This window comes from Scyliorhinus canicula, chromosome 12, assembly GCF_902713615.1.
Source record: "Scyliorhinus canicula chromosome 12, sScyCan1.1, whole genome shotgun sequence".
Lineage (NCBI taxonomy): Eukaryota > Metazoa > Chordata > Chondrichthyes > Carcharhiniformes > Scyliorhinidae > Scyliorhinus > Scyliorhinus canicula.
In genome coordinates, this window is record NC_052157.1 from 113,117,855 (window position 1) to 113,242,865 (window position 125,011).

General features: G+C 45.2%; 2 protein-coding genes across 6 annotated transcripts; both read right to left on the reverse strand.

Moving 5' to 3' along the window:
- Positions 1 to 309: 309 nt before the first annotated feature.
- lig3 (ligase III, DNA, ATP-dependent) lies at positions 310 to 88,696 on the reverse strand. Of its 3 annotated transcripts, none has more exons than XM_038813791.1 (21): positions 88,631 to 88,696; positions 80,822 to 81,382; positions 80,023 to 80,124; positions 77,376 to 77,570; positions 76,270 to 76,421; positions 69,917 to 70,083; positions 64,586 to 64,663; positions 60,471 to 60,639; positions 50,470 to 50,625; positions 40,687 to 40,818; positions 33,784 to 33,863; positions 24,837 to 24,924; positions 22,592 to 22,669; positions 15,268 to 15,391; positions 13,642 to 13,784; positions 13,439 to 13,513; positions 13,007 to 13,153; positions 12,308 to 12,479; positions 9,853 to 9,941; positions 8,296 to 8,370; positions 310 to 2,189 (listed from the first exon to the last, which is right to left on the reverse strand). In XM_038813791.1, the coding sequence occupies exons 2-21, from the start codon at positions 81,363 to 81,365 to the stop codon at positions 1,956 to 1,958; spliced, it is 3,000 nt and encodes a 999-aa protein (XP_038669719.1). In that variant the 5' UTR covers positions 81,366 to 81,382; positions 88,631 to 88,696; the 3' UTR covers positions 310 to 1,955. The 3 variants fall into 3 exon arrangements, with proteins under 3 accessions (XP_038669719.1, XP_038669721.1, XP_038669720.1); XM_038813793.1 differs by having other exon boundaries at positions 80,822 to 81,132; positions 88,631 to 88,691; XM_038813792.1 differs by lacking the exon at positions 88,631 to 88,696 and adding an exon at positions 82,976 to 83,111.
- A 6,601-nt stretch (positions 88,697 to 95,297) lies between these two features.
- On the reverse strand, positions 95,298 to 120,412 carry LOC119974686 (E3 ubiquitin-protein ligase TRIM50-like). 3 transcript variants are annotated; one of them, XM_038813801.1, is made up of 6 exons: positions 119,576 to 120,411; positions 112,800 to 112,895; positions 106,927 to 107,157; positions 105,209 to 105,231; positions 99,572 to 99,696; positions 95,298 to 96,150 (listed from the first exon to the last, which is right to left on the reverse strand). In XM_038813801.1, the coding sequence occupies exons 1-6, from the start codon at positions 119,978 to 119,980 to the stop codon at positions 95,606 to 95,608; spliced, it is 1,425 nt and encodes a 474-aa protein (XP_038669729.1). In that variant the 5' UTR covers positions 119,981 to 120,411; the 3' UTR covers positions 95,298 to 95,605. The 3 variants fall into 3 exon arrangements, with proteins under 3 accessions (XP_038669729.1, XP_038669730.1, XP_038669731.1); XM_038813802.1 differs by having other exon boundaries at positions 106,927 to 107,124; positions 119,576 to 120,410; XM_038813803.1 differs by lacking the exon at positions 106,927 to 107,157 and having other exon boundaries at positions 119,576 to 120,412.
- Positions 120,413 to 125,011: the final 4,599 nt, after the last annotated feature.

The following is a 125,011-nucleotide window of genomic DNA, read 5'->3' on the forward strand; positions in this document are numbered from 1 at the left end:
TTCCCATGTTTTTCCTCTGCCCTGCCCTCACCCTTTTTCTTCCTTCTCTGTTCACCTTCTTCTCCACTTTACTCCATATTCCTCACCTTGCTTCCTTTCACAACATTGTTCCCTTCTTCCTCCACTACATCACCCACGCCACGCCGCAACTCCCCTCTTTTCTTTCTTCCTTCACCACATCACCCACATGCTGCCCCCTCCTCCCACCCCAATGTTCCCCCCATTCTGCTGCTTTACCCCTAAAGGGCAAAAACAAGAGTTCCTTGAAGGAGACAAGTTTGTTTAGGTGACAAAGAACAAAATCAGCAGTTGGCAGAGCAGAAGTTGTCAAATTTATTTTTGTTACTATCTTGCTTCCTCACCCACGTTAATAAACTCCACAATATTATTAAACTAACAGAGGTGGCAAGTTAGTCTGTTTTTATTAAAAGTAGGCTATTTACTGATATGGCAGCACCAATTGCTCACAACAAACTGATCCTCAGAACAACCCAGAAACTGGTAAAAAAAAACAATCACATGAAGTCTGAAGAGTATAAAACAAAACACATTTTGCATTTGTCAAAGTTAGTCAGTAAACACAAATGTCACCATTGGGACACACAAGTTGCTCCAATTAGTTGCACTCTTGCAGAGAAACCTTTGTCAGATGAGAAGGAATTTGGAAGGTTTTGAGCAAAACTACAAATGATTTCTCCTTCCCTCCCTCCCCCCCAAACCCTTATTTACATTATTGCAAATTAAGCTCCACTGGGTATTTTGTCAAGTTGCAAGATGGGGAAGTGCAGGGAGCTGGGCAGGAAATGACCTTAACTGAAGAGAAGAGCAGGTTAAAGCAATCTGTCCATAGTGATTGAAAGAGATCCCCGGTGGGTTATGCAATCATTGAGTATGATTGCAGGAACCCAACAACAAACTAAGCCCTGCCTGCCCAATTGAAACAACTGGCAGTGCATAATCTGTTCTTGGGTTGGGAAAGAAATAAAATTCAAAGAGTAAGTGAAGAAATTAATTATCCCTCTCTATTTTGCCCTTTTGTCCATCACATGCACCAACTCACGCCAGGGTATGGTTCCACAGTGTCTTGTCCTAGTGACCATTCTCCAGGTGTTTAGATGCTACTTCATTGGTGTGGCAGATAAGACATCACAACTAAATCCATACATACCACCCACAGGTGAGTGCGATGAGGTGCAGGAATGTCCAAGGTCAAGTAACGTTGAGACCATCTATAATAACCCGAATTGCAGCTTGACTGTGACCATCTAGCATAGTACAGACCAAAGATCAAACTATACATCTAAGAACCACACCAAGTCATCCATTGGACCATCAGGTCGCAAAGAGGAAAAAATATCTTCTGTAAAGTTTTACCTGAATCCTGGTCTTCCGAGTAAACCGTGTTCCATGCTTTATTATTTAATTTAAGCTCAAGAATCAAAAGATCAGGTTATATACAAATGCATTTGTATTTTCAAACGTCATTCCAAATTGACGTACTTTAGGGGTACGTAGAATTCAACCAAAATAATACGGTATTTCTGTTGGTTGTCAGAAGTCTTGGTGACTCCAGATTAAACACGAATCATTGTGCTTCATACTTTGTTGTGTAAGGTAGTATCCCCCATAAGAACTGTGGATTGCACATTCCCATGGCCTCGAATACAGAGAAGTACAGCACCACAGTAGCAGTCATCAACATGTGTCACAAAAAAAGGAGTGTTAGAGAAAGTGGAGACAATTGCAGCACCTCCTTGCTTCAGTCTTCCTACTAGGCATGTCTACAAGTGTATACATGATACCAAGCACAGAATTCCAATGTGCCAATATCGTTCATTCCCCATGACAAAGTCTTGATTACAAGTCTAAAATTTCTTGGAAAAAAAGTACCTAAACCTCAAATTAGAGATCTTCACCCTTTTGCTTTGCGCCATTGGGCTGGAGATTCAAATTGATCAGTATGATGGAACAAGCTTCCTTTTCTTGATGCACTCCCAAATCCAATTCGCAGAGACACATTTAGCACATGTATTACTTTTCAGGTCACCAATCACATGTGTTGCTGTCGCCAGGTCATATTCTGTAACCAAGTCTCCATCGTATGCAATGAAGTAGCGGCGGAGTCTGCTGAAGTCTTGCACTGATGCAGGCAAATAAAGTTTTACTCCTGTAAATATGTTCAGCAGGGTCTGAGGAAAGATGATATTTTGTAAATACAGGAGGTCTCACAATTTTTAGAAGCCTTTGAGCCAGTCCTGCCCTAGTTTCAAATATCTACCATCAATTAAAAAAGTTAGCATCCAGCTAAACTTCAGACCAGCAATTACTACCTGGGACTTTCCAGGGAATTGGAGAGTGGCAAATACGAAACCTTTATACAAGGACGGGTTGAAGGACAGTCCTGGTAGCGACAGGCCAATTAGTTTGATGTCAATGGTGGGTATGGTTTGAAAAACATAATCATGGGGGAAAAAAAACACAGGCACTTGGACAGGTGTGAGTTAATTAAGGGGAGCCAGTATGGTTTTGGACTAATATAGCTGACTTCTTCAATTAAGTAACAGAGAAAGTTGGCAAAGAGAATGAAATGGACGTTGTCAAACACTTTCTTAAAATCCATATCAACAAAGCACCACCCATGGCCGGCATGTGGCGCAGTGGTTAATACTGGGACTGCGGCGCTGAGGACCCGGGTTTGAATCCCGGCCCTGGATCACTGTCTGTGTGGAGTTTGCACATTCTCCCCATGTGTGTGTGGGTTTCACCCCCACAACCCAAAGAGGTGCTGGTTAGGTGGATTGGACATGCTAAATTGTCCCTTAATTGGAAAATAAAAATAAATGGCTAGTCTAAATTTTTTTTTTTTTTAAACAAAGTACCATCTAAAAGGCTGGTTAATGTATGGAATATGAGGGTCAGTGTGAAGTTGGATAATAAATAGCCAAGGAGAGAAAAGGTAGACTTGTGGCAAATGGTCATTTTTCAGGCTAAAGGATGGTAAAAAGTGGGAATTTAATACGGAGAAGTGTGAGGTGGTGCATTTGGCAGAAGGGTAAGGGAGAGGCAATATAGGTTTAACGGCACTGTTATGAAGAGTTTGCGAGGGCAAGGAAACCTGGGGTACATGTTCATGGATCTTTGAAAATGGCAGGACAGAGAGCGCGGTTAGCAGACATAATGTAACAAGTAGAACTGAATTCATGGTATGTCTTTATAAACTGTGGTGTTACGTTAATATTGCTTGCTTTGCTCACTTCTTTTTACATCTCGTTAAAAATGTGAAATCTTGAGACATTGTGAATCACAGAGTGATTTCTCTAAACGTTAACGGTCCCCAACAGGAATGGAACACAAAGAATATGGGATCTTTGGCTTCATAAGTGGAGACACTGAGCAGGGAAATTAAACTGAACTTTTGTAAAGTCCTGGTCAGGGCACAACTGGAGTATTGCACCCAGTTCTGGTCACCACACTTTAGGAAGGATGTGCAGAGGGTATTTACCAGAATGTTTCCAGGAATGGGGAATTTTAGCTACAAGGATTAGGTTGGAGAAGGTGGGGCTAGTCTTCTTGAAGCAAAGAAATTTGGAGGGGAGATTTCACAGAGGTGTAAGGGTTAAGACGAGTTTGGACAAGAGATGCAGGGAGAATGTGAGGAAGAATTTAATTTAAACACAGCGATTGTTAATGACCTGGAGCCCGCTGCACATGAGAATGGTGGAAGTGGAGACAATGAAGATTTCAAACGGAAATTGGATGGGCACTTGAATGAAACAAACAAGTAAGGATAGAGTTAAAGAATGGAAATGTCTCGATTGCTGCACAGAGAGCTGGTTTCAACTCAAAGGGCTGAATGGCCTCCTTTGGTGCTGCAAGTGGCTTAAATGTTTCTTTACGTCAATCCAAGGCATTAAGCAAGGTCTGCATCTTATTCATCATTTTAATATCACCCCAGCTCCGTAGTTTTGCATTTAACCAGCACTTGAATGACAGTGAGCAATGTGAGGCTCCAATGTTTCCTGACCAGTAATGTTAAAGCATGTTCAATAAATAGCTTAACAAAAAGACAGAGTAAAAAACATTTATATAATCATAAAAGCAACATTCATATACATATTCACTCCAGATTATAAAACTACAAATCTTACTATGGTTCACAGTATATTAAAAGGGCTAGGCTAAATTCAGTGTTATGAACACTGGAGAGATGAGACACTTTTAAACTGAATTATTATTTTTTTAGTTTTTCCAATTAAGGGGCAATTTAGTGTGACCAATGCACCTACCCTGCACATCTTTGGGTTGTGGGGTGACATTCTTCCCATGGAAACGCATGGAGAATGTGCAAACTCCATATGGCCAGTGACCCGGGGCTGGGATCAAACCCGGGTCCTCGGTGCTGTGAAGCAGCAGTGCTAACCACTGCAACACCGTGCCGCCCTGCTAAATGTGAATTAATAGTATTCCAACGGTTTGTGTGTTTGATACATGCATAAATCCATCACTTCAACTAAATGTCTGCATTTTAGGTTACCCGTAATTTCACGTTAGTTAAGTTTCTATTCGCCAACTGAGAAAATACAGGCTTTATTCATTCTGTAATTATTGCAGACCGACGGCAGTTCTGTGTCGTCAAAAGAGGCGTCATGAGCGACCACGGCCAATTGCGGGAGGGAAACTTCTCTAGTTTAAGAGAAGATTCTGCCGCCCTCCAGATTCTAGGAGATTCATTCCGGCATGGCCAGGGGAAGAGCAGGCGGGTGGTGGATTGATGAAACTCTCCAAAACACTAGGGAAGCACCTGGAGACGGTCACTTGAAGTTAATAATTGATGAAACGGGGATATGGGAAGCCACTAGGAGCTGGGGACAACTATGGACTTTTTGTTACAAGGATTATACTTCTATGGAGGGTGCAATGTGTGATAAGTGTACAAGGGGAAGGTTCCTTTTTGTAGTTTAAAATATAAGCTGTCTTCAAAAAGAAAATCATGTTTCGCCAATAGGGAGCTTTTAAATCATTTGTTACAGTAAAAGTTTTAAAATGTGACATCTTGTGTCATTCTTTCAGCTATCAACTGGCACGGTGGTGCAGTGGTTAGCACTGTTGCCTCACAGCACTGAGGACCCAGGTTCGATCCTGGTCCTGGGTCACTGTCCATGTGGAGTTTGCACATTCTCCCCTTGTTTGCCTGGTTCTCACCCCCACAACCCAAAAGTATGCATCATAGGTGGATTGGCAACGCTAAATTGCCCCTTAATTGTAAAAAAGAAAGACTTGGGTACTTCAGCTTTTTTTAAAAAAAGCTATCAACTGGAAGTTCAAATCTCTTTTTATAAGTTGTGTGTTTCTGCAGGATGGTTAAAAGTTAATTAAATGTATTAGGTAATACTTCAAGATACATTGTAGCTAATTCACTCAGAGAAACTTGATACTTTCCTCAGTTCTACAGCACAAGAAACAGAGCATAAATTTCAGAGGAAAAATAAGTTTGCTGGGAAACCTTGCTCGAGCAAAGATCCTTTTATATATAACATAAATAGGACAGCACATTAGGCATGCCTGTTGCAACATCAAGAAAACATCCGTGCTGGGCACATGAAGCAATCAATTTGTTTTTGCAAGGCTTCATCTACACAGCATAATAAAAGATATATAACAGAACATAAGAGCTCTCAGTGATTTCTAGAAACCCAACGGATGAGGAAGTACAATGAAAGTTCCCCAAATGGCTATTGCCACATAACCACCATGACACTGTGCTATGATTAAAGCCTAGCAGTGAAAGTGCAGGACACAGCAATATCTTAGTGACCCAATGTGAATTGAATCACAACTCTGGGGCGAAATTCTCCGACCCCCAGCAGGAATTGGCGGGGGCGGGAATCACACCACTCCGATTGGCAAGGCCCCTGCAGCGATTCTCCGGCCCGGATGGGCCGAAGTCCCACCGCTGGGAGGCCTCTCCCGCCGCCGAGGTTTGAACCACTTCTGTGGCGGTGGAATCGGCGCCGCGACCGGGCCCGGGGGGGCGGGACGATCGGACCCCGGGGGGTGCCCCATGGTGGCCAGGCCCACGATCGGGCCCCCCGCTCAGACTCCGGGCCAATGCCCTGGGTGCACTCTTTCTCCTCCGCCGCCGCCACGGCCTCCGCCTTGGCGGAAGCGGAAGAGAAACCCATTACGCGCATGCGCCGGTGGTGATGTCACCGCCGGCGCATGCGCCGACCGGCGAAATCCTTTCGGCCAGCCCCGCTGCCGGGCGGCGGGCCTGAAAGGCCGCTGGCGCCGGTTTTTTGCGCCAGTCTTCTGGTGCCAACTGCTCCGGTGCGGGGCTAGCCCCCAAAGATGTGGAGAATTCCTCACCTTTGGGGAGGCCCGACCCCGGAGTGGTTGGCGCCACTCCCCTACGCCGGAACCCTCCGTCACGCCGGGTAGGGGAGAATCCCACCCCACGTTTGACTTGAACAATGCAGGGCTTAAAGAAATACTCCAGGAAAAGTTATACAATACCGTTTATGGTAAACGGCCGAGTAAAGACTTTTATCTTAATGCCTTAATGAGTCAGGAGCAAGATTTTTTATTTTTTTTAAAACTTAAAAGTACCCAATTCTTTTTTTCCCAATTAAGGGGCAATTTAGCGTGGTCAATCCACCTAGCCTGCACATCTTTGGGTTGTGGGATGAGACCCACGCAAACACGGGGAAAATGTGCAAAGTTCACACGGTCAGGGTCGAACCCGGGTCCTCTTATGTTGAATAACCCACCAACATTTACCATCTAGGTTGACATGAAGAAAGGTGATTTGAACATGGCCAGTGGCTGTAGAACACACTGCCAGTGAGAGAGAGACAGAATCTTCAGGGAGAATATGGAGACGTTATATGAAAAAAAACATTAACAATGTTGATTGGCTGATCAGACGTTCGGAGCCATGGGCAGCAGCAAACCTGGGCTGCGATTCTATCGTCCCGCTGTGCCAGGCGAATCTCCCACTCTTCCCGGAGAATAACGGGACAGTCCCCTTAAACGGGGTTTGTGCTAGATGCTGAATGGAGCATGATGCTCCCGTCCTGCCGCACTGGCCGCAATTTGGTTCATGCCTTTGCTGGGCATGAACAAGACTCGCATGTTTAAATGCGTCTTTAAACTCATTTAAATACGCTCAGCCCGTTTGAGGCTGGGGTCTCCCGACTTCTGGGATTCACCACCCCCCATCGATGAGGCGCGAGGCTGGTGCAAAATCAGTCCTGATCTCCAGACGTGATGGAAAGGGTTCAAGAGGCCAATGGATGGTCGGTTATTATGCAGGGCAGTGGCCCTTCCATGGCATCTTTCATGGCCATAATTCCTCTCAGGTTGCACCTCTTGACAGTATCCATTGGCTTCCTAGCACTACCCCTTGGCAGCACCGGGTTGGCACTGCCAGTGTGCCGGCGGCACTGCCACGCGTCGGGGGCCGAGAGGTTATGACCATGAAAGGTGGGAGAGGCCTTAAACGGAGAGGTGCCCTCAGCAATCCCAGACTGGGTATATCACTCCCACTTGGGAGGGAGGGGCAATACCCTGAGCTGGCGTGGATTGATTTGGGGGAGGGGGGTTTGATGGGGACATTTATTGATGGGGGTTGGTTGCCCCTCCGGAGTCAAGGGTTGGGATGTTGCCCATGTCTGCAAGGGGGGTGGCCGGTCTTTAGTTTCCCACTCCAGAAACATTTCTAAGTGTGGGAGAATTAAGTGAAAATCTCACCAAGTTCCAGAAAAATGACTAAGTGTGGGTGGAGTGTGATGGGAATCACTCCCGAATAGCCTGTGGGGTTCTCGCCAGTTTTCCTGCCCAAAATGATTTGTGGTCAGCCCTATCGATCTTAAAGCAGCATAGGAAAAGCAAGTAGGCACCTCGAGCGTGTTCAGGCAGTCAATGAAAGAAGCTAAATCGGTTAATTGGTTCCAAATCCTTTTACCCTGGGCTTGCAACAAAAGCTAATCGATCAATAATTTAAAATTATTAATTGAACATTATCTATTGCTTTTCATGGAAGAGAATTCCCCCTTCTATCACCCCTTGCATGAGCATTTCACAAGTTCTCTCCTGCCTAACTCCGATTCTAAAATCATGGACTCCTCCACCAGGAATCCTTCCTATCAAATCCTTCCAAAATGTTAAAAGCCTTGTTAAGGAAAGTGGATGCAAGGCACTGTTGGAGCCCATAGTGTAAGGATTGCAAAATAAAAGGCAGCACAATGAATATTGCAAATTCCGAGCAGGACCTCTTCCTTAAAAACAGCAGAGTACCTGGTTAGGAGAAGAAGGCAGAGTTGGACTGGAAACCAAAGTGCCATTACTCTTTTTGACCCCAGATGATTTGATCTGTTGTGGAAAATAAAACATAGGTCAAGTTAAACAGGCATAAATATGGGCGGCATGGTAGCACAGTGGTTAGCACTGCTGCTTCACAGCGCCAGGGACCCAGGTTTAATTCCCGGCTTGGGTCACTGTCTGCGCAGAGTCAGCACGTTGTCGCATATCTGCGTGGGTTTTCTCCGGGTGCTCCGGTTTCTTCCCAGAAGTCTCGGTTGACGTGCTTAAGTGAATTGGACATTCTGAATTCTCCCTCAGTGTACCCGAACAGGTGCCTTAGTGTGGCGACTAGGGGATTTTCACATTAACTTCATTGCAGTGTTAATGTCAGCCTACTTGTGACAATAAGGATCATTATTATTATTATGTCTTAATCTAACGTATTCTTTCTCAGGATCTGAAAGCGGAGCAAACTCCTTACATTCTTTCTTCCTTCCAGCACTCTTCCTAAGTCTGAGAACGACTTTCAGTTCTGCTCTGTCTTACTGTATTCTATTTTTTTCCAATCTTGGTTTCTCAACCTGAAAACATCTGCCAACTCAAGAACCTCACCAAGCTCAAAATTCACTCAAAAGGCAGCATTATTGGATCTTCCTTTCCAATTTTCTCCTCTCCTCTGGGACTCGTTGCTGTAATATGGTTTCACATGCACCAGCCAGTTTCCAGTGTCTACCTTACTCAGAGTCTTGACACATATTTGGCTCTGCGAATGTGATGCTGGCATTTCAGCCAAGCCAGATCTTATCATCTAAATCTAACACACACACCCACATTGGAGAGGCACGGTGACACAGTGGTTAGCATTGTTGCCTCACTTCAGGGACCGGGTTCAATTTCGACCTCGGGTGACTGTCTGTGTGGTGTTTGTATGTTCTCCTCATGTCTGCATGGGTTTCTTCCGGGTGCTCCGGTTTCCTCCAACAGGCCAAAGATGTGTAGGCTGGGTTGTTTGGCCACGCTAAACTTCCACTTGGGATCCAAAAGGGTAGGAGGTGGGGTTACAGGGATAGGGCAGGCTGTGGGCCTGAGTGCTCTTTCGGAGGGTCGGTGCAGACTTGATGGGCCAAATGGGATTCTATGATTGGGTTTGGGAATGCTGACTAACTACTCACCTCTCCCCAAACATAGCGACGCTGAGCCCTTAATGGTGCCATGAGATTAACTAACTCTATACAGAATGAGGAGAAAACTGGAATATCACCTGTATGTAGATCTTAAAAATGTATATTGTTAACAGCTGGATCAGTGTATGCCCACAGAGAAAACACAGAGAAAACACTTGGGCCAACACAACCCAGCAAAGTCTGTGGCCTTTTCTCCCTATTGAATAGCTCATGATCTCCCATCAGACCTCCTGAATGACAGCACAACTACAAGTGGCATCTCAGGCACCAACTCCAGTCCCGTCTAAGCACCAGAGGGCAGACTATAAAATGCAATCACTAACACAATACACAGGAACAAATATTTTATTGAAGAAATGATTTTCACCTTCTTTCCATTCTGTTCAATTGCTGGTAACTTCCTCTTCATTCCTTTTCCTGTTGATGAATCTGAAGTTTCAGGTGGCAGTTTTTTAGCTAAAATGGTTTCAAACAGATAGACAAGACATTTTAAAAGAAACAGTTTTGACTGGGACGGGTGGAATCTGCGTGGTTAGTAAAATGTTCCATCTTTTATAGATGGGGGGCTGGATTCTTCGTTTCTGAGCCTAAGTGTGGAGGACCTGTGGGAGTTTAGTTGAACAAAAAAAGTCAGTGCCGCCCCTTCATGATCCTGCGCCCGGCTAGCAGCCACGTTACGGAAAACTCCCACTATATAAACAGCAGGAGAATGGCCGGGTCCGTGGCCGCATATGTGCACGGTGATGATCTTCAATGATTGTGCTGTAAAACATGACGCTTGCCATGCGCGGACCAGACCTGCCAGATAGTGGCTACCCCCCACCAGTCACCCCAGCCTTTGTGATAGCCCCGCCGGCCAGCAGCACGGCTCCCGCCCGACTGTGGCGGCGCTGGACACAGTCCGCAGCTGCCACGCCGAGTACCCGACCGCAGAGACCACATAGATCATACATCATAAAATTTACAGTTCAGAAGGAGGCTATTCGGCCCATCGAGTCCGCACCGGCCCTTGGAAAGAGCACCCGATCCAAGCCCATGCCTCCACCCTATCACCGTAACCCAGTAAGCCCACCTAACATTTCTGGACACTAAGGGCAATTTATTATGGCCAATCCACCTAACCTGCACATCTTTGGACTGTGGGAGGAAACTGGAGCATCCGGAGGAAACCCACGCACAGACGGGGAGAAGGTGCAAACTCCATGCAGACAGTGACCCAAGCCGGGATTCGAACCTGGGACCTGGAGCTGTGAAGCAACTGTGCTACCGCGCTCACCAACATGTCAACTGCGCGGTCGAGAACTCGGCCCATCGGGGGCGGACCTTCAGGTGACGCTCTAAGGCCGTCTGAATGGCGCGCGACATGCGATGCTATTTCGCAGGGGGCAGACCACACAAAACCTCCGTCAAACAGGCGCCGCCACCGATTTCAGCATTGGGGAATGGAGAATCCCGCCCCAGGTGTATGAACTGGAAATGTTCAATTGTCTGCTGGTTTCCATTACCCCACCATTGGATATAATTAATTAATTTCCACCTTTAATAAAAGTTATTTTAGCAGCTATATTACTCGTGTCATAAATTGATGCAAAGCTCTAATTACACAATTTACTTAAATTCAGTGCTGAGGGATGCTGTGTTGTCAAAGATGCTGTCTACGGGTAAAAATATTAACCAGAGGATCGATCTGCCTTTATTGTTGCTGCTAAAAGATTGCACGACATTATATTGAGAGTAGGACTTTTGCCTGGAGTCCTGACCAACATTTATACCTCAAGCAATATCACTGAAACGCATTAGATGGAGTTGGATACTCCGGTCCCCCAGCCACATGTCTTTCGGTGGCGTGTCATTTGCTATCGGCAGGATTCTCTACTCCCACCACTTGTCAATGGGATTTCCCATTGAAGCCACCCCACCGGAAAACCCGCGAGCCAGGATGCACTGCTGACAGGAACAGGGAATCCCAAAGGCCAGAGAACCGGCTGTGATTAATTTAATTATTGTTTGTGGGACCCTGTGAGTGCAAACAGGCTGCCCCATTTCTAGCATTAGAATGGTAATTAAAAGTAGTGTTATGGGCCAGGGTTTAGAAAACCCCAAAGTATATCATGGAGTTCATCTGACCAACAACTATTATTTGTTTTGGTTACGATGAGCACAAGGGCCTGCCTTTCAGGTGTTATTCAACAGAGGCCTTAAGCACTTTTGATCAAAAACAAAGTTTATTCTACGAATTTACAGCTACAGTACTCTATGTATAACCCTTAATAGATTCCCCCATTAAACTGTTCCAATTTAATAACAAGATCCCATAAACTAGAAAACCCTTTTCAAAGGTGTGGCCCAGCACACAGCACTCAAGACCTGGTATGGATACTACTTGTTTCCTTCCCAAAACAGCACGTTTGAATTCCTTCCAGAAAAGTTATTCCTTTTCATGTTATCAAGCAGTCTGGAAACAGCTTTTAAGATGCAGATAAGAGGAAAAAAAACCTTCTTTCAACCTGTGCTGTACAAAACCAGTTCAAACTTAGAGCGAAAGTAAAACTCAGAGCCACAGCCCAGCTCCACCCCACAATGACATCACTGAAGCCATGTGATAAGACAAAAACATTTCTTAAAGGGACACTCCTGTGACCGTCGTCAATGGCTGTAAATCGCTTTGGGATGCCCTGAGGTCATGAGAGGCGCTTTATAACCAGAGTCTCTTTCTTCCATCCTGTTCTAGACTGGATTCAAATTCCCACCCCAAGGTCTAACCCACCAGATCATCATATTACCAAAAATGTAGCTTACTGAACAAGGATACACTTTCTCACCTTCTTGGCCTTTACTTTTCTTCCCAGGTGATTTTGAAGGGGCTTTTGAACCTCGTGATGTCAATTTTGATGTCACTTCTGTGTTCCCAGAACCACCCGAAGGCCACTCATCATCATCTTTCCCAGAAGTCAAAATAATATCAGTCTTCTCTTTAGAAACCCTGTACAATTCCTGCAAGATCCAGTTTATTGAAAAGCTCAGTGAAAGCCAAGGGTGATTCTTTTTAAAAAAACAGTGCTTTAAATAAAAGGCAGAACAAAAAGTGTGCAATTAAAATTCACTGATTTTTAAGTAGACAGTAATGGCATGAATCAGTTGGAACAAGTCATTTGAGTCCAACTAATGTGATTAACATCCAGCTGGTATAGCACGACTCACAAGATAACACATGGCATTAGATTTCTAATGCTGTCGACAAATGCCAAGTTCTAAACACTCACTCATTCAACCCCACCCCTCAGCCCCAGCGACTGCATAGTCTCCCCCAAGCACCCATGGATGGGTGAAGAAGGTTGGCTGACATCACATTCCAACCCTCGACTCCTGCCAGACATTTTCTTTTAAATGTTTTAACAACCTGGACAGTCCAACATAATATTACAGCTGCAATATCCTAAGTTAATTGATTTTCACATTTATCCCTAGTTCTTTGCGAAAACACAGCATCATGATGCCGCACAATCTGAAATGCCATTTACCTTGAGCTGAGGGAGATTGGTTGCCGTTTGCCAGTCTTTGTCATCACGAATGCGCGTGCACCGCGGGAACCGAATTGAGATGCCATCTGCAGAGTGGGCTTCCGACTTCGAGAACTCAGCTCCCGTGATTTCCCACACTGGGGCGTTCTGCAACAAAGAAAAAGCAGCCATTGCTGTGCATTGAAACGTTAAATATCAGAAAGAAACGCCAGTCTTGAGAAATTCGTGCGGGAGAGGAATTTGTAGAGATTTCTCCCAAATTAGGCTTAGAAGACACAGAACATTTTCATGCAGAAAGAAGTGAAATTTCAAAAACCATGGCTACTTAGATGTGCCAAGTGACAAAAAGAAATAGGACATTTCATCCAACACTCAAGACATCGGTCATGCCTCTATGGCAATATTCACTGTAGAAACAGTTTGCAAACTTACCTGTGGATCTCTGACAATAAAGTCGGGTGTGTAGTTCTTACTGACATTTAGCCAACCTGGCACCTTGCTTGGGTCCTGCACCAAACAAACATTTATTGAAATGGCTATAATCAAAGGCCAAATTTAATTTTCGGATTTCATAAAAGTTTAAATAATTGTTAACGCACAGCAAGAACAATGTATTATTGGAAATATCACAGTACCTTGCTTATTTTTACCATATCCAGTTCATTCTGTAATCGTGCCAGTGTGGCATCATCATGGCCACCTCCACATTTAGTCACTGTGCACCATCGGGAAGAATCAGGATCGTAGCAGCCCATCAGGAAAATGGACATCATCCCACCTGAAACCAGTCCAATGACAAATCAAATCCACTAAATGTATTCACGGTGAATTTAGATTGATTTTTGTTAGGTGAAAGGTGGGGGGGGGGGCAGGAAAGTGGAAACAAGACCACAACCACATCAAACATGATTGTATTGAATGGTGGAGCTGGCCTGAAGGGCCAAATAGCCAACTCCTGCTCCTAAGTCCCATGTTCCTATATTCATTCCTATTAACTCCACTGACTCATATACCAGAGACGACTTGTATAAGGCGGGACAGAATTTTTTTTAAAAACATGGAAATACGGAATAGATCGATCTGTGATGGGGGGCGATGACGGAATTTCTGATTTCTGACCACTGCTGAGATTTCAGGTCTCTAACAGGGCAATTGTGAGGATGTTAAAATTGGTTCCAGTATTTCTGAATCAGGGTAGGGGCGGCAAATACAAGTCAACTACTCGCTGGTTAGGTCACAACTGGATTATTGCGTTCAGTTCTGGTAACATTATAAGATGGGTGTGAATGCACAGGATGCAGAGGAGATTTACCAAGATGCTGCCTGGACTGGAGGGTTTGAGCTATGCCAAAAGATTAGGCGGGCTGTTTTCCTTGGAGCAGCGAAGGTTGAGAGGGGACCTGATAGAGGTGTATAAAATTATGAGGGGCATAAATAGGGTGGTGGATCGGAAGGCACTTTTTCTAATAATAGAGGGGTCAATAACCAGGGAACATAGATTTAAGAAAGAGGTAGAAGGCTAAGAGAGGCAGTTGAGACTCTGGAACTCACCGCTGAAAGGGTGGTTGAGTCAGAAACACTTGCAACATTGAAGTGTTCTATTGTTTAGGTATTAACTTGCACTGACATAACTTCCAGGGCTATGGGCCAAGCACTGAAAAATTGTATTAGTGTGGTCAGATCTTTATTGGTCGGTGTGGACATGGTGGGGCAAATAGTCTCGTCTGTGCGGTAAATATCTACGAATCTATGGTTATTACTGAGTGACTCTGCTGGGAATGCGTGAACTTTTACAATTTCACATTGATAACATAGCAAATGGGCAGAATGGTGGCACAGTGGTTAGCATTGCTGCCTCGTGGTGCCGAGGTCCCGGGTTCGATCCCGGCTCTGGGTCACTGTCCGTGTGGGGTTTGCACACTCTCCCCGTTTGCGTGGGTTTCACCCCCACAACCCAAAGATGTGCTGAGTAGGTGGATTGGCCACGCTAAATTGCCCCTTAATCGGAAAAAATGAATTGGGTACTGTAAATTTATTTTTTAAAAATACTGTGGTTCTCTCATCAAGTCTTCTCTTTCTGCATAAATTCCTCCCCACACCAATTCTCTACTTACTCTGCATCCATTAAGTCTTTAATTGAAAGTAGTTAAGGTAGTTTATGGACGGCGGATAATCTAACTGTACAGTTGACTGACCCAGGACCGAAATCTATAAAGCAGCATGCAGTATGAATATTTTATTTTACTAAGTGTCACCATTACCTTTATTTCCTTGCCCATAAAACGCTCCCAGCACAACAAGGTCCGCTGTATCAGCCATCGCACCTTCATTGAGATAGTCCTTCTTTACTTTCAGCCAATGGCGTTTTCCTGGCTCATACAGACTCTACACATTGAAAACAATTTCAGTAACAATCAGAGCATTTATGTACGATAGCAACAATAAAAGTAAAAAAATTTCAAAAAATAACATTTCCAAAATTAACTTTATTACATCAACTTTATTCAATCCTTTTCAAGTATGAAATTATACCTGCATGTTAAGTGTACCTAGTGTTGTAGCAAATGGTAATTTGTGATGAATACAGATATTTCAGATATAATGATGTACATGTATTTGGTGCAGTAAGGGTTAAAAGCCGGTTAATGTGTGTACGACTGCTACTGTAGTGTTTTTTTAAAATCCTGGTTTGCAAGACAGCTAGGGTTTTGGGAGCCAGGGGTGCAATTAAAGCATCATAAAAGTTTGGGTGAATGGATTTTTATTTATAGTAAGAGAGTTCCTTCTGGAGTAGTTAATCAGGTACATTTTGTTCAGTTCGCAAGATGGTGTAGTTAATGGGAAGAGCTAAGGGCTGAAGCAGTCAGATGTTAAGGTTTCAGTTTCGGTTTTAGATTGGGGTGTAAACAGAAGTCAAGCATTTGCTCTTGATACAGTTCAGTTAAAGATCTGTCTGTAGACAGACTTGCAGTTTCTTTCCATACAGTTCAGTTTGTTGGGGGCTGGAAGTCAAGTTATGAAGGCAGTTTCTGAGGATTTCAGCTGGAGATCCTGCATTGTTCTGACAGGGACAGGTCTTTCTTTAAAGCCATCTCAAAAGATTTATTTTTTTCTCCAAAGTGGAGTTTCAAGACATCTCTGTACAGCAAGTATTCCAGAGTGCTTGCTGTATTTACACGTGGATTAGGATCAGAGATGGTTATGTGGAGCACACCAGAATGACAGGGAGTGGGATAGCTTGATCTTGGTTTTGGACAATGCTTGGCACAACATCGAGGGCCAAAGGGCCTGTTCTGTGGTGTTTGGGCCGGAAAGTGGAGCTGAGTCCACAAAAGATCAGCCATGATCTCATTGAATGGCGAAGCAGGCTCGAGGGGCCAGATGGCCTACTCCTGCTCCTAGTTCTTATGTTGTTTGAGGGGAAGCAATGATAGCAGTTAAGGGTTATTATGTCACTGTGCTGTTCAGAATTGTTTAAGGGGTAATTGCAAGCTATTTTCTCATATGATGTTAAAGATATTTTAATACTGTGTTAGTAATAAAGTTTGTTCCAATATACCATATCCCTATTTTGCGTGAAATCACTCCTGGAGTGAAGTATCCTTTCCTCACAGTCATACAATATTAAAATAAAATATTAGGGTTTCTGTTCAGTATCCTAGCCACTTTCGGGGTCTGGTCCGGGATTGTAGTACACTCAGCTGGGATAGTGGTGGAATCCTAAAGCCTTTCACATTTGGGCTTTCCTAACCATTAGTATTTAAAAAGAAAAGCATGTATCTGTACAATACCATTCATGACCCCAAGATGACAAAAGCATGCTACAACTAACCAAGTACATTGAAATGTAGGAAAGTTTGCACACAGCAAGATCCCAAACAGCAATGTGATAACAACCACATAATCTGTTTTTCAGCTTGTTGGTTGAGGGACAAACTTTGGCCAGGCCACCAGAAAGAACTCCTCCAAATAGTGGGACAAAATCTTTCCCGTCCACCAGGTGGGTCTCTGTGCACTTTGATTGGGCTTGAACTAACTTTCTGACGCCAGTGAGGGTGTTACTTAGCCAATGGCGCCATTTTAACTACTTTCCAATAATTCAGTTCCAGGTTAGAAAGGTATTTTTCTGTTGTTTCTAGGTCTATTATTTCCAGGTCATGAGAATGTAACCCATGCTTGCTGCTTAGGCGGAAGACCCAGTAAAATACAGATCTTGTCAGGCACCAATCTTTATATGACTGCCAGGGTTAAGTTCACATGGCTGCATAAGAACTGGACATCAGAAAGCTATGACAAGTTCATCACAAAGAGCCAAAGTATTACACTCGATGGAGGCGGGTGCTTCGAGAAGAATGAAAAACTACAATGAACTTTAAAAGATCTGGCAATAGCAACAGAATATTTATGATCAAGTAAACCTAAGGAGAAAAGAAACAAAGATGTGGGCTATTCAGGAGAGCAGGAGGAACGGAACTGCTCTTGGAATTCTCACTGGCTCTTTGGCCAGATGTACTGTTGCTTGATTCTAAGGGATTTTTTGTTCATTAGCTGTAGTTCAAAGTATGATTGCAGTGATATCGACATAGCACATATCCAAAGTGTGTCTCTTCTCAAAAATGTCAAACCTGAAATTATTACCTCAAAAAGGACAAAATATGAATAAATTAAAGAGATAGGAAAAAAAAAATCAACAGCAAATGACTAACTGGAAGGAAAATTGAGCAATTAATTCTCTTTCCTCCAAAGTTGGCTTCATGAGTAAATGTTTTGAGCAATACATGTCATGGGATTTCACAAGTAGATTTCACTTGTCGGTACCAGAAAATCTTCATGCCACAGATATATTTTTCATCTGCTTATCACATTTTGTGGTTTTACATTTTTGGAAAGAGTAAAATTTCTACCAGCTGTAAAATTACCCAACCCAATGTCTCAGTTCAGAATACTTGGGGCCAGGATTGCAGAATTTTCTGGATTATTAGAATGCCCAACCACAATTTTAATTCCTAGTTGGCTGCCTTTTCTTCCTGTCATCAATATTGTCTCTCTCCTGTGACCTTCTCACAAACATCCAAAGGTTGGGACTCTTATCTTTAGTAGTGATTACTCCTCCTTCTAGGAGCTCGACTATTGTTCTATTCCTGTGCACAATAGAGACAGAACTATTAGAATAAACACAAAGGCCATGACCATCATGATTTATTTTAGTGCCACAAATGGTAAGTGGCGAGTCGGAGCCTGCTCGAAAAAACTTTCCGATATTTGCCGTTTCTGAATTTGAGCGATTATACTGTCTCAATACATTTCCACAATAATATCCTTCAAGTTATCTTGTAGCCCATTTTTCCAGCACGCCACTTTACTGAATTGTGATTCCTAGGACATTTGCCTTTTTTCTGTTGAATATTTTTTCATTCATTTAAGGGATGTGGGCATCGCTGGCCAAGTCAACATTTATTACCCGTCCCTAATTGCCCTCGAGAAGGTGGTGATGAGCGGCCTTCTTGAACTGCCAGATGTGGTGCAGGTACACCCACAGTGCTGTCAAGAAACAAGTTCCAGGACTTTGACCCAGTGACAGTGAAGGAACAGCGATATATTTCCAAGTCAGGATGGTAGTGACTTGGAGTGGAACTTCCAGATGGTGGTGCTCCCAGGTATCTGCTGTCCTCGTCCTCCTAGTGACTCTAACATTTATCTTTGAAATTTGGTCAACTTTTAAGAATATGATGATGCCGAGGTGCTACAGAAATGCAATTTCCTTTTTCCATTAGTAAAGACGGATTCTTTGACATCTTGAAATTGAAATGGTACCAGAAACAATACTACAGTGGGGTCTATCCCGGATCTTTGACTTGTGTCATGTGAGAGTATCTTTAAGAAATGGGTGTTTGTTACTGCAGTGATGTCAGAGAGTGGGTGGAGCTGGGCTGTCTGTCAGCTTTTTTACTTTCATTTTAGGCTGTTTGCTGCAGGGTGTGTTTTAGTTTCGTTTTCAGAGCTGGATAGTTGCAGTCACAGCCAGAAGGTGTATGAATCTCGCTCTGTAATCAAAAGACTATAAATTAATCCTGGTGATTTAAAACTAATAACAGTAATGACTTTAATCTGATGTGCTTCTGGTAAAAAGTGTTTTAAGTCTTATGTATGTTAAAAGGAAACCTTATAGGGTTACTTAGTGTTTTATTCTTTGGTGGTTATATTTGAATTCATGGTTGCTAAGATGTTCACTATGTTTTAAAAAGGTTAACTTGAGTTCATAGAATAAACATTGTTTTGCTTTAAAAAATGCTTTTCCATTTCTACTCTACCACACCTGGAGAGTGGGCCGTGTGCTCCCCATACCCCAATCTAGTAAAAGTTGTGGGTCAGGTGAACTCCATGATACACTTTGTGGTTCTCTAAACCCTGGCCCATAACAGTTGTTTGAAGTGCACTATTTTTATTATCACTCCGAACAAAAATTCCTTTCATGAGAATGAGCAATTAGCTCAAAAGGTCCCAGTAATGAAAAACATATAATAAATCATGATCAAAAATACGAATGTCCTGTTGACTTTTAAGATTACTGTGTAAAACAGAGATCTGTTCAAAAACTGCAACTAATAAATCATAATAAAGCCAATCAAATGATTGGTTTGATCCACTTTCACTTCAGTCCACTCCAATCTGGGAAATACCAGAGGAGATTAGACAGACATGTGTAATTTGCTCCAGCCATTAAATTACTGATGAGTGGTTTCCAGTCTGCATCTCCTGTGTGCTGCCGGTCCTCCGATTTCCTAATATCTACCAGGCCTTATGTTGTCTGCACTCCTGCCAACCACTCAGCCAACTCTTCTCTCCCAGCTCGTGTCTACATCCAGACCTGCCAATCGCCAATCACAGATTCCCCGCAACATTCCAATTTCTCTCTTACTTATGTATATTTCATCAGGTTGCACATAGTCTAAGCCATCCCATTTGTGGTGTGGGTGAGCTGACATTTCAGTATATAACTGAGATTTCGCAAATATTTAGAAACAGACCATCAGTAACCTGCGAGAAATGCACAGACACATGGAATGACAGAAATAGGAAAGAGTTACATAAAGGATAACATCGAGAAAGAGACACAGTAAAAAGCATACAGAAAGAGGTCACGAGTGGCTAAGAGGAAGATAGTAGGTCACAATGAATTGGAGCACAAAAGAAAGACTGTTTCTTTTTCGTTATCCCCATGATCAATACTTGAAGTAGAACCTTCTTAGCTTGATGTTAGTAAGGGTGAAAATTCAGAAGTTCTGGGCACAATCTCACAATTCTCCACTGATCATGTGGGTTTCTTTAAATTATTTTTCATAGGACACAAGTGTCACTGGCACGGCCAGCATTTTCATTACTCACCCCAAATTGCTCTTGAGAAGTGGGTAGGGAATTGGAGGATTGAAAATGTTCAAAATAAAACAGAGGGGGGATAAATCAAAACTACAAGTCAGTCAGTCTTGCATTAATGGTGGGGAACCTTTTTAAAAATAATAATAAACGGCAATATTAACTTGGAGTTGGAAAACAGGAGTTCATGAATGAAAACCAGCATAGAATTTTTAAAAGACATCTGATGAACTCGATTGTCTTCTTTGATGAAGTGATTTGAGTGCCGCTGAAGGTAGTGCAGTTGAAGTTGCATTTATCGACTTTCAAAAGACATTTCATGATGCGTCACATAATAAACTTGTCAACAAAACTGAACCACGTGGGATTAAAGGGGCAGTGAATCCATTGGTCACAATTTGGCGAAGGGGCAGGAGGCAGAGTCATGATGAGCAGTTTTTTTTCAGACTATAGGGTAGTGTGGGGTTGTGTCCCCAGGGTTAACATTGGGACCACTGTGCTTCTCTGCATTAAACTCCTCTTTACTACCATTGCTCTTTTTAATATACATTAATTGCCTGGACTTAGGTATACAAAGAATCATTTCAACGTCCACAATCAACACAAAATTCAAATGTCCTAAACAGTGACAGATTTCAAGACATAAGCGAGTAAAATAGCCAGACACATGACAGATGAAATTTAATGTAGAGCTGTATTAAGTGATTCATTTTGGAGAAGGTACGAGGAGAGGTAACAAAAACAATGTAATATTAAAGTTGTGAAGGAACAGCAAGAGCGGGGGGGGGGGGGGGGGGGAGGGGCGGCGGCGGCATGCCTACACAGTTAGGGAGATGGCGGTGCAGTGGTAATGTCACTGGACAAGTATTCCAGAGGTCCCGTTTAATCCTCTGGGGACACAGGTTCACATCTCACAATGGCAGCTGGTGAATTTAAATTCAAATTGAAACTAATCTCGGTAATAGACAGTCATTGACTATCGCAAAAACCTATCTGGTACACCAATGTCCTTTAAGGAAGGAAACCTGCATCTTTAATGAAGTATAACGTCACGTAATTAATTATCAGGCTTAAAATTTGACAGCAAGCACAAAAGGAGGTACTAGGATGAATGACCAAAAGCCTGGTCAAAGAGGAGAGAGGTGTATTGAGGCAATTCTATAAACAAAAAAAAATGCAATGAGAAATGATGATCTGGAATACACTGCCTGAAGGGGTGATTCAACATGACTTCCAAAAGGAAACTGGATACTTGGAGAAGGAAATTCTTTAGGACCAAAAGGAATGAGCAACTAAGTGGCATTAATAGGATAGAGCAGACACAAGCAGTTTGGGCCACATAATCTGCTCTTCTCTATGATTCTAAGAAACCAAATTATCGTAAAACTCAAATAATTAGCTAAAGTCCTCAGCAACATGGTCAACTCTTAATGTAGAAACATAGAAAATAGGGGAGCCGGCCATTCGGCCCATCAAATCTGCTCTGCATTTCAATATGATTATGGTTGATCCTCCATCTCAATGCCATACTCCCTCTTTCTCCCAATACACCCCCTCTTTCTCCCCATACCCTTAATGCCTTTATTGTCTAGACATCTGTTTATTTCTTAAATATGTTCAGTGATGACCTCAACAGCCTTGTGGTAGAGAATTCCACAGGTTCATGAAAATGAATGAAATGAAAATCGCTTATTGTCACAAGTAGGCTTCAATGAAGTTACTGTGAAAAGCCCCTAGTCGCCACATTCCGGCGCCTGTCCGGGGAGGCTGGTACGGTCATTACCATAGGAGTGAAAGAATTTCTCCTCATCTCAGTCCTAAAGGGCGTATCCCATATCCCCTTGTTCTAGACCCCCCCCCCCCCCAGCCAGGGGAAACATCATCCCTGCATCCACTCTGCCCAGCTCTGTCAGATCTGTATACATTTCAATCCCGCTATCCCAGGAATCAGTCTGGGTCCATCTGAAGTGGCCTAGCAAGCCACTCAAGTTGCTATGGGGTAGCTAGGAATGGGCAAAAACGGCAATCCTTTGCACTGCCTCCCACAATCAGATGATGGACAATTTAAAGAGAAAACACACACAATTGACAATGTAGATACAGGCATAGCTCGATTACTTTCATACATAAATACTTTCCCCATTAGTCCGGCCTATTCTGCCCTTAGAGAAGATAGGACTATAGTAACAGCCGATGTTGAGAATATCTCACCTTAAGATCTTTCAGTACCAGTCCCTCCAGGCCCTCTCTAATAACTCGAGTGATCATTTCTCCCAGATCAGAGGCCCTCTGTAAAAACAGGGTACAAAAGATTTTTTTTAAATGAGTCAGAAAAAGGTATACATATTTTAATCAAATATATTAATTAGCTATACAGATGGTTAAAGAGTAATTTAATTCATAAATGCGTCAAAACTGCAACTTTGCTTGTTTTGAATTCTGTTTCAAGTATTTACATAAGCTAATGATGGGTTTGGTGAGCAGTTTTGCAAAAGGACAGGTTTCTTTCAATTTTAGAGTGAATGAACTTGAGCAGAATGAACAAAGGCATTCAGTTATTTAATACAGCCGTAATCTATAGAACTTGCCAATGTCTAACTCTACCAGCCCAAGATCCCCTCCATAAAAAGGGTTCGAAGATAAAGACACATCAAGTGCATCACAGGTAGGTGTAAAAAGACAAGAGATTAATTAGAGAGGACAACTGCATAGGAGCTTGATTGTATCAGTGATATAAGAGTTTGCCTGATCATAACCTGTCAGAGTAAAGTTTATAATAAAAAAGACTTCAGGATTGTGTTGCTGAATCCCGGCTCTGGGTCACTGTCCGTGTGGAGTTTGCACATTCTCCCCATGTCTGCGTGGGTTTCACCTCCCACAACCCAAAGATGTGCAGGTTAAGTGGATTGGCCACGCTAAAATGCCCCTTAATTGGAAAAGAAAAATAATATTTGGATACTCTAAGTTTATTTTTAAAAAAGGATTGTGTTGCTATCTCTAATAATTGGTTCTAGACAGCAGACATTGGATATACAATATTTACTCGATCCCGGCTCTGGGTCACTGTCCGTGTGGAGTTTATACATTCTCCCCGTGTTTGCGTGGGTTTTGCCCCCACAACCCAAAGATGTACAGGTTAGGTGGATTGGCCACACTAAATTGTTCCTTAATTGGAAAAAAATGAATTGGGTAATGAAATTTATATTTAAAGAAAAGGATATATAATATTTACAATATTGGTTTCCATTTTGTGTTCAGGATAACCAATGTTAACGAATGTTACTACTGCAGAATGGCGGCATGTGGCGCAGTGGATAGCACTGGGACTGCGGCGCTGAGGATCCGGGTTCAAATCCCGGCCCTGGGTCACTGTCCGTGTGGAGTTTGCACATTCTCCCCATGTCTGCGTGGGTTTCACCCCCACAACCCAAAGATATGCAGGTTAGGTGGATTGGCCACACTAAATTGCCCCTTAATAGGAAAAAATATATAATTGGGCACACTAAATTTATATTTTAAAAAACTTCTGCAGAATTAATATGATGCTTAGGCAGAGGGCAGAGAATCACCGGTTGACAGCAGGTGGCAAAGAAACAGCTCACATTTATTTAATATTTTTTATCTGGCATTTCACAGGTGCATGGAGCCAGAATCGGAAATATTACAATACTCGAGAGGGGAGACTAAATTTTTGGTAAAAGAGGCGAGTTTTAAGGAGGACAGGGAGAGATCACTGTTCCTTTTAAGCTGCACCTTTGCATTGTTTTTTTTGCCAGTGATGTGATGAATCACCTTTTCTTGCCTGGTGGAACATGTATGACACGTGGCAGAGATTCCACTCTGTTCAAGCAGGTCATGGCATCTTCCGTGTGTTGAAAAAAACCTTGCAACCCACTGCAGCACAGGTAGAATTTACACTGGCAATAACATTGGAGGCTCTGGCTGAAGCCACAGACCACTTAGTGCCTGAGTTTTAATCAAAATATAAGGGATTAAACCTAAATAACTGACAATATATGAAATCGAAGAAGGAATAAGACAAGGGCATTCGGATCATTCAGTTCTATGTTGGGATGTACAAAGACTATGAAGTATGATGGAATTATAGATTGGCCACTCAGGAAAGGAAATTATTATTGGGCAGAAACTTTCTGTGACATGCAGAATGTCATACCCAAATTCCCAATACGCATCCTCATCGTGCAAGCTCTACGTAGAGAGTGCTAAATTATACAAAATTTTATCTTGAGTTTGGCCACCTCATCCAGATCCTTATGTGCGCAGTTGGATCACTAGCTTCCTGCTAAAAAAAAGCTTAAAGTAAATTGGTGTCACCTTCAACACTGAACACCATTTCAAAACCAAACAATGAATATGCAGACCATTTCAGTAATGACCACATGCAGCATTCTGAGGCATTTGTAAAAGATTCCACTTAAAACCTGACTGTACTCACAGTCACATGCTTCATCTCTGAAAACATGATCCTGTTGGGAATTTCAACCATGTTGTCATGAAGAAATTGCTTTCGTTCACTGATTGGTCTGTAAAGACACAAAAAGCATATTTAAATAAATCAGAAGGATGAGTGCAAATAAAGGAAACCATTGGACCGATCTAGCTCCTTCTTCTATTTATTATAAGTGCAGATTTCTATGGAGATGATGGAAGCCATTGAGCCCCCATATGTTTTTGATACGGACCCACGTTTCTAAATAGTCTCAAGAGAAAATGTTGGAACGTCCAAGTCTCTCGTAATCTGGAGCAACACCAAGGATAAATGTGCCAGTTGTACCAAGGCTGGTGTTACGAAAGTCAAATTAACCTTGCTGTTGGGAGCAGATGTCAAAAACGTCAACTCCAGAAGGACCTTAGAGCTTCTGTGATTGTGCAGATGAGGAGCGGGCTGCACATACGCAGCCCTGCACTTTTGTGTTTAGGCCCAGCAGGAAGAAAGATGGCATGAAAACGTAGATTGTGTGACCAGGAGCGGAACACCGCTGCAGGCAGAGTGGGGGCAAGGAGACAGAGACAATGGACAGTCACAGGTCCCTGCTAAGGTAAATGGATGAGCAGAAAAACAGGTTTCAAACAGGAAAAGGGCTGCAGATATCAGACTTTAGGTGAAAAGGGCTCGGAGGAAGCCAGGAAAATCCAAGAAGGCAGCCTAAGGTTGGTGGCTCTCTGCTGTGGGCCCTTGGGACAAAATAGTGATGCAGTAGTGTTCTTCCCAGCATGGACGAGGAACCAAAGATTTGTCTGTGAATTTGTGCTCGAGTGCAGACTCGGGAATCTAGGGGAACAGAATCTTGCAAGACGAGATAGGTGGATTGTAATTGATGCCGTCCGAGTTGGAATATCTTTAGAGCGAAGATGGGAATCCTCCATGTGAGAAGGAGAAACCGAGAGTTTCAGTGAGATTGACTGACTTAGTGTTGCTGACTTCAGCTTTGGTTATTGAGAAATCTGTGGTCTTGGTCACATCTGTTATTTAGTATTATGTTCACCTATGATTTCCTGCACTTCATATTAACCCTGAATGCGTGAGTATAAGATAGATATTGTAAATTGTTATCTTTCTGAACTTGTACAGTAAAGTTTATTTTTGTTTATCAAAAGCCCGATGGAATCTTGCGGCTTTATTCACTGAGCAAGTGTCTTAAATCACAAATTCAAATCAACTTTAAACAAAGCTTTATTGGTCCCTAACCAAATCTGACCAATAACTTGGGGTCTGGTCAAGGATCTAACATTGGTGATCAGTGATAACCTTTTATATTTTTTTTAAAAAGGAACTTTCTGGTTGCCAGCCTTTGGATATTTGAGCAATTTATTTTTGGGATTGTTGAATTGGCAACTTTAGAGTTAAAAGCCAGTAGCATTAGCATAACATTAGCACGGTGACACATGGTTAGCAATGCTGCCTCACAGCTCCAGGGTCCCGGGTTCAATTCCAGCCTCAGGTGACTGTCTGTGGAGTTTGCACGGGTTTCCTCCGGGCGCTCCGGTGTCCTCCCACAGTCCAAAGATGTGCAGGTTAGGTGGATTGGCCATGCTGAAATTGCCCCTTAGTGTCCAAAAGGTTAGGTTGGGTTACGGGAGTAGGGTGGAGGCGTGGGCTTAAGTAGGGTGCTCTTTCCCAGGGCTGATGCAGACTCAATGGGGTGAATGGCCTCCTTCTACACTGTAAATTATATGATAAAGACAGTAATTCAATGATACAATGAGCTGTGTCTGTTAAGACCCCGGATCACAAGGAATTTCCAACTGCACACAGATTTAATGAGGATTGTCATAGATCTTCCCAGCAACAGGTAGAAATCTGCCTAATAACAGGAGTAGCCCAGATGTAACAAGATATGATGGGATGCAATCTGCCGACCACTAGGTCTCTTGGGTCTAACCAGCCACAGGTAGAAATCTGCCTCGCGATATTGTTTGTAAAGGGGAAGTCTTATGGAGGTCATGGATCCTAGATATAGTTTGGAACAAGGGGTAAGTACTACAGATACCTTCAGCATGGTCCGTGATAGAAAATTGGAGGCTCAGGTCCAGGATCTTCAAAAGTTGAATTCCTTGGGTGTAGGGGAATTTTGACTTTTTAAACAGAATGAGAATGAGGAACAAGTGAAAATGTGATATTTAAAGTAAGACGGATGTACAAATGGTTCCTGAACTAGCTCAATCTTTTTTTAAAAATATAAATTTAGAGTACCCAATTCTTTTTTTTTTCCCAATTAAGGGGCAGTTTAGCGTGGCCAATCCACCCAACCTGCACATCTTTGAGTTGTGGGGGTGAAACCCACGCAGACATGGGGAGAATGCGCAAACTCCACACGGACAGTGACCCAGGGCCGGGATTCGAACCTGGGTCCTCAGTGCCGCAGTCCCTGTGCTGTCCACTGCGCCACATGCTGCCCTGAACTAGCTCAATCTTATTTAGAAGTAGATAATATAACATTTGCCAATTTGAAAAGTGCACCTAAAGCTAAATTGTTGGCATTAGCAGAGAAATTGGAATTAGAATTATCTACAGGGTCTAAGAAACCTGAAGTAATGGAAAGCCTAGGAACTCACTGAAATGAACAGGCAGGGTCAAAAAGACCCAATATGGCAAAAAGTGAGGATACTGAATTAGCTAAAACCCTCTAAGTTTCGGGCATGCCCAAAACATGTGGACATGATTTGCTGGGCTTCCCGCGCACCTATCCTCAACCCCGAAGAACTTACTCATCCTAGCCGCTGTCATGTGTGCCCAGTGGACTACCTTACACTGTATCAGGCTAAGCCTGGCGCATGATGAGGAGGTATTAACCCTGCTTAGGGCATCCGCCCATAGCCCCACCTCTATCTCTCCACCGAGCTCGTCCTCCCACTTGCCCTTAAGCTCCTCCACCAGAGTTTCCTCTGCCTCCGAAAGCTCCTGGTAAATATCCGATACCGTCCCCTCTCCCACCCAGGTACTGGAAACTACTCTATCCTGTATCCCCCAGTGGCGGCAGCAGCGGAAAGGCCGGCACCTGTTTTCTCAGGAAGTCTCGCACCTGCAGATACCTAAAACCATTCCCTGCTGGCAATTTAAATTTATCCTCCAAAGCTTTCAAGCTTGGAAAGCTCCCGTCTATAAATAGATCCCCCATCCTTACAATTCCTGCCCTCTGCCAACTCTGGAACCCGCCATCTCGCCTACCCGGTACAAACCTGTGGTTATTATAAATCGGGGTCCAAATCGATGCTCCCTCCAATCTCTTATGTCTCCTCCATTGCCCCCAGATCCTCAGAGCCGCCACTACCACCGACTTGTGGAGTATTGGGCTGACAAGAACGGCAGAGGTGCCGTTACCAATGCTCCCAGACTGGTGTCTTTACATGACGCAGCCTCCATCTTCTCCCATGCCGACCCCTCCCCCACTACCCACTTCCTAATCATGGCTACATTAGCTGCCCAGTAATAATTGCAGAAGTTCGGCAGCGCCAACCCACCCTCCCCCCGACTGCGCTCCAGCAACACTTTCTTCACTCGCGGGGTTGTAATCACCCTCACAAAACCCAAAATAATCTTATTCACCCGCTTGAAAAAGGCCTTAGGGATTAAAATGGGGAGGACTGTCATTTTCACGGTCTGTACCCTTCCCGCCAGTGATAGCAGGAGCATGTCCCATCTCTTAACGTCCCCTTCCATTTGTTCTACCAACCGGGATAGGTTTAACTTGTGTAGTACCTCCCATTTCCGGGCCTCCTGGATTCCCACATATCAAATGCTCTTCCCTACCATCCTAAGCGGCAGCTCTCCCAGTTTCTTCTCCTGTCCTCTTGTCTGGATTGCAAACATCTCTCTTTTTCCCATGTTCAATTTACACCCCGAAAAATTGCCACATTCCCCCAAGATTCGCATTACTTGCCTCATCCCCTCCAACGGGTCCAGAACGGGTCATCTGAGTAGAGCGAGACACGGTGCTCCACCCCCCCACCAGCCCTTTCCAGTTCTTAGAGGTTCTTAACCCATGGCCAATGGCTCTATGGCCAGAGCAAACAGTAACAGGGAAAGGGGCACCCTTGCCTCGTCCCTTGGTGTAGTTCAAAATACCCCGACCTCAGCTGGTTTGTATGCACACTCACTACTGGTGCCTGATAGAGCAACCGCACCCAGTCAATAAAGCCCTCACCAAACCCAAACCTTCACAGCGCCTATTCCATGTTTGGATGACTGCATCGACAGTCGAAATTCATCACCAATTTAGACTTGTTAAAGGACTATTCGAAAGTACCTTTGACTGAGAGGGCAAAGGAGATATCCATATATATCCATTTTTGTGACACCACAAGTGACAGACCAAGGTTGTGAATGAACTGTCAAGAGACAAGACGGCGTTGCATTGTGATGATGGTACTTGCATGCATTGTAGAGTAAGGTGCTTGATAGAGAAAAGGATCAATGGAGGATTGGAAAGTGGCACCGCCCGCAGTGTAAAGTACGTAGTCCTTGGTTAGTGCAGAGTCTAGGACAGAACTCAGAAAGCAGCAAGCCTACATGCATGACCACCTTTGGAACTGTACATAGGTGAAGCTTACTAGAAGTGTTTTGTTCATGCACGCTCTTGAATTTTGTTATGTTCAATAAGATCGAACTAGTAAGAAAAGTGCTGAGAAATTAAACATCTTTCAAGATAAGACATTTCATTTTTAAAGGGGGAACCATGTCATGGATCTGCCCAGCAGAGGTAGAGATCTGCCCAGAAACAGCAGTAACAAGGCATGACGAGATGCGATCTGCCCAGCAATAGGTGTGATGAGTGTGTCCAGCAACAGGTAGAAATCTGCCTAGTGATAGCAGTAGCCAGCATTCAAATGACAATGAGATGCTATTTTTAAAAAGTTACAAGATGCAGGTATCGACAAATGATATATAGTTGCCAGCACCCTCAGAAGCAGTTTACACTTAACAGCCAGAGAGGAGAGTTTGAAATCTACCAGCCAAGAACCTAGGCTAGCATCTAGGTCTTAGAGCCAAATACGCGCAGAAACCTTCGTAAAGGCTATTTAAATCACTGGACCAGGAAAAGGCATTTAACGTTAGAACATAAGAACTAGGAGCAGTAGGCCAACTGGTCCCTCATGCCTGCTCCGCCATTCAATATGATCACAGCTGATCTTTTTTGGACTCAGCTCCACTTTCCGGCCTGCTCACCATAACCCTCAATTCCTTTACTGTTCAAAAATCCATCTTTGCCTGAAAAAACATTCAACGATATAGCCTCATCAGCTTCACTGGGCAGAGAATTCCACAGATTCACAACTCTTTGGGTGAAGAAATTCCTCTTCATCTCAGTCCTAAATATGCTCCCCTTATTTTGAGGCTATGCCCCCTATTCTAGTTTCACCCGCCAGTGGAAACAATCTCTCTGCTTCTATCTTATCTCTTCCCCTCAGAATTTATGTTTGTGTAAGATTCCCCCCTCATTTTTCTAAATTCCAATGAGTATAGTCCCAGTCTGCTCAGTCTGTCCTAATAAGCCAAGCCTCTCAACTCCAGAATCAGTCTAGTGAATCTCCTCTGCACCCCCTCCAGTGTCTGTACATCCTTTCTCAAGGGGACCAAAACTGTCCTGTTTTTAAATTCCATCCCTCCAGCAATGAAGGACAAAATTCCATTTGCCTTCTGTCTGGCGCAAGAGTAAAACAGGGTAGGTGGTTCAACCATGGCTAACAAGATAAATCAGGGATAGTGTTAAAGCCAAAGAGGAGGCATATAAATTGGCCAGAAAAAGCAGCAAGCCTGAGGACTGAGAGAAATTTAAAATTCAGAGGAGGACAAAGGGTTTAATTTGGAAGAGGAAAATAGAATGAGAGTAAGTTTGCAGAAAACATAAAAACTTACTGCAAAAGCTTCTGTAGTTATGCAAAGAGAAAAACACTGGTGAAGACAAATGTAGGTCCCTTATTGTTAAGAGTCAGGTGAATTCATAATGGGCAACAAAGAGATGGTAGTCTAGTTGAACAATTACTTTGGATCTGTCTTCACGAAGGAGGACACAAATAGCTTTTCAGAAATAGTAGGAGACAGAGGGTCAAGCATGAAGGACAACTGAAGGAAATCCTTATTAGTCAGGAAATTGTATTGGGGAAATTGACGGGATTAAAACCCGGTTCCCAGGGCCTGATGCTCTGCATTCCAGAGTACTTAAGGAAGTGGCCCTAGAAATAGTGGACGCATTGGTGATCATTTTCCAGCATTCTATAGACCCGGGAAGAGTTCCAATGGATTGGAGGGTAGCGAATGCAACCTCATTTTTTTTTAAAAAGAGGGAGACAAAACAGACCAATTAGTCTGACACTGGTGGTGGAGAAAATGCTAAAGTCAATTATTAAGGATGAAATAACTAAGCATTTGGAAAGTGGGGACAGGATCGATCCCAGTCCGCATGGATTCACTGAAGGGAAATAATGCTCGACAAATCTTCTGGAATTTTCTGAGGATGTGACCAGTAGAGTGGACAAGGGTGAACCAGTGGACGTTGTGTATCTAGACTTCCAAAAGGCATTTGACAAGGTCCCACACAAGACATTAGTGAGCAAAATTAAAGCTCATGGTATTGGGGTAATGTATTGACTTGGATAGAGAACTGGTTGGCAGACAGGAAGGAGAGAGTGAGAATAAACGGGTCCTTTACAGAGTCGCAGGCAGTGACTAGTGGGCAACCACAGAGGTCAGTGCTGGGACCCCAGGTGTTCACAATATACATTAATGATTTGAAGGAATTGGAAGCAATATCTCCAAATTTTCAGAAGACACTAAGCTGGGTGGAAGTGTGTGATGTGAGGCTACAGGGTGACTTGGACAGGCTGGCTGAGTGGGCAAATACAGTATAATGTGGGTAAATGTGCAGTAATCCACTTTGGTGGCAAAAACAGGAAGGCAGTTTATTATCTGAATGGTGGCTGTTTAGGAAAAGGGGAAGTGCAACAAGACCTGGGTGTCATGATGGAACAGTCGCTGAAGGCATGCAGGAACAGCAGGCAGTGAGGAAGGCTAATGTCATGCTGGCCTTATTAGCGAGAGGATTTGAGTATACGAGTAGGCAGTTATACAAGGCCTTGGTGAGGCCACTCCTTGAGTGTTGTGGGCAGTTTTGGTCTCCCAGTTTGAGGAAGGTGCCATTGAAGGTGTCCAGTGAAGGTTCACCAGACTAATTCCTGGGATGGCAGGACTGACATATGAAGAAAGACTGGATTGACTAGGCTTGTACTCACTAGAATTTAGAAGAGTGAGAGGGGATTTCAAAGAAACATACAAAACCCTGATGGGACTGGACAGGCTAGATGCAGGTAGAATGTTCTCAATGTTGGGGACATGCAGAACTAGGGGTCATAGCCTAAGAATAAGGGGTAAGCCATTCAGGACTGAGATGAGGAAGAACTTCTTCTCTCAAGGAGTTGTGAGCTTGTGGAATTCTCTACCCCCCTGTTGGGGCCAGTTTGTTGGATATGTTAAAGAGGAAGCTGGACGTTGCCCTTACGGCTAAAGGGATCAAGGAGTATGGAGAGAAAGCGGGAGTGGGATACTGAATTTGCATGATCAGCCATGATCATATTGAATAGCGGTGCAGGTTAAAAGGGCCAAATGGCCTACTCCTGCATCTATTTTCTACGTTTACCTGCTGCAGCTGCAAACCAACATTTTGCAATTCATGCACAAGGACACCCAGGTCCCTCTGCAATGTTTTACCATTTAATAACAGTCCATTTTGCTGTTATTCCTACCAAAATGGATGACCTCACATTTCCCAGACTTGTGTGGTAATTATAGATTGATATGTCTTATCAACTTACTTAAATTTGGATGTTGTTTGTGAATACGGGAAGCCTTATGGAGGTCAGAGATTGTAAATATAGTTTGGAACAAAGGGAACATTCTGTATAAACTGTATTTTTAGTGATTCATATGCTTATTGTCCTAGATTGTGTGTTTCGATCGCTCCCAATCTTCCTCCCCAGGTCCTACTTAGCGTAGGTGGAATTTTGGCCTGTGCGTGAACAGGGAAGATGTCTAGGATTCGTAGAGCCGTCCTGCAGAGGAGCTGGCGATCAGGAGATCTAGCATTACCAAACTAAATGGTTTACTACTGGGCGGCGAAGATTGAAAGGGAGCAGGAATGGCTTGGTGAACCAGGGTCAGAGTGGATGCAGATGAAAGAGGCCTCATGTGTAGGGTCGTCCTTGTGGGCGCCGGTTACTATCCCTTTTCCGTTCTCGCTGGCCAGGTTTGTGACGAGCCCAGTGGTGGTGGCATCGCTGAGAATCTGGAACTAATTCAGGCATGTCAAACTGGAGTGTACGCCCAATATGCAGCAACCATAGATTCATTCCGTTAAGTATGGATGCAATATACAAAATGTGGATGAGGAGGGGAGTGGAGGTTCAGAGACCTATATGTGGACGGTAGGTTTGTGGGACTGGAGGAGTCTAAAAATAAAAATTCCAATTAAGAGGCAATTCAGCGTAGCCAATCCACCTACTCTGCACATCTTTGGGCTGTAGAGGCAAGACCCACGCAGACAGGGGGAGAATGTGGAAACTCCATGCGGACAGTGACCCGGGGCTGGGATTGAACCTGGGTCCTCAGCGCCGTGAAGCAACGGAGCTAACTACTGCGCCATTGCGCCACCCCGGGACTCGAGAAGTTGATAGAGAAATTCAAACGCCCGAGAGGGAGCATGTTCAAATACCTGCAGATACGGGATTTTCTTTGCAATGGGGAATATGATGGGATGTTATCTCAGGATGAATTGGGAGCAGGGAGGACATCAAATATATATAGATGGTTGGTGGAGGAAGTACGGGTCCCTTTGGACGAAACAAAGAGGGAGTGGGAGGAAGCAGTTTCAAGACAGAGATGTACAGACCTGTTCATGAGGCTGACTCCATTGAAGTAAATGCAGTCGAAGACAAAAAGACAAACATTAGCATCCTTGAAGGCGGCTTTCTGAAACAGAAGAAAACAGAATTCAAATGATTTGTATATACAATTCTAGCTCTACTATTCACTAGTCCAAAAGAATGTTCCAACCTCCATCCCTCAGAACCCTAGACACAGGCTCCTGCTGGATTATAGCTTCACTGTCTGCAGCCTTCCTCTCCTTCCTTAAGAAGTAGCCATTCTTAATAAGTGGGCCTATACATATTCAGCAAACATGATTAAGGGATATATTCCAGATTAGCCAAAGCTGTCCATGGGTGCACTAGATAATCATAAAGAACGAGAACGTCATCTGAGGTTTCTTCTACCTAGCCCAGCAGCTGAAACTGTAGACAACAGTTAGCTAGATGAATAGAAGCAAATTGTTGCAAATGCTGGAAATCTGAAATATAAACAGGAAATGCTGGACGAATTCAGCAGGTCTGACAGCATCTGTGGAGAGAGAAACAGAATTAACGGACATCTGGACTTGAAACATTGGGAGAGATTCTCCTCAAAAATTTCTAAGTTCTCCCTCTGTCACTGGCGGATTGGGTACAGGCGGTTATAATGAACGTGTTGCCACAATTTCTGTTTATTTTTCAATGTCTGCCGATTTTCCTGCCAAAGGCTTTTTTCCCCAGAGAGATTGAGGGAAGGATTACATCGTTCATAAGGGGAGGGAAAGTGGCCAGAGTTAGAAAGGTGCTACTACAGAGGGGAAGGCAGGCAGGGGGTTTGGGTCTTCCGAACCTGATGTATTTCCACTGGGCGGCGAATGTGGAGAAGGTGCGGATCTGGGTCAGGAGGGTTGATTCCCAGTGGGTCAGAATGGAGGAGAGTTTGTGCAGGGGGTCAGGATTGAAAACACTAGCAACAGCGCCACTCCCAATAGCCCCGGGGAAATACTCAGGGAGTCCGTTAATAAGAGCTTCATTGAGGACTTGGAGGCAGTTTCGTCAACACTTCGGGTTGGGGGCAGGGTCAATGGAAATGCCGATTCGGGGTAACCACAGATTTGAGCCAGGGAGGTGGGATGGAAATTTTCGGAAATGGGAGGAGAAGGGGATTAAGACACTGAAAGATTTGTTTCTTAGGAGTCGGTTTGCAGGATTGAAGGAGCTGGAAGCGAAGTATGGGCTGGAGCAGGGGGAAATGATTAGATACATGCAGGTTCGAGATTTTGCCAGAAAGGAGATACGGAACTTCCCGGAGGAGCCGGCCTTCACATTGCTGGAGGTGCTGATGACAGGGGGACTGGAGAAGGGGATAGTGTCAGAGGTTTACGGAGCTATTTTGGAAGAGGAGAAGGCACCACTGCAAGGGGTCAAAGCAAAGTGGGAGGAAGAGTTGGGAGAGGATATGGAGGAGGGGTTCTGGTGTGAGGTGCTCCGGAGAGTGAATGCCTCCACCTTCAACCTCCCGCGAGGTTGGGGCTGATACAGCTGAAGGTGGTATACAGAGCACGCCAAGGTCCCAGCTGGGCAGTGCCAAGTTGCCCGCATTCCAGGAAGAGGGCCATAGAGCCACAGTGCACGGACACTGAACACCCAGGGGTCTCCAATGGCCTGCAGATCCTCGCCCTCTGTTCCGCCTGGGCCACGTCTATGTGGACAAATGCTGAACAGCACCTGGCTACGGCCTCGACGAAGTTGATTTAAAACCGGCTTTGGCGCATGCCGTTTGGTCACACACGTCCGTGTTTCTGACTTGGGCCACTGGAGAAACTTGGTGGATCCCGTGTGAAGACTGGCAGGAAGCCAGCGAGAGGCTGTTCCCGGCATTCACCAGGAGCATCGCACGCAAACGGGAATTCAACGCGGCAGTTGATTGCGCCTATTAACTCGGTTCCTCTTTCTACAGATGCATGAGACCTGCTTAGGTATCACAGCATTTTTTGTTTTTATTATGTTAGCGAGATGAGATCAGCGGTTTCAGATTAGGGACCAATCCTGGGTCCCTTTCACTTTGTATAGCTGACAATTCTGAAGAATTTTCAAATCACTTTATGATGGAGAGAGGCAGAGAGATTGAGTGAGAGAGTGTCTGTGTGTATGTACGGATGCGTTATGTGTGCGCGTGTGTGTGTATGCACATGCGTGTGTGTTTAGGGAAGCAGCTTAAGTCCCAAACAGTTTAAGGCACAGCCAGCAACGGAGGAGTCATTCAAAATCAGGGATTAATCATGTGGCCAGAAGGAAGCTAGGTAGGCAGGAGAAAGGGAGATTAGGGGGTGATACAAGTAAGTGATTGATGATGGCATTATCTAGGATTGATTTGATGGCAGTAGTGAGGCCATGTGAGATGGCAAGTCCAAGGGAGGGGTCATGAAGATAGGTTATGTTGCTAACGAGGAGGGGATTCGGCATAAATGGCAGTGAATTCAGAAGAGAGAATGAGAACATGAATATGATTGTTAAATTCTCAATTATTCAACAGACTGCATTTCTTAACAAAGAGCTCTTAACAAAGAACTTTGACAAAGAGTCATCCGGAATTAGGGGACCACAAATATCGAAAGGAAATGATTTGTTGAGGAAATGGAAGTGAGGCCACGGAGGGAAGTGAAACAAAGATGAGAACTTTAAAACCAAAATGTTGCTTGACCAGGACCCAATGTAGATCAGCAAACGCAAGGATTATGGGTGTATAAACTTGGTGCCAGTGGGACACGGGTTAGCAGTGTTTTGGACACCGCCCTCCATGCGTTTCCCGGCAACGTGAGGTGGCCATAATGGGAAATCCCATTGGCCGGCAGCAGAAACGGAGAATCCCATTGCCGGGACGGCACACCGCCGATGAGCACGCGGTTGGGGAGCCGGAGAATTCATCCCAATATCTCCTAATAATGGGACCAGGAAATGGGTCTCATGGACAAGATGAGCTCAGAGATGACAGGAAAGAAACTAGAGGGATCTAAATTAAAGGCTGAGGCAGGGAAACATGAGTGGATGTGAGGGAAGAGGCAGCTGATTGGAAGGTCTCAGTTTTAATTACAAAGGAATTGATGAGTTCCTGCACATTGTTGGAGGCAAGGGTGAAAAATACAGGAACAGCAAGTTTAGGGACACAGTTTGCATTAGAAAAAGGAAGCTGGAGGTGATCATTGCATTGCAGGGAGATCCTGGAATAATGAACAGTTTAGCAAACTAGAACAAGAGGCAAAGTGCTTTCTATGGTCAAGCCAGATCTGGTGGTGGATAGCTTATACCATAGAGTACACCATATCCATTCAAGTCTGCGTTCTTTGGACCCAAAGGGTAGCCACAGTGGTTAGCACTGTGGCTTCACAGCACCAGGGTCCCAGGTTCGATTCCCAGCTGGGTCACTGACTATGCGGAATCTGCACGTTTTCCTCGTGTCTGCGTGGGTTTCCTCCAGGTGCTCCGGTTTCCTCCCACTAGTCCCGCAAGATGTGATGTCAGGTAATTTGGACATTCTGAATTCTCCCTCTGTGTACTCGAACAGGCGCCTAGGGGATTTTCAAGTAACTTCATTGCAATGTAGGCCTACTTGTGACAATAAAGATTGATATAGATATTTTAAAGGGAGTGCGAGAGAGTATATGCGAGAGAATGTGATGGTTTTACTGTGGACTAGGCATCAAACTGAAGATAACTGTGCAATTCAGCAGCCGCAGAAATGTTGTGGCTAATAGAGGACCAAAGGAAATACACATATGGGATTTTGAAATTGCAGATATAAATGAATTTGGGGATAGTAGTTCCAGGGGCATTTACTAAAGGAAGCAAGGTGGACAGGAGAAAGGGAGATTAGGGGGTGATACAAGTAAGTGATTGATGATGGGATTATCTAAGATTGATTTGATGGCAGTAGTGAGGCCATGTGAGATGGCAAGTCCAAGGGAGGGGTCATGAAGATAGGTTATGTTGTTTACATGGAGGGAACCAGGCATAAATGACGGTGAATTCAGAGGAGAGAATGAGAACATGAAAATTATGGTTAAGTTAAGTTTTCAATTATTCAATAAACTGCATTTCTTAACAAAGAGCTCTTAACAAAGAACTTTGACAAAGTCATCCAGAATTAGGGGAGCACATATATCGAAAGGAAATGATGTGTTGAGGAAATGGAAGTGAGGCCACAGGGGGGGTGGGGAAGTGAAACAAAGATGAGAACTTTAAAACCAAGATGTTGCTTGACCAGGACCTAACGTAGATCAGCAAACACAATGATTATGGGTGTATAAACCTGGTGCCAGCGGGACACGGGTAGCACTGTTTTGGATGATCTCACGTCTACAGGGGATAGATTGTGGGAGCTGGCCAGGTGTCTATTAAAATATTCCAGTCTAACCAGCGAACCACGTTCACATGTTTTGGGCATGCCCTAAGCTTAGGGGGTACTGGGAGGGATTTGCGGGCGTCATGTCCCGGGTGCTAAAAACAAGGGTGGCGATGGGTCCAGGGGTGGCAATTTTTGTGGTTTTGGAAGACCCGGGAGTCCAGGGGGAGAAAGAGGCCGATGTTTTGGCCTTTGCTTCCCTGATAGCCCGGCGACGAATACTATTGGCGTGGAGGGACTCAAAGCCCCCGAAGACAGTTGTGGCTTGCGGACATGTCGAGTTTCCTGGGTATGGAAAAAATTAAGTTCACCTTGAGGGGATCTGTACAGGGGTTCACCCGGAGGTGGCAACCATTTATTGACTTCTTTACGGGAGAGTGAGCGCCAGCAGGGGGGGGGGTAAAGAGTACAGTAGGAGGGATAAGATGGCGGGTAGTACCGGTGGGAGAGGAGCGGGCTTGTGCAGTATGTTACGATTGAAGTATTGAAAGTATGTGAATGTTTGCACATTTTTGCCTTTTTTCTGTTGATGTCTGTAACTGTTTACAAAGCCAAAAACTACCTCAATAAAATTGTTTATTAAAAAAAAATATTCCAGTCTAGAGGTAACATAGGCATGAGGCTTTCAGGAACTGACGAGCTGAGGTCCAAGGTGTAGTTGGGCGATATAGAGGTGGCAATAGGCAATCTTAGTGATGGGGTGAATACCTGGTCAGAAGCTTGTCTCAGGATCAAAAGGAATACCAAGGCTGGAACACACACATTCAACCTCAGGTGCTGCATCATGAGCTAAGAATTTGTAACACAGGCTGAAGACAAATTCTGCACGTTTTCCTCGTGTCTGCATGGGTTTTCTCCGGGTGCTCTGGATTCCTCCCACTAGTCCCGAAAGATGTGATATCAGGTAATTTGGACATTCTGAATTCTCCCTCTGTGTACCTGAACAGGCGCCTAGGTGCTTTTCAAGTAACTTCACTGCAATGTAAGCCTACGTGTGACAATAAAGATTGATATAGATATTTTAAAGGGAGTGTGCGAGAGAATGTGATGCACCAAACTGAAGATAACTGTGCAATTGAGCAGCCACAGAAATTTTGTGGCTAATAGAGGACCAAAGGATATGCACATATGGGATTTTGAAATTGCAGATATAAATGAATTAGGGGATAGTAGCTCCAGGGGCATTTACTAAAGGAAGCAAGGTAGACAGGAGAAAGGGAGATTAGGGGGTGATACAAGTAAGTGATTGATGATGGCACTATCTAGGATTGATTTGATGGCAGTAGTGGGGCCATGTGAGATGGCAGGTCCAAGGGAGGGGTCATGAAGATAGGTTATGTTGTTTACAAGGAGGGAACTAGGCATAAATGGCAGTGAATTCAGGGGAGAGAATGAGAACATGAATATGATGGTTGAGTTAAGTTCTCAATTATTCAACAAACTGCATTTCTTAACAAAGAGCTCTTAACAAAGAACTTTGACAAAGAGTCATCCAGACTCGAAGCGTTAGCTCCCTTCTCTCTCCACAGATGCTGTCAGACCTGCTGAGATTGTCCAGTATTTTCTGGTTTCGTTTCAGATTCCAGCATCCGCAGTAATTTGCTTTTAACTGCATTTCTTGATTGGAGAAGCACAACAACTAGAAGACTAGTCCTATCCCTCGGTTGCTCTGTAATCTACCCCTACATAATGCTTGGACACAGTAAGTTGCCTACCCTCACAATGGTCCGAAGTGAAGAATTCTCAGGTTCATAAAAAGTTGAGTTATTATTATTTTGAAAAATCATACACTCATACTTCATTCTCTGTCACCAACATTCCTCTTAAATATCAAGATTCTTGCATACAGTAACACAGAGTTTGCCCTGTAATTAAAGGCAACATGTTTCTCTGGCAAAGAGGCCACAAAGTTCCAAATTCAGTTGCTGAAATGTGTGCGGTTTGCAGATCTCAGCCACTGCGGTCAGAGAGAGGATTAGAATTGGCAACACCAGCTAAGATTGAGGGGGGCAGGGGCTCATTATCTTGAGCTCATAAAATAAACCACTGTTTTCTGTCAAGAATCTGGAGTAAACGAAGCAAGTCTTGAACTACACCCCAGCACAAATCAATGTTTGCACCAGAGCTAGCTGAGTATGGAACAGGGAGAATACGGGGTGGACCATTTAGGACTGAGATGAGGAGAAATTTCCTCACTCAGAGTGGTCAGCTTGTAGAAGTCACTGCCACAGAAAGCAGTCGAGGCCAAAACAGTTTTCAAGAAGCAGTTAGATATAGCATTTGGGGTGAAGGGATCAAAGGATGTGGGGGGAAGGCGGGATTAGACTATTGAGTTGGATGATCAGCCATGGTCATAATGAATGGCGGAACACGCTCGAAGGGCCGAAATGGCCTCCGCCTGCTCTGCTCCTGTTGTCTATGTTTCCATGTCATGTTGTCAGAGTCTTTTTTTCCTATTGATTTGAATTCTTGCTCATGAAATCTTGATTAGATCATTGTAAACTTCACAGGAACAAATTAATCCTGGATCCTTTAATCACATTACCTTATGGACACCTAGTGTTCCAAAAGGGAGTGGCTTCCCAGTTTCTGTATCAATCAGCAGCACCTCTGAATCCAAAATCATGCTGTCACCTCCCACAAAAGCTTTGGGAATGAAATCCCTAAAATGAGCAACCTCGGAGGGAAAATTGAAAAAAAGCACAATTAGTTTTTGCAATAATGGAACTGTGATGATATGCATCACTGTAAATACACAAGGGGTTAATGTAAATACACGTAAACTGGCTAGACACTAGAGGGAGCACCACACAAGATAGGACACGACCAATGGGCATTCAAGACACACACAGGTGACACTACCACAGCAGGGCATTACACCAACCCATATAAAAGGACACAGCACACATGATCTTCCTCTTTCCAGTGGAGCCACTGAGTGAGAACATAGGGTTGATTAAACATCACACCCACCACGTGGATTGTAGCAGACTGGTTAGACCGTCTGAGTAGCTACAGGAGGATTAACAGGAAAGTCGAATCCAAGTAGGAGAATCGTTAACAGCGATCTCCAAGTCTGAACCTTCCTTTGTCAGAGTGCACATCAAGTAGGCAGCTTATGCTACGTCAAGAGCATAACAAAACAGGAACAATAGAGATTGGTCCACTTTCATCATGCCAGAACATAGGGGCATACCTGACATCACTAAAATCACAGACTTATTAAAGGGCAGACAGAGGCCATTTGGCCCATCGTGTCTGTATCGGCTCTCTGAATGAGCAACTCACCTAGTACCAATTCCCCACCTTCTCCCTGTAAACATTTTTTTCAGCTAACAGTCTAATGTCATAACTATCTAAGCACATAACTGGGGAAGTAGCATGGGCTTTAAACTAAATAGAGGGAGGGATGGTACTGGAGAGGGGATACGTAGACCTACAAAGCAAAAAAAATGGCAGCATTGCAAGGTGGCTATTTCGGTACCGATATCCAGAGTGTGAAGGAAGGGACAGTTTACAAACATGAAATAACATCAACAAAAAGGCTCAAAGCAGGAAAAATGGTGAAAATGCAAAGTTTTTTTTAAAAATAATTTTTATTGAGAAATTTTGATTTTATACAACATTGACGCACCTTAGTAAAATACCGAAAATAACAATAATATTAACAATCATATACATTCGCCCCATCCCCATGAACAACCCAGCATTTTAACAACAACGCAAATTAACACACTATAAAGTTACAGAATAAACTCTACAATAATGCACCCCCCCCCCCCCCCCCCCCCCCGGGTTGCTGCTGCTATTGACCCAGTTACCTATCTCTGAGCCAGGAAGTCCAGAAAAGGCTGCCATCGTTTATAGAACCCTTGTATTGATCCTCTCAGGGCAAATTTGACCTTTTCCAATTTTATAAATCCCGCCATGTCACTGATCCAGGTCTCCACACTTGGGGGCCTTGCATCCTTCCATTGTAACAGAATCCTTCGACGGGCTACTAGGGACGCAAAGGCCAGGACACCGGCCTCTTTCGCCTCCTGCACACCCGGCTCTACCGCAACTCCAAAAATCGCGAGTCCCCACCCTGGTTTGACCCTGGATCCAACCACCCTCGACACCGTCCCCGCCACCCCCTTCCAGAATTCTTCCAGTGCTGGGCATGCCCAGAACATATGGGCGTGGTTCGCAGGACTCCCCGAACATCTGGTGCACCTGTCCGCACCCCCGAAGAACCTACTCATCCCAGTCCCGGACATGTGGGCCCGGTGCAGCACCTTAAATTGGATGAGACTAAGCCTCGCACATGAGGAGGAAGAGTCGACTCTCTCCAAGGCATCCGCCCAAGTCCCGTCCTCTATCTGCTCCCCGAGTTCCTCCTCCCATTTAGCCTCCAGCTCCTCCACTGACGACTCCTCCACCTCCTGCATTACCTTATAGATGTCAGACACCTTCCCCTCTCCTACCCACATCCCCGAAAGCACTCTGTCCATCGTCCCCTGCGAGGGCAGCAAAGGGAATCCCTCTACCTGTCGCCTAGCAAACGCCTTTACCTGCAGGTATCTGAACATGTTCCCCTGGGGAAGGCCAAATTTATCTTCCAGTTCCCCCAGGCCCGCAAACCTCCCGCCAATAAACAGGTCCCTCAATTTGCTGATGCCCGCCCTTTGCCACCCCCTGAATCCCCCATCCGTGTTCCCCGGGATGAACCGATGGTTGCCACCCAGTGGAGCCTCCATCGAGCCCCCTGTTTCCCCCCGATGCCGTCTCCATTGTTCCCAGATTCTTAGGGTCGCCGCCACCACCGGGCTAGTGGTAAACCTCTCAGGGGAGAGCGGCAACGGTGCCGTTACCATGGCACCCAGGCTCGTACCTCTACATGACGCCATCTCCATTCTTTTCCACGCCGCCCCTCCCCCCTCCATCACCCATTTATGCACCATTGACACATTGGCTGCCCAATAGTACCCCAGAAGGTTGGGCAGTGCCAGCCCACCTCCATCCCTTCCTCGCTCCAGGAACACCCTCCTCACTCTCGGAGTCCCATGTGCCCACACAAAACTCAGAATACTGCTATTCACTCTCCTAAAGAAGGCCCTGGGGATAAATATGGGCAGGCACTGAAAAAGGAACAAGAACCTCGGAAGCACTATCATTTTGACGGACTGCACCCTCCCCGCCAACGACAATGGCAGCATGTCCCACCTCCTGAACTCCTCCTCCATCTGATCTACCAGCCTGGTAAAGTTATGCTTGTGGAGAGTCCCCCAGTCCCTGGCCACTTGCACCCCCAGGTACCTAAAGCTCTCCCCTGCCCGCCTAAGCGGGAGCCTACCAATTCCTTCCTCCTAGTCTCCAGGGTGCACCACAAACACCTCGCTCTTGCCTAAGTTTAATTTATAACCTGAGAAGGTCCCAAACTCGGCTAGTAACTCCATCACTCCCGGCATCCCTCCCACCGGGTCCGCCACATACAGTAACAGGTCGTCGGCATACAACAACACCCTATGTTCCTCTCCACCTCGCACCAAGCCTCTCCACCTCTCTGAATCTCTCAATGCCATCGCCAGCGGCTCGATTGCCAGTGCAAACAACAAGGGGGACAGGGGGCAACCCTGCCTGGTCCCTCGGTAAAGCCGGAAGTACTCCGACCTCCTCCTATTCGTGGCCACGCACGCCATCGGGGCCTCATATAGCAGCCTCACCCATCTAATAAACCCTTCACCAAATCCAAACCTCCCCAACACCTCCCATAGGTACCCCCACTCCACTCTATCGAAGGCCTTCTCCGCATCCAGTGCCACCACTATCTCTGCCTCCCCCTCAATCGCCGGCATCATAATGACATTCAGCAATCTCCACACATTCGTGTTCAGCTGCCTTCCCTTCACAAAACCTGTCTGGTCCTCGTGCACAACCCCTGGCACACAGTCCTCTATCCTGGTGGCCAGGATTTTTGCCAGCACCTTAGCGTCCACGTTGAGGAGAGATATGGGCCTGTATGAACCACACTGCTGGGGGTCCTTGTCCTTCTTTAAAATTAACGAGATCAGCGCCCGTGACATCGTCGGGGGCAAAGTCCCCCCCTCCCACGCTTCATTGAGTGTTCGCACCAGCAAGGGGCCCACTAGATCCACAAACTTTTTATAAAATTCCACCGGGAACCCATCCGGCCCCGATGCCTTCCCTGACTGCATCTGCCCGATCCCCTTAACTAGCTCCTCCAGCTCAATCGGCGCACCCAACCCCTCCACCTTCGGGAAAGAAAGCCCGTCCAGGAACCTCTCCATTCCCCTCCTCTCCCCCCGTTGGCTCCGACCGGTACAGTTCCCCGTAAAAATCCTTGAAGACCTCATTCACCTCTACCCCCTTCCGCACCACATTCCCACTCTTGTCTCTCACTCCAGCAATCTCCTTAGCCGCATCCCGCTTACGGAGCTGATGAGCCAGCATCCTACTCGCCTTTTCACCATGTTCGTACACTGCCCCTTGTGCCTTCCTCCACTGTGCCTCCGCCTTTCTAGTGGTCAGCAAATCAAATTTAGCCTGCAGGCTGCGCCTCTCCCCCAACAGTCCCTCCTCTGGTGCCTCTGCATACCTCCTGTCCACCTCCAGCATCTTTTCCACCAGTCTATCCCTCTCACTCCTCTCGCTCCTCTCCCTGTGTGCCCGGATGGATATCAGCTCCCCACGAATTACTGCCTTCAGGGCTTCCCAGACCATCCCCACCTGAACCTCCCCCGTATCATTCACCTCAAGGTACCCCTCAATACTTGCCCGGACCCTCCTACACACCTCCTCCTCCGCCAACAACCCCACATCCAACCACCACAACGGACGTTGGTCTCGCACCTCTCCCATCTCCAACTCTATCCAATGCGGAGCGTGGTCGGAGATTGCAATGGCCGAATACGCGGCCTCCTCCACTCTCGGAATCAGTCCCCTACTCACCACGAAGAAATCTATCCGAGAGTAGACCCTATGTACGTGGGAGAAGAAAGAGTACTCGCGTGCCCTCGGCCTCACAAACCTCCATGGATCCACTCCACCCATCTGATCCATAAACCCTCTCAGTACCTTGGCCGCCGCCGGCCTCCTACCCGTCCTAGAGCTGGACCGATCCAGTGAAGGATCCAACACCGTATTAAAGTCCCCCCCTATGATCAGACCTCCCGCCTCCAGATCCGGGATCCGTCCCAACATACGCCTCATAAAGCCCGCATCGTCCCAATTTGGGGCATACACACTAGCCAGTACCACCTTCTCTCCTTGTAGCCTGCCCCTAACCATCACATACCTACCCCCCTTATCCGCCACCACCTCCGATGCCTCAAACGACACATTTTTCCCCACCAGAATCGCCACTCCCCGGTTCCTCACATCCAACCCCGAGTGGAAAACCTGCCCCACCCATCCCTTCCTCAGGCGGACCTGGTCCACCACCCTCAGATGGGTCTCCTGAAGCATTGCCACATCCGCCTTTAGCCCCTTCAGGTGAGCCAGTACCCTCGACCACTTCACCGGCCCATTCAACCCTCTCACATTCCAGGTGACCAACCGGATCAGAGGGCGTCCCGCCCCCCTCCCCCGTCGACTAGCCATAGCCCGTCGACTGCCCGCCCCAGGCCAGCACCCCCTGCTCGACCCCGTCCCCATAGCGACAACCCCTCACCTCTGTCCCCCCAGCCCCTTCTTGACCCTACCAGCAGCAACCCGGTATTCCCCTTTCCCCCCCTCCCTTCCCCCCCCAGGCTAGGAACCCTCCCAGCCGCGAACCGTCCTCCATTGTACTTCCGTGGGTCAGCTAACTTCTGCTGACCCCGGAAACTCCCGCCAATAGCCCGACCCCTCCCGAAGTGGGATCATCCCCCAATCTATCCCTCCTCCTGGCACCGCTCCAGCGCGGGGAAGAACCAGTTAAGGCCCCGCCTCCCCGTCACCAGCTCCACCCCCCAGCCCCGCAGCACGGGAAACCAGAGGAAAGCCCGCGCTTTCGCACTGCCCCACCACACCCTTCTGACGCAGCTCCCAAATATCAGCCCCACTCCATACCCCCACTCCGGCATAGAATACAACATACCCCCCCGACCTTCCCCTCAAGATACACAGCCCAAACAATGTCCCACAGCACAAAAACAAAAACATAGCAGAACAACCCCTCCGTAAATAACCATATCAAAATTGCAAAAGTACTAAAACAAGAAGAAAACAACAGAAGAAAAAGAGAACACAGCAACAGCCGAATCCAGCGCTAATATCTTACAGCCGACCTCGCAACCCCCAACCCCTAGTTCAAGTCCAGTTTCTCCGTCCGCACGAAGGCCCACGCCTCCTCCGGGGAATCGAAATAATGGTGCCGATCCAAATAAGTTACCCACAGGCGCGCGGGCGGCAACATTCCGAACTTTATCTTTTTTCTATAAAGCACCTCTTTCGTCCGATTAAATCCGGACCGCCGCTTAGCCACCTCCGCACTCCAGTCCTGGTAGATCCGCACTACCCCATTCTCCCAATTGCTGCTCTTCACCTTCTTGGCCCAGCGCAGCACGCACTCCCGATCACTGAACCGGTGGAACCTCACCAGCACCGCACGCGGGGGTTCATCTTCCTTGGGCCTCCTGGCCAGCACCCTGTGCGCTCCTTCCAGCTCCAAGGGCAGATGGAGAGATCCGGCCCCCACTAGCGAATTCAGCATTACAGCCACATAGGCTGTCAGGTCCGATCCCTCCAGCCCCTCTGCAAGGCCCAAGATCCGCAGGTTTTTCCACCTCATGCGGTGATCCAGCTCCTCAAAGCGTTCCTGCCATTTCTTGTGGAGTGCTTCGTGCCCCTCCACCTTACTCACGAGGACCACGGCCTCCTCCTCTCGTTCAATGGCCTGCGTCTGCAGCTTCTTGATGGCAGCACCCTGGGTGGACTGAATCTCTGACAGCCTTCTGTTCGTTTCCTGCAGAGAGCTCAGTACTTCATCCTTGAATTCTTTAAAGCAGCGCAGGAGATCAGTTTGTTGTTCCTGGGCCCAGAGTCTCCATTCCTCTGGAGCTCTGTCGGTGGCCATCTTGGATCCCTTCCCCCGTTTTTTCTGAGGAGCTGCTGCTGTTTTTTCCCCCTTTCCACTCCGAGTTCGAGTCATGGACTGCAGGGAAAGTCGTTCAGCACACCTTCCCCCACCGGGAGACGTCGAAAAATTTCCGTTTTGGGCTCTCAAAAGAGCCGAAAAATCTCTTTAAAACGGGAGCTTCCAAATGTGTGGCTTACTGATCCATCACAGCCACCGGAAGCCTGAAAATGCAAAGTTAATGGCTCTTAAGTTAAGTGCACCAAGTATTTGGCGCAAAATAAATTAATTAAGTGCTCGAATTGGAGTTAATAGGTGTGATCTTGTAGTCATTACAGAGGTAGTTACAACGAGGTCAAAGCTGGGAACTAAATATTCTGAGGCATGTGACTTTTCGTAAAGACAGGCAAGGAGGAAAGGGTGGTGGGGTAGCTTTGTTCGTGCAAGATGGAATAAGGACAATAAGAAGTGATTTTGTTTGGAAGATGTGGAACCCACGAGGGGAGGTAAGAAATAACGAAGGGAAGATGACACTGGTGAGGGTAGTCTATAAGCCCCCTGCAGCAGCTATACTATAAGATGGAGAATAAGTCAGGATATAATGCATGTAAAAAAGATAGCACATTAACTATGGGTGACTTTAACCTTCATGTAGATTGGGAAAATCAGATTAGAAGAGGTAGCCATGAGGAAGAAGTCATCAAGTGTATTCGGGACAATTTCCTAGAGCAATATGTTGTGAATCCAACCAGGAATCACGGATTTGGTAATATGTAATGAGGCAGGTTTAATAAACAATCTCAGAGTAAAAGATCCCCTAGGTACAGTGGCTATAACATGGTAGGATTTAGTATTCAGTTTGAGAGTGAAAAACTTGGGTCAGGAACGACTTTGCTGAACTTTAATGAGGGTAATTACAAAGGAAGGAGGGCAGAGTTGGCTAGATTGGACAGGGAAAGGATTTTAGCGGGAAAGACAGTCCTGCTACCAGCAATGGCAAACAGCTATGAAAATAGTCCAAAACTCACAACAGGTGAGGAAGAAGGATTCTAGGAAGGAGATAAACCAACTGTGGTTAACCAAGGAGTTACGAATAGTATGAAACTGAAAGAAAAAACATACAATGTGGCAAAGGTTAGTGGTAAGGGAGAGGAATGGGAAAGTGCTAAAAACCAACAAAACAAGACCCAGAAAAAAAAGAGGGAGAAGATAAACTATGAAGGTAAATTAGCAAGTAATATAAAAATGGACAGCAAAAGCATCTTTAAGTATAGAAAAAGGAGGCAGCATGGTGGTGCAGTGGTTAGCACTGCTGCCTATAGCACTGGGGACCCAGGTTCTATCCAGCCCCGGGTCACTGTCCGTGTGGAGTTTGCATATTCTCCCCGTGTCTACATGGGTCTCACCCCACAACCCAAAGATGTGCAGGGTAGGTGGATTGGCCACACTAAATTGCCCCTTAATTGGAAAACAAAATTGGGTATTCTAAATCTATTTTAAAAAGGTTAGGTGGGTTGCAGGAATAGGGTGGAGAGGCGGGATGGTAGAGTGGTCTTTCAGAGGGTTGATGCAGACTCAATGGGCCGAATGGCCTTCTTCTGCAGTAGGGATTCTATGTAGGTTAATGAGCATGAGGTGTCGATGAGTGGGATTTGGTGGTGAGTCAGGACAAAGACAGCAGAGTGTCAAATGATTTCAATTTTAGAGGGTAGAATGTGGCAGGCCAACATAGGATTAGCCAAGTCTGGAGTTAGCAAAAGTTTCCACAGCAGAGAAATTGAGACGGGTGGAAATAGGTGCACTTGATGATAGGAATATGTGGCTGACACCAAGGTGACAAAACAGTCTGGTTCAGCTTCGCAACAGTTGCCAGGAAGAGGGATGGAGTCAGTGGATAGGGACCAAGGTTTGTAGTGAGGAACAAAGTCAATGGTTTCGGTCTTCCAAACATTTAATTGGAGAAAATTTCTCCTATCCAGTCGGAGGGCCATCCGGGCAGTGGTGGCAAGGATAAACCCCAATAATCACCAACATTCCCATGCATCGGAATAGATAACAGCTACCAGTCTCCCACAGAATTTCAGAGATAGGAGAAATTGCGTGAAAAGCACCGTTGAACACTCTTTTTACTTTGGAAGCCTATTGGTATGAAAATCTCCTCCTACATTTTGCACGCCATAAGCAAACAAGTGTGGCTGTCTCAAGCCATTAGGAATTGGATACAAGTCTATCGTATAAACTGTCCATATTTGGCACAATTCTCACTAAATTGGCAATCTTGCTCAGGAAGGCTGGTGTCAAGACGTCACTTCTAAAACACTGCTGCAGCTACAAACATATATGTCTAAAATAAATGGAGAGTAATTCAAACAGGCTGAGGTAATTTCAAATAGTCAAGCGTTTTATAAACTGTAATCCAGTTAGATTAAGTTACAGCCCCCTGTTGTGTTAATGGAATTTTGTGCTTCATTAATGGCAATAAAGTTCAGTGTTGGAGAATAGAACGTTTCCCACTTTCTGCAAGTAGCATCAGCAGCAAGCAGGGAGCCCTAAAAAGGTAGTCAGATGCCGAGTGAGCCTCCCTTCTCCTGTAATCCTGTGAGCCTCCCTTCTCCTGTAATTTTTCTTCAAATTATTTGATGGGGCCTGCAGCCCAGAATTAATTACTGTCTTTGGAAGGAGATTGCTGTAAGTATGTAGACAGACTGTAACTAAAGAGTTAATCACAACACCTAGCTGTAATACTACCACTAGAGGGCATTACTAGATCCATTATATAAGATCTCCCAGAGGCTCGCTCTCTCTTTCCAGCAGGAGTTACCAGACAACAGCAGTGTAGAAGAGAGATCTCAGCCTAGCCACCACATGTAGCTTAGATACAATTTGTACAGTTAGTTATCCTTACTTTATTGCTACAGTTAGTTCAGTAGAGTGTCAAACTCATTTATTAGTTTTGTCGTTACTTAAGAAATTTTTTCAGTTTACTTTGAAGATTCAAGTGTTCTTCAACATCATCTACAGTAGTAAAGACATATATTACTTTAAACCCAGTAATATAACATGCTACCAGGAGTAGCAATATAATATAATAATTGCTTGGCAAAGGAAGTGGAAAAGTTAAGTTAAAAATTCCCACGGTAAGTGCAAGCTTTCAAAAATGCCTCCTCCCCAACCAGCAACGTAGAAAAAAAACTAAGCATTCTCTTTGTGCAAAGAGAAATGGAAAAGGGTAAAGGTTTGTTCCTTTGGAAGGAGAAATTATTTACTCACTTTATGTGGCAACACAGGTTTCAGGCTTCTGCTGTAGTATTGGAAGGTATCTCCATTCTTATGTACTTGAACTCTCTCTCCATCATATTTAATTTCTGCATACATCCCATTTGGGCATTTCTTCATGGCATATTCGATTGATTTGCAAGCTTCCGCCTGAAGGAAAGGAAATTAGATGTTTTCTTTAAAATCTGCAGGAAGATTAAAAACTTAAAAATGGATAGTCTTGGCGTGAAATACCTTCCAAAGGATACTTTTGTCAAACACTCCTCCTTTGGGCAAGGTTTAATTTCTACAATACAGTATGTCAATGATGTTCTCATAATGCTCCAGGCAACCTTGCAGAGAGTGGATTTCGGTCAATGGCTGAAAGGTTGCAGTTCAGGTTTTTGTAATTGTTGCACTGTATAGGAGTTTCGGGGGGGAGCAAGATTGGAACTGCTAAAGATAATTATTGAAACTGGTACTATGTTTCAGCACCCTAGGGCAGGGATGCAATTGAAGTGTAGTGGCTCCATTCCCAAGATTTCTAAAATACCAATTTCCAAACATCCACATTACTGAGGCCCTTCGCAACGGGCATCGTGAACAGGAAACCCTGGTACCAGGCACTACCAGGCAACAAATGCATCTCATTTGCCTCTGATCATAAAAGCCATGGATGGCTTAATGTAGGTGTACAACAACACTTGTGACAGAAAGCAGGAGAAGATTCTAGAAAGTTTCCAGTGGGTTGAAAGCTAGCAAGTGTAATCTCGCTATTCAAGAAAGGAAGGAGAGAGAAAACAGGGAAACAGTCAAATTAGCCTGACAACAGTTACAGAGAAAATGCTGGAATGTGTTAATAAGGAAGTCTTAATGCACTTCGAAAATTCAAAATATGATCAGAGTAAGTAAACATGGTTTGATGTAAGAGAAATTGCATTTGGCAAACTTATTCGGTATTTTGAGTATGTAGCTAGTAGGATAGAAAGGGAAGCCATTAGCATTAGTTGACAACAGTTAAGGTATTAAACCAATGCACAGAAGTGAATTTTTGAGACAAAATGCACAACATAAAACATAAAATTTGGACTGCTCGTAGGTTTCACTTTAAATTTTTGTTTTGTTTGGATCTATCAGTGCTGTATTTAGCACTAAATTTGACCAGAAAATCGTTCTGAAACCATTATAGTTGTGGTTGACAGAGCAATTAAATCACCCAAATTGTTCATTTTTATTTTTTTTTTTAAATAATTTTTATTGAAATTTTTCGATACAAACATTTACCCCTATTACATTTTAAATTATAACACCACAAGTCCCCCCTGGAAAAACCTCCCCACGCCCTCCCCCGCGCGCACCCCCCCACCCTCCCTCCCCCCCCCCCCCCCCCCCCCCTCCGCGCTATCAGTCTAGCAACCAAACCGTTTTTCCCTTTCTGCCGATGGCCTCGGGCAGTCCTTGCCCGCGACCCCCCGCTGACGTGCTCCCTTCGTTGCTATCCCCCCCCCCCCCTCCTCCCTCCCCCCCCCCCTTTTCTCCCCGGGTTGCTGCTGTTTCGGCCTCCGGTTCCTATCTCTGATCCAGAAAGTCAAGGAAGGGCTGCCACCGCCGGAAGAACCCCTGTACCGACCCTCTCAGGGCGAATTTGATTCTTTCCAATTGGATGAAGCTTGCCATGTCGTTTAACCAGGTGTTAACGCTTGGTGGCCTTGTGTCCCTCCACTGAATCAAGATCCTTCTCCGAGCTACCAAGGACGCAAAGGCCAATATTCCGGCCTCCCTTGCCTCCTGGCTCCACCCCAACCCCAAAAATCGCTAGCCCCCACCCTGGTTTGACCCTGGTTCCCACCACTCTCAACACCGTCCCCGCCACCCCCTCCCAGAACTCTTCCAGTGCCGGACACATCCAGAACATATGTACATGGTTCGTAGGGCTTCCCGAACACCTAACACACCTGTCCTCCCCCCCGAAGAACCGACTCATCCTAGTCCCCGTCATATGGGCTCTGTGCAGCACCTTAAATTGGATGAGGCCCAACCTTGCGCACGACGACGACGAATTGACCCTCTCTAGGGCATCCGCCCATGTCCCATCTTCTATCTGCTCTCCCAGCTCCGCTTCCCACTTGTCTTTCAGCTCCTCTATCGGTACCTCCTCCACCTCCTGCATTATTTTGTAGATGTCCGAGACCTTCCCTTCTCCGACCCAGGCCCCTGACAGCACCCTATCACTCGCCCCTCCATCGGGAAGCAAGGGGAATCCTTCCACCTGTCGTCTGGCAAATGCCTTCACCTGCAGGTATCTAAACGTGTTCCCCGGGGGGAGCTCAAATTTCTCCTCCAGCTCTCCCAGGCTCGCAAACCTCCCCTCTATGAACATGTCCCTCAGTTGCCTGATGCCCGCCCTGTGCCAGCTCTGGAATCCCCCGCCAGTGTTCCCCGGGACAAATCTGTGGTTCCCTCTCAGTGGCGCCGCCATCAGACCCCCCACTTCCCCCCTGTGTCGCCTCCACTGCCCCCAGATTTTAAGGGTGGCCGCCACTACCGGACTCGTGGTATACCTTGTGGGGGGGAGCGGCCATGGTGCCGTTACTAGCGCCCCCAGGCTTGTATTGCCGCAGGACGCCCTCTCCATACGTTTCCAAGCTGCCCCCTCCCCCTCCATCACCCACTTGCGCACCATCGATGCGTTCGCCGCCCAGTAGTATCCGGAAAGATTGGGTAGCGCTAATCCTCCACTGTCCCTACTCCGTTCCAAGAAAATCCTTCTCACTCTAGGGGTGCCATGCGCCCACACATAGCCCATAATGCTGCTAGTTACCTTCTTGAAGAAGGCCCTGGGGAGGAAGATGGGCAAGCACTGGAACAGAAACAAGAACCTCGGGAGGACCGTCATTTTGACTGACTGCACCCTCCCTGCTAGCGACAGCGGTACCATGTCCCACCTCTTGAACTCCTCCTCCATCTGCTCCACCAGCCTTGAAAAGTTCAGCTTGTGGAGGGTCCCCCAGTTCCTTGCCACCTGCACCCCCAAGTACCTGAAGCTCTTTACTGCTCTCCTAAAGGGGAGCCGCCCAATTCCCTCCCCCTGATCTCCCGGGTGTATCACAAAGACCTCACTTTTACCCACATTTAATTTATATCCCGAAAAGTCCCCAAACTCCGCTAGTATTTCCATTACCTCCGGCATTCCCCCTTCCGGATCCGCCACATACAACAACAAATCATCCGCATAGAGTGATACCCGATGCTCCTCCCCTCCCCTTGTCAGTCCTCTCCAACCCCCTGAACCCCTCAGTGCCATCGCCAACGGTTCGATCGCTAATGCAAATAGTAAGGGGGATAGGGGGCATCCCTGCCTGGTACCTCGATGGAGCCCAAAATACTCCGACCTCCTCCCGTTTGTAACCACACTCACCATCGGGGCCGAATACAGCAGCTTCACCCACTTGATAAATCCCTCCCCAAACCCAAACCGTTCCAGCGTCTCCCACAGGTATTCCCACTCCACCCTATCGAATGCCTTCTCCGCATCCAGTGCTACCACTATCTCAGCCTCCCCCTCCACTGCTGGCATCATAATTACATTCAACAGCCTCCGGACATTTGTATTAAGTTGTCGTCCCTTTACGAAACCCGTCTGGTCCTCATGGATTACCCCTGGCACACAATCCTCTATTCTGGTTGCCAGGACCTTTGCCAACAGTTTGGCATCTACATTCAAGAGGGAGATAGGCCTATAGGACCCGCACTGTACAGGGTCTTTGTCCCGCTTCAGGATCAAGGAGATCAGGGCCTGTGACATTGTCGGGGGCAGAGCCCCCCCCTCTCGCGCCTCATTGAAGGCTCGCACCAGCACTGGACCCACCAAGTCCACATACTTCTTATAAAATTCCACCGGGAACCCATCCGGCCCCGGCGCCTTCCCCGCCTGCATCTGGCCTATCCCTTTAACTAGTTCCTGCAGCTCTATCGGCGCCCCCAGCCCCTCCACCCGTTCCTCCTGGACCTTTGGGAACCTCAATCTATCGAGGAAGTTCTCCATTCCCCCCCTCCTCCTGGGCGGCTCAGACCGGTACAATTCCCTGTAGAAATCCCTGAAGACCCCGTTCACCTCTTGCCCCTTCTGCACTACGTTCCCTCCCTTCTCTCTCACTCCCCCAATCTCTCTGGCTGCATCTCGCTTGCGCAGCTGGTGTGCTAGCATCCTGCTCGCCTTTTCCCCGTACTCATAGACCGCACCCTGTGCCCTTCTCCATTGCGTCTCCGCCTTCCTAGTGGTCAGTAGGTCAAACTGGGCCTGTAAACTGCGCCGCTCCCTCAACAGCCCCTCCTCTGGTGTCTCCGCATATCTCCTGTCCACTTCTATAAGTTCCCCCACCAGTCTCTCCCTCTCCTGCCTCTCCTTCCTTTCTCTGTGTGCCCTTATGGAGATCAGCTCTCCTCTGATCACTGCTTTCAGGGCCTCCCATACTACCCCCACCTTCACCTCGCTCGTGTCGTTCGTGCCCAGATATCTCTCAATGCCCTTCCGGACCCTTCCGCACACCTCATCGTCCGCCAGCAACCCCACATCCAGGCGCCACAGCGGGCGCTGGTCCCGTGCTTCCCCCAGTTCTACCTCTACCCAGTGTGTTGCATGGTCCGAAATCGCAATGGCCGAGTACTCCGTGTCCTGCACTCTCGAAATCAGCCCCCTGCTCAGTACAAAAAAGTCTATTCTGGAGTACACCCTGTGGACGTGGGAGAAAAAAGAATACTCCCTCGCCCTTGGCCTGCCAAATCTCCAAGGGTCTACCCCCCCATCTGCTCCATGAACCCCCTTAGCACCTCCGCCGCTGCCGGCCTCCTATTCGTCCTGGAACTCGATCTGTCCAGCCCAGGGTCGAGCACTGTGTTGAAGTCCCCCCCCATGATCAGGCCTCCTGCCTCCAGACCCGGAATGAGGCCCAACAGGCGCCTCATAAAACCCGCGTCATCCCAATTCGGGGCATATACATTTACCAGCACCACATTCTCTCCCTGCAGCCTACCCTTCACCATCACGTACCTACCCTCCTTATCTGCTACCACCTGCGCCGCCACGAACGACACCCTCTTTCCCACCAAAATCACCACCCCCCGGTTCTTTGCGTCCAAGCCTGAGTGGAACACCTGTCCCACCCACCCCCTTCTCAGGCGCACCTGGTCTACTACTCTCAAGTGAGTCTCCTGCAACATTGCCACATCCGCCTGCAGTCCCTTTAGGTGTGAAAAAACCCTTGATCTCTTGACCGGTCCGTTCAGCCCCCTCACATTCCAAGTAATCAACCGGGTCGCGGAGCGGCCCGTCCCTTTCCCCTGTCTATTAGCCATGTTCTGTCCCCTGTTCGCCCCGGGTCGACCCTCAAAATTGTTCATTTTTATAACGTTAGATGTGAGTTACATAGTTGCTGTTGTTTAACTGATAAATCTGTTGCAGTTCGTATTAAGACTAAAAATGGTAAATACCATATTTTCTAAGTCTTTAATTTTGGTTGTGAAGCACTCTTTGCTTAGTAACGTTTTGTATCAGATGTACCATAGTTGCATAGCAAAATGAGAGCCCTAAAACCATCATTTTGCCGTTGCATTCTAACAGCTTTGAAGATGTGACAGTCTTGCTTGCTTCCTGTATATTTCAGAAATTGTTTCAACTGTATTTATTTATAGGGCAGCACGGTGGCCTAGTGGTTAGCACAACCGCCTCATGGCGCTGAGGTCCCAGGTTCGATCCCCGGCTCTGGGTCACTGTCCGTGTGGAGTTTGCACATTCTCCCCGTGTCTGCGTGGGTTTCGCCCCCACAACCCAAAAATGTGCAGAGTAGGTGGATTGGCCACGCTAAATTGCCCCTTAATTAGAAAAAATAATTGGCTAATCTAAATTTATTTTTAAAAAACTGTATTTATTTATTACTTTAAATACCGTAGAACTGATGCAACTTCATCCCATTGGGATCATCGTGTGTAAAATAAACTCTGACAGCAGTGCGTTTTAATAGAAACTGGAGAGAATGAATAAATACACACACTGTAAGTTACCTTTGCAAGTGGTATCTAAACATTGAATTTTTAATTTTTGAATTTAGAGTAACCAATTTTTTCCCCCCCAATTTTTTAAGGGCCGATTTAGCGTGACCAATCCACCTAACCTGCACATCTTTGGGTTGTGGGGGTGAAACCCACGCAGACACGGGGAGAATGTGCAAACTCCACATGAACAATGACCCAGGGTTCGAATCGATCTTGTTTCGAACCCGGGTCCTCAGCACCGCAGTCCCAGTGGTAACCACTGCGCCACCTTGTTGCCCTAAAACATTGAAATTTTAACATTTAATATTCAATAGAAATGACAAAATTGGGAAAAAATAAAAATAAAGGGGAGCCATTAAATATATGTACAGATTTCTAAAAAGCAATTTTAATACGTTTGTTCCTGGGATGATTGTGTCAAAGGCAAGGCCAGCAGATCTCCCCATTCTTGACTGTCCTTGAGAAGGTGGTGGTGAGCTGCATTCATGAGCTGTTGCAGTCTATTTGGAATAAGTACACTCAGGTGGTGGTGGGATTCCCAACTATCGACTGCCCTCGCCCTTCTAGATGGTAGAGGTCATGGGTTTGAAAGGTGACGTTGAAGGAGCTTGGCGAGTTGCTGCCATGCATCTGGTAGATGGCATACACTGCCTTGGTGGTGGAAGAAGTGAATGTTTAACAATGCTAAAGGAGGTGTTGATCAAGCAGGCTGCTGCTCTTTGATTGATGATGAGCCCGAGTGGAGCCTATTCAATCACTCCTGACTTATGCCTTGTAGATGGCAGACATGCTTTGGGGAGACAGGAAGCAAGTTACTCACTGCAAGATTCTTGGCCTCTGGTTTGCTCTTGTAACGAATGCATTTATATGGCTGGTCCAGCACCGTTTCGGATTTGTATTAGCCTCCAGGATGTTGATGATGGGGGAATCAATTATGGTAATGCCACTGAACATCAAGGAGAGAAGGTTGCTGTCTCTCCTGTTTGAGATGGTCATTGTCTAACACTTACTTAAAGTGGCACTTACATTCCATTTGTCAGCCCAAGCCTGAATATTATCCAACTCTTGTTGCATGCCTACTTCAGAATCAGAGGTGTTAAGAATGGTACTGAATACTGCATAATCATCAACAAACATCCCCACTCTGACCTTATGATGGAGAGAAGGTTATTGATGAAGAAGCTGAAAATGGTTGGACCTAGGACATTTCCGAAGGTGCCCCATAAGCAGTTAATACACAAGATAAGAGCTCATGGAGTTAATGGGCTAATATTTTATTATGGGTGGCACGGTAGCACAGTGGTTAGCACTGTTGCTTCACAGCACCAGGGATCCGGGTTTGATTCCTGGCTTGGGTCACTGTCTGCGCGGAGTCTGCACGCTCTTCCTGTGTCTGCTTGGGTTTCCTCCAGGTGCTCCGGTTTCCTCACACAAGTCCCGAAAGATGGGATTGTTAGGTAAATTGGACAATCTGAATTTTCCCTCAGTGTACCCAAAAGGGACCGGATTGTGGCGACTACAGGATTTTCACAGTACAGTGTTAATGTAAACCTACTTGTGACACTAATAAAGATTATTATTGTTATGAATGGAAGATTGGTTAATAGTCAGGCTATAAAGAGTGGAGATAAAATACACATTTTCAAATTGGTAAGCTATAACTAATAGAGCGCCACAAAGGTTCAATACTATGATCTCAGCTATTTACAATCTATATTTAATTATTGAGACAAAGAACAAGAGTAATGTAAGCTGTGACAAGGACACAGAGAGGCTGTAAAGAGATTTGGAGTATTGCTGAAAAATAAAGACTTGGCTGTCAAATATTTTCATCTTACACTCATCAGGACAGGTTCGTATGAATACCAAATCTCAAAGAGTACAACTTATACTGCATGAGAAGAGAGTGCTGATTGATTGGCAAGCATATCCCTTCCTCTGTTCACAACAGGCAAAGCCTCGACTGTACTCAACCAGCCTGTGCTTACAAAACGCAAAATATAATGTCCAACGTTATATGAGATTATGCAATTTGACAACACTTGCCAAACAATCCTGATGTGCTCAGAATTACAGAAACAACCAGTTTTAAGATCAGTCGGGCTTGCAGTATGGCTCGCTTATGCGTGCCACAAGTTTTATATATATTCACACACAGGACCCCATCCTTTGCAAACAGATGAAACACGTTCAAGCATTGTACCATTTCCAACTAAACAAAAGCTTTGGGGGCAGCCACTCCCTGGTTTATTCCCCATGGCAATGACTCAAACAACATCAGAATTTACCTGCCTGGTTTGAATTTTAACAAAAGCTTGGTAGTTAACTGTTCTCTGGTGTATTCTCCATTGCAATGCCTGTACCAATCTGAGTCCACCTGCCAATCAATCAGCACTCTCTTCACATGCAGTTTAAATTGTTGTTCCATTTGAGATTTGGTATTCTTGCAAACCTGTTCTGACGAGTGCAAGACAAAAAGCTTCAACAGCACGCCTGTTTATCAGCAAGACACCAAGTTCTGTACTTCCAAGCGATTGCTGATATATTGGAGTTACAGAAAGGTTTAGTGAGTGGGCAAAAAGGTGACAGATGGGAGTACATGATGTGGAAAAGCAAGAATATATATATATATTTTAAAAGGGCACGAAACTTTGAAATGTTAATGTTCAGAAACATGGGAGCACTCATGAGGAATGCAAAAGGTTAGCATGCAGGTTCATCAGGCAATTAGGGAGGCCTGGAATAAGGACATTTTGCAACAATTGTACAGGGCTTTGATGAAATCACACTTGGAATACAGTGTGGTGTTTGGGTCTACATATCCAGGAACAGATGGACTTTGGATGGAGTACAGCAAAGGTTCACTAGAGAGATCAACCTTCCCATCCCAGGAACCAACGATGAACGGTTGAGACTACATTTTTGCAGTGTAAAAGGATGATCTCATTGAAATATGAAGATTCTGAAGGGACTTGATAGGGCCGACACAAGATTACTTTCTCTGGCTGGAGAATGTAAAGCACAGGGGTCTCAGCCTCGGAATTGGGGCTGATCAATTAGAACTGATATGAGGATAAATCTCTTCACGCAAAGGGGTCACGAATCTTTGGAACTGTCCAACCAGAGGATTGTAAATACTCCATCACTGAGTATATTCTAGGCTGAGATTGATATATTTTTGATCTCTCAAGAAATAAGGGCTATGCAGAGTCAGTGTCCTTCAGTGTTTTCATGGGACTGCCGGGGGGGGGGTGATTTTTGCGGGGTCGTAGCCCTTTAGTGTCTTCATGGGATGATGTTGGGGGGGGGGTGTGTGGTAGCGGCAGCAGGGGGGACACAGACAAAGCTGACAATAGTCAGAAATCTTTGTCTTTATTCCTGGGATAGGGACATATGGCCCATCCCTAATTGCCCTCGAGAAAATGGTGGTGTCTCACCTTCTTGAACATAATCAAATGGCTTGCTAGATCATTTCAGAGGGCAGCTCAGGCTCAACCACATTGCTGCAGATCTGCTACAGGAAAAGACGGTCTGCCCTAAAGGACATCAATGAACCAGATGGGTTTTTACAACAATCTGGGGAGGGCAGCAGGCAATTGCACAGTCACTTTTACTTGTACTAGTTTTTTCCCCCCCGATTTAGACCAACAACTGAAAATAAATTCACCCCACCTGTTATGGTCTCCCCCCACCTGTTATGATCTCCCCTCACCTCAGTTTCCCAGCAATGCCCAACATAAAATTCAGCCCTGAACATCTCTAATTTGGATCTGAATGTGCTGGGATGGAAATAAAAGCATAAGCCCCAACTTACTCTGTTCAAGATAGTCTGGTGTCTAATTTATAATACGTATGTATACCTTTAATTCCATTTGGTATTGGTTCGGCTAGATTTACAAATTAATATTTGTAAAGAAATGCCAGAAAGGGGAGGACTAAAGTTGAGAGTATCATCTGTTCCTTACCAGCATAGGCTGTACTGGGGTTAGAAGGTTGGCCTTGATGCTGAGAATTTTCTTCAATCCTGGTACTTGTTCAGATTCTTGTTGATTCTGAAGAACCCGGTCAACCACATCTTGCAAATTACGCGAGGCTTTGAATGCATCGTAAGCATTGGGGTCTAAGGCATCCAACCTAAGTGAAATTCAGCAGGAAATCAGACATCCAACCTGGTTAGCAACTTTAAAAGAATGACCAGTGAAGCTGGTGAATTTGATCAACACCAGTCAAACATCGCTCGTAATCTGAGAATTCATGATATCCAGAAGAATGCCAAAAAACAAAATAGATTGGAAAGTTGGTATCAAATTACAAATTTTGAACACTCCTCAAATTTGAATGCACCCAGAATCTGCTAACCAGGCACAGTAATAAGCATGAAGACCTGCAAGAATGGGTAGGGTCACAATTAAGGTATTGGTTAAAGGGGAGAGGAACCCTCAGTAACAACAGAACACTCCCTTTTGATTAAAGAATGGGCGGATCAAATGACAATTGGTTACACAAGATTAAAACTTGCAGTGAAAGGTAACCTAAAGTGCCTGCATGAAAAAAGCAGTTACTAGCCACAGCCAGAAATGTGGCAATGAAAGGAATTAATTATCTGACGGTGTCCAGGAATCTCTCAATTATTAATGAAGCAATTGATATTGGTACATCTTGGATTGCGGTTGTGAACTAAATTATGATGCAAGAGTGGAATGTCAAGTATTCTGCAATAAATGGGGGAAAAAAATATTTTAGATATGGCAAGATTGGAAATGACAACTTTTCAAGATGAAGGGGCTGGAGGAAATGGAGTCTTGAGTTTCAAAGCCAAGGATCAAGTTATATCAGGTGCAAGGGTCTAATAGTTTGAAGCATCACAATGGTTAGCCTAAATGAGGACCAAGGCGATGTAGGGTGATAAAGAACGGAAAGGGCAACAACACCTTGCAAAATACAAGTCTCAACATGAAAGAAAGAAAGGCTTTAATTTAAGACCATAAGAAATAGGAACAGAAGTAGGCCATTGGGTCAATCGATCCTGCTCCACCATTCAATATGATCATGGGTAATCAGACATTCCTCACATCCCGTCCTTTCCCCATAACCCTTGAATCCCTTACTGATCAAGAATCTACCCTACTTAGCCTTAAATATCAACAAAGACTCTGCCCCCACAGCTATCTGTGGCAAAGAGTTCCAAAGACATTCAAATCAGAAGAAATTCCTCCTCATCTCAGTTTAAAATGGGTATCTCTGGAGTTTGCACATTCTCCCCGTGTTTGTGTGGGTTTCGACCTCACAACCCAAAAATATGCAAGTTAGGTGGATTGGCCATGCTAAATTGACCCTTAATTGGGAAAGAAAAATGAATTGGGTACTCTACATTTAAAAAAAAAATAAATAAAAAATAAAATGGGCACCTCTTTATTCTGAGACTATGCCCTGTGGTCCTCGACTCTCCCATGAGGGGAAAATTCCTCTCAGCATTTACTCTGTTAAGCCCCTTAAAAATCCTATTAGTTTCAATGGGATGACATCTCATTCTTCTAAATTCCAATGAGTTCCAACCTTTGCTCATAAATCCTTCTCCGAGGAAGGATGTTCTGGCTACGGAGGGAGTGCAGCGAAAGTTTACCAGGCTGGTTCCTGGGATGGCAGGACTGTCATACGAGGAGAGACTAAATCGGTTTGGATTATAATCATTGGAGTTTGGAAGAATGAGAGAAGATCTCATAGAAACGTACAAAATTTTTACAGAATTAGACATGGTAGGTTCAGAAAGTATGTTCCCAATGGTGGGGGAGTCCAGAACTGGGGGTCATAGTTTGAAGATAAGGGGTAAACCTTTTAGGACTGATGCGAGGAGAAATTTCTTCACCCAGAGAGTGCTGAATCTGTAGAATTTACACCCACAGAAGGCAGTTGAGGCCAAAACATTGTGTAATTTCAAGAAGGAATTAGATATAGCTCTTGGGGCTAAAGGGATCAATGGATACTGGGTGGGTGGGTGGGGGGGGGGGGGGGGGGAAAGAGGCAGGATCAGGGTATTGAACTTGACAATCAGCCATGATCATAATGAATGGCGGAGCTGGCTTGAAGGGCTGAATGGCCTCCTGCTGCTTCTATTTTCTATGTTTCTATGTAAGACAATCTTTCCATACCTGGGATCATCCGCGTGAACCTTCTCTGAGCCACCTCCAATTAAATAATATATTTCCTTAAATAAGACGACCAAACCTGCTCACAGTATTCCAGATGTGGTCTCACCAGTACACATTATAGTTGCAGTAAAAAATCCCTCTTCTACTCCCACCCCCTTGAAATAAGGGCCAATATTCCATCAGCCTACCGGATTACCTGCTGCACCTGTGTGCTAGCTTTCTGCATTTCGTGCACAAGTACCCCCAACTCAGTTTATGCTGCAGTTTTTCTCCAATCAAATAATACTGTTCTTTTGTTTTTCCTTCCAAAATGAATAACTTCACATTTTAAGTAGCGTTTTTATATGACCACTTGGGGGTCTCATATTATAGCCGACGCGTTCACTGTTGTAATGCGTAGACTAAATACCAAAACAACTGGTGTTTCATCATAAAATATTGATGGTCGATACATGAAATGAAATCAAAGTCGCCAGAGTCCCCAAGGACCATAGGCTGCTCTCCCCTTTTGAGAGAGCATTGACTGGTGGTGATTTAACACGACGATCACCACACCTCAAGCAAGGGACAAGGGTGAGAAGGCGGGGCCTCCATGGATAACCTCAGCCGGTATGGGAATTGGTGTCACTCCGCATCACAAATGAGCTGTCCAGCCAACTGAGTTAACCGACCCCCGTGTATTTATGTAGATATATGCTACAATAGCAAAACATTTTTGAAAGAAGAAAATTTTTAAAAGTGAGCCATCATTGCAATTCTCAATTAGCAACACACAATTCAGCTGTGCATTTACACAAAAGCAACAATGTAACATGGGAATCAGTTGACTAACCTGAACTTAAGTGCCAGACAGCAAACAATGGAATTGGTACAGCAAAGTCTTGCATTGCTGCCCATTAGATACCATGGAAAGTAGCATTTAAAAGGTTGCCAAGTACATTCTCCCAGTATCTGTGTGGGTCTAGCCCCCACAACCCAAAAGATGTGCAGGGTAGGTGGATTGGCCACGCTAAATTGCCCCTTAATTGGAAAAATGAATTGGGTACTCTTTAAAAAAAAAAAATTTCAATAAATAAATAAAAGGTTGCCAAGCAAACTATTGAACAGGGTGGGAATGTCAGAAAGTGCAGAATCTTTGAAATGTTTGGAGAGCAAAAAAATTTTTTTTAATTAAAATTAACACTCGAGGAACAAAGGTGAGGAATGGCAGAGCTGGTAGCACTGCCAAGGTCAGTCAACTGCTCACAATATAATAAAGATACCAGCCAGTCAGAGAGCCAGCACAAAAAGTGGCCATTTGGCCCATTGAGTCTACGCCAGCTCTCTGTAGAGCAATCCAATCAGCCCCACGCCCTGGGTCCATCCCCCATAACCCCGCATGATTATGCCCCTCAATTTCCATCCAATTTCCCTTTTAAATTATTTATTGTCTCGACTTCCACCAGCCTCCATAGTAGCGAGTTCCAGATCATTGCCACTCGCTGCGTAAAAGGTTCTTCCTCACATTTCACCCTGCATCTGTTTCCCAAAATCTTGAATCTGAATCTGCCCCCCCCCCCTCCCCCACAGTCCTTTCACCATCAAAATAATGGGGACAACTTTGCTTTGTCTACCTTGTCTAAACCGATCATCTACAGTAATATAGCATCTTTGATTTCCATGCTCAATGTAAAATCAGTTCCAGAACAGTGGGGAGTCCTAATAGCATAATTACACAGTTCCACCTTGCAACAGGTCATCTATAAACTCTCTCAGCTGAGGAATGGCACAAAGACGGAAATAAAGCATTTCTACAGATAAGAAATGAGAGTCCTCAGGATAGTCTGATCAAAATGATTCACAAAACAAATGAAAAAAGTACATTAAAAGGTTCCACTTTAAATATTTTAAAATATCATTCCTTTCCTAATTAAAAATGAACAGACACTTACACATGTTTTGCTCCAGAATTCATTCTTAGATCATGCTTGATCAACCTGATGATGCATTTCAGATCATTGCCTGTACATCTAGAAGACACAAAAGATCACACTTCAATTTCATTCAGAAGGATACAAGGGAGAAAAGCAGGAGTAGATTCTTAAGGTGCCTTGAGCAAGCTCCGCAATTCAATGGGATCTTGGTTGAATTCTAACCTCAATTCTACCTTCCCACCTGATCTCCATACCTCTGGATTCCCTTATAACCCAAAACATTGATCTCACCTTTGATTATACTGTACTCAACCACTGTGCATCCATAGTCCTCTGGGATGCTGAATTCCATAGGTTCACAATCCTCCGAGAAATCTCTCCTCATCTCAGTCCTAAACGCAGATCCCTTGCCCTGAGACTTTGCCAGCTAGTTAGAGACTCTTCAGCCAAGAGATCAGTCGCTCAGCATTTAACGTGTCAAAGCCTCTCAGAACCCCCATGTGTTTTAGTAGGATCACTTCTCATTCTTCTGAACTCCAGAGTACAAGCCCATTCTATACAATCGCCCCTTTCATCACAGGGATCAGTCAAGTGAACTTTCAATGTACTTGCTGGAAGGAAAGTAAGTTCTTCCTTTCGGTACAGAGACCAAAATTGGCAGTGCTCCAGTTGTGGCCTCAGCAAAACTCTATAAAATTGCAGAAATAATTCCTTATTCTTGCACTTCAACCCTCTTGCAATAAAGACCAATAAGCAACTTTCTCTTTTAATTGCTTGCATTGCTAACTTTATGTTTTGTGTACAAGGACACCCAAATCCCTCTGAACACTGGCAACAGGCAATAATGCTCCCAAAAGTGGCAATCAATGGCAGATTTGTCACCCCATACCGACGCTTAAATTCCTTAGCGCCCGTCTCGTCTGACCTTCCTGATTCAGACAGCACATTGTGTCCCTGGCTTCAGCTGCCGTTCAGTGAAGGAGGGCATGCCCCCTTTTTTACAGTACTGGCTGCCATAAAGCAGGCGAGTTTAAATACCCCATTGAAAATACCAGGCCAAGGAGAAGGCAAATGAATGGCATTTTTAAAAACATTTTGAGTACCCAATTAATCTTTTCCAATTATGGAGCAATTTACTGTGGCCAATCCACCAACTCTGCACATCTTTGGGTTGTGGGTGCGAAACCCACGCAAACACGTGGAGAATGTGCAAACTCCACACGGGCAGTGACCCAGAGCCGGGATCGAACCTGAGACCTCAGTGCCGTGAGACAGCAGTGGGAACCACTGCACCACTGTGCTGCCGTAAATGAATGGTATGAGGGAGTTCTGACACTGGGGGTGTTGCATTTAGATGGGGAGGGGTCCTGTTGTGTGTGTGCAGGGCTCAGCCTGGGTCTTTAAAATGGTCACACTGAAGTTAAAAGTGCTTTTATTTCACAGTATCACAGTAACTATCAGTGTACACCGGCAGATCCATCTTAAATTAGTGATTTAATTTGGATGGATCCCATGCAGCGCAATCGTCCAGGGCAAGTTAGCGCTTCTGGACAATTGCCAGGTAAACCCTTACACCCTGTGGGGAAATATTAAAACCAAGTTTTGAAAATATTGTAACTGTGGGATGAAATATAAGCTTGCATTGTTCTGTGTCAAGGTAAGATTATACATTTGCAATTTGGCGGTGATAAAAGTGAAAAGTTACACCAGCTTTTCTGGATTCAGATTGCAAATGAGCAGAGTCAGTAAGTTAGTGAGTGATAGTATGGTGCACCATTCAAAAGTCACAATTCAAAACTTGTAAGCCAATTACAAGTGAGAATAAACGAGGCATTTAGGGATTTCTATGGGGATCTGTATAGGTCTGAGTCCCCGGTGGGGGAGGAGGGGATGCGACGATTCCTCGATCAGCTGAGGTTCCCGAGGGTGGAGGAGGAGCAGGTGGTTGGGCTGGGGGCACCGGTTGGGCTGGAGGAGCTGGTTAAGGGATTGGGGAGCATGCAGGCGGGGAAGTTCAAAAGACTTATGCAGAATTATGATTTGGAGGGCAGCACGGTGGCACAGTGGTTAGCACTGCTGCCTCATGGCACCAAAGACCAGGGTTCGATCCTGGCCCTGGGTCACTGTCCGTGTGGAGTTTGCACATTCTCCCCGCGTCTGCGTGGGTCTCATCTCCACAACCCAAATATGTGCAAGGTAGGTGGATTGGCCATGTTAAATTGCTCCTTAATTGAAAAAAAAGAATTCTAAGTACTCTAAAAAATTTAAAATTATGATTTGAGCGCATTTATATTTTAAAGCTAATTTTGTTTTAGAATTCATTCCTGGGATATGGCTATCGCCCACAAGGCCTATACTTACTGCCCAAGAAAATGGTAACGGGCTGCCTTCTTGAATCAGTCATCCTCATGGTGTAAATGCAGCCTCAATAGTGTTTGTGAGGCAGTTCTAGGATCTTGAATCAAAGAACAGCAATATATTTCAGAGTCAGGATGGCAAGTGACCTGGAGGGGAATGTTCAGCAGTGGTTTTCCCATCAGTCTGCTGCCCTGTTCCCTTACGCAGGCCAGAAACGTACCTTAATGAGTTGCTGTATCTTGTACATTATACAAATTGCACAAATGGGGAAAGCTACAAGAGATTAAAGTGATAGATGGGATGTCAATATAAAGGCAAATTACTGCAGATGCTGGAATCTGAAACAAAAACAGAAAATACTGGACAATCACAGCAGGTCTGACAGCATCTGTAGAGAGAAGGAAGGGATCTAACGTTTCGAGTCTCAATGACCCTTTGTCAAAGCCGGGATGTCAATCAAGCTGACTGCTTTGTCCAGGACAGTGTCAATCTTCGAGTGTTGTTGGAGCCACATTTACCCAGGCAACTGCAGCATTGCAACTCGGACTCCTGGGCGGAATTTTCCCACATCCCGCCGGCAGCATGTTTCGCGGAGGCATCCCGCCATTGGCTGTCACTGGGATTTCCTGTTCTATGCACAACCCGCCACCGGGAAACCCGTGGTGGAGGTTTGCCATTGGCGGACCTGGGATATTCCCACTGGCGAGAACAGCTGGAAAATTCCGTCCCTGATTTGTGCCTTATAGATGGTGGACAGGTTTGGGGAGTCAGGAGGTGATTACTCGCTGCAGAATTCCCAGCCTCTGACCTGCTCTTGTAGCCACAGTATTGATGTGGCTAGTCCAGTTAAATTCAATTTGATACAGTAGTCCCCCTTTATAACGCGGGTGTTGGGGTCCAAGACAGCCACCCGCGTTGCATCCGAGCCGCGGATATCCACGATGGGGGTTTTAAATTTATTTTAAAATCTATGCATGCGCTTCCCATTGTGAGTCTACGGGGGGGGGGGGGGGGGGGGGGGGTGGACTGCACCCCATCTGCCGCACGCGCTTGCACCCTGCGCTGCATGTCAGTTTCAAAGGCAAGGCTGGGATTCAGTTTTAGGTGTCAGGGCTGTCAACTTGGTTGTTTGGGAACAAGTGGCAGGGGGGTGTCACATCTCTCCTCGGTCCCAAACCCCTGCAGTTCAGGCCTTTCTCCACACCGCCACCCCCACCCCCTCCCCCTCCCCCCCCACCCTACCTCAACCACTATGGAGGTACCAGCTGTAGCTCTGCACTATCCACTATCCGCTGTGTGAGCTGCTCCTCTCTCACTGAATCTCAGCGAGAGAGGAGCAGCCGGCAGTGTCAATTTCAGCCGGCAGTGTCAATTTCAGCGGCCGGCTCACTTTGATCCGGAGAGGGAAGCTGACAGTTGGGGTCCATAAGCCCCCCCCCCCCCCCCCCCCCCCCCCATCGTATATCGCGAACCGCGGTATTGCGGAGCACGGTATAACGGGGGACTACTGTAGTAATGCCACTGAATGTCAGGAGGTGACATGTGGAGATTGCCATTGCCTGGAACGAATGTTACTTGCCCTTTATCAGCCAAAGGGCAGCACGGTAGCATTGTGGATAGCACAATGGCTTCACAGCTCCAGGGCCCCAGGTTCGATTCCGGCTTGAGTCACTGTCTGTGCGGAGTCTGCATATCCTCCCCTTGTGTGCGTGGGTTTCCTCCGGGTGCTCCGGTTTCCTCCCACAGTCCAAAGATGTGCAGGTTAGGTGGATTGGCCATGATAAATTGCCCTTAGTGTCCAAAATTGCCCTTAGTGTTGGGTGGGGTTACTGGGTTATGGGAATAGGGTGGAGGTGTTGACCTTGGGTAGGGTGCTCTTTCCAAGAGCTGGTGCAGACTCGATGGGCCGAATGGCCTCCTGCTGCACTGTAAATTCTATGAAAAGCCTGAATATTGTCCACGTCCAGCTGCATACAGACACAACAGCTTCATTATCTGAAAAACTGCAAATGAAATTGAATACCGTAATCATCAGCAAACACCCCCAGTTGCGACCTTATGGTGGAGGGAAAGTCACTGATGAAGCAGACAAAGACAGTTGGGCCTCAGGCACTATACCAAGGACTGCTGCTCGAGTGCTCTGGGGCTGGGATGATTGGCCTCCAACAACAATCTCCCACGGTGTTAAGATTTGACACAGTAAACTTTCTCCAATTCCCACAGACTTCAATTTCACTACGGTTTCTTGCAGCCACATTCAATCAAATGCTATCCCGATGTCAAGGGCAACCACTCTGACCTCATTGTTAACCAAGGTGGTGGCGCAGTGGTATCGTCACCACTGTAATCCAAAGACCCAGGGCAATACTCTGGGGTCTTGAGTTTGAATCCCACCATGCCAGATAGTAAGATTTGAAATCAATAAAGAAAATCTGGAATTAAAAATTTAATGATGACCATGAACCATTGTTGATAGTTGTAAAAATCAGTCTGGTTCACTAATATCCTTTAGGTGAGGAAATCTCCTTACAGATCAACAGCAATGTGGTTGACTCTTGACTGCCCCCTCAAAGGCCATTAGGAATAAATGCTGGCCCACAACCCAGAAGTGAATTTTTTTTTTTTAATTGTCACTCGATAGAATTGTCAATGACACTTGAAGATAAGAGAGTGGACTGATGGGGCAGTAATTGGTTGGATGGGATTCATCGGCTTTTGCGGGCAGGACTTAGCTGGACAAATTTCAGCTTTGTCAGGAAAATGCCACTATTGTAGCTGCACACGTACAGCTTGTTAGAGATTCAGCTAGTTCTGGAGCATAAGCCTTCAGCACTGCTCCAGGGGTTTATTCAGGACTCATAGCCTTTTCTTTATCCATTTCTCAATAACACAAAATAAAATGAGCTAGCATCTGTGATGCTGGGACCCTCAGGAGGTCAAGAGGGAGCATCCACTCAATAGTTCACTATGTTTCTAAAACCCAAGACTTACTTTGCAGCAATATTTTGAAGCTCCTTCTGTTGGTCTTCTTCCCTGGTCATTTTCGACAGTTCGGTGAGGGCTGCCTCGACATCCTGAATTGTCATTATGCTCTTATGGGCTGGAGGAAAACTCTGACTCCCTTCAAAAAAGATGCGCACAGTCTCAGAGACATCTCCCTAGAGTGAAAGCGAGAAAGATTTATTTATTTGGCGCCTTTTACAACCTTAAGGTGTTCGAGAGAGGTATACAGCCAATGAGTTACCTTTGGAGTGTAATCACTGTTGTATGGTTGGAAGCGAAGCAGCCAATTCACACACAGCCAACTCCCACACAAAAAAAGTGATAATAACCAGAAAGAAAGGAAAGAGAAAAAGAAAGGAAAGAGAGAAAGAAAGGAAAGAGAGAAAGAAAGGAAGAAAGAGAAAAATAAAGAGAGAAGAAATAGTAGGGGAATAAGAAGTAATTGAAGGTTTAGTCTACCTTAACCACTCTAATAACATTCCCTAGCAGTGTTCAGCCTCTGGCTACCAACTAGATTGGGAATGGTGCGCCACCTGATGGGAGAAAATAGTAAAAAGAAATTTCTGGACACCCTGGAGCATCCATTTCTAGTTAACTTAAATGAAAGCCAGTTTCTGAATGAAAGCAGTGAAAATCTTCAAATAGATATAGGCAATGAAAGCTTGGTGAAATAAAATAGTTACTCTGCAAAACACAGGCAAGGACGACTCCCTTGCTGAGTTTGCATTATTAGCACTGGGTTAGAATGTTTTCACATTTTTAAAATGTAGGTACAAATGTTTCCTCAAAGCCCAACCAAAATAAAGCTATTCAAATAAAAATAAAATGTTAAATCTACAATAAAATTGTACAACAGTACACACTGTTGCTTGTCTTCATATTGGTGTTTGTACAAAACTCCCATTCCTAAATCAAGACTGGCACCTGTACTTCTAAACAAGCTCAAATTGGTGCATTTGTGACCAGTTATAAAGTTCCAACACAAATGCTACCAGACAACATTTATTTATAAAAAGACCATTTCATTGACCAGCTTTAAAATGGATGCTGGGAACGATTTGGAATGCCTTCCTAAGCGTTCAATTTTTCCAGGTTGCTCCTTTCATTTAAACAAATTTCCAAATTTATTTTGGTGCTACATGACATTCTTTTCTCTGTTGGCTGTGAGCCTCACAATCAATGGTCTATGAAATTAGTTTGTGCAGTCTCAACCCAGCTGTACACAACACAAAGCAGGCCACAGTTGCAAAACGTTATCACTATGCAAATCTCCACCGACAAACATCAAATAAAAAAAGTTCAATTAAATTTAGCTAAACTCGAGTTCTTAACTGAACACATTCTTTTTGAAAGAGTTATTTTTATTTGCTTAAATTTCCTTCACAAGTTAAGAGGTTTTTCCAATGATGCAGCTCATGCAAGGAATGCACAAGAACTACACAGCTCAGAATGTTCAAAATCAAATCTCAGTCTCTGCGGAGTTAATCTCAGTCAGGAAAGCGACAACCGACTGCAGCATTTTTGGGGTTACTGAAGGTGACAATAGGCCAATTCTCCTCTGACCACCAACGTCCCCCTTCCCCCACCTCTTCACAGCCCAGGACAGAAACAGACAGTGATATTCTCCACACTAAATCCATGCTGCTGTGCCCTGTCAAGATTTGTGAGTGAATCATTAGGCAAAACGTCCACTGGTACCAAGAGAATAATATCCCAGATGGAGAGGGGAGAAAACATGTGGAATGCCCCAGGTTTCGCCTGAACAATTTAGATTTTATGAACCCTTGACATAATTTGGCTCAAATGTCACTAGGGCTGACACCACGCATTTAGTCATAAAATATAGCACCTAGGTTTTAAAAAGAAATTGAATCTTGTTTGAAGAAAAAAAAATTGTTCCAAAGTGCTACAGCTAACATTCCAGCAGCCTTCAGTGAAATAAAACACCAGAGATGAAGCAGACAGTGCAGCAGTAAATTTTATCTTGGCTCATGGCAGGAGAGTACAGTATTTTACTTCCATGTTTGCTTTTAGTTTCTGATCTGCTACCTTTACAGCTTGGTTTAATTGCCAACACACACCCCTCTCACCAGCCTCACAGCTTCATGTGTTTGTCTGCATAGATCTCTCCCGTGTCTTTTCAAATCCCATTATTTTCATACCGTCTTTTTCCAAAGAAAATACTGGCACATTAACTCACCAATCATCTTTATTGCACCAAAAAGATTTTTAGCAGTTTGCAGGTCACTTAATTACTCATCCCTGCTCTGCAACTGGCATATCTGTTGATTCGGTTCCTTTTCCAAACTAACTCATTTTAGGTGAACTAATAGAAAACAAAGAGTTGGGATGAAAGGGGCGTTTTCAGAATGGTAACTTGTAACTAGTGGAGTGCCACAGGGATCAGTGCCGGGTCCACAATTATTTACAATATACATTAATGACTTGAACAAGTACTATTGCCAAGTTTGAGTATGACAAAAATAGGTTGGGTGGCAAATAGTGAGGATGATACAGAGCCTATGGAGGGATAGAGACAGGTTAATTTGTGGAATGTCTAATAGATGGTTTTTTGGAGCAGATTGTGACAGAGCCTACTAGGGAACAGGTAATTGTGGATTTGGTGATGTGTAATGAGGCAGACTGGATTAGGGAATTTAAGATGAAGGAAACCTTAGGGAGCAGTGACCACAATATGATAGAATTTACGCTGCAGTTTGAGAGGGACAAGCTGCAATCAGATGGAACAGTACTACAATTAATTAAGGATAACTACAAAGACACGAGGGAGGAGTTGGCCAGAGTTGATTGGAAAATGAGCCTAGCAGGGTAGACAGTGGAACAGCAATGGCAGGAGAGTTTGGGCGTTATTAGGGAGAACATAGAACGCACAGTGCAGGAGGCCATTCCGCCAATCAAGTCTGCACCGACCCACTTAAGCCCTCAATTCTACCCTATCCCCATAACCCAATAATCCCTCCTAATTTTTTTTTGTCACTAAGGGCAATTTATCATAGCCAATCCACCTAACAGCACGTCTTTGGACTGTGGGAGGAAACCGGAGCATCCAGAGGAAACCCATGCAGACACGGGGAGAACGTGCAGACTCCGCACAAACAGTGACCCAGCGGGGACTCGAACCTGGGGCCCTGGCGCTGTGAAGCCACAACAGAAATTCATCCCAAGGAGGAGGAAACATGCTAAGGAGAGGACAAGGCATCCATGGCTGACCAGGGATGTCAAGGACAGCATAACGGCTAAAGAAAAAGCATACAAAGTGGCCGCGAATTAGTGGGAAACCAGAGGATTGGGAAGCCTTTAAAAGTGAGCAGAGGACAACTAAAAAAGTAATAAGGGGGGAGAAGATGAAATATGAGTGCAAGCTTGCTAGTAATATAAAGGAAGATAGGAAGAGCTTTTTTCAATTTATAAAAGGTAAGAGAGGCTAAAATAGACATTGGACCACTGAAAAATGTGGCTGGAGAAGTAATAATAGGAAACAACGAAATGGCAGACGAACTGAATAGTTACTTTGCATCAGTCTTCATGGTGGAAGACACCACTGGGATGCCAGAGCTCCAGGGGAACTCGGGGGCAGAGGTGAGTGCAGTGACCATTACTAAGGAGAAGGTTCTGGGGAAACTGAAAGGTCTGAAGGTGGATAATTCACCTGGACCGGATGGACTACACCCCAGGGTCCTAAAAGACAAAGCTGAGGAAATTATGGAAGCATTAGTGATGATCTTTCAGGAATCATTGGAGGCAGGAAGGGTCCCAGAGGACTGGAAAGTGGCTAATGTAACACCACTGTTTAAGAAGGGAGGGAGGTAGAAGACGGGAAATTATAGGCCGGTTAGCCTGACTTCGGTCATTGGTAAGATTTTAGAGTCCATTATTAAAGATGAGATCGCAAAGTACTTGGAAGTGCATGGTAAAACAGGACTGAGTCAGTGCGGCTTTGTCAAAGAGAGGTCGTGTCTGACCAATCTGTTAGAATTCTTTGAGGAGGTAACAAGTAAGTTAAACAAAGGAGAACCAGTGGACATGATTTATTTAGATTTCCAGAAGGGCTTTGACAAGGTGCCGCATAGGAGACTGTTAAATAGGTTAAAAGCCCATGGTGTTAAGGGTAAGATCCTGGCATGGATAGAGGATTGGCTGACTGGCAGAGTGGGGAGATTACAGGATGGCAGCCGGTGACTAGTGGTGTGCTTCAGGGGTCTGTGCTGGGACCACAACTTTTCACAATATACATTAATGATCTGGAAGAAGGTACTGAAGGTACTGTTGCTAAGTTTGCAGATGATACAAAGATCTGTAGAGGGACAGGTAGTATTGAGGAAGCAAGGGGGCTGCAGAAGCATTTGGACAAGCTAGGAGAGTGGGCAATGAAGTGGCAAATGAAATACAATGTGGAAAAGTGTGAGGTTATGCACTTTGGAAGGAGGAATTTAGGCATAGACTATTTTCTAAATGGGGAAATGCTTATGAAATCAGAAGCACAAATGGACTTGGGAGTCCTTGTTCACGATTCCCTTAAGGTTAATGTTCAGGTTCAGTCGGCAGTTAAAAAGGCAAATGCAATGTTAGCATTCATATCAAAAGGACTAGAATACAAGCCATGATTGAAAGGCTGAGCAGACTCGATGGGCCGAGTGGCCTATTTCGGCTCCTATGTCTTATGGTTAAGTGAGTGGACAAAAACTTGGCAGATGGAACATAATGTAGGAAAATGTGAAGTCATGCATTTTGGTCGGAAGAATAAAGGAGCTGAATATTATTTAAATGGAGAAAGATTGCAGAAAGCTGCAGCACAGACAGATTTGGGGGTCCTTGTGCATAAATCACAAAAAGCTAGCATGCAAGTTGAGCAGGTAATTGGGAAGGCAAATGGAATGTTAGTCTTTATTTCAAAGGGAATGGAGTATAACAACAGGGAAATCTTGCTGAAACCATACAAGATACCAGTTAAACCATACCAGGAATACTGTGAACAGTTTTGGTCCCCTTATCTAAGAAAAAATATACTGGCATAGGAGGCAGTCCAGAGGAGATGAATTAGGTTGATCCTGGATATGGATGAATTTTCATACAAGGAGAGGAGTAGGTTGGGCATGTACTTACTGGAGTTTAGAAGAATGAGACATTGGTAAGACTGCACTTGGAATATTGCACACAATTTTAGTCGCCACACTATCAGAAGGATGTGGATGCTTTGGAGAGGGTGCAGAGGAGGTTTACCAGGATGCCTGAACTGGAGGGTCAGCTATGCGGAGAGGCTGAATGGACTGGGACTGTTTTCATCAGACCAACGGAGGTTGAGGGGCGACTTGAACGAGGTCTACAAGATTATGAAGGGCATGGATAAAGTGGATGACAGGCACTCTTTCCCAGGGTGGAGGGGTCAGTCACTGGTGGGTATAGATTTAACGTCTGTGGAGATGTGCGAGGCAGGTATTTTACACAGAGGGCGGGGAGTGCCTGGAACACGCTGCCAGGGGAGGTTGTGGAAGCAGATACATTAACGGCGTTCAAAAGGCATCTCAACAAATACGTGGATAGGATGGGCATAGAGGGATACGACACTAGGAAGTGCTGAGGGTTTTGGCCACGGGTGGTATCATGACCGGTACAGGCTTGGAGGGCCGAAGGACCTGTTCCTATGCTGCATTGTTCTTTGAGAGGTGACCTAATTGAAACAATTAGGATTCTCAGGGGGCTTGACAGGGTAGATGCGGAAAGGTTGTTTCCCCTTGCCGGAGAATCTAGGACCAGAGGGCATAATCTCAAAGAGTAAGGGGGTCATCCATTTAAGACATAGCTGAGGAGGAATTTCCTCTCTCAGAGGGTAGTGAATCTGTGGAATTCTTTATGTGAGGGCTTTAGTAGCTGGGTTATTAAGTATGTTCAAGGTTGAGATAAACAGATTTCTAATCAGTAGGGGAATCAAGGGTTATGGGACGAGTAAATTAATTGCAGTGTTAATGTAGGCCACTTGTAACACTAATAAAAATTATTAATGCAGGAAAGTGGAGTCGAAGATTATCCCGTCAGATTAGTCATGATCGCATTAAATGGCAGAGCAGACACGATGGCCAAAAAGCCTCTTTCTGCTCCTACGTCTTGTGCTCTTTTCCCTTTACTGATGTTAATGGAATATCTTTTTACTTCCAGTTTTGATGAAAGATTCATACCCAAAATATCATCACCTGTATTTTCTCCTTACATACCAAGAACACAACTGTGTTTTCTCTTCACACGTGTAGACTGACCTATTCTGAATGTGCCACAGTTTGTTTTAATACAATGCAAACGGGTTTGAGCAAAACACTGCAACAGACCTGCTCCAAGTCTCGCACCATGTCATCCAGACTGCAGTTAAATATCCGGCTGAACAGTTTGACGATCTGCTTGTCACTCAGGTTGTAAACGGTTTTTACCACACCAGGTAAGAGCAGTTTTATGGTTAGGTAGACATCGCCATGGAATTTTCCTAGAAAACAGGTTACCACATCAGTCACCATCATTGAATTGTAAAAGGGCAGCACAGTGACGCAGTGGGTTAGCCCTGCTGCCTCACGACACCGAGGTCCCAGGTTCGATCCCGGCTCTGGGTCACCGTCCGTGTGGAGTTTGCACATTCTCCCCGTGTTTGCGTGTGTTTCGCCCCCACAACCCAGAAAGATGTGCAGGCTAGGTGGATTGGCCATGCTAAATTGCCCCTTAATTGGAAAAAATAAATTGGGTACTCTAAATTTATTTTTTTTAATATTGAATTGTGAACTATGTAATTCAATCAACATTGCTGTTAGGGTGCAAACACTAATCACTATGAGAAATCCCCCTACAATTCTTCAAATTAGTTAATTTTGGCATCTATTGAATTTTGGCCAATCACCCAAACCAAGATATCAACAAGTCTCTGTGTAGGTGGCATGTTAATATTGGGGTAAGAGATTTTAAAAGTCATGTCTAAAGAACAGAAAAATGTTCCTGGTGTATAGACAGAGAAATCAACACTTACATCTAAACTTAAGCTCCCTCAATTACTCTCCAAACTCGAACATAAAGAGCTGGAGAGCAGGCAGCGTCCATGGAACTGTACACCAGCACAAGCCCCCATCTTCAATATGGGAGAAAACTGGTGTGGCTTCCCTACCTTGGCAGTGAAACCACAAGTACTGAGCACAGTTCAGCTGCGAGGTTGGTGTGCACCGGTAAGTCTGTCTCCCTTATGACACAGAGGTGTTTCCTAACAGAGATTTCATAAAATGGATCAATGTAAACTGAATAATTTGTAATGGGTAGATTGCAGATTTTGGGAGATTTGCTTGGAAAACTGCTTTAAAAAATATAATAAATCCACAAACGCATTTGGAAAATTAAATGGCTCCTTTTTAGCCACAGATTTATGAAACTTGTGCGAGTGTAAAAAGGCGCGACTCACCGTCCCCGCCCGTGCCCTTCCTCAGAAAGTCTTGGATGATCTGTGTTTTAGTATTATAGCTTGGTTTATCTGCAATCATAGCACAGAGTTTTCGGAATTCCCGCAACGAGCAATCCTTGTGATTCGGGTCACACGCCCCAGCTGCCAGCGCAGTGCTGGAGGTCGAGGGCTCTTCATCGGGGTACCCTGTTGTAGCTGTGTGTAGGTGAGCGCACAAGTATTTTTTTTATAACAGTAATAAAGAACACAGGAAGAAATATCAGTTTCTGTAAACGCATTGCAGGTCAACAGGTCTGCAGGAGAAAGTTAACATTTCAGGTGATATTGGATGGCCCCTACCAAAAACATTCAACTACTTTTCCTTTCCAGGTGCTGGCTGACAACAGTGAGAATCTATTTTAATCAAAAAGAAATTGTACTTAACACTCATTTCCATCACCATTCTGCCCCTAAATCCATTTAAATAAGAAAAAAAAATGTTTTTTATTTTTACAGACCCGAGATTGGAGTCCCAGAACGAAAACAGATATATACTGGTGCAGCTGAGGCTTTAGTTCAGAAATACTGGGGCAAATCAAGATCTAGCAAGAATAAGAATTTACAAAATTAGTATTAGTAAAGAATTATTACTGGAGAAATTAATGGGGACTAAAAGTCAACAAATCCCCACGCCCTGGTGGCCAGTTTTAAAAGATAGAGGATGCATTGGCCTAGATCTTTCAGCGTGGGCAGCACGGTGGCAGTGTGGTTAGCACTGCTGCCTCAAAGTTCCAGAAACTGGATTCAATTCCAGCCTTGGGTCACTGTCTGTGTGGAGTTTGCACTTTCTCCCAGTGCCTGCGTGGGTTTCCCCTGGGTGTTCCGGTTTCCTCCCACAGTTCAAAGATGTGCAGATTAGGTGGATTGGCCATGACAAATTGCCCCTTAATGTCCAAAAGGGTGGGGGGGGGGTTACTGGCATAGGGTGGAGGCATAGGGTGCTCTTTCAGTGGGTTGGTGCAGACGCTATGGGCAGAATGGCCTCCTTCAGCACCGTAAATCCTATGATAACTCCATAGATTCCCAATTCCCCCTGGATTTGGAGGTAGCAGATTTGACTCTACTGATCACAAAAAGGAGGGAGAGAAAACATGGAATTCTACATCAGCTGACGTGAATAAGGTGGAATCTAATATTAGGGATGAGGCAACATATGTCAACACATTTTTTCTTCTTGAGGAAGTAATTAGCAGGGTAGATATAGGAGAACCAGTGGATGTAGTGTACCTGGATTTTCAAAAATCACTTGATAAAAGGTGACACTCAAAAGGTTACTAAGGCAAACTAAAGCACCGGGGAAAGCATATAAACATAGATTGAGTATTGGCTTATGAATGGAAAATAGAGTACGAATAACCAGGACATTTTCAGATAGGCAACCTGTAACTAGCAGGGTACCACATGGATCAGTGCTTGGGCTCAGCTATTGACAAACATAGGGGGATAGTGGAGTTGAATACAAGGTTAGCCTTGATCTTATTGAATGGCGGAGAACATTTCTGTTACTGTTCCTCATGCTTTGTTCTTATGGCTAAAATTGGCTCCAGCACTCTACTGTGCTGGTTAGAGAAAGGAGTTGCCATTCACCATCAGTGAATACATTGGGGCATTGCCAGGTGAGAATAAAATAGAATCCAGCTGTGATGTCTGCTACTTTTAGAGAGTCTGCACTGTGAACAGCCAACCGAAAGTTAAAATGGATACAAGCCTGCTGCTGCACATAAAACCTCACAAATGCACTGCAGCATCTGGTATACTATTTCCTCTTGTTTCTTTCAATATACGAGAAACATTTAAACTTGACATCTACAAGATGGTAGAAAAGGGGTAGTTGCCAGCTACATTTGCGCAGGTGTTGATTTTGTTGATCGCAAAAAAGGGGAAGGACCCACTGGAGTGTGGGTCCAACAGGCCCATTTCTCTGCTAGATACAGAGGTGAAAGTCCTGGCAAAGGTGTTGCCATGTAGGTTGGAGGGTTGTGTCCCTGAGGTGGTTTCTGAGAACCAAACAGATTTTGAGGGGGAGGCAGCTCCTAGTAACATGAGGAAGTTGTTGAATATAATGATGACCCCGTCGGGGGGAAGGGAGCCAGAGGTGATTGTGCACATAGTGGACGTGGAGAAGGCATTCGACCAGGTAAAGCGGAGGTACCTGTTTGAAGCTCTGGGAAGGTTTGGACCGAAATTTGTCCCTAATCAGGAGAAGGAAGGAGAATCGGGATGAGAAATATAATCAGCCATAATTGAATGGCGGAGCAGACACAATGGGCCCAATGGCCTAATTCTGCTCCTATGTCTTATGGTCTAAGATGCAGGAAAACAAACAAACATTCTCATGTCATTCATTTCAGTTACCACTGTTAAAAGGATCCAAGCTGATTGGTGAAGCCAAAACCAAGATACAAGGCTTCTCTTCATTGAGTGTTCATTGATTTGTTCCGTCTCACAGTTCTTCTCCCACACAACCCAGTGTCCCAGCTATCCTCTATTTGTACATGCTCAAAGACAATTAATACCCATTGTCCGATTCTCTTAACCGTAACAATGTAATGTACAAAACATCAACCACCATCACAGAAAGATGATGAGTGAAGCAGTGTGTCCTTACCCGAGAATCCAGAGAATTTACGAGGCGATGGAGCGACAGCGGTCGGCTTATTCTGGGAGGGCTTAATTTTTGAAGATAGTAAGCCATTCTTGATTGCAAGTTCTAGCAAAAAATGTAAAACTACATTAGAACTTTTCCCGTAAACATATCTACCACCAACTTGTTCATTTTCCCTTGGGATTGCCGGTCATTTATTTTTAAAACAGGAAGGTCGGACTCTGTAAATGTTCCCTTGACATTTCAGCAATCAGCACAACCCGAGTACTGCATTGGTCTGGTGCATTTTCTGGATTTAGGCACCAACATTTACCCAATCTTCCTGAATAAGGCAGGGCTTACTCTAATTTTCTTCCTTCTTCTGAAGGAGCTGGCCCTACCAGCAATGCATTCCATGGGAAATATATAAACATTTGCCCAAGTGGCTGTGCTTCATGTGTGAGCAGAAAGGGTAAGTGGTCTTGGGCTATTTGATCACAGGAGGCCTCACAACCAAGCCTGCTCCTGTTGTCACAAGGCATCCATTCTTGTTTTCTGGAAGGGTTACAGGTAGTGATCAGGAACATTAGCCACTGCCTGTCCAATCCTTCAGCCCAGGGAAACTTTGGTCAATTGCAATGTCCTGCTCAATACAGATTAAAGCTCAACCACTGGACTTTCAATCTATCCAGTTTATCATATGACTAAGGAGAATGCTTCACTTATTAAGGATTTGGAAACAAATAGTTAAACTACAAATCAAAACAGATTGCATGATATAAATCTAAAGTAAAATCCATTCTCCAACTCTCAGTCTTCTGACCTTTAATGTGCTGGTTGATCAGATCCCTCTCTGCATCCTGAAGCTCCTCATAACCTTCTAGGTCTGTTAAGTCATCGATTTTCTTAGTACTTAGTCGGGCACGTTCCAGCTTCTCAAACATACATTTGATGTGGTACCATTCCTTCATCTCAGCTGCCTCAGAGAAAGGGTTCGGCATGATCCTTCCAATCCGCACCAGTCCTTTTGGGAGTTTCTCCCGGCACTTCTTGCAGCCAGCTGTGCCACGCTTGGCATAGTCCACACAGTATCTCTGCACAGGCATCCCTGCTTTTGATGTGCACAAGGGGCAGCTAGGGATCCAACAGAAAGTCACAACAATTGGGTTGAAAACACGTAGTCTCAGGCCTTGCTTCACTGCTAAACGTTCAGAGAAGGGATGGACAAACCAGAAGTGGTGAGAATATGGGAGCAAAGTGCAGCAGCTCTGCCTTTCAAACACAGATCTTTCTACTCGATTCAGTACTGGGCAAATCTTCTCCAGTCTAAGCAAACATTTTGCTAAGTGGGAAAGCAACCTGTACATTGAGTTCTCACAGTCAGCTGCAATAAAAAGGGGAAACAAATATCTGAAATAAGACAACACAGTTCATCATCTTATGTCACTGCCAACAGGATAATCAGAGGACTGCCCGATTTGTAACTAGATCATTATACCAATAAATGCACAATATATTAAAAAATCTTGATCTCCCAAGATGTTGCTTGCAGCCAGAAAGCTGTGCCCACCACACCACAAGTTAACATACTTCATCTGGGTGGCGCAGTGGTTCGCACTGCTGCCTACGGTGCTGAGCGCATGGGTGTATGGGTTCGATGCCAGCCCTGGGTCACCGTCTGTGTGGAGTTTGCACATTCTCCCCGTGTCTGCGTGGGTCTCACCCCCACAACCCAAAGATGTGCAGGGCAGGTGAACTGGCCACGCTAAATTGCCCCCCAGGTGGAAAAAACAATTGGGTACTCTAAAAAAATGTTTAGACATTAACATAAGGAAAATTTCTGCAATTAGTAGGTGCCACTAATGTTCAATCCAATATTACAGGATAAAACAGAACAATAGTGCCCTGAGCACAACATAGTGTATTTTGCATGTTCCACTGTGTGCTCTGATCTTTCAATAGTTAGGCTTCTTGCATGTTGGTATATCGGACACAAATCATTAAGTTGTATTATTTTAAATAAACAAGTATACACAACAATAATTCTCATCTTCTCGCTTCATTTAACTTCATATCCTTTCTTGTGAAAAAAGCCATGTAACCGTATCCTGGTTAGTGGACTAAATACAAAATAATTGTCTTAGCATCAAATTAAATTACAGTTTACAGGTGTATATGTGGGAGCGCAACAACGCGTGAGAGAGAGCACACGTGCATACACAATCGTGCGTGCAAGGGTCTGTGGGTGGGGAATCAGTCTTCTGCAATAAATTTTCTTTTTTGACTATCCTGACCAACTGGGAGAACTAATTTTGCTACTTCTGATCAAAGAGCTCAGGACGTCCTTTCAACGATGTCACATCATGGATACTCATATACCCTCTCAATGGTGCTTCATATCAAAAGGTGATTTAGACTTTCAATAAGAACTTCTGCAATGCAGACGGAGGCCATTTGGCCAATTGAGTCTGCACCGACCTTCTGGAAGAGCACCCCACCCAAGCCCAAACTCCCACCCTATCCCTACAATCTTATAACCTTACCTAACCACTGGATACTAAGGGGCAATTTTAGCATGGCCGATCCACCTAACCTGCACGTCTTTGGACTGTGGAAGGAAACAAAAGCACCCGGAGGAAACCCACTCAGACACAGGGAGAACGTGCAAACTCCACTCAGTCACGTGACGTTGTAATTGAACCCGGGCCCCTGGCGCTGCGAAGCAGCAGTGTTAACCACTGTGCCACCATGCCACTCCTAAAAGGAAGGAGGGCAAGAGAACCACTGGTACTGAGATCAACTCAGCAGATGCAACTTGTATCTTCCAAATATTTCAGATACCCTCATTATCCATTCAAAATTATAAGAGCACTTGAAGGATCTCTGCAGCGTACAGCATTAGTACATCACTACTTAAGGTGCTGAATACAACAATCATCCAGGGAGGCCAATTATCTCAAACATAGCATGGCAATACCTTCAGAAATGTTCAGGTTCTTGAGGTCCCCTCCCCCAATATCAATCTACACATGAAAGATGTCAAGCAGGATCAGAGATGGTGGATAACTTGAGAAATCGGTATCAATTCATCAAATCTCTCATCTATCTTGTACTTATAACTTCTTAATGGAAACCCTGAGCAAAAAAAAGCCTTAATGAAATAAATAAATGTAAATTTAGTTAGTTTCAAGAAGTCACTTCTTTGAAAGTCACCCTCTGCAATGAAACTTGTCATGATGGTTTCTTTCTTACCAAGTAAGTGTCCCTGAGTGACTGTTTTTCTAAGATTTTAGAACGCAAACCACAATACTGAAACATCACCCACATACATATTACAGGACAGGGCGCCAGCGGCGGCGCGGGCCCGGGCGCCAGTAGCAGCGCGGGGCCGGGCGCCGACAGCAGCTTGGGACTGGGCGCCGGCAGCAGATCGGGACCGGGCGCCGGCGGCAGATCGGGACCGGGCGCTGGCGGCAGATCGGGACTGGGTGGCAGTGGCAGCTCGATCAGTAGCATTCTTGCCTGACCCACAAGGTCCCCACTGCAGGGCTTCAGCACAAATTTCAAGAGCGACACTGTTGTGCAATACTGGTGAGGGCGGGCGGCACAGTCGTAGGCGTTGTTTTTCAGATGAGACATTAAATCGAGGCCCCAATTGCTGTTCAGGTGGATATAGGAGATACAATGAAAATCAAAGGAGTATAGCCCAGTGGTCCGGCTAACATTTATTGCCCCCCCCACCAAACATCATTTAAACAGATCACCGATCCATTATCACATTGCTGTTTTTGCTGTGTACAAGTTGGCTGCAATCCTTGCTATATTACAACAGTGATTACACTTCGAGAGCAATTCACTGGCTGTAAAGAGCTCAGAATGGGCTGGTGGTCAGGACTAATGAAACATAAATGCAATTCATCTGACTAAAATCGTGTCAGGGTAGCTGCTTGTTGCTGTAATCAGCCCTCTGATAAACACCACACATAAATGGTTCCAATCTTTCCATTTTCTCTCCCATCAAGTGTTTTTCATGTTCATCCTATTATATTGGGTTGGGCGGGGTTGCGGGGATGGGGTGGAGGTGTGGACTTAGGTAGGGTGCTTTTTCGAACGACTGGTGCAGACTCGATGGGCTGAATTGCCTCCTTCTGCATTGTAAATTCTATGATTCTATATTATTACATTACACACTTAAGAGAACAGTTGTTAAGGTACATTTGAGCCTGTTCTCTTACTCAACTATCCAGTCCAATTTGGTCCCTTGGTCAGTGCAATTGCTCCCTTGCCACAGATAATTGTCAACCTATCGCAAAATGATACTGGACTGCATGAATAACTTCAAATTCTATTTAATCCTCAGCCACCAGCATTTTTAACTTCCTTCCATTTTCACCAAAAACAAACTGGCAAAGTTTAAGCTAAAAAAGCCAGCAACTCCCACAGGCATTTCTGCTAATCCCCTCTCCCTCACTGCACTGTCATCACCCTTCTCATACCCATAAATACCACTGGTGGTTCCCCCAAATCTCACAAGTATATCAAAGCTAAAATACAGAAGCAGGGCCCAACTGATATTGCAGGGAAAATCCAAAACCAATGAGTATTAATTGGCAGACAATCACATAATAAATCCAATAAAACTCAGGAGAAACTTCTTTATCTGGTAGGGTTGGAACGTGGAACTCGCTACCAGAGAGTAGTTAAGGCAATCAGTTTAGATCAGGGGTGGGCAAACTTTTCCGTGCAAGGGCCACATTCAGAAATTCACAATTTTAAAGGGCCGCATAGTATATTAAGTAAAATAATTAATATTTAAAATAGCCAAAATATAAGGTTTTTAAAGAAAAAAAAGCAATTAATTTTTATTAATTAATATTTTAAAGTAGAAACTTTACATGAAACACATTTATTTGAAAAACAATAACTCAGTTTAAAGAAAAAAAAGCAATTAATTTTTATTAATTAATATTTTAACGTACAAACTTCACATGAAACACATGTTGTGCCGAGCAATGATCACCCTACTCAAGTCAACGTATCCACCCTATACCAGTAACCCAACAGCCCCCCCCATTAACCTTAACATTTAAAAAAAATAAAAAATAAACCACCCCTGGTTTAGATGCACTAACAGGAAGTCAGATAAACACATGGAGAAAGGAAAATGTTATGTTGATAGGGCACTACAGGCCAATAAGATTCTAGACTGCTCTAAGCAACATGCTAGCTCACACAATGAGCCAATCGGCACGTTGGCACAGTGGTTAGCACTGCTGGCTCACAGTGCCAGGGACCCTGGTTCAATTCCAAACTTGGGTGCAGTTTGCATGGGTTTCCTCCGAGTGCTCCGGTTTCCTCCCACACTCCAAAAGATGTGGTTAGGCAGATTGACCATGCTAAATTGCCCTTAGTGTCCAGGGATGTGCAGGGTAGCTGGGGTCACCAAGATTACATTAACATAACATTAACACTGTAATTATGTTACTGTGAAAATCCCCTATTCACCACATTCCAGCGCCCGTTTAGATACACTGAGGGAGAATTCAGAATGTCCAAATTACCTAGCAGCACGTCTTTCGGGACTTTGTGGGAGGAAACCAGAGCACCCGAAGGAAACCCATGCAGACATGGGGAGAATGTGCAGTCTCCACACAGCGGCCCAAGGCAGGAATGGAATCTGGGACCATGGCACTTTGAAGCAACAATGCTAACCACCGTGCTGCCACATTCATGCTAAATTGTAAATGTACTTACAAGTTTTCCTATACACAGAAGCAAAATTAATACAACATGCTATCAACAACACAATGCTGATAATTCAATATCTTCAATCTTTCTTAGTAACTTTTTTTTTTAAATTTAGAGTACCCGATTCATCTTTTCCAATTAAGGGGCAATTTAGCAGGGTCAATTGTGACACCACTCTCAGCAAGCTCACAACATCACAGATCAAAACAGTTGTTTTATACAAAAATGTGGTGCTTCTTATCAATAGGGTGGTTCATTTTATAAGTATTTTCTATCACTCAAGCGGGTGCAATGTGAATGGATCATCAGAAACCATGAACAAAATCACTTTAGTTATCCCACAAGTTTTTTTTCTACTTGTGAAACAGTGGATACTAGAGAGTGACATCCTGAAATAGTCGCAGCAGGGCAGCATGGTGGTGCAATGGTTAGCACTGCTGCCTCAGGGCACCGAGGTCCCAGGTTCGATCCTGGCTCTGGGTCACTGTCAGTGTGGTGTCTGCACATTCTCGCCATGTTTGCATGGGTTTCACCCCCACAGCCCAAAAAAGAAGTGCAGGGTAGGTGGATTAGCCATGCTAAACTGCCCCTAATTGGAACAACTGAAATGAATTTGGAAATTTTTAAATTTTTAAAAATTCAAATAGTTGCAGCAATCGCACGCATGGAATTCAGTCTCGGGGCAGATGACCTTTCCCTGCCTGTCTCCACACAAACTTTGCTCGAACGTTTTTAATTTTTACAGCAAAGCAAACTTAAAAACAGGTGAACCATTTCACAATACAGATCTCATTTTAGCAGGGTGTTACAGTGCTCCCTCGCGGTCAGAAATTTTGGCTAAACCAGGGGCTGATTTAGCACAGTGGGCTAAATAGCTGGTTGCCATGCAGAACAATGCCAGCAGCACGGGTTCAATTCCCGTACCAGCCTCCCCGAACAGGCTCGGAATGTGGCGACTCGGGGCTTTTCACAGCAACTTAATTGAAGTCTACTTGTGACAATAAGCGATTATTAGTGTATATTTTTTATGATTTGGGCGAATAAGAATTTTATATCCAAGTTTACACACAGCAGTAAATTATGAGGATCAGCAAGTGATGCGAAAAGTTGCAGAGGGGCAAAGATTAATTGAGAGGATCAAACTCTGGCACATGGGATTTATTGAGGTCATCTGCTTTAGACCCAAGAAAATCAGATTTTTTTTCTGGACATGAGAAATTAGGACCTGGAGAGAAGCAGAGATTTGGAAGTTCATGCACACAAATTATTAATGGCAGTGGACAAGTACAAAAAGCTCATGAATGTTGGGGACTGGAATACAATGAGATGGGATGCTTCAGTTGCACAAATCCATCAGAGTCTTCTGGAGTTCTGAACTCAGATTTGGATGCAGCAGCTCAGAGATTACATGGAAGAGGTCACAAAACCTTGGCTGGCATACATAGCAATTTCTCAAAGACGCAAGAGTAAAGGGCAGCATGGTGGCGCAGTGGTTAGCATTGCTGCCTCACAGCACCAAGGTCCCAGGTTCGATCCTGGCTCTGGGTCACTGTCCGTGTGGAGTTTGCACATTCTCCCCGTGTTTGCGTGGATTTTACCCCCACAACCCAAAGATGTGCATGATAGGTGGATTGGCCACACTAAATTGCCCCTTAATTGGAAAAAATCAATTGGGTACTCTACATTTATTTTTTTAAAAGACACAGGAGTAAGGAAAATTATTCACAAGGTCCAGAAACATCAAACTGTATTGGTTTATGTTTGGGCGGGGGGGACTGAATTTGTATTCCAGACCTCCGGATTTAAGTTTGCTCCTTGATTCATGGGACAGCAAGTGCAGTTGTCATTCCTGCCCATCAGTGTGTACCCAGGAAGGGAGGAAGGAGAGCACTGTCACAGGTACAAATAAAAAAACACCATTCTAACAAGGGAGCTCTCCATCATGCCCAATCATCCTCCTCTCACCAGCAGCCAAGGCAAAATGATCCAGTCATTATCACAACTCTGTTTGTGTCACCCCGTCAGCTTAACTTGGGGCAGCCCAGCGACAGAGTGGTTAGCACTGCTGCCTCACAGCACCAAGGACCTGGGTTCAATTCCAGCCTTGGCCGACTGCCTGCGTTTCAATGTCTGCGTGGGTTTCACGTGCATTTTCACTGCTTAAGTAGGTTTCATCTGGGTGCTCCAGTTTCCTCCCACAGCCCAAAAGATGTGCAGGTTTCGTGGGTTGACCATGACCAAAGCATCGAGTCACAGGGATGGAAGTCCTGGGTAGGATGCTCTTTCAGAAGGTGGGTGCAGACTCGATGGGCAGAATATGGGCTTGCATGACAGATTGGCGGCCACACTTCCAACATTGACTACAGCTATATATTTTTAAAAATCTATAAAGCTCTTTGCCACGTCCCGAGATCGGGCGCTATGCAAATGCAGCTATCATACTGGTTTTCTGAGTATTTTCTCTCAAAATGTTCAGGGTTTTTTTCTGGAAAATCAAGCAAAATGCTGCAGGTTTGGGATTGTGGCCGGAGCTGATTGTGAGCGTCTGACTGACGGTGATGACAGGATTCAGGAAAACACACAGTTGTATTTGTCGGCGTTTCTAAACTCGCTGCGTGTGTGGAAATGAAAACATTTTCCCGAATGGCGCCATCCAGCTGCTCTGACCTTCGGCAACGAAGGTGGTGGGAGGGGGAAAGCAAGGGAATCCGTCCCTGCCGCCAAATTGAGGCCGAGGCCTCGAGGCCCAGATTCACAAAACCGGTTAAAATTGGACGAGGAAGCAGGCGGCCCGGTTTTCGCCGAATCAGCGACCACCCCACCCCCGGCCTCCACTCACTCATCCTCTCTCCACCCTCCCCGGATCACCCTGTGGCTGACTAACCTGCTGCGAAGCCCGATCTCCCTGCCTGCGGCCTTCTCTCTCACTCCCGGCCCCCCCACCGCCAGGAACCTCCCCTTTAACCGCCGGCCCTCCCGCTTTGTCTCCGCTCTGGCCGCCGTGACGTGGCGACCGTTTAAAGGAGCCTGGGCGACCAACCTCTATAATAGTCTGCCGACAAGAAAACACACACACACGTGCCTTCTGACCCCTTCAGTCATTGCCTGAAATCGCTCCCCTGCAAGTACCCTCAGGGCGGTTTACAACACACACAGCACGAAAAATTAGTTTTAAAAATCGCTGTTCTGGCAGCATCTGTGGTGAGCAGGACACAGAGTTAATGTCCCCGGAGTCCAGTAGGGCTGGAGAAAGTTAGGATGACAGAAGCAGATTACAGCGGCTGCTGGAGTCTGAAACAAAATCAGAAAATGCTGGACCATCTCAGCAGTTCTGACAGCATCTGCGGAGGAGAGAATGGTCCTAACATTTCGAGTCTGGATGACTTCTCGGTCAGAGCTGGGCCCCGAGACATGCAGACTCAAAAGGTCAGCTGTTTTTTCTCTCCCTAGATGCTTTCGGACCTGCTGAGAGTTAGAAATATCTGGCTGCATCACAGCCTGGTATGGCAACTACTCGGCCCAAGACCGCAAGAAACTTCAGAGAGTTGTGAACACAGCCCAGTCCATCACACAAACCTACCTGTTCTTTTCTTTGCGACAGTTTTAGATAGAGGATCTGGATCGGCGCAGGCTTGGAGGGCCTAATGGCCTGTTCCTGTGCTGTAATTTTTCTTTGTTCTTCTTTGTTCCGTACCTCCCATCCATTGACTCCATCTACACCTCCCAACCATTGACTCCATCTACACCTGCTGCCTGGGGAAAGCAGGCAGCATAATCAAAGATCCCTCCCACCCGGCTTACTCACTCTTCCAACTTCTACCATCGGACAAGAGATACAAAAGTCTGAGAGCACGCACAACAGACTCAAAAACAGCTTCTTCCTCCACTGTTACCAGACTCCTAAATGACCCTCTTACGGACTGACCTCATTAACACTACACCCCTGTATGCTTCATCCGATGCCGGTGTTATCTCGTTACATTGTGTACCTGGTATTGCCCTTCGACTTCACCAACTCTCCGAAAGAGGGGTCAGCTCCACTGCCCACCCTGCCTTATCCCCATAACCCTGTAAACCTGGCCTGCACATCCCTGGACACTAAGGGGCAATTTATCATGGCCAATCTGCCTAACCGGCACATCTTTAGAATGTGGTAGGAAACCGGAGCACCTGAAGGAAACCCATGTGTACACGAGGAGAATGAGGAAACTACACACAGTCACTCAAGGCTGGAATTGCGTCCAGTCGGAGGAGGTGGTGGAAGCAGGGACAATAGTGACATTTAAGGGGCATCTTGACAAATACATGAATAGAATGGGAATAGAGGGATACAGACCCAGGATGTGTAGAAGATTTTAGTTTAGACGGGCAGAATGGTCGGCACGGGCTTGAAGGGCCTGTTCCTGTGTTGTTCGTAGGTCCCTGGTGCTGTGAGGCAGCCACGGTAACCACTGTGGTAAAGGAATAAAGCATCTGATTCAGAGAAGGTGTTAACAGCAGAACTAAAAGAAGCGCTACCTCAAAGCAAAACATGGGAGGATACAGACTGGCACTGGACAAAAATACTAAATGGAGGACAGAATACACGGTCTATAGTTGCAGATCTGAATTTTGACTCCAGAGGCTGCAAAGTGCCTAAGCGGAAGATGAGATCCTGTTCCTTCATTGGGTGGCATGGTAGCACAGTGGTTAGCACAGTTACTTCACAGCTCGAGGGTCCAAAGTTCGATTCCCAGCTTGGGTCACTGTCTGTGCGGAGTCTGCACGTTCTCCCAGTGTTTGTGTGGGTTTCCTCCGGGTGCTCCGGTTTCCGACCACAGTTCAAAGATGGGCAGGTTAGGTGGATTAGCCATGATGTTGGGTGGGGTTACGGGGTGCTCTTTTCAAGGGCCAGTGCAGACTCAATGGGCCGAATGGCCTCCTGCACTGTAAATTCATTGGAACATTGCAGCAGGGGAGGACAGAAATGTGAACGTAATCGAAAAGTCATACTTGCAGACTGAATAGGTGTTCTGCAAAGCAGTCTCCCACTTTTAAATAAAATTGTTGTCAGATCCTAAAATACACATGCCTGCTCTAATTTAAATGTGGTCGCCAAGTCAGGAGCAGGTTTAGGAATTTGCACTTGTGTATATTGAGGACATCCCAAAGCTTTCTACAACTCATGCTTTAAGTTTGAAATATAACTGCTGCTGGTGACACGGTGCGCAGTGATTAGCACTGCCTCCTCACGGCGCTGAGAACCCAGGTTCGATCCTGGCCCCAGGTCATGTCCGTGTAGAGTTTGCACATTTTCCCCGTGTCTGCATGGGTCTCACCCCCACAACCCAAAGTTGTGCACGGTAGGTGGACTGGCCACGTTAAATTACCCCTTAATTGGAAATAAAGAAAAGGACACTCAATTTATATAAAAAAGAATAAAAAACTGCTGGTGCTATGTAAATCCATCAGCTAACTTGCACACAACAAAACATAAAAATCAGCGAATAAACAGTTAATCAGTTTTCATGGCATTGAGTTAAAAGAGAAATGTTTGGTAGATTACAAGGAGAATTCTTAGTTCTTCTTCAAATAGTGCCACCATCTGAAGAGAAAGCAAGCATTCCTTTAACATTTTATCCAAGACTACACTTTCTACAATATGATATTCTCCCGGCTCCCCAGCATCAGATTTTAGGGGTATTCCAAAGACATGCTGGGGAATCCCTCTCGCAGGTTCCCAGGCAAGGGTTTGCACAGCAATTGCCCAGACATGCTGCCCTGCGCTAGGAACCATGGGAAAAAATGACAGAATAGCAAACTTTGTATGGTTCTGCCAGGTTTACACTAATAATTGCTCCGAAAATGTTAGAAGAAATAAAACCTCTTCTATGTGTAACTATTTTAAACACCCAGACTGATCGCCGCACAAGACTCCTCACAGCATTGACCCCCCCATTAGACTGCCCATACCCACTGATTAACCACCCCCCTCAGTATTCCCCACCCCTCAACATCCCATGGGATTAGTCCCAACACCACACTTGCATAGGATTCTCCACTCTCACTTCCCAAACTACCAGACTTTCATCACCAATCTGACTCCTGACTTGGATAGAACACCCCTCGCCCTGACCCGACCAGTGCCCTCCTCAACCCAGCTGAACCCCCATCTGAACCCACGACTCGACTCAATCTGGTTTGAAGCCCCCCTGACCTGGTCCCCGCCCCCTGGACATCCCCTCAGTGTCCAAACCCCACTCTGATGTGCGACTGCCAAATGTCCAACCTGACCCCATATCTCCCGATGCCCAACCCCCGATATCTGATCCCCCAACCCCTGGTGTCTGACCATCCCTCCCCCCCCTGAAATTTGACCCCCCCCCACACCCCCTCCTGATGTCCGAACCCTCCCATTCTCCAATTATCCCCCCACCAAATCTATCCACTTACCTTCGACACTTATCTTCTCCCCAGCGTGCCAGTTTCAATCAGTCCTTTAAACTTACGTGTTTTATGGCAGTCAAAAAGGGGGCATGTCCTCCTTCAGTTCAACTCTTGTCAGACTTCGACGGTGGGCCTCATGCATAGTTTTGCTGCCTAGATCCCAGCCAGCCTGAGTCAGGAAGGTCAGATGAAACACGGACAAAAGAAATTTGCTGCAGGTAAGTGGGTACAGAGTGGCAATCTGTACCCTGATCCGTACGCTGATTGCCACTCCGAACAAGTTACAGCTCTATAAAAGTGACTAAACTTCAAAAAGTATTCATTTAAAAATGTTTAGGGATCCTGAAGTTATGAAAGGTGCTATACAAATGCAGTCTTGTTTTGAAGTGATAGCTGGAATTTACAGTGGAATTTGCACCCTCCACCACTTGTATCAAAGGAAAGATACAATAGCAGTCTATTTAGGAAACACTAGCTGGCACCGACAACATTATGTCTGTTACTGAATGTCATTTTGAGTAGAGTGCTCTTCTAAGTCTTTCTCCTATGTAATTGCTTTATTGGCATCTGTTGAGCGTTCTGACCATGTGTGGGCTTTGGCAGGTTTTTCAGTCTGCAAAACCTGTAAGCAAGACCTACTGCTCCTGTTTTCATAGTTATTACTGTTACTAGTTCTGCTGAGTTACTGACATTGTTCAACTTAATTATTTATATAAAGTGCTGCCTCACAGCGCTGAGGACCCGGGTTTGATCCTGGCCGGCCGGGGTCACTGTCCGGGTAGAGTTTGCACATTATCCCCGTGTCTGCGTGGATCTCACCCCCACAACCCAAAGATGTACAGGCGAGGTAGTTTGGCCACGCTAAATTGTCCCTTAATTGGAAATAAAATAATTGGGAACTCTAAATTTAAAAAAAGAATAATTTAAAAATAGCATACGGATATCGGCAACAACTTAGAGACAGCCTCGCAGAGGCAGGCTGGAGGTCTATCAGGTGCTCCCATTACTGGCACCACGAATGTACCACAAAAGTGAAAAGGCCGCAGCATTGGCCATAACACTTCCTTGTTTTGGGGAGGTGGGGGGGCTTTCCCCTCCACGCTGATGTGCCTGTTAGCTGCGGACCATCTGTCTTTTCAAATATTACCCAGGCTTCTGAGAGTGCCTCCATTTCGAGGTGCCCTCAAACTCCCCCACCTGCCACAGCTGCGTGTACTTTCTAGTCAGGCTGCTGTCCATCTATTGCTCCAGGCCCTCCGATTAGGCCTCCTACCTCAGGAGTGTGCTCACCATCATTGATTAGACAGTGATATAGAGGCAGCCTGTTATTTGAAATGGTCCCGTGCTACAAATTTGTCAAAGTACATAAGATTGCGAACAGAGTCATGAGTGCTGCCAACTGAACTACAGAAATATAATACTTCAATTTTCTACAACAGACAACCATCCGTTGTACTGAATGGGTACAATTGGTGTAAAACAGTACAAAGTGCTATTGTAGGTTTATTATATTTGCAGTTATTGATTTTATTCATAAATTTTCTGCCACTCACCTTTATAAGGCAGTAGAGCAGCCGTTTAGGAACCTTTGATGCTCTTTTAATTCATTGCAGTTTTTAGTACAAATTCTATTCGCCTCATACAGCAGGTTGGAAGGATATGGTTTAACAATAGTGAAAGCCAGCATGCAAATAAATACTTAATCTATTCCCCAGCCATTATATCATTCAAATATCTATATGGATGGGATGACAGAGGCAGTGACAGCATCAATATGGAACTGTGTAAGCAACATAAAACAGAGACTAGCAGTGAACTGTTGTCCTTCAGACTGGGTGGAAATATACAGTGGTGGAACCCACCACTTGTCCTTTTTGATATATATTAATAATCTGGTCTTGGACACACAGGGCACAATCTCAAAGATAACAGGAACTCGGAAATGTAGTAAACAATGAAAAGGAGAGTCGCAAACATCAGGAGGGCACAGACGGGCAAAATGGGGAAACACATGGCAGATGAAATTCAGCAGAGATGTGCGACATGATGCAATTTGATACAAAGAATAAGGAGAGGCAATAAAATCAATTTTTCCAATTTAAAGAGGGTGCAGGAACAGACACAGCGCAATTTATGTACATAAATCTTTCACAATGAAAAGACCACTGATGGGGATGTAAAAAAATCGCATGGGGCAGTTTTTCAGTGTCAGGTTAAGAATGTGACACGCAGGTGGATTTAAGGTCACGTCCCCTTGTGCGCCTGATATGTGCCATGACCTGATTTTTAAACGCACCAGACTCAAGCTTGGCAGTCCAATACGTGGCACACTCCAGGAGACAACTTTTTGAAAATTCAATTCAATTCTGGGTAGGCCTCTTCATAAGTTTCTAAGAAGTTGATAAATCAAATGGAGGTAGGATGAGAAGAAATTGTTTTATGCATCAGGTTATTATAGTCTGAAATGCGCCGTCTGAAAGGACTGTGGATCAGACTCAATGGTAACAGGGACTGGATATATCCTTGAAGAGGAGAAATCAGTCGGGCTATTGGGGAAAGAGGAAATAGGGACTAATTGGATAATCCTTTCAAACAACTGCCACAGGTAAAATGGGCTAAATGCGCTCCTTCTGTGCTGTAAAATTTTATATGATTATAGGATTCAATGTATAATATATAACAAATATCTTGCATCCAACACATGTCTGACACATTCCTGATAGATTCCAAATCTCACCCAATAGACACCATGTACCGGACATCATTGTGTTACAAATGGAAACAATCTTGAACAAAAATGAGATAGAAAGCCAAACCATTCATGATTGGTTCTTTCGACCTGGAGCCAGAAATTTACCAATAGCTAATTGCCTTCCCTTTGACCGTAGCATTTTCCAGGCATTTGACAACTTATGCAAAACTATCGCCCCAAACAGTTCAGTAGCCAGAAAGGGGTAGACCCCACTAAACAGGGATCCATATTACAGCTAAACATTACAACAGTGTTTCAGATCACACAGGAGATCTGCTATTAATTTGAAAAGAAGGATCTCTTGAACTACATGTTGCATTTCCTTGGGCAAACCACTTTACAAAATCAGATGGCAGTAATTATGACACCAAAATAGTTGTGATATTTTATTTGATTTGATTTATTATTGTCACATGTATTAGTATACAGTGAACAGTATATACAGTATTGCACGCTATACAGACAACGCAAACCGTACATAGGGAAGGAATGAGAGACTGCAAAATGCAGAGTTCAAAAGAGTTAGAATGAAGTTTTAGAAGCATAAAGCGAGAGTAAAAGATAGAATCAGAGGGTATGCTGGGCACTGCTTGCAGGATGTCGCCTCGCTCCGGCACCATTTTGGACCATCATGAAGTTACAGGCTACGCATTAGGCTTCTTGCTGAGTGCTTGGAGATGGTTATACACGGCAAAGTGTGATAGGTGCTAAGTCAGTTCTGTCAACACAGCAAAGGTCAAAAATTGGATAAATCTTCCCTTGAAAGTCTGCATCAAAAGTGTAGATCAAGCTGAGCTCATCGGGATTATCCACATTGTAGAACGACAGTCGCCTTCCCTCATAATCCAGGAACACGCCAATCTTCCGTGGCCTCACAAAGAGTGTAAGCTGGATTCTAGGATTCTTGTACGCCTCGTAAATCTTTCCTTCCTTCACTCCAATCATCCAGACTCCATTCTCCGGGGTCTTGTTCAGCTTTCCTTTGCGGCAGGTAGTGCCTTTGACGACACCGAGACGCCACTTCATTTTGTCACTGACAATCACTTGCCAATAGTGCTTGCCGGAGGAAAAGCCTTTGTTGGCGAGGATGCAGGTGTTGCAGTCAAATCGCTCCTGTATTATTGACAAGCGCTTGAGGTACGTTCCACATTCTACCCTGGTGCTACTGTTGGTTATGATCAGAAGTGGGTGTGCGCTGCTGGGATCCAATTTTAATTCCTCGGGTTCTGAAAGAAATCAGACAAACAATTCCATAGAGTAATCAATCTACATTGAGAAAACTTCCAGCTTGAACTACAGAAGATAAATATTAAATTCTAGACCTCGATTTTATGGATTTACACTTCACCTCTAGTTATGCAAATTGGGATATCGTGCATCAAAGTCCATCCTTAGAGGAGGGGGGGGGGGTTGCTAATATGGGGTGCATGTTGCAATAGTGTTTTATTTTTAAATTAATTTTTGGAATACAGCTGACAACTCCAACATTTATTACCCATCCCTAATTGCACTAAGACGGTGGTGATGGGTCTTTCTCTTCGATTGCCGCAGAAATTAGGACTGCAAATGGCATGTTGGCCTTCACTGCCAGGGGACTGGAGTACAAGAATAATGTAACCACACCCGGAATGTTATGAGTAGTTTTCTTCTCCATATTTAAGGTCGGGTACTCTTGCTTTGGAGGTGGTACAGTAAAGGTACACTGGATTGGTTCTTGGGATGGGCGTGTTGTCCAATTACAAGAAGCTGAATTAATTGGCTGATACTTTCTGGAGTTAAGAAGAATGAGAGGTGAACTTGTTGAAACATACAAGACTCTGAAGGGGCTTTGATAGGGTAGACAATGAGAGGCTGTTTCTTCTGACTGGGGAATCTTGAAGAGAGAGGCACAGTATCAGGATAAGGGGTCGATCATTTAGGACTGAGATGAGGAGAAATATCTTCACTAAGAGGATTGTGAATCTTCGGAATTCTCTATCCCAGAGAGTTATAGCAGTTTCACCTTGAGGATATTTAAGGCTTAAATAGATGGACTTTTTGTTTCTCAGGAAATCAAGGGATAGGGACAGGTGAAAAGTGGAACTGAGGCACATGATCAGTTTGATCATATTGAATTGTGGAGCAGGTATGAGGGATCCTACTATCTAGTCCTGCTTCAATTTCTTATGTTCTTAATAATCCATGTAGTGAAGGTGCACCTGCAGTGCTGTTCGGTAGAGCAGTCCAGATGACCCAAACACTAGTGACTGGATTGCAATGCATTTCCAAATCGGGTTGGTGCATGACGTGAAGGGAAACATGGACACGATGGTGTTCCCAAGCAGTTGTTGCCCTTGGCCTTCTAAGTGGTGAAAGCCACAAGTTTTGGGATGTGCCATGGAGTGAACCATGGCACATTGCTGCAGTGCATCCATAAACAGTACTCACTGAAGCCACAGTATGCTGGTGGTGAAGAGAATGGATGGGGGATCAATCTGACTGCTTTGTCCTGGTTGATGTTGAGATTCATGGAAGAGCAGTAAGGAGTAACAGTAAACATCATGTCAAACTGTCACTCCAAGGGCAGCACAGTTGTGCAGTAGTTAGCATTGCTGTCTCACGGCACCGAGGTCCCAGGTTCGATCCCGGCCCTGGGTTACTGTCCGTGTGGAGTTTGCACATTCTCCCCGTGTTTGCTTGGGTTACATCCCCACAACCCAAAGATGTGTAAGGTAGGTGGATTTACCACGCTGAATTGTCCCTTAATTGGAAAAAATGAATTGGGTACTATAAATTTATTTTTTTAAATGTCAAGTCGTCACTCCTTTAGCATTCCACTGGGATTTCCTGACACTTCCTAACATACAGACCTGCAGTTGGGCTGGAACTTGCTACCTTATTTCTTTTTTTTTTAAATTTAGATTACCCAATTATTTTTTCCAATTAAGGGGCAATTTAGCGTGGCCAATCCACCTACTCTGCACATTTTTGGGTTGTGGGGGCGAAACCCACGCAGACACGGGGAGAATGTGCAAACTCCACACAGACAGTGACCCAGAGCCGGGATCGAACCTGGGACCTCAGCGCCGTGAGGCGGTTGTGCTAACCACTAGGCCGCCATGCTGCCCCTACCTTATTTCTTTTGAAGAAGGTCCAGTCAACATGGGCCGGTGCCTGGAATTCCCTCATTCAAACAGCCTGGAGGAGGAAAACATAGGCACTCATCTAACCTCCAATGCCTACTTGGCATCCAGAGAGGAAAGTGTACCAGGATTTCACTCCAAGTCCTGGAGTAGAATATAGCACAGATTCACTTAACTAAAGTCTGTTTCTGCCGACTCAAGTTTGTAATGAGTTTGGAATGGAACATCCCAGTTCTAAGTAAGTGAAAGACAACAGCATAAAGATTTTCTAAATTCAGAACCAATTTGGTAGTTTCAATTACCTGTATACCACAGTCCTGTGGGATTGCAACATATCAGGGCCACATCCCATAAAGTATTACCTTTGTGGTGGCGCATTGTCTTTTACTGCACACGCCCATGTAGATACAGATCATTCATGTGTTATTTTTCTATCATTTGCTTGGGACCAGCACTGGCATTTATTTTTTCCTAAGACATTGGTAAGTTTTACATAGAAACATACATAGAAAATAGAAAGAGGAGGCTGTTTGGCCTTCGAGCCTGCTCCGCCATTCATTATGATCATGGATGATCATCAAGTTCAATACCCTGATCGCGTCGTCTCCCCATATCCCTTTTGCCCCAAAAGCTATCTAATTCCTTCTTGAAATTACACGTTTGTGCCTGAACTACTTTCTGTGGTAGTGAATTCTACAGATTCACCACTCTCTGGTGAAGAAACTTCTCCTCACCTCAGTCCTAAAAGGTTTACCCCTTATCCTGAAACTATGACCCCTAGTTCTGGACATCCGCACCATCGGGAACATTCTTTTGAATGGATGCTAACTGATACTGTTAGAATTTTGTAAGTTTCTATGAGACCCCCTCTCACTCTTCTCTTCTCCAATGAATATAATCCTAACCTACTTAGTCTATCCTTATATGACAGTCCCACCATCCCGGGAATCAGCGAGGTAAACCTTTGCTGCACTCCTTGGACCATTGCAGTCTTGTTGCTGGTGGTGTTTCATGAGCTATAAAATAGGCTGTTAACTGCTCTTACCCATTTTACGCTATTGTAGAAAGTTGGGGAGAGATGTGACTTAGATATTATATAGTGACTACAGCCACAGTGACAATAACCAAAACAGGTTATTTAACACTAGACCAGTGTTTGCGGGTCTCGTCACACTTTGGGCGGGATATTTCTGCTGCGTCCGCCCGACGACCGGAAATTCCTGCCCGAGGTCAACGGACCTTTACATGGTCCTTGTCCCATCGGTGGCGAACATGCGGCGGGTACGACCGAAAAATCCAGCCCTCTATTTTATAGAACCTTATCAACGTCTCCTCCTACACCTTCTGGAGGTAACGTTGGCCATAGACGAACAAAAATATATTTTCTGATAAATAAATAAATCTGTAAGTTCCACCCTTAATGAAGCACCTAGTAATGATCTCTTTACTCACACTTAACTGGTCACATGATGTTTTACCTAACTATTCTCTTACCTGTTAACATGATCCCACCATTCAAACTCACCTGGTAAAATCCTCTTCTGCAGTTTTTTCCAGACTGTCAGTTTGATGTCATCATGTCTGAAGCCAGGCTGGAAGGAGATGGTGCTGAAGTTTTTGTCTGACTGTGGCTGTGGCACCTGTTCGCAGCTAAGAGAATCATAAACAGATTAAACACTCAGGGCTACATGACAGAATTAGTTTGTGAAGCTTCATGCCTTTCTGAACAGACAGCAAGTTGGTTCATTGATTTACTGTCAGTGAAAAAGTTTAAAGGCTCAATTAGAGGGAAGGATATTCTGTAATCTTAAATGTTAACAGGTAATCTGCATGTCTCTCAGCCCTTTCTTTTTGGATTCATAGAATTATAGTATGGTAACAGGGACAGCACAGAAGGAGGACATTTGGCCTGTCGAGTCAATGCTGGCCCTGCGTAAGAGCTACTCAACTAGTCTCAGTCCCCTGCCTTTTCCCCAGAGCCTTGCAAAGGTTTTGCTCGTCAGAGAAAGCTATGATTGAATCTACCTCCACCCCTATCAACATCCTGGGCCATATCATTGACCAGAAACTGAACTGGACGAGCAATATAAATACTGTGGCTACAAGAGCAGGTCAGAGGCTGGGAATTCTGCAGTGAGTAACTCACCTCCTGACTCCCCACAGCCTAGCCATCACCTACAAGGCACAAGTCAGGTGTGTGATGGAATACTCCCCACTTGCCTGGATGAGTTGCAGCTCCAACACACTCAAGAAGCTCAACACCATCCAGGACAAAGCAGCCCATTTGACTGGTACCTAATCCACCACCTTAAAGATGTACTCCCTCCACCACTAACGCACAGTGGCAGCAGCGTGTACCATCTGCAAAGGGCACTGCAGCAACTCATCAAGGCTCAGATGACCAGAGGATGCTTTCCCCTTTGAGGGGGAGAGCTGACTGGGGGTGATTTAACCCGAGGATCATCACAACCTTGCCAGGGATTGAGAAGGGGGTGCCTTCTTGAATAACCTCAGCCGGTACAAGAATTGAACCCGCGCTGCTGGCTTCACTTTCCATCACGAACCAGCTGCCAAGCCAAGTGAGCTAAACCGGTTCCAAATAGCAAAGTCACTGTGCTAAAAATAGTAACCACCTTTAACTATGTAACTACTATAATCATTCATTGGCTGATGCAGTGAGTTTATTTGTATGAAAAACATTTGCTCTTGGCTTAGTTGGAGTGCATGAGTAGCACCTATTGTGCATTGGGTAATGACTTATGTAAACACTGAGGCTGTGATAAGAATCCTCTGCAGTTTTACACAACAGAACCAGCCTGATACAAAGGAACTCATCTAATCAATGGGAATTCAGACGCACACACACACACTGTTCTAAAGCAAATAAATTCTCCCAATTTCCAGATTTGATGCCCTCCCCTATCTAGCGGTCATCTCTCTTAAAATTAGCACTTGATCATATTTAATCATTGCTCATACCAATGTTCATTTACACACATGAAGTACTTATTTCAATCTTAGTAATTAAAGAAAAGTATGCATAGGACATTATGTTGAAAAACATGGGGTATTTTTAATGTAGCCTGCCAAAACAGACACAATCCAAACATCTTCTCTGCTGTTTGTGTCTATTTCCCACTATGAGTTAAAATTAACCAGTTGTCTGACTATTCCCAACTCCCAAGTTTCTATTGTTATAGGGGATTATTCTGTTAGAATTCGTAGAGAATCCATAGAATCCCGACAGTGGAGAAGGAGGCCATTCAGCCCATCGAGTCTGCATTAACCCTCTGAGAGAGCACCTTACCTAGGCTGCCCCCCCCCTGCCAGCCCTATCTCCATAACCACAACCAAGCAACATATCTTTGGACTGTGGGAGGAAACCAGAGCACCCGGAGGAAACCCATGCAGATGCAGGGAGAACATGCAGACTCAACACAGTCAGTCACCCAAGGCCGGAACTCGGGTCCCTGGAGCTGTGAGGCAGCAGCGCTAACCACTGTGCCACCGTGCTGTTTCAGGTTTTAAAATTATTAATCTAAAATCAAACTGATAAAGAACATACGAACATAAGAATTAGGAGCAGGAGTAGGCCATCTGGCCCCTCGGGCCTGCTCCATCATTCAATGAGATCATGGCTGATCTTTTGTGGACTCAGCTCTACTTTCCGGCCCGAATACCATAACCCTTCATCCCTTTATTCTTCAAAAAACTATCTATCTTTACCTTAAAAACATTTAATGAAAGAGCCTCAACTGCTTCACTGGGCAAGGAATTCCATAAATTCACAACCCTTAGGGTGAAGATGTTCCTCCTAAACTCAGTCCTAAATCTACTTCCCCTTATTTTGAGGCTATGCCCTCTAGTTCTGCTTTCACCCACCAGTGGAAACAACCTGCCCACATCTATCCTATCTATTCCCTTCATAATTTTATATGTTTCTATAAGATGCCCCCTCATCCTTCTAAATTCCAACGAGTACAGTCCCAGTCTATTCAACCTCTCCTCATAATCCAACCCTTTCAGCTCTGGGACTAACCTCGTGAATCTCCTCTGCACACCCTCCAGCGCCAGTACGTCCTTTCTCAGGTAAGGAGACCAAAACTGAACACAATACTCCAGGTGTGGCCGCACTAACACCTTATACAATTGCAACATAACCTCCCTAGTCTTAAACTCCATCCCTCTAGCAATGAAGGACAAAATTCCATTTGCCTTCTTAATCACCTGTTGCACCTGTAAACCAACTTTTTGCGACTCATGCACTAGCACACCCAGATCTCTTTGCACAGCAGCATGTTTTAATATTTTGCCATTTAAATAATAATCCCTTTTGCTGTTAATCCTACCAAAATAGATAACCTCACATTTGTCAACATTGTATTCCATCTGCCAGACCCTAGCCCATTCACTTAACCTATCCAAATCCCTCTGCAGACTTCCAGTATCCTCTGCACTTTTTGCTTTACCACTCATCTTAGTGTCGTCTGCAAACTTGGACACATTGCCCTTGGTCCCCAACTGAAATCATCTATGTAAACTGTGAACAATTGTGGGCCCAACACTGATCCCTGAGGGACACCACTAACTACTGATTGCCAACCAGAGAAACACCCATTAATCCCCACTTTTTGCTTTCTATTAATTAACCAATCCTCTATCCATGCTACTACTTTACCCTTAATGCCATGCATCTTTATCTTATACAGCAACCTTTTGTGTGGCACCTTGTCAAAGTCTTTCTGGAAATCCAGATATACCACATCCATTGGCTCCCCGTTATCTACCACACTGGTAATGTCCTCAAAAAATTCCACTAAATTAGTTAGGCACGACCCTGCCCTTTATGAACCCATGCTGCGTCTTCCCAATTGGACAATTTCGATGCAGATGCCTTGTTATTTCTTCCTTGATGATAGATTCCGGCATCTTCCCTACTACCGAAGTTAAGCTCACTGGCCTATAATTACCTGCTTTCAGCCTACCTCCTTTTTTAAACAGTGGTGTCACGTTTGCTAATTTCCAATCCGCCGGGACCACCCCAGAGTCGAGTGAAATTTGGTAAATTATCACTAATGCATTTGCAATTTCCCTAGTCATCTCTTTTAGCACTCTGGGATGCATTCCATCAGGGCCAGGAGACTTGTCTACCTTTAGCCCCATTAGCTTGCCCATCATTACCTCCTTAATGATAACAATCATCTCAAGGTCCTCACCTGTCATAGCCTTATTTCTATCAGTCACTGGTATGTTATTTGTGTCTTCCACTGTGAAGACCGACCCAAAAAACCTGTTCAGTTCCTCAGCCATTTCCTCATCTCCCATTATTAAGTCTCCCTTCTCATCCTCTAAAGGATGTGTACAATAAAGAGTCATCAAAACCACTACTAATGGGGGTGGCAGGGTGGCGTACTGATTGGCACTACTGCCCCACAGATCCAGATTCGATCCCGGCCCCGTGTCACTGTCCGTGAGGAATTTGCACATTCTCCCCGTGTCTGCGTTGGTCTCACCCCCACAATCCAAAGATGTGCAGGATAGGTGGATTGGCCATGCTAAATTGCCCCTTAATTGGACAAAATAAAATCATTTTAATGAAAGACTGAAAATAAGATTAGACTTATTTTACCTGATAAAGTCTGATCAGTGAATCTGGAACCCATGTGGAATACTCTGAAGGAACATGGGGTGTAGGATGCTGACTTGCTTAAACAGGCTAGAGGGAGTAAATGGACTATTCCTTCAGTGATGAGGATTTTACTAACATTGAATCAGTAACCCAGTAATTCACATCTTGCACAAACCCACAGATGTATTACTGGTTCTGAGACCTGTTCCAGCAGTCACCTGCTAGTCTGGTCAGTGAAAGGCAGATAATACTATGACGGGCACTCTGGGTAACAAGGTACACCAAGCCAGCCTGCAATGTGTTAATGTCGGTGGGGGCACAAGTACCTTCACACAAGCAGCGCTCGAGGTTCATTAGTCCTCTGAAAGATGCTTAAATTGGTGATGGAGGGGTTGTTGACCAGAAGGGGCCTGAAGTACTGAGACACCTGAACAGCATGTCCACTCACTCAGCCAGAATGAGCATTGAGAGGGAGGCACCAAATAAAAATAATGATTACGACATCACCAGCCCACCCTCCACCCTCTCCGCCCCTACAACCATAACCTTCAGAGTCGTCTTCTTCTTTCACCTCCCCCACTGCTGCCACCAAAACCAGCTTTCTTTTTCCCTCCCATTCACCGGTAGGTGAAATTGCCGATGCTTCACCAGCACTTCACCAGCAGCTGGTGCCCAGAATTCCAGCCTCAGATCTCTCTCCCACCAAAGAGGAACAGAGTACGATGATCTTAGACTATGTAGGTGGCCAGCACAGAGGGCACAAAAGCCTTTACACAAGTAGTGTGCTTGTTTGAAAAGAGCACCAGTATCACAGCATTGTGTATATTTAGGGTGAGCGGGGGATCTTAATTGTTAGTGTCTGAGTGTCATCAGGCTGTTTGACTGTGGAAGTCATCACAGCCTAGCCCTATCCTGTTCTCCACAAGTAGCCACACTCTTTCCCAGGGAAGAATAACACCTTTGTTAATTTTATTTGTTGCCTCCCAGCTCAGGGGTAACAAAGCCAACTTTGAGCTTAGTTATCTATGAGCAGCCTGGGTTAGGAATCATAGAATCCCTACCACTCAGAAGGAGGCTATTTGGCCCATCAAGTCTGCACTGACCCTCCGAAAGAGCACTCTACCGAAGCCCACTCCCCCGCCCTATCCCGGTAACCTGCGCATTGATTATGGCCAATCCACCTAACCTGCACATCTTTGGACTGTTGGAGGAAACCGGAGCACCTGAAGGAAACCCACGCAGAAACAGGGAGAAGATGCAAACTCCACATAGACAGTCACCCAATAGAATAGAACTTGGATCCCCGGCGCTGTGAGACGCCAGTGCTAACCACTGTGCCACCGTGCTGCGCCTGGTCTGCTGGTCTGTATAATTGCCACCATTTGATCCGCCCAAACTTCAAGAGGTTTGACAGCTTTCAGGTAAAGAAAACAAGAGTCTAGGATTAGGCAGAATTAATACATTCAAGAATCCCTTTAACTTCATTCCCCCAGCATCCAATAATGTAAGAGAGAGATCACAGATTACTCTTACCTTGAAACAATTGAACTGTACTTCTGCAAAATGTATAGAAAATATAATTAAAACATTTGGAAGAGATAGATACAAAGGAAAGATCAGATATTAACTCTTATTTATCTATTCATCTTACATTTTGTATCACATCTGCACATTTCAAGACCACACACCCTTCAAATCCTAGAAACCAGTTAGTGACCTGCCATTAATCACTGCTAATACCAAATCCAAGATACTGATCCAGTAGAGATGTCAGGCTCAATTTTGTCAGGTGCATCAAAACGTTGGCCATAATTCTGTCTGGGGAACACTAGACAGGAGTGGGCAGCCAATTAAGATGCCATTTCCAGGCGCCCCACCCAGGAAGGTGAGGTTTCCCACTGCAATTAATTGCATTGGTTTCATCACCATGATTTTCCCTCATACCCCCATGCCAATTGGAAAGCAGAAAGACTCATTACCCAATTTGATGATGACTGCCAGCCATAGAGGTGACGCTCTGGAGTAGAGGGAGCCTGAAGTCTCATAGACAGGGATGGTACTCACTGCACCTCACTGCAATTCCTGGAGACTCTGGGCCAATCCTGGAGAGTTAACAACCCTACGGCCCACAGTGATGTCAGACTGGCTGCCAGAAAATGAAAGAGGTAACGCTCTAGAGAAGAGGGAGCCTGAAGTCTCATAGGCAGGGATGGTACTCACTGCTCCTCAAGACCTGCTCATATTTGATTCATTTTAAAAAAAAATTTAGAGTACCCAATTATTTCTTTCACAATTAAGGGACAATTTAGCGTGGCCAATCTACCGAACCTGCACATCTTTGGGTTGTGTGGGCGAAACCCACGCAAACACGGGGAGAATGTGCAAACTCCACACGGACAGTGACCCAGGGCCAGGATTCGAACCCGGGTCACAGCGCCGAAGGCAGCAATGCTAACCACTGTGCCACCTCATATTTGATTCATTAGTGCTGTGTTAAATATTATAATTTCATCAGTGGGGGCAGCACGGTGGCACAGTGGTTAGCATTGTTGCCTACGGCACTGAGGACCCGGGTTCGAATCCCGGCCCTGGGTCACTGTCCGTGTGGAGTTTGCACATTCTCCCCGTGTCTGCGTGGGTTTCGCCCCCACATTCCAAAAGATGTGCAGGATAGGTGGATTGGTCACGCTAAATTGCCCCTTAATTGGAAAAAATAATTGGGTACTCTAAATTTACAAAAAAAAATAAAAAAATAAATAAATAAAATAATTTCATCAGTGAACCTGGTTTGTAGCTGCTTGATTTGTGATCACCATTTCCCTATGCAGGCTTTCATTTTACTTATGTTCTTATCTGCTTTCGAGATATTTTCCATCCTCGTGTCCTATTGCTCAACAGTAAGAAAACAGGACCGATCCCATCAAACCAAGATCAGGCAATAGGAGATATGCTTCTGTTAAGTAAGTTTGGTCTGGATAGTGTGTTTTTCTCTAAATGTCGAATTTTAAATAATCTAAGCAAGAAGGGGTAGAATATCAATCGGGGAGCATCTGAATGACATTTGAGGATTGGTTTGGGATCTGTTCTAGTTGGTTGCCCGACATTACATCACTATGTCCTCTGTACCCAATATCTTCCCATATTTATTTTCTATTTGTTCCCTTATAGACATTTATCTGTTTCCACAGCTCAATTAACTTGTGTGTTATGTGTCACTTGAGCATGGATTGAGGGAATTCAGTTGTACTTACTCTTATAAATTCCAAGTGATTTTCGTTGCTCAGTTTTTTCAATGAATCTTCAACCTCGGTAAACTGCTTTAGAGTTTTGGACACTTCTTCCAGTTGTTCATCAATTGACTCAACAGCAGTGGTACATTTTAACTGTATGGTCTGGATGATGTTCGCCTCTTCTTCATCTACAAAACTTCTGAGTTCCTGGAACTCTTTCTGAATCACCAATTTAAAGACATCAGATTCATTCTGGTGAAATACAGACAACATAAAAGGTAGGATTCTTTTTTGGGAAAACTGAATAAATACTAGAATCCAGAGGGTTAGTGGGGAGCATGTGGAGCAGTCGGGTTCGCATTGAGGACAAATATATCTGGTGCTTAGGAGGAGGTCATGACATGACAAGGTGTAGCAGTGGTGGGTAATCCAGCCCATCAAACCTGTTCCATCAGTTTTTTGTCTTTGTCGGATCTTTCCATTTAAAAGTGTTCAAATTATAAATGCCTTAATAAAATATTTTCTAAAAATAAAAACCTGCTCTGCCATTCAATAAAATCATGGTTGATCTTCCACCTCAGTTACACCTTCCTGACCTGTCAACCTAAAAGAAACAAGTGCATAGTCAATGGGCGGATTTCCCATGCCCTCGCAGACAGGATCAGTGGCAAGTCCGCGGGGGGGGGGGGGGGGGGGGGGGTGGTTTCTTCCGATGCTGTTAACCATGGCGGATCGGGAATCCTGCTGGAGGCTGGTGTAAAATTGATTTGCTTCCTGCTAATGGGATGCAGATGAAGGCCTCCCACGCCCAATTCTCTACGATGCCAGTGGGAAAATACACCTGTCCAGAGCACATCTGGACCAATGTGATGTTCAACAGTCAGGACTTACCTGACGAAGGCCCGTGGGCTGCCTCCGGAGTTTGGGACGGAGGCCACCAGTGACCCTGGAAGACCATAGTAGTGGGTGTGGGGGGCGGGGGGGGGGGGGGGGGGGGCATCTACCTGGTGAATCTTCCAGCTTCCAACTTCAGTGTAATCGAGGAAGTCCATCTTTCTTCAGGAGGTCCATCTTCTTTCCTAAAGGGGTCCATCTCCTTTCTTCAGGAGGACCATCTTATTTCTTCAGGAAGACCATCTTTTTCTTCAGGAAGACTACCTTCTTTCTTCGGGAAGATCTTCTTTCTTCAGGAGGACCATCTTATTGCTTTAAGGAGTCCATCTTATGTCTTCAGCGGGGCCATCTTTCTTCAGGATGTCCATCTTCTTTCTTAAAGGGACTATATTCTTGCTTCAGGGGACCATCGTTTTGCTTCAGGGCACCATCTTCTTTCCTCAGGTGGACTGCTTCCTTAAAGGAGTCCATTTTCATTCTTCAGGAGGACCATCTTCGTGCTTCAGGGAACCACCTTCTTTCCTCAGATGGACTATCTTCTTTCTTAAAGGGATACATCTTTTTTCAGGAGGACCATCTTCTTTAGGAAGTCCATTTTCTTTCCTCTGGAGATGCCTCTTTTTTCTTCATGGAGTCCACCTCCTTTCTTCATGGAGTCCACCTCCTTTCTTCATGGCGTCCACCTTCTTTCTTCATGGAGTCCACCTCCTTTCTTCATGGAGTCCACCTCCTTTCTTCATGGAGTCCACCTCCTTTATTCATAGAGTCCACCTCCTTTCTCATGGAGTCCACCTCCTTTCTTCATGGAGTCCACCTCCTTTCTTCAGGAGATTCATCTTCATTCTTCAGGTGGTTCTTCTTCAGGCGGTTGACCTTCATTCTTCAGGCGGTTGACCTTCATTCTTCAGGCGGATCATCTTCATTCTTCAGGCAGTTCATTTTCATTCTTCAGGCAGTTCATTTTCATTCTTCAGGCAGTTCATTTTCATTCTTCAGGGAGTCTACTTTCTTTCGAGAGGGGTCCATCTCCTTTCTTCAGGAGAACAAGCTACTTTGTCCAATGCTGAGTCAGCCTTTTACATTTGGCACCTGAATATAACGGCAAACAAGGTCAAGCCCGGGTCCCACGGAAGACCGTGCAAGACCCGTGGATGGATCATTAATTATGCCGGTGACGAAAGATATGGCGTGGTTTTCCATTGGCTTCTGCAGCACGAAACACCTCCCATCCCCACCCCCATCACAGCCATGGGACTTAGTCCCACATGGGAGAATTCTGCCTGTTGTGTGAGAATTAAAGAACTCTAGAGAAGTCACATTAAATTGGAAACAGGTGAACATGGTGTGACAGAAGAGACCCAGAAAAGTACAAACATAATAGCATCACATTGTTCTGAATAAAATAAATACGCTAATTGTCAGGAGTGGAAATTAAGATTGTTTAAAAATCATTGAGTAAATCCTAGCTAACAGAAGGGGTAATGATTTGCCTAACTAACCTATTTTACTTTCTTGATGAGTAAGTGACATCCTAAGTCGATTGTAGAAAACTCTATGATGTGTGACGTGAATGCTCTATGAGAGGTGTTGACAGGTGAAGTTGAAAAATACTGAGTTGTATGAGTGTTCTTGGGGCCTAACCTGTGCAATCACTTTGAAGCAGTAATCAACAAATCAGATAGAATGCATAATGGGCTAATTCTATAAAAGTTTAACAGGACTAGACAGGGTAGGTGCAATAAGGATGTTACCGATGGTGGGGATGTCCAGAACCAGGGGCCACAGTCTGAGGATATGGGGTAGATCATTTAGAACAGAGAAGCAGAAAAATTTCTTTACCCAGGGAGTGGTCGGCTTGTGAAATTTGTTACCACAGGAAGTAGTTGAAGCCAAAACATTATGGGGGCGATTCTCCAAGCCCCGCACCGGGCCGGAGAATCGCCGCAACCTTGCCACGACGCCGGCGCGCGATTCTCCGAGGTGCGGAGAATCGGCGCCATTTGTGCCGGCGCGTTTGGCACGGTGCTGGCCGCTGGAATCGGCGGGGCCGCCGATTCTCTGGCCCGGATGGACCGAGCGGCCACGCCGATACAACAGAGTCCCGCCGGCGCCATTCACCTCTGGTCGCTGCCGGCAGGAAGTCTGCGCGAACAGTCGGGGGTGACCTGTGGGGGGGTGCTCCTTCACCGGGGGGGGGGCCCTCCGATGGGGTCTCGCCCGCGATCGGGGCCCACCGATTGGCGGGCCGGCCTCTCCGTCCCCGGGCCTACTTTCTGGCACGGCCGGCCCCTGAACACCCCTGTGAAATTTGTTACCACAGGAAGTAGTTGAAGCCAAAACATTATGGGGGCGATTCTCCAAGTCAGCGCCGCAAAAGGAGGCTGGAGCCGCATGAACCGCTCCAGCGCTGTGCTGGCCCCCTGTGGGTGCCAGAATCGGTCGTACCTGGGCCCGTTCGCGCCATCGTGAAACGCGACAGCGTTCACGATGGCGCGAACACTTGGGCTCCATTTGGCGAATCACCCCCTAAATGTTTTTATAAAGCAGTTAGATATAGCACCTGGTGCGAAGGGGATCAAGGATTATGGGGGAGGGAAGGGGGGAAAAGGTCACTGGATTGGATGATCAGCCATGATCACAATGAATGCAGAGCGGGCTCAAAGGGTCACATGGCCTCCAGCTGTTCCTATGTAAATCCAGAGAGGGCAGATTAGTGGAAATCATGATGAATGGGTGCTCGAAGCAGACCACATCTAACCAGCAAGCCACCGAGGAGATATTCAATCACTGAAAAAGATGCAGAGACATAAAGCTGATCCATAGGGTGGAATTTAATGACTTCCCCCGAGATGGGTTTGGTGATGGGGTGGGCATTTAATCACAGGAGAGGGTGGCGGATAGGGCACTGCCACCTCCCCGCCTCAATTAAGTCTTGGGCCGGAAGGCTGATGGGGCCTTCATACCCAGCTGCTCTATTCACCCAGCGACAGCTGGGGGAACTTGCCATGCAGAGGTGAGCCACTTGTTCAAAGGCATGCAGTGCCTGATTGAAGGAGCCTGTATTGGAAAGTGGGGGAGGGGGGGGGGGCCTCCACCTCTTCTCCTGCAACTCCTGCCATCACTCACCTACGGAGTGGGTCCCTCGGCATTCATGGACCTCAGGTAAGCGCCTTACTTTGCAGCAGCTACTGCCTCCATGGCGATGCTGCGTAAGCAATGCACAACTGCCAACCTTGGATTGTCCAGCAGCTCTCTTGGGTGCGGGAATTACGCCCTGGGGTTCTTGATCCCAGGGAAGGCCTGTTACTGCCCAGTTTGTCTTATTGGCACTTAATTCATTGGACCTTCCCCAAAAGAAGTGAAGTAGGGCTCTCACCAGCTGCCCAGCTGCAAGGCAAGACTCCCACTGCCTCTAGTGTCGGGCACATAAAATTGACCATAATATCAAAAAATTCAGGAACAATAAAGCTTTAAAATGAAAACTGTAGGTTGCCCTCTGAAAGGAATGCTTTGTATCTGGTATATGCCTGGGGTGTGTGGAGGGTGAAATGAACTAAAACAATTCACAAGTGTTGTCGAGAGAAATAGACTTGGGAGTCCTGGTACACCAGTCACTAAAAGCAAGTGTGCAGGTACAGCAAGTAGTTAAGAGGGCAAATGGTATGTTGGCCTTCATTGCAAGAGGACCTGAGTACAGGAGCAAGGATGTCTTGTTGCAGCTGTACACGCCTTCAGCGAGACCAGATCTGGAATATTGTGTGCAGTTTTGGTCTCCTTATCTGAGAAAGAGTATGCTGACCATGGAGGGAGTGCAGTGAAAGTTAAATTGATGTGGTCTTTTGGAATTTGACACTCTTGCATTTTCCTGATAAGTGCAAGATGCAAAAACATGTCTCTCTTTTCAGCAATATTTAATCTATTACATGTTAATCGGAGCACAGAAAATTTATCTAACCTGTTCCGGAAATGAACATTTTGTGAGTGCCCGTTCCTTATAACTCCATCAGGGGTTTCATTCTGCCTGTGAAATGTGAGACGTTTTGAAGCTCTCAGCACATAACAACCACTAAGAGTTGCTCTTAGGACCAATGTGTTTAAAATGCAAATGAGGTATTAAAAACAATCATGATTCTATTCAATTTGCATGTCGGAATCTCACATAACATGATTGCCAAAATTGGTTAATAACATAATATTTCTAGTGAAAATAACTCCGAGTAATGGTGTAATAGTTGAAAGCTTTTAATACTTTATCGATTCCAAATTCCCAACTTCAATTGTGATATGTCTTAGTCTTTTAAATACATTTTTTTTTTAAATAAAAATTTTTAGATTACCCAATTATTTTTTCCAATTAAGGGGCAATTTAGCGTGGCCAATCCACCTACCTTGCACATTTTTGGGTTGTGGGGGCGAAACCCATGCAGACACGGGGAGAATGTGCAAACTCCACACGGACAGTGACCCAGAGCCGGGATCGAACCTGGGACCTCAGCGCTGTGAGGCAGTTATGCTAACCACTGTGCCACCGTGCTGCCCTTAAATAAATTTAGCCTGAAAAATACAGTCTTGAATGTGACATTTTCTGTCCTTTGTTGAGAATATGAGCATGTGCTGGACAACCAATGCAATGTCCGAATAAACTGACAAAGGGTTCTTCTTAATCTTGTGGCACACATCTCCCATTCACAGAATGCGCAATGGTGTGATTTTTCTGATTTTAAACGGTTTGGGTTTAGTTGCAGAAAGTCTTAAATCTAACACTTGTGTAGACTACAATGTCAGCTGCTCCCATCGGGGAATTCTTGAAGCACATATTTCCGAACATGCTGACTGAGGTAGCAATCGAGTCTGTCCTTAAAACGGATTATACAAATCCTTTATGGACTATTTATCCATTCACATTAAATTTTATATCAAAGAGGAAGAGTGTAAAGATGATCTTTTCAAAAAAGCATGAACTGAACTTTGTAAACAACCTCCAGTACTACTGGACTCACAATGATACGGCTCTTGTTGTGAATGAGCTTGTTCATTTGCCTCTCCGTGTTGTTCTTTTGCATCTGAGCTCCGGTTATGTGCAGAGCGAGTTGTTCCTGGAAAGAAATGCAATAGCAATTAGGCTGCACCTAATATTTCTTCACAGGATCTTTGTCCTGCCCAACACAAAGATTTAGACTGCAGTATTTTTCCCTGCGACAAGCTTCCTTCGTCACGTTCACCCGTGAGATAGCGGCAATACTTTTTTTTATACGTTTATGGGACGTGCCAGCATTTATTGCCAACCTTAATTGCCCTTGAGGGGGCAGTTAAAAGTCAACCACGTTGCTGTGGGTCTGGAGTCACATGTAGGCCAGACCAGGTAAGGATGTCAGATTTCCTTCCCGAAAGGATATTGGTGAACCAGGTGGGTTTTTACGACAATCAACAATGGTTTCATGGTCATCATTTGACTTTTCATTCCAGATCTTTTTTATTGAATTCAGATTTCACCATCTGCAGTGGCGGGATTTGAATCTGGGTCCCCAGAGCATTACTCTGGGTCTCTGGATTACTAATCCAGTGACCACGATGCCACCGCCTCCCCAGATTCTTCCATTTGTTGATTGTTGAGATTCTTAAGTACTGTAAGGGCAAATAGGTGGGATTACAATGCATGCTCAGGTTGCATTCAAAGCCACTTCAAGATCCACAGAACTGCAACTCGTAGCTACAAGTATATGGTCTTATGCAAAATGTCAACATTACATGGTGTGATGTATAGCTCAAGAGGAAATTAAGGCATGTCCTCTGTCCGAAGCAAAATAAATATGATTCTGGCCCACAACCAGATTGTCCTATGGTCCAATAGTTTACCTCACCCTATTTTACCCAGCACACAACCATTAGATGATGCAAAACTAATGATGTTAAAAACTGCCTTTTTAAACAAGTTTCACAAGTAAAGACAGGGCAAATAATCAACAACAGAACAGGAAAGGGGCCCAAAGAATAATGGCCATTTAATAGGTGCATGCCATTCAACTAGCAATTTTAAAATGGGTTAATGTCTTTACAAAAAGTACAGATAGATGAGTATTGTACAAACATGTTAAGCATCGTTCCCCCCCTTACATCAACAGGAATAATTTGTAGAGTGATGCAAAGACAAAATACTTAATTGTTGACGCAGATACTTCATTAAAAAGTAGATTCCAATGAACCAAATCATTTATTAGCTATTTCCATGCTAAATTGTCCTTAATTGGAAAAAAAATAATTGTGTATGCTAAATTTATAAAAAAAGATATAGGGCAGTGATTGACCGGGTTGGATTTGTACTCCTTTTTGTGTACAGGACATACCTGCGCATTTTTCCACATTGCCGGGTAGATGCCAGTGTTGAAGCTGTACTGGAACAACTTACATTTTTTTTTAAAAAGAGTATCCAATTATTTTTTTATCCAATTAAGGGGCAATTTAGCGTGGCCAATCCACCTACCCTGCACACCTTTGGGTTGTGGGGGTGAAACCCACCCAGATACGGGAAGAATGTGCAAACTCCACACGGACAGTGACCCAGGGCCAGGATTTAAACCCGGGTCCTCAGCGCAGTGAGGCAGCAGTGTTAACCACTGCGCCGCATGCCACCCCCGTACTGGAACATCTTGGCAAGGTCTGGAGCACAAGTCTTCAGTACAATTGCCAGAATATTGTCAAGGCCCATAGCCTTTGCAGTATCCAGCGCCTTCAGCAATTTCTTGATATCACGTGGAGTGAATCGAATTGGCTGAAGACTGACATCTGTGATGCTGGTGACCTCTGGAGGAGATCAAGATGGATCATGCACTCGGCACTTCTGGCTGAAGATTATTGTAAATGCTTCAAACTTATCCTTTGCACTAATGTGCTGGACTCCTCCAACACTGAGGATGGGGACCTTTGTGGAGCTTCCACCTCCAGTGAGTTTTTAATTGTCCGTCACCATTTACAATTGGATGTGGCAAGATTGTAGAACTTAGATCTGATCCATTGGTTGTGGGATCACTTAGCTCTGTCTATCACTTTTATGCTGATGATAAGCAAGTAGTCCTGTGTTGTGGCTTCACCAGTTTGACTGACACTTCATTTCTCTATGTGCCGTGTACTGCCCATGGCATGCCCTTCCCACACTCTTCATTGAACCAGGGTTGATCCCCTAGCTTGGTGGTAATGGTAAAGTGAGGATATGTCGGATCATATGGTTATAGATTGTGGCTGAGTACAATTCTGCTGCTGCTGATGGCCCACACCGTCTCATGGATGCCCACTCTTGAGTTGATAGATCTGTTCTTAATCTATCATGATAATAGTGCCACACAACACTATGGAGGGTGTCCTCAATGTGAAGACAGAACTTCGTCTCTACAAGGACTGTGCAGTGATCACTCATACCGATACTATCATGGATAGATGCATCTACGGCAGGTAGGTTGGTGAGGATGAGGTTGAGTATGTTTTTCCATCTTGTTAGTTCCCTCACCACTTGCCGCAAACCAAGTCTAATAGCTATTCCTTTAGGGCTTGGCAGCTTGGTCAGTAGTTGTGCTACCAATCCACTCTTATTGATGGACTTTGAAGTCCTCCACCCCGAGTACATTCTGTGCCCTTGCCATCCTCAGTGCTTCTTTCAAGTGGTGTTCAACATGGAGTACTGATTCACCAGCTGATGGTGGACGGTACATGGTAATCAGCAGGAGGTTTCCTTGCCCATGTTTGACCTGAAGCCATGAGACTTAATGAGGTCTGGAGTTGATGTTGAGGACTCCCAAGCAACTCCCTCCCGACTGTATACCACTGCGTCACCACCTCTGCTGGGTCTGTCCTGCCAGTGGGATTGGACATAGCCAGGGACAGTTAAGGATGTCTGGGACATTGTCTGTCAGGTATGATTCTGTTAATATGAATATGTAAGGCTTGACTAGTCTGTGAAACAGCTCTCCCAATTTTGGTACAAGCCCCCAGACGTTAGGAAGGAGGACTTAGCAGGGTCAACAGGGCTGGATTTGGCATTGTTGTTTCCAGTGCCCAGTTTGATGCTGGGTGGTCCAAACTGTTTCTTTCCTTTTTATTGACTTTGTTGGGATTTTGATACAACTAAGTCACTTGCTAGGTCATTTCAGAGAGCATTTGAGAGTCAACCACACTGCTGTGGATCAGGACTCACATGTAGGTCAGACCAGGTGTGGATGGCAGATTTCCTTCCCCAAAAGACATTAGTGAACCAGCTGGGTTTTTACAACAATCGACAATAGTTTTATGGTCATCATTAGACTTCTAATTCCAGATATTTAATGGATTCAATTTTCACCATCTGCCGTGGTGGGTTCCCAGAGTATTACCCTGGGTCTCTGGATCAACAACCCAGGACGATACAACACCACTGCCCCCCCCCCCCCCACCCCCCCATACCTGTGTCTGTAACATGGGTGGAATTCTCCCACGCCGCCTGAGGTTGGTTTGTTGGCGAGCGGAAGCAGGCGAATCTAGCAGGAACTAAAAAGTCGGAAACCCGCTGGCTTAAAACATGTTGCAATTCTCCCAATGGTGGGTCTTCCTGCTGGCATGAATCCCATTTGCATCTCATGAATGCTCATTAAAGCAATTGGGGAGGTGAAGAGGAAGTGGGAAGACAAGTTTTGGGGGGGGGGGAAGAGTTGGAAGTCAGGCTATGGGAGAAGGCCCTGAGGAGAGTCAATGCATTCTCGTCATGTGCCAGGCTTAGCCTGATCCAGTTCAAAGTGGTCCACAGGGCTCATATGACTGTGGCCCAGATGAGTAGATTTTTTGAGGCGGTGGAAGACAGGTGTGGGAGGTGCGGGGGAAGTCCGGCGAATCATGCACATATGTTTTGAGCCTGTCCGAAGCTGAGGGGATTTTGGCAGGGATTCTCAGAAGTCATGTCAGAGCTCCTGGAAGGGAGGGTGTCTCCGAGTCCAGAGGTGGCAATATTTGCAGTGTCAGAAGATCTGGGAGCCGGGGGCGGGAGAAAGGCTGTCGTTTTGGCCTTTGCCTCCCTGGAGGCCCGGATTTTGCTGGGATGGAGGGACTCGGAGCCTCCAAAAGTCGGGGGTGTGGGTCAGTGACGTGGCAGGGTTTCTCAGGCTAGAGAAGATTAAGTTCGCCGTAAGAGATTAATTACAGGGGTTCGCTCGGAGGTGGCAGCCGTTCATCGACTTCTTTAAGGAAAACTGACCGTCAGCAGAAGGGGGGGGGGGGGGGGGGGGTGGCATGGAAGTGGAGAATGAGGGAAGGGAATCTAATATATGGGTACCTAGGAGTTAGGGCGGGGGGGAAGTTGGGTATGTTATTTTGGGGTTTCTGCGTGTGTTGGACCATTCTGGTATTTAGAATGTTAAAATGTCAAACTTATAAATGCCTCAATAAAATGTTTCCTAAAAAATAAATGAATGCTCATTAAAACAACTGGCCACTGGAATCCTGTCAGGCCTTCCAAACTTGTGTCACGCCAGCTGGGAATTACGTTGGACTAGAACCTGATTGATAAAGGCTGGTGTGCATAAGGCAGTCCTCAGTTCACAAGAGATTTTAAGAGGGGGAGGGTGAAACATATAAAACCTACCTGACATAGTGCTGTGCTGCTCCTGATGCTTAGTTCACCATTCTGCCGGGGCAGACCAGTTCCTGCCCTCCATCTCCGTGCTGAGCTGGTCCTCATGGACAGCACCGTGCTGCTGGACCCAAGGACACTCCTGTGTCACTGACTGGGATCAGTACTGTGCCAGCGGTTGGTCAGTGCAGGGGTTCTCCTTCCTCTTGGTTCTACACACCAGTGTCTACCTGGACAGCACTGTGCTGCAGAACTCATGCAGCCACTGCAACCAAGGTTCAAGTTCAGCCGGGGCGGAGTGTGAGGTGAGGCCGGGGGTGGGCTGGTGAGGACAAGAGGGGCAATGTGGAAGGAGGGCTGTGCAAGGAGGTGGGGGAAGGCTCATAATGGCAGGTAGAAGGGTAAGGAGGTGAATGAAGGAGACAAACAACAGAGCACAGAGGGAGGACTGTAGGAAGAAAACTGGACACAAGGCTGAATGAAACATGCACTGGAGTCGAAGGGATAGTATTACTGTAAGGGGATGAATGCAGACTCCAGAAGGCTCACCGCTGTACATTTAAGTGCGTTGGCGGCACTTAATATGGTGGGCCTTCCTTAAAAAAGATGACAGGGGCTCTCACTGGCTGTCTGATGCCAGCACCTCCATCAAATACCACCCTATGACTCCAATTCATAGAGTCCAGTTTCCAAATGCTGTTCGAACACTCTTTTCAACTCATCCTGCCACCTTCTAAGGTTTGTGTACTCTCTTCTCGTACCACATTGAAAGTTAGCTGTATCAAATTGCTCATACAAATATTTATCCCAGAATGGGCCATGGTTGTGTTTCACGCATCCGATGTTAGTGCTAGTTCACCTTATTTTCATTGCCCATGTCTACACCGTAACTTTGTAGAATTTGGCTGTTTCTGTAAATACAGGCTGCACTTTAACAAGAAAAATGTTCTCGAACTCAGATATCACTGTGACCACTGTGGAACTCCATTTTAAAGCAATTTCCTTCTGACCGCATCATTGTTCTCCCCTCTTGCCCAGTTGCTTCCATCCCACATTTGCAAACATCCCCTTTCTTCCCTATGGGTTGCGAACTCTGATTAAATATATATTCCTGGAGGTTTCATCACATGACTTGCATCCACGTTCCATCCATTAGTCAGCCAACACGCCCATCCTTGAAACACATTGCCTTTGTACACCAAAAAGGCACATTATCCAGTGGATGAAGCTTGACCGTCAGCTAACAAATTTAACCATTTTCAATATTTTAGTGGCTGGTAGAGAAAGTTTTAAAGAAAATAAGAAGAAAAAGCATTTTATTTTAAATGTCCCGATGGGTCTTCTCCAGGGTTGTGCACAGCAGTGTCCTGCTGATTAATCTTCAATTCTTAGAGACTCCAGGCCAATCCTGGAGGGTTGGCAACCCTATCTTCCCTTGTCCAACTCTGAAGTATTTGGCGTATGCGAAGACTCAACTTGGCCTCTATCAGAATATCAGAGTCAACCGAGTGATCAACATGATCTTGGGTTCTCCTCCTTCATTGATCATTACCTTCATTGTCTCCATATATTCTCTTTGGTCTGTGGTCCCACTGTCCCTTCCTTCCCGCCGCCTGTGATTCAGACCGAATCTATTGTTTCCCCCAATGCCGTCGTTTATGGCTCCTCTTGATTAACTTATCCCCCACTGTGAACTTAAATATATATATATATATATATCCTGGACTTTGATTCTTAAACTTAAGTAATATATAGTTTTAAAACTAAATTTAAAGTACGCAATTCATTTTGTTTCCAATTAAGGGGCAATTTAGCGTGGCCAATTCACCTAGCCTGCACACATATGGGTTGTGTGGGTGAGCCCCACGCAGACCTGTGGAGAATGTTAAAACTCCACATGGACAGTGACCCGGGTCCTCGGCACTGTAATGCAGCAGTGCTCACCACTGCGCCACCGTGTCACCCTGCCTTGATTCTTAAACTAACAACTATCTGTTTCAGCCATGCCATACGCCTGACTTTTGTGAGAAAATCGCAACAGATTTTGCATTTCACTTTTGCAACTTCAATCACTTCAGCGAGTCAGAAACCTATACTCACAGAAATGGCAACAATAGCACCTTTGAGAAGTCTGAAATCTGTGAGAGTTAATACGTAGAAAGTGAATACACGGATTATGATCATTACCTTCATTCTCTCATACACACTGGAGAGCGGGGTTATTTTATGCTGCTTGTGTTGTCCGATGATTCCACAGAGCCCGCAGATTATCTGTTGGTCCGTCTCGCAGTACAGGCTCAGCGGGTTGTGGTGGTCCCGGCAGTTTTCCTGGTCGCCGCTAGAACCACTCATTACTGTCAGGGTGTCAATGACACGGGCCAGTGAGACATTGGGGGAAGAGCTGCTGCTGTCCACCGCCTTCCGACACACAGGGCAATTGAAATAGCCGGCCAGGTTTTCAGAAAGAGGGAGGATGCAGGTCTTGCAGTAGCTGTGACCACACGGCAGCATCGAGGGCTGCTTGAAGACCTCCAGACAAATGGGGCACAAGAGATGATCCTCCAGGCATTGAAAATTCTGCTTCGCTGCCATGTTTTGAATTTCAAATGCAATCGCTCCTCTCCTTGTGTTGACCAGACTTAAGCTCTTATCTTTGTTTCAAGGGCGGAGGGAGGTACCGCTGAGCACGATAATCACATGATCTTGTTTCTATTAAATCTGAGCGATGGTTTTAGATATATTGTAGATTCCATCAGAATTAGGACAGTATTTGTTATTTCACTGTGTGCCTTTGAAACATCAAACTCTCTTTAGTTTTATTATTTTCCCCCTCCTCTTCCTTCTATTCTAAACTTTCTCTCTGAATTTACAGTTGTGGCTGCTCTCTGGTACCTTATGGTTTTAAACGTAATGGCGGCACGAGACATTTTCTTGGGTTGAGCACTGCTCACGGATATGGCTGAGGTATGCCTACAGACTATATAGCACCGTTACCACCTTTGTTGCGTTCTATCCCGGCCCCGGGTCACTGTCCATGTGGAGTTTGCACATTCTCTCTGTGTCTGCGTGGGTCTCAACCTCATAAATCCAAAGATGTGCAAGCAGGTAGATTGGCCACACTAAATGGCCCCTTCATTGGAAAGAAAAGAATTGGGTGCTCTAAATTTAGAAAAGAAAACGTTGTATTGCTACCTCATGATAATACACCTCATTCTGTGGCAAGCCCCACTCCAGAGATTTCACTACACTAACCGAGACTGGGTCTTTGGTGCATTATTGAGGGAGTGCTGCACTGTTGAAGATGCTGTTGGTTGTCTTGAATGACACAGTAAATGAAGGGCCAGTCTGCCCTTACAGGAGGATTTAATAGATGCCATAGTATCATTTGAAGAAAAGCAGGGAAGCTCTCCCAGTACCTTTGCCAGCATTCCCTCAACCAATACCTATCCCTGAATAAACACTGAAAACAGATAGTTATTTTTTTCATTGTGCTTTATGGGATCTTGCTGTAAATAAACCGTTTAATGTATTTCTTACATTACAACAATGACTATCCTTCCAAAGTACTTATCTGACTACACATGCAAAGCATGTTGGGATGGTTTACAACAGTTACATACATGCAAGTTGTTATGTTGGCACGTCTACATTTCATGATGGAATGTTATAAATCACTCAGCATTAATATATATTCAAACACAATATAATACTTCTTTAGACAGCTTAGCAAGAGTTAACATGGGCCCTTTTTCAAAAAAAGGCTTCTACATCCAATTTAACTCTGCGTCTCGATTAAAATCCTAGAATTAGGCTGACCAACTCAGATTTTAACAGCACAGATGGGGACCAAAACATACAGTGGAACGTGGACATTTCTTCTCTGTCACCAGCACAAAATAAACTGGATGTGAAGCACATTCATAATTGTGACACTTTGTCCACAGAATGAAAATCTGGATGGTTTATTTGACTGCTGCGGTGTGCATTGTGATGGAACCATCAATTCAGCGAACACGTGTAGTTGGATCTGAACAGAGGCTTTAATACACTTACAACAGAGCCAGCCTATTCGTCGTTGAACTTCAGATGAACTGGCAGGCTGGCTCTAAGGCACTGATCTTTACACATCGGTCCCAGGGGGAGAAGTCCAAGGGAGGAGCCCAGTACAAACTCTCGCGTACTCCCAGAGCGACTCCCCCTGGTGGTCGGATAGTGCAACTGCACTTACAATGGTGGATAGTGAACATATATACGTGGAGTTATATTGGCAACTATATACAGTATTGATTTACAACAGGTAGATAACGAACATATATACATGGAGTGATATTGGCAACTATATATAGTGTGAATCACATTCACCACACATTGTACTCCTCATCTTTCTTTTTAGTTGATCAATATCATTCCTTCTGATCACCTCAATCATTGATTTATCATAAGTAGCTCCTGTTCTGAAGTAAAATAGGAACCAACGAACAAAACCCCATCTAGTTACTTCAAAAGAACCTGCCCCTTCATGTTAATCTGGAACTCGGCAAACAATGTTTTCATGTGATTGCTGGGGACATCACCCCTGGGGACATGCACTTCACTTGAGTGTTCTTTTTCCAGTTTTTATTATTTGCTGGTACTATTTTTATAAACAATCACTGTTTTTCACCTTGCTCAAGCTATTGTTTGTTATAATCTCCAGATAATGCCCAGCTTGTTTCAACAAGAACTTCTATTTATATCGCATCTTTAATGTAATAAAATGTCATAGGAGCATTATAAAGCAAACATTGACACTGAGCCACATGAGGAGGCTGTTATGACCAGGTTAGCTGGCTCCTCTTTATTCAACCTACTTGATTGGTCACATCAAAGGTTTACATTTCTTTTCCACGAGGATACGCCTTTTCCGAGTTTAAATGTATTTAATAAGGAGCCAATCAACTAAGGGTTTCTTAAGTCAAAGAGCAAATTTATTAGCTAATAAACCCGGGGGGAAAGAATAATAAAAAAGACACACACACACATATACGAAAAGAGCAGGACGTGGACAATGTCCAGGCATGGGCTGACAAGTGGTAAGTCGCATTCGTGCCAGGCAATGGCCATCACCAGCAAGTGAGAATCTAGCCACTTCCCTTTTCAATGGCATTGCCATCACTGAATCCCCCACTTTCAACATCCAGGGGGTTATCATTGACCAGAAACTAAACATGACCAGCCACATAAATACTATGGTTACAAGAGCAGGTCAGAGGCTGGGAATCCTTTGGAGAGTAACTCACCTCCTGACTCCCCAAACCATGTCCACCACCTACAAGGCACAGAGGTGTGATGGAATATCCTCCACTGACCTGGTTGAGTACAGCTTCAACAACACATGGAGCTCCACACTATCCAGGACCAAGCATCCCATCCACCATCTTCAACATTTACTCCCTCCACCACAGGTGTGCAGTGGCAGCAGTATGTACCATCTACAAGACACACCACTGCAACTCGTCAAGCCTCCTTAGGCAGCACCTTCCAAACCTACAACCTCCATCACCTAGAAGGACATGGGCAGCAAGGTGTAATGGAACACCAACACCTGGCATGTCACTCACCATCCTGACTTGGAACCATTTCACCATTCCTTCACTGTTGCTGGATCAAAATCCTGAAACTCCCTTCCTAACAGCGAGTGTGAGTGTGACTACACCACAGGGAGCGCAGAGATTTAAGAAGGGGCTTACCACCAACATCTCAAGGACACTTAAGGATGGGAAATAAATGCTGGTCTTGCCAGTCCTCACATCTCACAAATGAATATAAAGCACAATGGATTATAACCGATTAACCCAAAACTGGAATGATTTACCTCGGTGTCCCATTCTGTCACTGGACAATTATTATCCTTCAAGCTCTCTACTCCCCTTCAAAGCTCACCTTGTGTTACAAACTAGACTTCAGCCTCTGCAAACACACCAGTATAAATCAAATTTTTTAGTCACTGCTGTGAATCTCAATATGAAAGATAGGGCAGCTCGGTGACAGTTAGCACTGCTGCCTCACAGCGCCAGGGACCCGGGTTCAATTCCGGACTTGAGTGACTGTCTGTGGGGAGTTTGCACATTTTCCCCGTGTCTGCATGGGTTTCCCCCCGGGTGCTCTGGTTTCCTTCCACAGTCCAAAGATGTGCATGTTAGGTGGATTGGCCATGCTAAAAATTACCCCTTAGTATCCAAGGATGTACAGGTTAGATGTGGTTACAGGGATAAGACGGAGGGGGTGGGCCTGGGTCGGGTGCTCTTTCAGCAGGTCGGTGCAGACTTAATGGGCCGAATGGCCTCCTTCTGCACTGTAGGCATTTTATGGATTCTATGGGAGGCTGGCCAGCGGAACATTGGAATGGTCGAGTTTGAAGGGAACAAAAAGCCTCAATATGGGTTTCAGCAGAAGATGGACTGAGGGAGGTACAGAGACAGACAGTGTCGCAGTTGTGGAATTTCGTTATTATGCTCGGACAACGGAAATAATGCCATCCCCAATGTGGCTGGAATATGTACTAACCACAGGCCAAGGTAAATTCAACAACAACTCCCATCCTTTGCAAGTTCTACCATGAAGAAGGACAAGACCAGCAAATCCAAGGGAACAATATCACCTCTGATTTCCCATCCAAGTCACAGATCCTACTGATGTGGAAATATATTCCTGTTACTTTATTGTTGCTGAGTCAGTGTTCTGGAATTCCCTGCCTAGCATCATGGAAGAGCACTGTCATCTCGCAGGCTGCAACAATCTAAGAACGGTCACCAATACCTTCACAGGCTAACTAGGGATGGACAATAATTCTAAGCTTTCCCACATTATCCACATCCTGGTAACAAATTTTAAAAAGGCTGCATTTATTGCCATCGCCGCGCATGTGCAGTTGTTTGCATGCCATCTTTACCGGGGGCAAGATGCGCAGCCGGCCACATGCACAGTCCTCACTGGCCTTGCAATTAGAAATATTATAGTGGGACTTCCGGTTGTGGCTATGCCTGGGTAGGTCGCACATTCGGCAGCTCCCGCCGAAAACTGACTTTTGGGCCCTTTTCAGGAGCCCCAGCGGCACTTGGTTGACAATTCTCGGTGTGGCAAGACAGCAGTAAGGTCCCCCCAGCACTGTATGGAGTGGACCAGGAGCGGTGCGGTCAAAAAAGGGGCATTAGAGAAGAGAGGAGAATGGGTGCGAAAAAGCAAGATGGCGGGCAGGCGGAGACCAGGCAGCGTGGGCTCAATGGTCGCGGGAGCAGCAACAGTTCCTACGAAGCTGCTTTGCGGAATTGAAAGCAGAGATGTTGGCCCCTATGAAGGCGTCGATAGAAAGGCTGGTAGAGACCCAGAGGATGCAGGGGACAGCGATTAAAGAGGTGCAGCAGAAAGCCTCTGATAATGAGGACGAGATCCTGGGCCTGGCAGTGAAGGTGGAGGCGCATGAGGCGCTCCATAAAAAGTGGCAGGAGAAATTTGAGGATCTGGAGAACAGGTTGAGAAGGAAGAATTTGCGGATTCTGGGTCTCCCTGAAGGTGCGGAGGGGTCGGATGCTGGGGCGTATGTAGCCACGATGCTGAGCACGCTGATGGGCGCGGGAGCCTTCC

Excerpts from the sequence above, each read along its gene's own strand:
- lig3 (XM_038813791.1), bottom strand. The coding sequence starts at position 81,365 with ATGTACAGGTTGCTTTCCCACTTAGCAAAATGTTTGCTTAGACTGGAG. Across the intron at positions 76,422-77,375 it reads GAAGGGCACGGGCGGGGACG|GAAAATTCCATGGCGATGTC; the intron begins GTGAGTCGCGCC and ends CCTGTTTTCTAG. Across the intron at positions 64,664-69,916 it reads CTTCAAAATATTGCTGCAAA|ATGTACAGGCAATGATCTGA; the intron begins GTAAGTCTTGGG and ends TGTGTCTTCTAG.
- LOC119974686 (XM_038813801.1), bottom strand. The coding sequence starts at position 119,980 with ATGGCAGCGAAGCAGAATTTTCAATGCCTGGAGGATCATCTCTTGTGC. Across the intron at positions 112,896-119,575 it reads GTGTGTATGAGAGAATGAAG|GAACAACTCGCTCTGCACAT; the intron begins GTAATGATCATA and ends ATTTCTTTCCAG. Across the intron at positions 105,232-106,926 it reads ATCACTTGGAATTTATAAGA|AAGTACAGTTCAATTGTTTC; the intron begins GTAAGTACAACT and ends TACATTTTGCAG.